Source organism: Eleutherodactylus coqui, chromosome 8 (genome assembly GCF_035609145.1).
Source record: "Eleutherodactylus coqui strain aEleCoq1 chromosome 8, aEleCoq1.hap1, whole genome shotgun sequence".
Lineage (NCBI taxonomy): Eukaryota > Metazoa > Chordata > Amphibia > Anura > Eleutherodactylidae > Eleutherodactylus > Eleutherodactylus coqui.
Window position 1 is genome coordinate 146152073 of NC_089844.1, and position 123524 is coordinate 146275596.

Consider the following 123524-nt stretch of genomic DNA (forward strand, 5'->3'; position numbering starts at 1 on the left):
CGATGCTGCCGCCAGCCCCATTGAAAACAATGGATGCTGCATGTGAGAGTGCGCACAAGATAGAACATGCAGGTGAACCTCGCTTTTGTAGATGACCCCAGTCAAAGGAACAGGGTTCATATTTGTCTCGCAACACACAAATCTCATAGTAGAATGAAAAGTTTTGCAACTTTCTTTGGATTTCAATGTCTCACTATTTTGAAGACCTCTGCTTGCTGTCAGTAAATGGGACCATTCTTGCCTACATGCAGAAAATGAAAACCTTGGGCTTATGTTCCTTCATATGCAGCTGATTATCTGCAGCGGAAAATAACTGGATTTTGGTGGGGATCTGCATCACAATGCCCATGATAGGTGCAGAAAAGAAAGTGGGTGGAGCTCCCTTTAAAGGGATCTCCACACAGGACAGAATAGGTCACATGGCGCACTACAAGCAGGCTACCTGGAGTCGCTTCAACCAGGAAGTTGCACCGTCAGACATTTTTTAAAATGCACATGAAACGCACCCCTTTACCCCCTTTAGTTGAAGAGGTGACGTCTGCGCTGAAAATTCGCGGCATAAATTGCCACGCTGCACCTTTATAACCTGCACTGCAGGACATTTCATGTTGCAGATTTTTTTTTCTCACAACCCCATTTACTCTGCCGTTATTATAATAAACTGCAGACTTTCCACTGCAAATAATCCAGAGTATCCACTACTTGTTAACAGACTCTCAGAGACCCAATACTTGTTGCACTGTATTATGGTTAAATAACCCTTTGTGAACCAGGGACCAGTCTCAGCACCTCTCCTCACATGCAGAGGCTGCTGCCCCCAACTTCCAGCACTTTTCAAGAGCTCAAGAATACCCATTAAAATATAAAATTCCTGTAAGAGATCTGCAATGCAAGTCCACCATCTAGTGGACATTTGTGGGTACTACAATCAAGGTGGTATGGAAAGCTGAAACCACACTGGGCAATGGGGCAGATTTAGGGCTCTCTCACACTTGCGCTTTGTACTGCAATAAACACGGCATTTGGAACATCGTGGGATAACGCTCCCACACGCTGTCAGCCGCAGGGAGCTATGGCCGAAATCAAAAGTAAAATCGCGGCAAAGCGTCGCTTTGGTAATCGCAGCGCTTTGCCGCATTTATGTGTGAGAGCAGCCTAGTGTGACTGCGCCTAGACCTTCTCAAAAGGCCACTTTCACGCAGGTGACAAAAATCGCACGATTTTCTCACGATGTGACCGTGCTGCAAATCGCATGTATGTGACGCCCATGGTTTCCTATGCGATCCTTCACATTAGCGATGTTTTGTAGGCTGCTACATTGCAAGAGAAAAAAAATTGTGGTATGCTCTCTACAGCCGTGATTTACAATGTTTTGTAGTCCTTGTTTCCCTATAGAGCCTTCCGGTATTCTTGTATCTTGATGACACCGGAAGCACAGGTGGAGTCAACATACAGGTTTTTTTGACAGGGGGTTGATGCCCCCTGTTTGTGATTGGCTGCACGCTGTCCCCTTTGCTCTGCCTCATCGGTCCTTCAGCCAGCGGCGTAGCAGCAGCGCTCAATTACACGTGGTCCGCTCCCTTTTAGATGTCCCGTGGTGTGTCTCCGTGCAGCAGGCCTGTCTGCCCTACTTCGGGCTCACAGGTGCTGTAGGTACCGGTGGCCGCGCAGCAGCGGTGAAGTGCATGTTTTCTGCTCCCTTTTACCGGCCCATCAGTGAGTCTCCCTGCCAGCTCTCTAATACCTCCCTTCACATTCCATGGTACAGCGTGGAGGAAGGCGAGAGACGGCAGTCCCCAGATGTGCTCGGTGGCTGTGCATCTAGGTGGCAGCTGGCCCTCGGCACATGTGACTGCTGCTGATTGGCCGTGGGAGGCCTTGTCAACGGCTGAGCAGTTGTCCAGCAGCAGGGACAGGGTCTATGTTCCCCGACTAAACTGGGCATTGCTTTTTGCCTGCCCTGGAGGATTAGGGTGTTAGGGTTCCCCTGTCGAACCCCTAGCTTCTTGTGGCGTCAAGATACAATAATACCGAGCCTTCCTTTGTGTTGCATCACACGAAATCATGGTTTTTGTACGGTGTGATGCAACTTTTACAGGAGGAAGTCCTACTGTTTCCCCTAAAATAAGCCCTGGCTACATTAAAAAAAAAAACCCACAATACATCGCCTAACAAGCACTGTCTGCTCCGGCGCACTTCTCCTCCGACAGTTACACTGCACTTGTTTGTAGTCTTCAGTCAGCGCTTGCTGGTCAGGATGGGGATTCAAAAAAATGCAGCCTCCAGGAGGTGCTGGCTCTGATTGGTTCTCATTCTCGAGCGCCGCGGCTCAGCCAATCAAGGCAGCACTCAATAAACCAATCACAGCTATTCAATGCAATGGGAGGGGGGATTAATCAAAGCAGTTTATGCCAGTATTCTGACATCAGAAAGTTGTAATTTTTATGCATTTTACATCACCCTTGCCACTTTTGTAAAAGTAGGCGTGGACTGACAGGAGAGGGATGAAGCCACTCATGGTCTGTCAAATTCAGTATAATTGACGACAAACTGCTGTAAATTATAGCACTACTTAGGCCTTATTTACATGGGCTACAAACCGCATGCATGTGAAGCCCATGGTTTCCAATAGGTTCTTTCAGGCTACAAAGCATAGTGATGATTTTGTAGCCTGTGTGAACAAGGCCTTAAGACTAGCGTGTAAAACACTGGTACTAGATAGATGTGACCCACAGCGCCATTGATTAGGGGAAGGAAGGGGGGCATGGTTACTTGCACAAAAATCAGTGCCTTTTGCCTCCCGCTTGACACTTTTATTAAAGCACACAGAGCCTGGTAGGTCCATCTCACTTACTAGAATTTATACCAGAAACTGGGGTAAGTTTCAGTCTGGGCCACGACTTGACCAGTCATACATCAAATCTAGCACAAGACTTGGGCCCCTTAACCCCTTCATGACCAGGTGATTTTCATCACCCCATTGCAAGAGCCTTAGCTCGCTGACATAGCCGTATGAGGGCTTGTTTCTTGTGGGACAAATTGTTATTTTTTTAATGGCACCACTCTGGGGTCCATATATTGTATAGCAGAACTTTTTAATTAAAGTCTCTTTTCCTCCTTCGGGAAGTGGAAAAAAACACCCAGATATGAAAACACAACCCAAATACCAATGGTGGAATAGCAGTCACCATTTAGTAAAAAGAACACGATCATTTTCTTATTTCGATCAGCACAATTACTGCAATACAGAGTTTATAGAAAAGCTTTCCATTTTTTTTACAGAATAAGGCCTCGTTCAGAGGAGCGTTTTTTTCCCCGCACACAAATAGATTGTGTCTTAGAACCAATGGTTCCCTATTGAAGGGTTCACATGAACGATTGTTAGATGCACAAAATACTCACACCTGCAACAGATAAGACATGCATGACTACACTGCTCGCATCTAAGGTGTGTGCGTGCATCGAGACAAGATGGGAGCTGACCTATCTTTGGTGCGTGCTGCTGCGTGCTGCGCAGGAGTTTCCATTGACTCCTGTGGGAGCTGGATTAACATGCAGCACCTTCCACGGGTCGTGTAAACGAGCAAATTATGCGCAAGCGTAGATCGCGCCTTTATCTTTGTTTACACAATTTTTCCACATGCAAGCGGCGATCTTTTTACGCAGCTATTTGTGCGCAAAAAAAAAAAAGCGCGTCTGGACGGGTTCTAAAACATTTTTAAAAGAAAAACAATTGAATCTACATCAGTGCCCCCTAAGGGCTTATTCACACGTCCGTATATCGGCCAGGTTTTCACGCCCGGCCGATATACGGTGTCCCTTTCTGCAGGGGGAGGAGGCGGGCCGTGAGCAGTGCCCTGAGCTCCCGCCCCTTCTCCACCCTTCTCCACTATATGCACTGGGAGGGGCAGGATGGAGGCAGAGCTAAGTTCCACCCCATCCCACCCTCTCCCATTGCATATAGAGCTCAGTGCACTGCTCACGGCCCGCCTCCCCCCCTGCAGAAGGGGACACCGTATATCAGCATGGTTTTCACGCCCATGTGAATAACCCCCAAGATCAATAGCATTTACATTTTTTGTGGGAAGTTATTAGTACGTGTGAATTTTAGATTGGTTTTGCGGTTTTTTTGCACAGTCGAATAAAAGAAAAATAGCAATCCTGACATTACTTTTTAAAATCTTTTATGGCATTAAGGGTGCTTTCAGACGATTGTATATCAGCTGGGTATTCACGCCGGCCAATATACGGCGCGTCTCTCTGCAGGGGGAGGAGGCTGGAAGAGCCGGGAGCAGTGCTCTGAGCGCCCGCCCCCTCTGTGCCTCCTCTCTACCCCCCTGCACTATTTTTCAATGAGGAGGGGTGGGACGGGGGGGGGGGTGAATTCCTGGAACTTGGCCCCGCCCATCCCACCTCCTCTCATTGAAAATAGTGCAGGGGCGTGGAGAGGAGGCACAGAGGGGGCGGGAGCTCAGTGCACTGCTCCCGGCTCTTCCAGCCTCCTCCCCCTGCAGAGAGAGACGCCGAATATCGGCCGGCGTGAATACCCAGCCGATATACGGTTGTCTTAATGCACCAATGACAAAATATTGTGTCTGACCGGTGACAAATATGGTTACAGCTATTAGGTCTTGCTTTTTAAATGGATAAAATTAAATTTTTTTTCAAAAAGGTCTTCCTACTGAATATTTTTTGGAGAGAAAAAACAAAAAAAAAAACAAACAAAACACGCGATTTGATTGAGCAGCAGCGATGCGGGATTACACTCAAGAAAAAGTCACTGATACTCAAAAATCATGGGAACAAATACGCGATTTTCTCATGGCAACATCACGATCACCCGTGTGAAATTAGCCCAAATCCCCTAGTTGTTTAAAGGTGCACCATACTCATCATCCAGCATGCAGTCACACTTTCATCGAATTCAATGAAATCCCAATGCAGGCTGCTGCAACATGTACAGCACTATCAGATTACTGCTAGGTACACTCACTGAGCCGGATAACAGCTGATCGCTGGGGGTCCCAAGTGGTGGACCCCCACTGTTCATCTATTGATGACCCATCCTGAGGAGAGACCATCAATAGTTCAGAAGCGCAACCCCTTTAGACAGGATAGAGATAGCTATAATATGCACACAAAAGCTATAAAGAGGTCTCCACCGGCCCAGGAGAGGCAGTAGACGGTCGCTCTGTACAGCAGCATGCAGCATGTCACATGCAGTGTACAAAGTCCCGCCCACTACAGGGAGGAGCAGAGCTGATTGGTTGGCTTAACCTTATATTATGTGCAAGAAGCAGCCTGGAGGAGATGCAGTGACCACAGTAGAGTACAAGGGCCCAAGATGATTTATGGTTGTCCCCACGTGACTTCCTGAATTGCTGCTACCTAACAGCCCAGCATTGTTCCTGTGATGAAAAATGGCTCCAGAAAAATGGAAACTAGTAGAAAACTCTTCCCAGGACAGCGAGCCTCTTCAATTCTCGCACGTCACCATTATATCTTCGAGGACCATGACTTCACAGGACTTGGTTTAACATATTTCAAACTTAGGATATTGCCATTTTACGACGTAGGCTTGTGTGTTTGATTGAGAGAGGCCGCTTGTCCGGATGTAATGATGTGAGGCAGGAAGTTAGCTGTAGACACTATGGTGATGATGAGTGAGTGTGAGGCACAGCATGTAGTTACACAACACCTACATATGAGGGCAGAGTTGTTTGGATAACAAACCACACCACATCAGGCTGAGGTGTATACAGGGTGTAGCCTGATCCAGCGCTAGATCTCAATACTAGTGTCCTACACTGAAGTACAATAGCGTACTTGAACAGGAAGGTATCGATGTGCTACATGATGAGGGCCTAGAACATGAGTTTCAAAAGTGAAATCTGTGTTCCAGGGCCCCCAGGGGCCGGTGTGTCATACCAGCGTGTAGCGCAATCATGCCTACCTATACAAGTACGCTATTGTTATCTCAATATAAGACACCAGTATTGAGATGGTCTTTTTCACTACACCCTGTATTACAGATGATAGATGAGAATTCTAACGAGTTGGTCAAGAAAATAAAAGGCTTTATTTTATTAGTACAAAAGAACAATTTATATTATTAACTGTTGCAGCATTGGAGAGATTCCTTATTACTTGTGATCCAAGGAAGTCTTGCGTCATTGTTTTCCAATCATTACAATATATGGTTGACGGTAAAAATCACCACTACAGTTGTGTAAGACCGGCCTCACTGATGCTACGTCGCTGCTGAATGGGACTGAGCTACAACACCAGAGGCAACCACTGGAAAAGATTGGCGCTGCAGGTGAAATACAAACGCCTTTCTTCTAGAACCCCTTAAAACACTAATCTCCCAGGTATATACGACAGATAGAGGCTTATCACTGCATTCATAAGATGGAGCAGCCGCATTGTGTAACAAGCCGACCGTTTATCACATCATTAAAACCGTCTAGTATTAAAATATCAGCGTGTAATAACCGGTTATCTGTAACCTTTTTCTGCCATCCCAGGAACTAACGTCCACAGATAATAACCGGTAAGAGACCCTAGTAGCTGTGACGGGGGAGGGGGTGAGGTATTGTGCATAGGCGAATCCAGAAAGACGCTTCAAACCACATCTGCTGCCATTACAAAGTTCTCTTCAGATGAGACGTCCGGTGCGGTTTTACCTCATCCGAGTCATGCAGTAATGGAGCGTCAGGGAAGGTTCTGTGCGTCACGCCAGCGGAGGATTATTTAGGCTTTCGATTTGTTCCCCCCATCGACTTTGTCTGTATGAGGAGAAAAAGGCAATTAATGGGGATTTTGGGATTTATACCAGAAAGCTGCGCTATATTTTGTGAATGTGATTTATAGCAAGCCTTCCTGCTGAAGGGAAAAAGACGAAGGAACCCGTAGTTAAATGGCAATTCTACCCGATATATAATATATACGAAAGCTGCGGGCCTAGAGAAGGTGTCCGTGTTGCCCTTAGCAACCAGTCAGATCGCTGCTTTAGTTTTAAAACTGGAAAAGTGAAAAAACAGATTGGTTGCTAACGGCAACACCAAATATTTTCATTGTCATCACCACTAGAGGGCGATCTGTGTACAGCTTTATATCGCTCCTACTGACCCAAATAGGAAAACACAGATCGCCCCCTAATGGCAATAGACATTTTTACAAGTGTGTGTGGTGCAGCTGTGAAGAAACAAGGCACAACAATGTGAACGACCCCCAGAGGTCTAAAGCCTCATGTCCACTGCTAAATTGTAATTTAAAATCCGCAGCGTTTTTCCCGCCCCATAGGGATGCATTGGACACCCGCAGGTAGTTAAATACCTGTGGATGTCATTTTCCCCCTTAGGCGCGGATTGCGTGTGCGGGAAAACACCCGCGGCATGCTCCATTTAGGTGTGGGTCTCCTGCGGGGACGGCTCCTGCAGGCTTCTATTGAAGCCTATGGAAGCCGGCCGGATCCACGGCACACCTGTACCTGAACTTCTGCTCTCCGGCGCAGTAGTGCGGGAGAGCAAGAGTTCAAAAGAAATTAAAGTGCGCGGCACACTGCCGGCGCGCTGAGCACATCCGCAGGGCCGAAGAAAGAAGATCCGGCCGCGACAGAGGGAAGATCCACAGCGTCCGGACAGGTAAGTTTAATCTTCTTTTTAGCCTCTTGTCCGCGGGAAAGGAGGGACCCGCTGCGGGATTCTGCATGAAGAATGGGGGCCTGATTTTCCCCGTGGACATGAGGCCTTATAGGATGTCATGGGCGACATATTTTTGTACTTTTTTTGCTCCTATTGCTTTCAATGGGCAATTAAGTTAAATTAGACCAATAGGTGCTAGGTTAGTGCGCACAAAAATAGTACATGTTTATTTTTATTTTTTTTGCGCAAACAAAATGCGCCCATATGAAATCAATGGGTTTTACGTGCACAATCCGCTCATGTGAACAAGCCCACGGGGCCCACTGACATGGGAGGATATTCTGACCATGTTTTTTACTAAATATGCACCCATCACATTGAGTTTGTTGTACGCCGACGTACGTTTTATGTGGACTGGTGGAGTGCATGAAAAGGTAAGATCATATAGATTTCCAAAAAAATAAGTAAATAAAGCAGTCCATGCATGTAACAGCCACGGTCACCCTTTAAGGCTTCCATAGATGTATGTGTGTGATTTTGATCCGTGATTACAGACCGAAATAGAACCCGGCCGATATACGGTCGTCTGAATGCACCCTCAGCCTGATGTGGCCCTTGGTGAAAAGGAGTTTGACACGCCTGCCCTAAGCGATCGCCATCTTCTGACAGTAATGATGTCAGCGCACATGGACGGCATACTCCCGGGGGATCCGTTACCTTTAGGGACGAACTTCATCGAGCTGCTGAATATTCAGAAGCGGGACTGGCCTTTCTTTGGGCCATCGTTTAAGAACTCATGGCCGAGTCCGTTGCCGCACTTCCCGCATGAGACCTGCAGGGGACAAAGATTAGGCAAGACATCAGTTATACAGAGCGGTCGGCACTGCAAGACCTACCGGGACTAGTGCGCCATCCTCCCAGTGCCCTTGTGGTAGTGACCTACAGCTGTCAGGGCATGCTGGGAGTTGCAGTTCCACCACGGGTTGCAGTATGCCTCCAACAAGCCCTTGTGCCAAGACCCCTTCTTGCTGTCCCTTACCTTAAGAGCATTGGGCCGCTCTACATACTTGGAGACGCTGTCCTTGTGGATGGTCTCCGAGAAGGCGGGCCACGGGGAGGAATGTTCAAACTTGGTGCGGCTGGAGAACAGCTCATACCCGCACTTCGAGCATACGTAGACCCCTGAAGACAGAGCAGAATACAATCACTACTAATCACTGTCCTTACAGCGAGCCTCCGGTCCTGGAGAAACAAAGATGGCCGCACCGCTTCTCCGACTACCTGATTTACCATGCGTCATTGGCTAAGAGACCATACATGCTGCTGACTGGTCGCTGCTGCTCATGTGAGCATCACTGGCCAATCAGAGCAGAGTGGTTTCCTAGACTACCAACACATACTAATGTACAGTGTACATCAGGTAGTCAGAGAAGCGGTGCGGCCATCTTTGTTTCTTTAGGACTGGATGCTTGCTTTAAGGGGTTATCCCACAAAAGCAAGTCGGTTGGACCCCTGCGGATCATTAGGATAGGGAAAACCTTGCTTTCATAGACAACACCTTTAACACAAGTACGTAACGTTCAATCCTCGTATAAGGCCTCCTTTACAACACCCCCCCCCTCCTCTCCCAAAAACACAGACTACACAGGGACATCATACAGAGAATAAAACTAGAATGTTTCTGTTCACTGACAGCCAGCAGGGATCTTGAAAGCAATGAAAAATTAACACAAAGTACATTTTAATTAGATAAACTGGTGTGGGCACCCCTCTGAACAGTCTGTGCCCACTGCATGCAGACCGCCATGACCAGCGCCATGTACGCCACTCATTGCGTGCTTAGTTACCGCAATACACCAGGAAGTTACACAACTCGTAACTCTACGAACAGGGGATCCATTACTTCACATCCTCCTGAGAAGCGCCATACTTCCCCTTACTCAGCAATCAGTGAGCCTCTTCTGAGAGAATGACCCCCACACATTATTACGGGTAACTACTACCCTGGTATGTATTAGGGGTTCTCTTCAGCACCGCATGCAGAGCGCAGCGCTGGGCTACGACTGTCCCAGCCTGCTGCAGGGACTCCATTGGAGGACCGTTCACACGGGACCGCATCACGGCACAGCTGTGGAATTCCACACCAGATCTGCAGATCGAGAGGCCCTTTTACACGGAACAACTATCATTCTAACAGGCAAAAATGAACGCTAACCGTTCCGTGTAAACGCCGCCAAACGACAAATAGTTCTTTTGTTCATTCTATGCAGGCATGAAAATAATCGTTGGGTCGTTCGCTAACCGTGCGGTTTAAGTACCGCCGCTTCCATCGTTCTCAGTCACTTATACAGCGAACTCGACGATTTCTCGTGTGAAGGCAGCAACCATGTATTAGTCAGTATAAACAGGCTGCCTGAGCGAACTGGCCGCCATTGTTTGCGCAGGAGCCAATGACTGATGTTCCTAGTCTTTACAGAGCGATAGCGTTCAGGCCGCCAGTCGCTAAAGCGCTCACCTCCCTGTAAGGTTTATTGGCGAACACTGAAAGGCACACCCTCCGGCATGTTTACGCCAGCGGGAAAGGAGTCAGCCAGCGACTATTTTTTAGTGAACTGAAAAGGACAAGTGAAGAAATCCCTGCCCGGGCGATAGTCATGTTTACACGGACCAGCTAGTGCTTGAACGAGCGAGCCAATGTAAAGAAAAGCCAAGCTGGAGTCACCGACCGCAGCAGCGTGAACGGGGAATGGAGAGCAAAGGGGGGGGGGGAAGAGAAGAGGGAGAAAGCTGCGGACACTGAAGGAGACAAACCTGCGCAGCAACATTTTCTAAATGCAAAAACTGCCACCCAGGAGCAGTGGAGAGTCGTCATACCGCAGGGCAAGGCTAGATTCGCACAATACGAGCTATGGATTTCAATTAGTTCGTTCATAAATGCGTATTTTTGTGCGCATTTTAGTCATGCCAAAAAAAAAACTGCAGTATGCTTTTTTTTGTGCATTAGCGCTGCGAGAGTCCCCATAGAAGTCAACAAGGATGCACAAATGCGAGAGCGATACGCTAGAAACACTGTGGAATTGCGCAGGAAGAAAAAAAAAAAAGAACACCGGGAACTCATTACACTTCAATTAGTGCATCTTTGTTTGCCGCGTGCAAATAAAGTACAGAAAAATACGCCACCGCGCACCATTACAGCCACACACATCACTGCTGCAGGTCTAGGGGCAACTCACTTATCGCCACATCAACGTCACAGGTCTGAGTGCATCACCGAGGAAGTCATCCCCTACCTGCTAATCTCCAGCTCCTGTGAAACTACAAGTCCCATCATGCTCTGCCAGCTGCAGAATGACTTAGCATGATGGGAGTTGTAGTTTCACAACCGTTAATGACTGCTATTACAGACATGTTATATTTGCATTGCACTACTCAATTGTATCGCATGCCTGCAGATTCCCCGTACAGATCCCAACAGTTCGCAGTCTAGAACACGACTCTCCTAGTAACTTTCTGCAGGCTGTCACTGACAGGCAGGTCCTCCCCCAGAACGCCCCTTATCCCGGATCTAAAGTGATCAGTAAAGTCCCATTACCGTTCTCGAAGTGATCTTTATAGACCTCGCCACCAAAGAACGAGCAGAATGACATGGCGTTGTTTCCCAGGAGCTCCTAATATTGACCCTCACCGGCCACCACCTTTTAGTACTAGAACAGAACAGTCATCAGACTCTTGTATGGACTCGTGCATGATGTCATCAGGGGGCGGGCCGGCGTCCTCCAATGCGCGTATCCCTGTTTGGCAGCCATATTGGGTGGGGAATATTGAGGAAGGTGTTGTCTATGCAGTGCAGTGCTCCTAGTTTGGGTAGTTGAGGTCAATTACCAATTGGAGGGATTTCAACAGTTATTTCCTTGTACATTTTTTTGCAAGGCTTGGTATCCTTTTATGCAAGAGGTTGCATCAGCCAGTTCCTGCTTTTGTAAGTGTATCAGGGAGCTGTGTTCTATAGGCCAGAGGTTAGGGTTTACTTACGCGAACGCATTTGCGTTGCGTATTACACTTGCAAAATTTGCGCCTGCAATATGCAGTGAATAGAACGCATTGATTTCAATGGGTTCGGTTAGATGCGTTTCTAGCACATGCATTTTGGTCATGCAAAACAAAAACGCAGCATGTTCTATTTTTGTGCGTATTAGGCCGCCTGCACACGAGCGGAAATCCCGCGGCGGGATTTCCGCCACTGAAAGCCTGCATAGGAGTGCATTACAATACGCACTCCTATGCAGACGGCCGCGGTTTGGCCGCGCGAAATCTCGCGCGGCAAACAAGCCGCGGCGTGCCCTATTTTTGTGCAGGGCTCGCACAGAAACGTCACTCACCCAGCCGCCGGCTCCGGTCTGCGCATGAAAGAGCCGGGGGCCACCGGGCGCGAGTGAGTACGCGCTCGTCTCTGCATGCGCTCGGGTCGGGTCCCGCAGCGAGAATTCTCGCCGCCGCATCCGACCTGCTCGTCTGCAGGCGGCCTTAGGGCTCTCACACACTTGCGTTTTTCTAACGCTGCGTTTTTTGTTAAAGCGATTGTCAATGGGGCTTTGTAATGTTAAAACGCAACGCAACTTGTATTTTTGGTGCATTGCGTTGCGTTTTTAACATTAGAAAGTCCCATTGACAATCGCCTTAACAAAAAACGCAGCGTTACAAAAACGCAAGTGTGTGGGAGCCCTTATGCGCGAAACTAGCCCATATTAACCCCTTCCCTCTGCAGGGCGTAAGTTTACGTCCTGGCAGCCTGGTACTTCCCGCAACAGGACGTAAACTTACGTCCTGCAGATAGCGCGGGATCACATATGATCCCGCGCTATCCCGCAGCGGGAGCCGGCTGTCAGTCACAGCCGGCGTCCCGCTGCAACAGCGGGGGGGCATCGGAGATGCGTCCCCCGCTGTTAACCCCTTCCCTGCCGCGATCGCGGCAGGGAAATAGTTCACAGAGGGATCGCGCTCCCTCTGTGTCTCCGGCCGGCTCTCGTGATGTCATCGCGAGAGCCCGGCCTGTCACCATGGCAACAGGACGCCAGACACTGGCGTCCTGTATTGCCTATGCCTGAGATCGCTGTATAAGCGATAAGGCATGGCAGAGCAGTAGCTCTGCCATGCCTTATGACAGCGATCATCAGGGCAGTGGTTAAAGTCCCTCAGAGGGACTCAAACAGTGTAAAAAAAAACAAAGATTAAAAAAATGAATTTAAAAAAATGTTAAAAAAAGAGTAAAAAAACATTTTTTTATGCTTTTTCTCAGATTAGCATTAAAAAAGGTAAAAAAAAAATTAAAACCCCACATATTTGGTATTGTCGCGTCCGTAACGATGCGTACAATAAGTTGCACATGCTTTTGACTGTGCACGGAAAAAAACGCAAAAAAAACGCTAAAAACTGAGGCAAAATCCTAATTTTTAGCATTTTGTCTCACTAAAAACGCAATAAAAGTGATCAAAAAAGCCATATGTACCCCAAAATGGTACCAGTAAAAACTACAGCTCGTCTCGCAAAAAATAAGCCCTCACAGAGCTCCGTACATCAAAAAATAAAAAAGTTACAGGACTTCAAATGCAGCAATTTAGAATAGAAAAAAGATTTCCAAAAAAAAGGGGTTTTATTGCAGAAAAGTGGGAAAACCTAAACAAAATGTAAGAATTTTGGTATCATTGTAACCGTACCGACAAGCAGAAAAAATGGAAAGTCTCATTTATGCTGCATGATTAATGCTGTAAAAAAAAAATAAAAAAATCTATGGCAGAATTGATGCGTTTTCTCTTCCTGCTATCATTAAAAAAAATAAAAAAAGTTTTACAATATAGTCTATGTACCCAAAAGTGGCACCAATAAAAACTACAGTTCGCCACGCAAAAAACAAGCCCTCATACGGCCGCGTCGACGGAAAAATAAAAAAGTTATGACTTTTGATAAACGGAGAAGAAAATCCGCCAAAAATTGTTGCGTCCTTAAGCCCAAAATAGGCCATGTCATGAAGGGGTTAAACTAATCTTAATGCTTAATTCTTATACGGCCTGCGTTTATACGCATCATCGGTAAGCGATGGCACGGGAAATATAAAATAAACAGGTGGCCTACGCATGACCGCCATTGTGAGTACGCCATCATGCGCAGTATAATTTCGCCACCATACGCGCCTTACGCAGGGTCACAGCTGTAAAACCCTGCAGGAGCCCCACAGTGTTTTATAGTCTTACGCTTGCGGGCCATGTGAGCCCGGCCTTAGTGTTAACCCCTTGATGATGCTGCCACTTTTTTTTATTTTTGTTTTTTCCTTCGCACTTTCATAGAATCATAACTTTCTTTTATTTTTCTGTTGACGCAGCTGTCTGAGGGTATTTTTTATTTTATTTTTTGCGGGACGACTCACATTTTTCAACACTACAATTTCTGTGAAAATATTTTAAATGAAGTGAAATTGAAAAAAACTAAAGTGTGCCTTATTTTGGGGGGGGGGGGGTCTTGTTTTTATGGCGTGGACAAAAACAACCTGCTGAATTTACTCTGGATAAGTACCATTACGGCTGTACTGAATTTCTATCGTTATTTTTGTTGTACTACTATTTTTTTTTATTACTTTGTCGCTCTCTGTCGACCATCATTAGTTTAATATTTTTCCGTCGCTGTGTGACGCCATGTTCTTTGCGGGACGACCTGTGATTCTGGCATTGTTTATTTCTTTTCTGATGACATTCACCGTTTGAGATAAATAATGCGTTATTTTAATTCCTTTTGACCTTTAGGCCACCTTCACACGGGCGAGAAAATCACACGAGTTTTGTGCGTTGTGAGGCGCACAAATATGAACCCGTGTTTCTGTACGATGCTGACCGCTGCACTGCAGGTGCGGACGACTCTCTGCACCGGCCGGTGAAAGAACACATGGCTGGCAATGGAGCTGGTCATGCAGAGAGTGGTCCGCACGCGGTGCGGCCATCTTCTCGTGCAGAAACACGGGCGGAACGGCGCCTGTGTGACTGAGCCCTGAATCTGTGGGGAATTTACATGTTGGCGAGCGTGATATTGGGCCATGAATCACGGCCTGAGATTGCCTGTGTGAAGTTAGCCTTGTGGATTTGACAATGCTAAAAAATCTTTAGTTTTTTTGTACATTTTTTAATGGCTAATTAACTTTTTTTAAACATTTACTATTCTTTATTTTTTGTAATACCTAAAACAAAACTCACTTTATGTTTAGTCCCAACAGGGGACTAGAACTTGCAATCAGCTGATTGCTTATACAATATGCTACATTTCTGCAGGCAATCTATTGAGTGCTGCCATAGGCATGACTTACTAGGCAGAAATACATGGCAGCCCTGGGAACCTTTACTAGGCCCCAGGCTGCCATTACACCTGAACAACCCCCCACAATTGTATTACAGGCAAGCCGTTAGGGATATTTAAATGGCACCATCAGATTTGACAGCAGCATTTAAATGAACCAGCCACAGTTGGAGTTATCTCTGATCGGGGCTGCTGAAGCTGGGTGGCAGCTGTCAAAGACCAGCCACATATGGAGCAGGCTGGGCTCCTGGACCCGCGCCATACTTGCCCCACGTATATGTGCATGAAATTTCGCCAAAAGGTTAGAATGCACGTAAATAACCTTTACTTAAATAGGCACAATAGATGCCCTATAACAGTGATGGCGAACCTTTTAGAGATCGAGTGCCCAAACTGCAACCCAAACCCACGTATTTACTGCAAAGTGCCAACACGTCAGGGGGCAGGGCTTATCACAGAGTATGATTTTACCCCCATCATTATAAAAAGGACAGGGCCGCTTCAAAATAGACAGGGTGCAGATTTTAACAGTTTTTTGGATGCGGAAATGCTGCAGAATCTCCTCAGCGAATGACTGTGGAAAATTCTGCAGCATTTCTGGATCCAAAAAGCAGTCAAAATCGGCACACTTTCTATTTTGAAACAGCCCTGCCCATTTCCGCCACGTGTAAACATACCCTAGTGGTAATAGTGACACCCCCCAGCAATAATAGTGACATCCCACAGCGGCGCCCAGTATAATAGTGACGCGGCCCCCAAGCAGTAAAAATAGTGACCCCCCCCAGCGGCCCTTCAGCAGTAATAATACCCCTCCCCCCACAGCAGTCCCCCAGCCATAATGCCCCCCCTTCTCCAGCGGTCCCCCAGCAGTAATGCCTCCCCTTTCCCCAGCGGTCCCCCAGCAGTAATGCCCCCTCCTTTCCCAGCGGTCCCCCAGAAGTGATGCCACCCCCTTCCACAGCGGTCCCCCAGCAATAATAATGGTCCCCCCAGCAGTAATAATGCACCCCACCTGCAGCGGTCCCCCCAGCAGTAATAATGTTCCCCCCCCCCTCCCCCGAGACCCACATATTTACCCCTCCTCCTCGTGAAAGCGCTGCTCCTCTTCTGCCCGATCGCTGGTGCACATTGACGTCAGTGTGCTGCCAGATGCCTCCTCCCCCTGCTCTCGCGGAATCAAGTAGGAGACATCGGGGGACGGGGATCCCGGCTGCACACTGACGTCACAGATAGCAGCGCTGATGGCAGTGTGCTGATGAGTAAATGCCTGCAGGGGAGCCACGGCCCCTGCAGGCATTCAATATTGTGGTGAGTGGCTGATGGTGACGCGTGCCAGCAGGGAGGGCTCTGCGTGCCGCCTCTGGCATGCGGGCCATAGGTTCGCCACCACTGCCCTATAACAAACACTCCTATAAATGCCAGCCATAGATCCCTCCATAAATAGAATTCCAGCCACATATGATCCCATAACTGCACCAGTCAGAGGTACCCCCATAATTCATAGTTGTATTAGGCACAATTGTCCCCAAAAAATGTGCCAGCCGCTGAGGAACCCATAAGTGCCAACCAGAGATAATCCCATAAGAATGTGACAGCCGTAGATGAAAAAGAGGGTAAACTATATACTTTCCATTTTGTAGGTCATGGGCTCCGGTTGTGTTCTGTAATGGTGGCTGCCTGCTTTTCTAAGAGAACTGATGAGTAGTTTGTGTTTGCCTTTACTTTATAGGTTGTCTGAATGGCGGGTGACGAACAGCTTCAATGGCTGGCTGTAGGAATGACGGATTTCTTGGCTAAAGGACTCAGATGGTGATTAGATCCAGTAAGAGCCGGTCCTGATGGTAAGAGGTGTGTGGTGACGCAGATGTACTGCACTGTAAAGGGCCACCGGCTGAGGGGGTAGAGAGGCGCTGGCAGAGTCAATGGTTGACTCACTGTGCCCATGGGGGAAGGTCGCAGGCTCTTCAGGGGCCACAGGTCTGGGTTCCACTGAAAGAGAAGGTTCGACCACTGGGTTTTCCCACTCCTTTCACATGTTGCTTTGGATTGAGCAGAGGCGACCACAATATGGCAGCAATTGGTGCTGCATGGATACTGGAGACGGGGCTTTCCTCCAACACAATGACATTTTTGGCATTCCAGAAGACACCAGGCCTAGTCTACTGCGACACAACCTAACTTCCGGATAATACTTCATATTTTCACATTGTTGCTTACGGACAGCTGACTCTCCCAGATCTGAGCAGTACCAACCACTAGGGCCATTTTATACGGAATCATTTTTGTTAAAAAAAAATCATTCGGTCGTGCAAATTTTAACGATAATCGTTCAGGGTAAACACGGCCAATGATTGAAAGACGGACAAGAATTTGTTCGCTTCTTGTTTGCCGTTCATTTTATGCAGGCATAAAGCTAATAGTTTGGAAGCCGTTGAGTGTAAACAACGATCGTGTAGCTGTTCACATTCACCACCACGATAAATGCGAAAGACTAAATGAGCGAGCGAACGATACGTAAAAGATTTACTTGCCTGTATAAACTGTACAAACAAGTGAAAAGGAGTCTAAGTCTGGGGCCTGTTCCACCTGAGAGAGATGCATAGTGTTGGGAGCCATACAGGCTTGAATATTGGGGGCGGTGGTGGGCTGGAACCAGATTTTATCCCAGAGGAAGGAGGTAGTGTAAGTGGAACCCTTGAGTGCAAGGCCTGGGAAAGATGAGCTAGAATCCTTGAGAGTCAAGGCATAGAGTACGATGAATGGGAATCCTTGAGAGCAAGGGTAGGGCCCTTTTACACACAAAGATAATCTTTTAAACGAATGTAAGATTTAGTGATGTATTCGCATTAATTGTTAATGGCCATTAACACTTTATCATCTCCATTTGCATGTAAAAGGACCTACAGTAGTTTGCAGAACGCAGCTTGTATTTAAACACACAGCCAGCTGTGCAAACAGCTACCTGTACATTCCGTTGTTCTCCTCGTGGCTGCCAGCAGACAGCATTGTTCTCCTCGCAGCTAGTGTAAACATGCCGCAGGGAGAACATCCTGCAGTCTGTTGAAAGGTGAGCAAAATACATTCAAATGGAACGCATTTGCTCAGTCTTTCAGTGTCTGAACATTGGTTTTTAAGTAAACCAAAATCCATAATTCAAACGAAAAATGCACAATGCCGTGTTTACATGTAATGATTATCGCTCATTTTGAGTGATAATCGGTGCATATAAAAGGGCCTTTAGAGTAAAGGAACATGGTTCCTAAGGGACCTTTCACACATGCAGAATATTTCTGGAAGACGCACCTATAGAGGCAGAAAATTCAGCACCAAGATCTGCGTGTATACACGCGGGTTATGAAGAAGAAATCCACAGCAGCAGATGTCTTGCAGAAATATTCCACACCTGTGAAAGGACCCCAAGGTAGAATCTTCAGATGGAAGTACAGTAGTAGAGCTGAACTGTGTGAGAAATAACCTCTTGCTATTCAATGGGAGATGACTGACAGCTCAGAGCGAAAGTGAATGATGATCGTTCAGTCTAAATATCAGCCAACGACTGAACGACTAACGAGAATTGTTCACTTTTCGTTTTCCGTTAATTTTGTGCGGGCAGTTTAACCAGCGCTCGTTCAGTCCCTCTCTGTCACTTATACAGCAAATGTGAAAGACTGAAGATTCTCGTTTGAACAAGCCAACGATGTATCTGCCTGTCTAAACAGGCCACACGAGGGTACGAGCTAGCAGTGACGTCACTCACCCGAGGGTATGAGCCAGCAGTGACGTCACTCACCCGAGGGTACGAGCCAGCAGTGACGTCACTCACCCAAGGGTACAAGCCAGCAGTGACATCACTCACCCGAGGGTACGAGCCAGCAGTGACGTCACTCACCCGTTCAAATGATAATTCGGCTCATCTAAAAAGTCCTTTGTCGTGCGTACTGTGACGTGAAGAGTAACATGAGAGAGAGGTTCATTGATATGCAGGGTGATAGTCAGGGCCACCTGAAAAGAAAGATACAAGTAGGAAACTGTGGAACACATAGATGGGTGGGTGAAAACATTTGGCACTAGGGTGGGGGATGAATCTTAGATTTAGCCCAAGAAACTTCAATGGAAAACTGGCCATGGGATACATGATTGAAAGGTAGAATCCAATCAGAAATGTATAGGCGCAGTCGTTTTTTCAACCTGAAATTTTCTTTTTCCTGAACTTATCAAAAACCACCGACAGACCCCATTTTTTACGGACACATTGGAAAACCATAATGAATGATAAAAACTATAAGTCGCTGACTATTGTAGGTCAGCTACTGGTATAAACCTATTTTTGAGTTATGGATGATGTGATGTTGAGTATTAATAAAGTTGTTATGTTGAATTACGTAGTTTGTGAAAAGATTATTTTTTGAGTTTGAGATCATCCTGATGGTCGGTAACGGAGGTTCGCGTGAGGTGGCTGACGCTTTCAATTAGGAACACTCAGGAAGACAGTCAGCGAGTGCATGCGCTGTCAGGGAACAGTCCTAGAAGTTCAGGGAAACTTGTTGTGCGCAGGACTAAGGCCCCCTGCACACGGGCAAGAATTCCACAACAGGATTTCTCACAGAATTTCCGCCCGTGCCCGCCTGCATAGGATTGCATTACAAAACGCAATCCTATGCAGACGGCCGCGATTTGTTCACGTGAAAACACGCGGAAAACAAATTGCGGCATGCTCTATTTCTGTGCGGATCACGCAAAGGCCCGCACAGAAATGTCAGTAGTGACGAGCCGGCTCCGCTCTGCGCATGTGTCGGCTGGCCGGCAGCTGGCGCATAGCAGAGACGGAAGACTTTGGGAGCGGGTGAGCCGCAGGTCTCTGCAGGGGCACGGGTCCGCATCCCACTGCGAGAATTCTCGCAGCGGGATCCGACCCGGCCGTCTGCAGGTGGCCTAACTGAGAACTGGTCGTCCAAGTAGTGCTTCTGATCCCAGGGTGTTGACAGCTGTGCGGTTTTCACGAAGACTCCACATAAAAGCACAAGGAGACCATCATTGGAGGTGGTGTGAGTCAACTAGCTGTCGTAAGGATCCTCAAGGCACACAAGTGACACCCATACAAACGACCGGTTTGTCCTGGACACTGCGGGTTTACCTGAACTTTGGAATTGATTTCCTGACAGTTCATCTTCCTGGATGGATTTTACCATGTAATGGGGATCCATCCTGAAACTGATCCACAAAAAACATCCTCACTTGAGTTCATTCTGCAGTCCGGGAGTCACAGCTGTAATTTTCATACAGGGATGTACGAATCATGAGAGGGCAACTGTCTCTAATTAAAGGGGCTATTCAATTTATATATAGCAACTGAGGAGGGACCATATAGGTGAGACTTTGGGGGTTTTCTTTTCAAGGGGAACTACTCAAATAACACAACTCTACAAGTCACAGGAGCCCCACTAAGTATCAGCTGGATTTTCAGCTTTTGTTTGGAGTGTCACTTTAAGGCCTCTCTCACAAAGACGTTTGCAAAAGCACAGCATTTTTCAACGCTGCGTTTTTTGCAGATTCTGCCCAGATTCAGCAGCGCTGGCATGTGTTATGCCTGTGTTTTCAGCTAGAAGCGCAGCTAAGCATGCTGAAAAAAAAAAATCAATACTCACCTTGCAGGTGCCATCGGGGTCCCCGCCTGTGCTTTCGAAGCTTCAGACCAGCTGCCGGGCACTTGTCAAGCCAGCAAAGCATCTGTTGCTAGTGATGGGGACTGAATTCCCCGTCATTCAATGGCTGTGATTCGTGCATCTAGCGCTGGCTGTGATTGGCTGAGAGGGCTGTCACTCAGCCGATTCAGCTAATCAGAGCAATCTCTTGCTGGGAGTCGGGGAATTCAATCCCCGTCACTAGCAATAGATGCTTTGCTGGCTTGACAAGTGCCCGGCAGCTGGTCCGAAGCTCCAAAAACACTGGTGGGGACCCCGTCGGCACCTGCAAGGTGAGTATTCTTTTTTTTTCTCTCAGGTAGTGTAGCTAGGGCATTTAGCGCTACCAAAAATGTGGTACCAAGTTGTATCGCGTTTCCGGCAGCGCTGAAACCACTTTCCATTCATTTCAATGGGCGATGCAGAGCTGAAAACAGCCGAAGATAGAACATGCATCGCTGTCAAAGTGCAGCGTTGGAAATGCTGCGCTTTCACGCTTGTGTGAGCAGCCCCATTGAAATGAATGGGAGAGTTGTACAGCGTTTAGCGCTGCGCTGATAAAGCAGTGCTAACCGCTGTACAAAAACGCCTGTGTGAGGGAGGCCTAAGGGTGCAGGCTTATGTTAAACCAGGATGTGCCTTTAAGACACTCCATGTAGAATCTGATTTTTCTGGGTTCTGCACTTCACATCAGATTGTCGGTAATCTCAGTGACAACTTTGTCTTTAAAACCCTCTGATCAGCAGCTAAGTGGAGTTAACGCAGTAATGGATGGATACCTTAATGAATTGAGCCACTCAATCCCCCTTGCAGTCAGTAAAGCAGGCTTAGCGAGGGCGCTTATATTTACTGTGTCTGACACTCTGGGATGTAGACAGACAGAATTACTTCTTCCCCAATCTCAATTTTCCAAAATTAGAAGCCTTTTGTTATGAAAAGTCAGGCCAATTTTCTTATTTTTTTTCTAAACTAGTTACAGAACTACATTGACAAAAGCGACAACTTTTCTAATTTTCCTACCCTACATTACGCTACCTGAAATTCACATAATGTGCCTTATCCAGCAGGGGGAGACAATGAGCACAAGAGCAAGCTCCTCCCTCTGTAAAGAGAATATGAAATTCATGCTGTGAGGCATGATGGGAGTGAAATACAGAATATACCAAAGAAAAGCACTCAGCAATTTTTTTTCTTTTGACCTCCTTACCACATAGTTTAGGAATATCTGCCCTGTCATTGATGTCAATATCAACTTTAAGTGGAATTGCCCTTTAACATTCTTCACCAGTGCCAATTACATGAAGTACACGGACATAAAATTCTTACTAATTAATAATTAGTTTTGTTAGTTGGTTACAGAGTTAGAAACAGCCATACAATCAGTGGTGTAACAAGTAAACATGGGTGATAAAACAGAACGGCGCCACTCCACGTACTCAGCGTAATTATTTTTTGTTTTTACAGCTGTGTCAGTTAAGGCCTCGGTCAGACGACTGTTTTTTGCCGTGATTTGCGGACCGCATAATGGATGCGCATCCGCAAATCGTGTGACCGGGGCCGTCGATTCGACGAAAAATCTGCAGCTAGCAGCGTTTTCCGCGAAACGGTCCAGATCAAAGGAGCGCTGTCTGCCCATTGAAATTCAATGGAGCAGGCTCCATTGAAAGCAATGGGCTGCCGGCGAGCACTGGATGAATTTTCGGGAAAGGCTTAAAAATATAAGCCCTTCCCTGAAAAGCATCCTGAAATGTCTAAAAAAAAATATATATATACTCACCTGGTCCCTGCAGCCGGAGTTCAGCCACAGCCGGCCGGCAGTTCTCTTGAACTGCTCTGTGTAGTATTCAGCAGGCGGGGATTCATTCAATAGCTGAGAGCTTCCCCTGATTGGTCCTTGCGCTCAGCCAATCAGAGGCAGCACTCACTCACCTATTCATAAATTCATGAATGGGTGAGTGAGAGCTGCCTCTGATTGGTGAGGGCTGTGACCAATCTGAGGCAGCCCATTCAGCAGGTGGGGATTTTAAATCGCCGCCTGCTGAATACTACACAGAGCAGTTCAGGAGAACTGCCAGACGGCCGCGGCTGAACTCCGGCTGCAGGGACAAGGTGAGTATAATTTTCTTTTTTTTTTTTTTTACACATTTTTGGATGGTTTTCAGGCAAGGGCTTATATTTTTAAGCCCTTCCCGAAAATTCATCCTGCGCTCGCCGGCAGCCCATTGCTTTCAATGGAGTCGGCTGTATTGCCGGCTCCATTGAATTCAATGGGCGAACATCGTTCTTCTCTGCCACAGCTGTTACAGCTGTGGCAGAGGAGAATGATCTTTAGTATATGTTCTCAATGGGGTCGGCGCTGCTGCTGTCGGCCCCATTGAGCGCATATATAGAACACAAGGAATCGCAGAACTCAGATAGGCGCGATCAGCGATTCGTCGTGTCCTATAATTTATCGCATATCCGCATAAAAAGCGGACATGTGACCGATCCCATTGCGAAGCAATGGTTCTATATATGCGCAGATCGCATGCGCATCCGCAAATCGCGGCAAAAAACGGTCGTCTGACCGAGGCCTAAGACCCTATTTGATCGGGTTGCCATTTAGATCAGTGTATATTGGATGCTGCGCATTTCCGTATTAAAATAGCACATAATGGCGTGACTAACTTAATTTATCATATAAATAAACGGAAGCATGGTCACGTGTTTTTGCGTGCCAAAATGCGCATTTTTTGTTCATGCAAAAAGTACAGTAAAACAGGCACAGGCATGAGCAAATATGCAACACCCATTGTGCAAATATTCGGCACGAATGCGCCTACGCCCATGTGATCACGGCCTTGGATCCAGGTTAGAGAGGGGAGCAGGTGTTAGTCAGGTGTGTATGAAGAAGTTGCTGACATGACAGCTGCCCCCCTCTGCGTTCTCCTCTCCTTCAGAGTTTAAAGGAAAAAAATATTGAGAGGTGAATTCGTGGAACTGCTGTCCTTATTGCCGTACAAAGTCTGATAAAAAGGTCGATGACAAGGAGGACGAGCGTAGGACAGCGCCTGGGAATTCTTTTAATAATTGGCTACAAGCCTTTTGTGCATTTGCGGCTGTTTTGTCAGAACGTTCAGTACTTACGGATTCTTTCGACATAACATCATTTTAGAAGCTTAGCTCACCCCGAAAGTAGAGTCTCCTGGTTGGAGTATCTACAGCTTTACTCCTGTTTAAGGACAAATTCAGGGACCTAGCAGCTGCCTCTGCCCCTGACCCCAATTGAAGAAATATTTCTATAAAGGAACCCCCCTACTAACATTCTCTCAAAAATGTAAAATATCTTGATGGAGCTGGTTTTCAGACCCCCAGTTTAGCAGATTTTGGGAAAGGAAGTTGTCTACCAAGATCTGGGACTCTGATTGGGACAGAGCTTTCGTGTTTACCCATAGGTTGCCATATGAATAGTAACCAAACAGCAGCACCAAAGCAATATGCACCATAAAATAGGTGTGGAGGAAGATAATAGATACTCGCCGTGCACGCCTGCCAGGTCCCGGACACTGAGGAGCCAAAGTAAACTGGAAGCAAGTTGTTATTTGGAAGGCAGCACTGGTCCAGGGGAGATCAGCCAAGAGACAGAAGGTATTGCTGATGTATCATCCTTTATTAGTGAATACAGATCCAGAAGTAAAGCAGCATGGCAACGTTTCGACGGCTGCTGCCGTCTTTGTCAAGCTCGACAAAGACGGCAGCAGCCGTCGAAACGTTGCCATGCTGCTTTACTTCTGGATCTGTATTCACTAATAAAGGATGATACATCAGCAATACCTTCTGTCTCTTGGCTGATCTCCCCTGGACCAGTGCTGCCTTCCAAATAACAACTTGCTACCCATAGGTTGCCATTAGCTTGTGCGGCACAAGAGAAAAATTACAAGCTGCTTACCAGATGCCTGACCTCATCCACCGCATTTACCCGGCAGTATCGGACTCCTGCTGGAGGTGTGGTTTCGGGTCTGGAACTATGTTCCACATATGGTGGGAGTGCCTGGCACTTCGAAGCTTCTGGGACATCGTCTTCCAGATATATGAGCAAGTCACTCAAGACCAAATAGTTGTGTCCACTCAACTAGTCATATTGTCCATTATCCCGGGGGCCTTTGCCCAGATAAATAAAGGATTGCTTTATCTGACAGCAGCAAGAACAGTGATTCTCCGCCACTGGCGGAGCCCCCAATCTCTAACAGTGTTGAAGTTTCTTCAAGAACTGAAATTCTAATAGTTATGGAGGAACTGAGGTGTTAGGGTCGTGCTGGCTGGGATCTGTTGTACTACATAGGTTTTTAGCACCACAGCCTCACAGGTGGTGTTGATTGAGATGGCTGGGTGTGGATTGCTCCAGTCAGCCAATCTCACAGGTCTGTTGCTGATATATACCAGCAACTTTGTCAGTGCCTGCTTGTTTCCCTTCTGTAGTATGAGTAGTCTTGTGTTCCTGCTTGTCTGTGCGGGCTTCAGCATGTTTAGTGTGAACTGTGTTATGTTCCTTCTTGTTTGTGCAGTCTTCTTTGCATGTGGCTGGACATGAGGTGTCTGTGCAGGCTTCAGCATGTTCAGGGTTAACACTGTCATGCTCTGGTGTGTTTTTGCAGCATTCAGGATGTTCAGTGTGAACAGTGTCCTGCTCCTGCGTGTTTCTGCGGCTCTCGGTGCGTGAGATGTGAACTGTGATTTGCTGTGGGTCCTTTATCATCTAGGACAAAGTAGGTCCCTAGGTTCCAGCGCAAGGTCATCCTTGTCGAGACGATCTCCCCAGATTGCAGGCAGGTTTCCTGGGGTTAGTTGTTTCCTTAGTGTAGGGATCCGCGAGACAACGAGAACCCTTGAAGGTGGGCTTGCGGGCTTAAGTATTTTGGCCAAAATTCGAACTAATACCTTGTATTGTATCTATTCCATCTGTTATCCATGTGGGTATGCTTTGGGCGTGTTTTGAGTATTTGTCAGTCGGTTTGTTATGTCTGGCCATGAGTTATGTCTGCTGTTTCCAAGTTCCGCTGAGAGTATGAAGTTCATTTTGCAGTTCTGCAGTTCACGTGCCGGTAAGACTCTGCTGAGTGTTCATGTCCCAGTTTGACGTTACATGGGGTTGGAGGATCCACCCAATTTAAATTTGTGCACCATGACTATATGGACCTCCTTCCAGGACTCGTCAGACTTTTAGGGCTTACTGGGGTGTGTGGATGAGATTAATTATAGGGCAACTACCCTATACCCCTCCCCCTCTACCTATTTGGATTTTTTATTTATCAATTAATTTATATTATATTTTTTTTTTTTGCACTTACCTAATTATTTAGCATTGTTTAGCATTTGTCATAACAACGTTTTGTCCGTTGTTCTTCCATCAGGAATTAGATTCCAAAAGTTTGCATGTTGAGGTTCCACTGTATGGGCTGCCATTCTACTATAAAGGTTTGCCCACAAATACTTGCTAACTAGATGATCCAGCTGCGTTTGCAATACCACCTTCATACTTGCGTCCATTTACTGGAAGGTCCCATTTCAACAGACTCTAGTGGACTTTGAAAATCTTTATTCTTATCTTATCTGCCGTGGATTACATGTCCAAAATATACTTAAGAAGTATGTCATTATATGTTTCTAACTGATTTAATATAATTTTAGAAGCCTAACATATTTTTGGCGGTCTTTTTTGGCATTCGTATGGCGCAATGTTTTGGCAAAAATTTGCATTTTTATCCTGACGTTCAATAGGGTGTCAAGAACTTTCGCCTCTTGTTGAACTTAATGCTTCCTCAAAGGCCAATGTCTAATTTCAAATCGCAGTCTTCTGGCACTACTTTCATAAAGGCGTCTGCTTTGCCTTTAACAAAGGCCAATGTAAGTGGTCACAGACTTGTAGATACTGCTATGAATGCTCCTTTTGTGGTGGGATGCATACCGTGACACCAGTGACCCTCTGGCACATGAGAAAACAGTTTTCCATGTGCTTGTTTGGAATTTTGAGGTATTACTATTGATAGTCGTGCTATGGAATTTCCTTTTCCCACAAGACAAATTGCAGCGACTACGTAATCTCTTGAGTAAACTATTACGCCATAAAAGATTATGTTAAAATAACTCTAATCTCTCTTAGGGCTATTGATCTTTGCTACAAGGGTGATTCCAATTGGTCGCATTTTTTCTCGAAGATTGATTAGTCCGACTAAGGGCGTTAAATCTCTTTCTTCTTCGTACCTTGAAGAAAGACTTGGCAATTTGGTTAGAATTTTTTATTTTAATGGTCATTCAGTTTGGTAAACTGATTTTGTTGAAGCGTGAGAATTGTGTTTATTTACTGATGCATCGGGTACTCATGGATATGGCATGATTTGTGGGTCAAAAACAGCGTGGCTAAGAATTACCAGAGTTATTTCCAGCGGTAGTAACGGTGGTCCTATGGGGTCAGTATTTTTCTAATAAGCATATTCTGCTAAATACTAAATTTGCCATTAATTATCTGATCCAGTTGTAAAATAATTGCATCATCTTGTGCTATTATGTTTATGTTTGAATATTGTTGATGCCCTGTCTCATTTTCAGATGCAGAGGTTTTTGGAAGCAGCACTGGATGCAGATATGGTGGGCTTGTAGTGTCCAATACATCTATGGGGTCTAATATGCTACTAATGTATAAACTAATGGCGCATCCAAGGCACAACAAGATTATCAGTAAGCTTGGGAATGAAGATTTTTTTGAGAAGGGTATTGATATTTTTACTCATGATGTGAATGTATCCCTATCTTTTTTATGTCCTCATTTTCGTCAGGGTCGGTTGTACAGCTACGCTATACAACTTTTAGCTGGAATTTCTTTTTTCAGAAATGGCATAATGTTCATCCAATTAATTCCTATTTCCAGGTTAAACAGCAGGCTATAAATGTGAGGCGTCTGGGCCTGATCGTTGGTCTCCTATTTAATTTAAGCTACTTGGTGAATTAGTATCTGTCTTGCCTCAAGTTTGCTTTTCAGAGTACACAATGTAGTTTCGTTGTGCCTTTTTATTGGCTTTTTTCAGTAAGCTAGTAATGGTGACCCAATCAGAGTATGTACCATTTATAACCCCCCTCTGCTTTCCATCACTGACCAGTTACTTACCCACTTACACACATTCTCACCCAGACCAAACATTCTCATTTTATATACCAACCTTTTATGCGGCTCAGTATCAAACACTTTGGAAAAGTCCACATACACAAGATCCAGTGACTCCCCGGTCTGGTCTAGAACTTACCCCCTCGAAGAAGCTGATCAGGTTGGTGTGACAGGAGCGATCTCTCATAAACCCATGCTAATATGGAGTTTTACGGTCATTTTCCTTGAGGTCCTCCAGGATGGCATCTCTTAGAAACCTTTCAAACATTTTACCCACAATAGAAGTAAGACTAACCAGCCTGTAGTTTCCAGGTTCACTTTTTGATCCCTTTTGGAATATCGTACCACATTGGCGATGCGCCAATTCAGTGGAACAGACCCCAACACTATTGAATCCTTAAATATATGAAACAATGGTCTGTCTATCACATTACCTAATTCCCTTAAAACCCGGGGGTGTATGCCATCGGGGCAGAGCGATTTGCCTATTTGCAACTTTTTAAGACCGCTCTACACTTTTTCTTGGGTTAGACTTGTGACATTTAGCGGAGAGTTTACTTTATCATTCTGCATCTCATCTGTCCTTTTATTTTCCTCTGTGAATACACTGGAGAAAAAGCTATTTAATAGATTTGTTTTCTCCTCATCGCCCTTTTCTATTTTTCAATCATTATTTCTTAAAAGGCCAACACTTTCAATATTAATCTTTTTACTATTTATATAGTTGAAGAACAGTTTAGAGTTAATTTTACTCTCCTTGGCAATAACTCTCTCTGTCTCCATCTTTGCTGCTTTTATCTGATTTTTACATCATTTATTTTTTTCCCTGTAGGTTTTTAGTACTTCTTTGCTGCCTTCTTGTTTTAGTGCAATTATATATGAGAGATACCCAAATTATAACTGCATGGTCCATATCAGTATATACAGGAGATGTACTAAGGGAGTTCATTAAAGATTTCCCCTGACCCACTTCTATTTATTTCAGAATGCTGAAACTGCACATGTGTAATGATGCAAGTCTCTGTAGGTTACGTTCCAAATTGCAACTCTGAACTGATAATGGTCCTTTACAAGTGCTGAAGTGGAGCAAGGTCTGAATTGACCCAGTGGAATACAGAGCAGTCATTAAGTTCCTTTACTTAAAAAGCCGCACACCAAGGGAGACGTTCGATGAGATAAAAGAGTTTTATGGGGAGGATTCCCCATCATATGATGTAGTCAAGAACTGGCATTGTCAATTCAAATGTGGTCGGACTTCGGTGGAAATGGCTCCAATTCCAGGGCGACCCCACTCCGCTATCCATGAACACACCATCCAGCAAGTGGAGGCCACAATTTTGGAAAATCGCATTGTAACCATTCGCAATCTAGCCCAAAATGTCAAGATTAGTGTGGGGACCATGGAAAAAATCATCCAAGACCATCTTCATATGCATAAGGTATCGGCTCGCCCGGCTGGTCACATCTTTCCAGAAGCAGGAACCAGTCAAATGTTCCCAGGCTCTTTTGACGATGTGCCACGGAAACCAGGAGGACTTTTTCATTAGACTGATCACACAGGATGAAAGCTGGGTTAATTACTATACTTTGAAGACTAAAGTCCAGTCGATGCAATGGAAGCATCCGGACTCACCACTTCCAAAGAAGGCATGTGCCCAACCCCCGGCAGGCAAGGTCATGCTCACAGTCTTTTGGAACCAGCACAGAGTATTCTTGATGGATTTCCTAGCAAAGGGTACCACGAGTGCTGGGGCATACCATACTTCACTTCCACGGAAATTGCGGGAGGCCATCAAAACCAAGACACATAGCATGCTCACCAAGGATGTCCGCTTTCTGCAAGAAAATTCCCCCAGTTCACAAGTCTTATGTTGCCCAGATGGAAGCACACTGCTGAAGGGGTGAAATTCTACCGCATCCCCCTTATTCACCCGACTTCGCACCATCGAACTTCCACCTCTTTCCAACAATGAAGTCATTTTTGAAGGGCAAGCATTTTCCAGATCATGAGACTCTGATTTCCGAAGTCACAACGTGGCTTTTGGAGCAACCTGTCCACTTCTACAAGCGAGCTGTTTACAGTTGCATAAAGAGATGGGAGAAGTGTGTGCCCCTAGGTGGCACCGATGTAGAGAAGGACTAATAACTGTGCCAAGTTGCGTTGCTCTCAGTCCACGGGAAGTGGGTTAGGGGAAATTTTTAATGAACGCCCCTCGTATAACTTATACCAGCTGTACATATATAATTGTATAAGAAGATACCCAGGTTATACCAGCATGCTCCATATCGCTATATACAGGAGCTGTATAACTTACACTAACTGTATATGTATAATTATCTACAGAAGATACCCAGGCTACGCTGGCACAGTCCATATTATTATATATAGGAGATGTATAACTTATACCAGATATACATATATAATTATACACAGGAGATACCCAGGTTATAACAGCATAGTTCATATCATTATATACAGAATGTATAAGTTATACCAGTTGTACATATATAATTATATACAGGAGATACTCAGGTTAGAGTGGTTTCACATCTGCATTGGGGATTCCACTTTTCTGTTCCATTCAGGGAGCAGGAAAGGGGAATCCCCGTGACCAAACAGCTCCGTCTCTGGGTGGAACCGAACAGCATCGAACAGATCCCATTGACCATAATGGGGCCCGTCCGCTTTCCGCCGAGCTGCCTGGCAATTGCGATCCCTGCAACTCCTAGCGGTACCCCGGTGGATCTCAGTGTTGCAAGCTGCGCATTTAAATCCAGGAACTGGGCTTCTAAATACACAACATGCTCACCTCTCATACAGCAGTTTGCTCTTCAAAGACTGCCTACATGGCAGGAGATATACACTGGACCGCATTGTCTATAATGCAGCACATTCTTAATGGGGATCTTACTGATAGATTAGATGAAAAATAATATATATATATATATATATATATATATATACACACACACACAAACATTTCAAATAAGCAGTAATTAAATAAATGACTCTTCCAAAGTCCCTGACTCCAAAGTCACTAATCCCAAATCACCCACTTATGACACGGTACAGTTAGAAGACAGCCTCGCACGCTCACTTAGGTTTTGATTTATATAGCTCTTATCTGTAGCACTTCTGTTCCTCCTCCATTTATCGGACAGCATTAGATAGATGTAATGTCAATCTTTAAACTATAATTGAGAAGGCCGTTGGGGGGGGGGGAGTTATGTCATCGCTGATGTCATGGCTAGCAGTGGGTTGTCACACGCTTCACACGCTTCAATTCACTGAGGCAGAGGGGTCTAAACGAAATATCAAGGAAAGCCCTTCACAGAATTAGACAACCCTAAAAGAATAAACTTTGTTAATTCTTATTAAAACCAAGGGCTAAAGGACAGACAGACACACAGGTAGGGTATCCCCACAGGAGAGAGGACAAGGATTGTATGAAAGGAAATCCCCGATGCATGCACCATACAGCGACTGTACAACAATACTAGCAGTCAAAGTTGGCAAGACTAGAAATTCCAGAAATGATACAGAATAATTTCCAGGTCATGTGAGTTAGTTAGGACTACTAATTACTCTTTGTGGTACAAAAACCCTTACTCATTGCAGAAGATAAAGTTTGCAATCTATTATCTAAGTAAAAAAACAGAGTCTTTCTCAAGATATTTCAGACTCCTACAAACCAGAGGTGTAACTTGAAGCTCCTGGGCCCCAATGCAAAACCTGTAACGGGGCCCCCAACTGTAATGCTTTATTCATAGTGCTGGGCTCCCTATATGGAGAAGAGAGGCCTTATGGGCCCCCTAAGGCTCCTGGGCCCGGGTGCAACTGCATCCCCTGTAGTTACGCCCCTGGTACAAAGACAGAATAGTGTTCTAATCCTAATACTGATTCTAATTCAAGACTGAGAACATTCTGTTCTGTTGCGTAGCAATAAACTTTCGTGTTCTATTGCTTAATAATAAATGTTCACATCGTACTCAAAAACCTAGTCAGGAAATATTAGATAAATAGTACTGCCTAAGGGCCAAACAGCTATAGAAAAGCAGCCAGATTAAGGAACAACGCCTATTATAGATCCCTACTGACTTGAGTAAAGCATACTACCCTGATTCCCTGAAAATAAGACATACCCTGAAAATGAGACATAGCATGATTTTCCTGAATTTTTGAGGATGCAAAATGATTTTTCAGGCTTTTTGAGGATGCTTGAAATATATGCCCTACTCCAAAATTAAGCCCTGCTAACAGTTAACTTAAAAAACTCAATTTAAATAGTGTCCAGGCAGCTATACATGTAAAAAAGTTAAACCTTTTTGAACAAAAATTAATATAAGACACTGTCTTATTTTTGGGGAAACACGGTAGAACAATAAGTCCCTAAAAGAGACCTCATAGCGATCTATCCCCCAAGCCCAAAATGAAAATAGCAAAGAGCAGCAGCACCGTCAACCAATTGCGGTTTCTGTTTGCGGATGAAAAATCGCAGCATGCTCCATTTTCCTGCAGTTCCCGCATGGACAGCTTTGAAGTCAAAGGAAGGTGTCTAATCCGCGGCCCGTCTGTAATTCTGTGGGAAAAGCAGGAGTTAAAAAAAAAAATCTGTACTGTGCATATCAGACGGCGAGTCATGCCGACTAGTCGCAATGCAGGGAAACCGGAAGAAGACAGGTCCGCGCGGACACCGGCGAAGAATACGACAGGTGTGTGGGGTCACCCGCCGCAGTTAGGGCCAGATTCCACAGCCGGACCTGCCGCGTGCGTGAGGCCTTATGTGTGTCTGTCTGATGACAAATTGAATTTTAAGGGACCTCTCACGCGGGATGGGATTAGTCCGCGCGGACATTTCTGTATCAGAATGGTATCTCTATGAGGCTTGAATTCTGCACCTGTTAAAATTTGCAGCGGAAAGGCTTTCTGTTGCGGAATTAAGGAGGCCTTGCGGAATTGTCGTTGCGGATTTCTAACTTACAGGAAATGTGATTTCACAATTAAAGTCTGCGGGAAAAAAACGGAAGAAATTCCACAGAACGTATTTCACAGTTAAAAACACAACAAAATCCGTATTTGCACTGTGTCCCTCGTTCACAATATTATTTGTCACCCAACTTTCCCAAGCAGATTTACCATTCACGACTATGGGAGGGTTAATGGCATCCGTATTAGATGTCGTCCAACTTTCACAGGATTCACCATTTATGACTCAAGGAAAGCTGGGTGCCAACTTCTGTGGAAGCTCAAATGGCATCCATGTGACTTGTGCTCAGCTTTCTCAAGCAGCTGCCATTCTTGACTTAAAGGGGGCATTTTAAAAGTTTTATTAATGATCTGTAATCAGGATAGGTCATCAATAGATGGTTAAGGGGGGGGGGGTCAGTCACTGTGGATCTCCGCGGATCGGCTGATTCCTGGTCACTATGGACAGCTATGAAAGCAGATAGCATTGACCATAGTGCAGTGGTCTGAGTTAGTAATGCAGGTGCACCTGCCTTTGAGTTCAATGCAATACCAACTCAGGCTGCTGCACTATGGTCAGTGTCCATAGTGACAGTAGGAATCAGCTGATCGGTGGGGATCCCTTTAAGGGAAGCTGGTTGCCCATCTCTGTGGTGCTGCAATGTCATCCAATATTAAATGTCACCCAGCTTGTCTAGATTAGCCATTCATGAGTCTTAGAAAGCTGGGTGCCAACCTTTATAGAAAATGGAATGGCATCCATATCCATGTCCCAGGTAGAGAAATGATTTATGACTTAAGGAAAACCGAGTGCCAACCTTTATGGAAGGAGTGCCAATATTACTTGTCACCCAGCTTTCCCTGGCAGATTTGCCATCCAGAACTCAAGGAAAGCTCTATGGAAACTGTAATGGTGTCTGTATTCGATGTTACCCAACTTTCCCAACAACAGATAGGAGTTACGATTTTATGGGGGATCTTTTTTAAAGGAGAAATGCTCTTTACAGTTAAAGTACAGAAAACTATTGGGGTATCTGAACCCCTTCTGTCCCACCCCAAGCTTTGGCCCCTGAGCCCGCTGTTTATCTGCCGCCTGGTATTTGCATTTCCGCATACTTAGATCTCTTACAGGGCTAATAAAAGCTTGCAGCTATAAATCTTGCCAATCTGCAGGCATGTTCTTACAAGGCATTAAGAATTGATGAATACATAGAGCTTGTGTTCAGACGCGGCCGCTGCTGAGTGTAGCAGAAGCTTCCTCAACCTCCGGAAAGCTAAACCTTATGAAACCGGATCACCAAATCTTAGCTGCCGCAAGTCAATAGGGCAGAGTTGGAGAATAGGCCACTCCGTAGTGGAGGTAAATCCTGGAGAACCTTAAAGGACCTTAACGTATGTTTACTCTCAAATGCCATGGCGTTTCCGAAAGAGAATTCACGCTGTGTTGTTGTATCCACTAAACATGTACGTTTTTATACTGTTAACAGTACAAAAACATTTATGCCCCAAAAGTGTAAAAATGAATGCAAATTTGCAATATTTGTTTTCATTTTTAAAAATGTATCCATTAAAAAAAGGATACGTTTTTATACGTTTGCATACTTATTTACAGAAAAAGTACATGTTTTATGAAGAAGAGGAGGAGAATCTTGGTGTTTGTTTTTAATGGTGTTCACAATAGGGGGTAAATAGAACTCAATCGGTTTGTTTTCACTTTCTGTATTCCTCACACGCACAAAAAAATTTAGAACATGTTTTATTTTGTGCGCATTTAAGCACCAAAGAGCCCCATAGAAGTCTATGGGGAGTGGGCAAATGCGCATGCAATACAGCGTAAAACTGCGGAGAAAGGAACACATTTGGACCTCATTACGCTAAATAGCCTTTTAAATCATGAGTTTGTAACAATGGTCCCACGTGTATCTGGATGGCGGACAACAAAACAGTTGGAGCTGCTTGTGCTTTTTGGATGATCAGACGCTCCTCTCTACTGGTGGTCTGTCGGGGGTTCCTGAGCCTGGTCACCTTGTGTGCCCTCACACATCCACTGGTCCCAACACCTCCTAACAGTCTGGTCAGATGCTCCTCTCCACTGGTGGTCTGTCGGGGGGTCCTGAGTGCGGTCACCTTGTGTGCCCTCACACATCCACTGGTCCAAACACCTCCTAACAGTCTGGTCAGATGCTCCTCTCTACTGGTGGTCTGTCGGAGGGTCCTGAGTCTGGTCACCATGTGTGCCCTCACACATCCACTGGTCCCAACACCCCCTAACAGTCCGGCCAGAATGGCTCAGTGGGGGACAATTCACCGATACGACCATCCAGCTTCTCACATCCCAATAATGTGCCCCTCTCAGACTCTGGTAACGGGGTGATATCTCTTCTCTGCGTCGTAAAGGCGTCTAGTGGCCAACAAGCTCTACACAAGCGGAAGAAGAGGTCACTACACACAAGGAGTCTCCAAGAGCCTCTTATAGGCCAAGGGGGGAACCACCCTTAGGGTCTCTGGTGACAAGACCGTTCATCTAATCACCACAACTCTCATCATTTACATATGTGCCTGAAGCTAGTTTCACATGGGCGATCACGATTTTGAACACGTCTGTGTTCACTATGATTTTTTTAGAGAATAATGTTGCATTGCATCGCTGCCCACCACAATAAAATTGTGTGATTTTTTTATCGCCATGTTTGATGCGTTGCGATAAAACGCATGCTCCATTGGGATACATGGGAGATAAAAAATTGCACATCACAGAATGATAGAGCATGCTGCGATTTTTTTCTCTCTCTCAACATCGCATCAGTGAAAACATTGCAGATGGGAAGGAAACCGTTGTAAATCATTGGTTTCCTAAACTGCTTTTTTACTGACTAACGCATCAGGCGAAAATCGTGCAATTTTCTCGCCCGTGTGACACCACCCTGAGATATAACTGCGAATGGACACCTTGATGAATTTCTGCAGTTCTGAATGCCAAAGGAGGTCAAACAAGCTACTAGATGGGGGTTGTCACATCTGAACAGGATGTACCGAAGGCGGTTGTCCAAACAGTTCCTGGGCTAAATTTACACAGTGGAACAAAGAACATAAACCACCACAGGTAATGTGTGGAATAACAGATAGAGAGGGTAACTTTTCCTATATGACTCAGGATAAGAGACCATACCTGCCTATAGCGGATGTCCTGTCCTGATAACAACACTACCGACCTACGATCCTACCTGGGATAGCCATTAACAACTAAGAATACAACTACCACCAATAATCATAATACTTAGCTTGAGATGAGCAGGAAAAAACAGGAGACCAAGATCAAGCTCTGATTCTAACAACCATCAGATGAAGACTGAGAATAATCAGCACCGGTCCTCAGCCGAGACAGGAATAAAAGCCTTCTCTAATTGCTAAGCAGGTGCAGCAGGTAGCAGAACACTCCCATAGACACTTCTATCAGTGCTAGAGAAAGCTGAGAGGAAAATCCAAAACAGCACTAGCATAAACTAGACCTAGCATAAACAAAACCTGCCGCAACAGGGGTCTCTAATAAAGAAGTCTTGCTGGGGGAGTAAAAGGGGACTGGGAAAGTGCAGCGGCTGAGCGGTGTCTAGCAGTTGCAGGGGAGGCCTTGGGGAGTAAGATGGTGTTGTCAATGGTGGCTCCGTAGCCTCTCCTACTGCAATGGCTGCGTAGGGCCTAACCCGGCTCCACACAGTTGTAATAACGGATAATGGTGCTGGGGTATGTGGGTGGAGTGTCACGTGACGCCAGTACTCATGTTGTCCGAGAATGAAATGAAATGAAGAGATGAGTCCATGTAGCTTTTGTGGTAAACCGAAGGTACAGAGTTTACCCAATGCTGGTAACAGGAGTGCAATACACAGTTCACACTTGGCAGATTTTGGTCAAGCATTAACTTTCACAGTAATTCCGAGCCTGCCAGCCTCAGTTATCTGGGGGTTTACTCCATGGAGTTATTTGTAGAAGTATGGGGGTGACTAAACCAGGCCGACTAAACTGAACTTCCTCTGACTCTAGATAATTTCAGTGGTAAGTTACACTCACAGTTGTGAAGACTTGGTTTAGTCCCTTTCTGCTCACTGGGGCATGTTCCTGGTATTTTCCTCCTTCCTTTAACCACCGTTAGGGTAATGGTCTTCTGCATCTATGCAGACTACTTCCTCTCCTGATCACCTTCATACCGCCACCTCTCTGACTCCTCCTTCACTTCCTGCTGTCTTTCCCGCACTTTTTCTCACTCACTTCTTGCCTCACCCTGCTCATTTTCCCAGGCTTGCCTCAACTCCTCCCCCTCAGGAATTTACTAGTAAGCAGCCAATCCGAAGCAAGCCGTTGCCGGGCAGAATAGCTTTAGCCCATGATTCAGGAGAAAGACAGGGTCTCTATCCTGCAAGATACCTTCTATGTCTCCACTGGAGCTCATAGCCAGGGATCAAGGACTTTCTGACTATTTGACTACCCTGTAGTACCCTCCGGGCCACTACAGGAGGCAATGGCAAACCACCCCACAAAAACAGTCTGCCAAAAAAGTCACATTAGGAATCAGTCATTACTCTGTGCTTGTACCAGGGAACTTTACCTTTATCGTAGTGTATACATGGCTGACGGACTTCTAACAGCAGTCATTCTACTAATGACAGGAAATGAGACAATTGCTTACACTACAGTTCCATAAATCCATGATCTGCCTAATCCCATCTGGACACTATGAGGAGTCTACAGGGTTTGTATTTCCATAGGTATTAGAGAAATACAAGTTTCCTAATTCCACTGTAAACCTTGGGTGCTCATCGCTGTCCATGGTACTACACTGTCAGTGACACAGATAGAGGCCAGGGACAGACCAGTGCCTTGAAGCTGAAGGCTTTATCGTTATGTGTACATAAGATCAGGGATTTTGTCAAGGGGATTGGGGTCACAAATATGATGATGCAGATCTGCCACACACACAAATAATACAAATAGATGCATACCCACTTGGAATAAAAATCAGTTCCCTTTAATATGTAAATACATAATATCACTAAACCTTGTAGATGATCCTGCTATACTGTACACATAACTAAAGCCTCTGTGCAATACATACAATGTTTTACTGTACACATAATGTACACATTGCCTTACTGTACACATAACTAAAGCCGTAATACAGTACAGATAATTAATGTTGCCATACTGTACACATAACTAAAGCCATGTATTCACAGAGAAAAATGAAATGTCAGATGAGATGCAAAGTGATAAAGTAAACTCTCCACTAAATGTCAGCAGTCTAACCCAGCAAGAAGTGCAGAGTCGCCTTAAAAAGATTAAAATAGACAAATCACCAGGTCCATATCGCATACACCCCCATGTTCTAAGAGAATTAAGTAATGTGATAGACAGATCCTTGTTTCTTATATTTAAGGACTCTGCAGTGACAGGGGGCAGTATTTAAGGGGTCACCATTACTAATGGGACCACAGGGAGCGGTATCGGGCCCTATTCTTTTACATTTATTAATGACCTAGTAGAAGGATTGCACCATATAATATCAATATTTGCAGATAATACAATACTATGTAATGTAATTAACACAAGAGAGGACGGAATGCGGTTGCAGAGAATCTGGATAAGTTGGGGGCAGAAAAGTGGCAAATGAGGTTTAACACTGATTACTGTAAGGTTCTGCACATGGGAAGGAAATACATGTCACCATTACACACTAAATGGGAACCCACCGAGGAACATTGACATGGAGAAGGACTTGGGGATTTTAGTTATCTGTAAGATTAACTGGAGCAACCAGTGTCAGGCAGCTGCTGCCAAGGCAAATAGGGGGGCATCAAAAGAGGTCTATGGGCACATGACGAGAACATTGTTCTTACTCTTTACAAGTCACTGGTCAGACCACAAAGGGAATATTGTGGACAGTTTTGGGCACCGGCACTCAAGAAGGACATATCAGAACTTGAGCAGGTATAAATGTGGGAAACTAAAGTGATAAAAGGAATGGGCGGACTACAATACCCAGGCAGGTGATCAAAATTGGGATTATTTCGTTTAGGAAAAAGACGTCTGAGGGGCGACCTAATAACTATGTATAATATATCAGGGGACAATACAGAGATCTCTCCTATCATCTGTTTATACCCAGGACTGTGACTGTAGCAAGGGGGCATCCTCTGCATCTAGAGAAAAGAAGGTTTCTATACTGACATAGACGCGGGTTCTTTACTGTAAGAGCAGTGAGACTATGAAACTCTCTGCCTGACGATGTGGTGATGGGAACTCACTAAAAGAGTACAAGAAGAGCCTGGATGCCTTTCTAGAGTGTTACAATATTACATGTTATAATCACTTGTTACTTCAGAAGGCTCGGTGATCCATGGATTATTCTGATTGCGAGATTGGAGTGGGAAATGGCATTAAAAATACCCACTGCGCCCTCACCACTGCCACTCACTGCTGTTTTGGTCTTCTGTTATTAATTGCTGCAGCAGTCACATGGGTTGCTTACCCACATGACCGCTGCAGCCAACAGCAGGTTCCAGGAATAGGTAAGCCGTGGTGACAGGGCACCATGACAGAAATGATAAAATCATTCCTGCTTACAGCCACCACTAGAGGGAGCTCACTGCATACAGCGTCATAAAGCAGTAATAGAAGTCAATGGACTGCTATATAATTTTATATGCATTCAACTTCCCCTAGTAGCAACTGATGAAAAAATGCACTAAACACTAAAAAAGTGTCCATTATATACCCCTTGTGGGGGAATAATCCAGAATATCTGAGAAGCCAGATCCTATGAATGCCAGGTTAAAAGGATTTTACAGTGTGTGTATTCTGCTTCTTCTGACTGTAAAATGCTGCATTACATGCCTTATAAAGTATCATAGTATCATAATTGTTAATTTTAGGTGCAGGAGAGACTCCTCCTGGTCCACCCAAGTGACCCTCCAGTCGTCCGGCCTAATGATGCACAGCAGTGGATTGCTATCTGCTTCAGTGCAATGCAGCATTTACCAGTTGCAGGAGGCTGATAATCTCCCGGGATGCTCAGGATTCCGCTGCAGGCATTTCTCGCAATGTGCTGATGGGAGAAGAAGAGATGGAAGGAAACTTAGAATAAACTATGGCTAGTAGGCTGTGATATAGTAAGACACTGTAACGCCACAGCCAATAGAGGCTGGCATAGGAGCCAGGGATGCACAATCCATCTGCAGAGCAATTAGTCTGTCTTTTATCCTCTCAGCATCCAGTGGCATTGAGCTCCTCTCTTCTCCGGCAGCACATTGCATCCCTGATGGAGTTGGAGGGGTTTATTTTGGAGTCAGTCCCCCAGCAGTACCCCCTGTGAGTGTGTCAGAGGAGGGCTGGCTGCTCCAGTCAGTGCACAGATCCCTGCATTGCCTGGACACTTGGCTCAGGCTACCCGTCTGCTGGAGAAAAGACGCAGAGATGCTAAACCTTCCTGATCTGGGCACTCACCTGAGTCCACACCAGAGCCTGGACGGAGCCAGCTGTCTCTTGGGGTGAACCCTGCCCCCCCCCCTCCCAATCAAGATCCGGGGACATTCCCAGCAGGTAAGTCCCTATGACATATGGCACTATTGGGCATATTCGCGGGCACCAATTTCTTGTCTCACTGGCATATACATATATAACCATTAATCTCTTCTGCGCTCAAGCTGCTGGCACCCTACTTTTAACAGCTTAATTCGCCTTTAGTGGAAGACGTCACAGTCATGCCAGGCAGGTGCCCATATGCACTGCAGCTGTTGCACCCACCAGTAACTGGCACAACATACAGCTTATCGCCTATTGTGGCTGGTAGTTGGAAGCTACAGAATGTGCAGCACCAGGGGAACACTAACGGGATCCGATGGTTATTTTCTAGTACGTAGGATGGAGTAGCGTTGGCTATGATGACAATGAGTCAGGACAGCAGGGTTGAGTTTGTTAGATGCAGCAGAGCTGATTTAGTCATCAGGCACAATGTATCCATTGTCATTGGGTTTGTAAAGAATTGCAGGTGAAGCTACTGCATTATCTCAGAGTGATTGTAAGGTAGTGAATTAGGTAATTCGGCTCTGCTACATCTAGGCAAGGCTTAATATACATTCATTAGATAGAAAAATTGCGCCGCGAGCCTCCATTCTGCTTCACTGCAGCTACAGTGTAGATGACAGGTGCACAGCCAGGGGGATTAGGATCCCATTGGGAGTCTCGGGATCTGTTTCTTCAGGTCTCCTAATGGGCAGGCAAGTAACATAATTTGTTTTTAGGTCCCGGATTGAGAAAACATTGATTGGTGCAGTCACCCTGTTCCGAGGTTAAAGGGACACTAACCCTAAAGGCAGCTTATAATAGTGCAGCAGCATTGTAATGAGATAAACTAATCATGGAGGAGAGGGAGTTTTATGGACTTACTAGCAATTATCCCATTGCAAATGGCTGATAACAGAGGACAATAGTTTAATCCAACTGCATATAACTTGAAGCTTCTGAGCTCCAATGAAAAGTCTCTAACAGGGCCTCACCCATAGTATGGTGTCTTCGCATGTGGCAGAAAGGGTTTTGGGGCAAGGGTCCGACTCTGTACCCCTATAACTACGTCCCTGGCACAGCAAATAATAGTACCCTCTGAAGAGTTATTGGGGTGGTGGTACTGTAAAGCACAATAAATGGCCCGCCAAGGAGGTGTTGTTTTATAATGAGGCCCTATTCGTGTCCAAAGGCATCAGTAGCAGAATGCAGGTGTTATTTATGGCAGCCTGTATTCTGTCATTGCCAATGCTGATCTTCCATCATGCCAGTCTGTCTGCAGGGCACTGAGGGTATAGAGCTGCTGTACACAAAGCCTGGGTACTGTTTGTGGTGCCTGCTGGGCAAATACAGTCCAAAACCACCAGTTCCTGAAGACAGACAGACACATGACAGACAGACGGACAGAGAGTCACACATCACATTTTCCTTTTGTAGATCATACTAATTCTTAGACGGTAAATCTGCCAGCTGTTTGTCTTTCCTTTTTTCTGCTCCCCCTGTCATTGTAAATTAGGTCATTCATATATATGTGCAAATCCATGCAACACTACAGACAGAGAGCAATGAACACTAACGGGAAATGGAAATTCCTCTATTCTCTAGTAATACGGTATATACATTATCCGTAACTTGTCATTGTTTCTGACCCAGATATACAAAAACATCCATAAGATACAACTATACTGCAGGTCCTAGAACCCACCCACACCTACATGAGGGGCCGTATTAGAGTAGTCATATTCTTGTACATAGGAGGTAGTATTATAGTAGTTATATTCTTGTACATAGGAGGCAGTATTATACTAGTTATATTCTTGTACATAGGAGGCAGTATTATAGTAGTTATATTCTTGTACATAGGGGGCAGTATTATAGTAGTTATATTCTTGTATGTAGGGGGCAGTATTATACCAGTTATATTCTTGTACATGGGAGCAGTATTATAGTAGTTATATTCTTGTACATAGGGGCAGTATTATAGTAGTTATATTCTTGTACATAGGGGGCAGTATTATAGTAGTTATATTCTTGTACATAGGAGGCAGTATTATAGTAGTTATATTCTTGTACATAGGGGGCAGTATTATAGTAGTTATATTCTTGTACATAGTGGGCAGTATTATAGTAGTTATATTCTTGTACATAGTGGGCAGTATTATAGTAGTTATATTCTTGTACATAGGGGACAGTATTATAGTAGTTATATTCTTGTACATGGGGCAGTATTATAGTAGTTATATTCTTGTACATAGGGGGCAGTATTATAGTAGTTATATTCTTGTACATAGGGGGCAGTATTATAGTAGTTATATTCTTGTACATAGGGAGCAGTATTATAGTAGTTATATTCTTGTACATAGGGGACAGTATTATAGTAGTTATATTCTTGTACATAGGAGGCAGTCTTATAGTAGTTATATTTTTGTACATAGGGGGCAGTATTATAGTAGTTATATTCTTGTACATAGGGGGCAGTATTATAGTAGTTATATTCGTGTACATAGTGGGCAGTATTATAGTAGTTATATTATTGTACATAGGAGCAGTATTATAGTAATTATATCCTTGTATATAGGAGTGAGTATTATAGCAGTTATATTCTTGTACATAGGGGGCAGTATTATAGTAGTTATATTCTTGTACATAGGAGCAGTATTATAGTAGTTATATTCTTGTACATAGGGGGCAGTATTATAGTAGTTATATTCTTGTACATAGGAGAAGTATTATAGTAATTATATTCTTGTATATAGGAGGGAGTATTATAGCAGTTATATTCTTGTACATAGGGGGCAGTATTATAGTAGTTATATTCTTGTACATAGGAGCAGTATTATAGTAGTTATATTCTTGTACATAGGAGAAGTATTATAGTAATTATATTCTTGTATATAGGAGGGAGTATTATAGCAGTTATATTCTTGTACATAGGGGGCAGTATTATAGTAGTTATATTCTTGTACATAGGAGCAGTATTATAGTAGTTATATCCTTGTACATAGGAGGCAGTATTATAGCAGTTATATTCTTGTACATAGGGGGCAGTATTATAGTAGTTATATTCTTGTACATAGGAGCAGTATTATAGTAGTTATATTCTTGTACATAGGAGCAATATTATAGTAGTTTTATTCTTGTACATAGGGGCAGTATTATAGTAGTTATATTCTTGTACATAAAGGGCAGTATTATAGTAGTTATATTCTTGTACATAGGGGCAGTATTATAGTAGTTATATTCTTGTACATAGGGGCAGTATTATAGTAGTTATATTCTTGTACATAGGAGGCAGTATTATAGTAGTTATATTCTTGTACATAGGGGCAGTATTATAGTAGTTATATTCTTGTACATAGGAGCAGTATTATAGTAGTTATATTCTTGTACATAGAGGGCAGTATTATAGTAGTTATATTCTTGTATATAGGGGCCGTATTATAGTAGTTGTATTCTTGTACATAGGGGGCAGTATTATAGTAGTTATATTCTTGTACATAGGAGCAGTATTATAGTAGTTATATTCTTGTACATAAGAGGCAGTTTTATAGTAGTTATATTCTTGTACATAGGAGCAGTATTATAGTAGTTATATTCTTGTACATAGGGGGCAGTATTATAGTAGTTATATTCTTGTACATAGGAGCAGTATTATAGTAGTTATATTCTTGTACATAGAGGTAGATGCATCTGCAGTAATATGGGAATATTTAGTCTTCAAGACAACAAAGTTCTGTGTGAACCTAACAGTAAGTTTGATCATCAAATTCTGACACCAATCTAAATTCAGAGTGTGACACTGCATCCTGCTGACTGTCAGAGCAGAGAAAAATAGCTTTAAACTGAATAAGCAATGTGGTTGTCAGTTGGGAGAAACCAGCAGAATCCTGCTGTGTGTGGCCAGATGTAAGCAGAAATAGCAAGTCATTGTCCCATTTTACTCTTTATAATCTCAATAATAACGCAATCTCTCCCTTCGCTATATACCTATGGACACAGTGGACCCTTTCAATTGGCTCTCCATGTTCTAATAAGTTTATATACAGCACAGTGATTTTCCAACACAGAGGATGTGAGCGTAGAAGGTCAATCATACCAAAGCACCACCGACATTGAGCTGCTGAGCCCTGTAAACATTGGTTAAGTCCAACACAACAGAAGCCAGATTGAAATGTAATATTTTTCTTTTTTTTAATTTTCCATTTTTCTTACACTAAATGCAAAGTTGTCCTTCTTTTACAATATATCATGTTACATTTTTTCAGGTTTTTTATAGTGCTTTAGAAGTCTTTACATTTAAAGAAGTGGCGACTACCTCAGCTGTCTCACAGTCTTCTCCATTATGCCAAGAAGGCTGTCAAAGAGGGGTTATAGATATGTAATAGTTTGTGATACACAGAATCATCTGGAGGGCCCAGGCTCTAATATACTAATGGGCCCCAAAGTTGCGGTAGAAGACAACCCCATTTGGAACTGATTTTGGAGTTTGTCACTTGCCTCTTAGGTCTATAACTTATTAGATCTCATTGATGATATGTATAGATGGAAGACCCTCAGAATTATTTCCTCTGGTGGCCCAAGGAACCCTGGTCTGACTCTGGTTTGGATATAATTACATTTCATTCATTTGTTGTTTTTTTTAATGTATTTGACCTATTTCCTGCTCTATTCCAGATAGAAGAGCCATGCTGTGAAGAATGTCTAACTTCGCCAAAATTAGTCCTGTGCCGACTGGTTCTCCAACACTCAACCACGCTTTGCCAGGTCCAAAGCAAGGAACGATCAGTAAACAGACCCCACAAGGAATAACAATTCAGTTAACAAAAGTTCACAGTGAAGACAACTGGGAGGACTTGGAAGAAAGTGAACTCATCTTCGCTTTGGATCAGGATGAAGAAGAAGCAGCGGCCTCCACCTTAGCAGGTAGAACTTTTTCTCCAGGGTATGGGAAATTAAAAGAACAAGATGGGACCGTTATTAACGAGCTAGCCCTGGCCGCTTATGAATGTGCTGGTGATGTTCTTCTGTCCAGTGATACCCAAAAACATAGCAGCCCCCTCATGCCAAGTTCACCCACATCCAAACCTCTTATCAACCTGGTGAAGTCTGTCTCCACCGAAATCGATGTCAAAGACCCCACTCTTCATAAACCTCATCCCTTTGTCAACTTGGTCAAGTCCATTTCAACTGAGATCTCCAGACTGGAGCCAGAAGTAACACAGTCCAAGTCAGACTCTAAACTGAATGTTCATCTTTGGAGACAGATAACACAACCTAAGGGCAAAAATGGAGACTCCAGGACCGCTCCGTCCTCCCCAAGCACATCACCTTCTGAAAGCAAAGGAATGTTCTTTAACGTGCAAGACGTGGAAGCCAAGTTAGAAGACACCAAAAGGAGGTTGTCGGAAGCTATGCAAGAACCATTAAGCATGCTCAGTAAGATTATAGGTGAGGAGACCACAAGCCCAAACACCAAATGCAGAACTATGTCCCCTTTGTTCTTCAGCCAGGAATCCCCATCAAGTCAGTTAAAAGATCAAGGTCTTTTTGAAGGAAAGAACACATTTACCAACTATGAAAATTTAGAAGAAGGAGAAATCATGGACTTTGCAGATCCTGCTGAAGCTATGCACAGAGAGGCACCAAAGAACCATTGCAAATATAAGATCTGCTCCTATGGGGACATGATCCAGGTAGTAGAACTAACCAACGAGGATCCAGAAGATCAAGGCTTACCCCCAGCCATGGATGATCGCCAATCTCCATCCCATAGCAATGACGTGCCATGCAGTATGCTGGTCTGTGTAGCCATCCTAGCATATAACTTCTTCATCTGGCCGCTTCCTGCCTACATCTCGGGGCTGTTCATGGGCATTGCTAGTGGATTTATTTTAGGATTTTTTCTAGTATTATTATTAGTGCCCAAGAGTTCCTGTTCCATAAGACACAAGCGTTACCTTCAGGAATGTTCAACGCTTCCATTAACCATGCATAACCTCCAGGAACCAAATCTGCTCCAGGTAAGCTACCTGCTTGTACTTACAGGGATATTGCATTTTTAGTTTTTATTGTGGTGGCCATTTTAACAAGAGTGATAACAGGAAGTGCAAGTTGTCATTATAGCATCTTGGTACCTCATTGGGATCTTTGACAAATCTGGGATGCAATACTATGGGAGTAATGGGGCTGGTCTTATTGAAGTGGTAGTGTAGTTGGCACTGTTAGGGGAAATTGTGGCTCTCAGTCATATGGGGCAAGATGTTATTACTGTTTTTGCATTCTCGGGGTGGCCTAATGGCTAGCTCTGTTATGCAGGAAGTGTGACTGGCTTTATTTGGGGACACTGTAGCTGTCTGTGTAATGGGGTACCCTGTTTTAGTCTGAAAGTGTGGCTATCACTGTTATAGGGGCACTGGAGTTGGCAATGTTGTGGGACAATGTGGCTGTCACTAATATGGGGACATAATGACTGGCTTTGTTATGGGGGGGGCAATGTGTTTAGTAATGTTAAAGGGTTTTGTTATTATGGAGGGGCAGCCAATTTGCAATCGTATAGGGCAACATGGTTGCTACTGTTTTTGGGACTCTGTGGTGAGACCTATTTTGCTACCACGTTTACTAGCTCTGTTATGGAGGTGACCGACTATATTTGGGAGCACTATGGGTATCACTGATACGGTCCAGCTTTGAGTACTCTGTCTGGTCCTATTATCATGGCACTGTTATCATCTAATATAGTTTGCAGTATTATGGGGCACTGGGGGTATCACTGTTATTGGTGCACTATGTCTGGTACTATTATATTGGTGCTGTGCCTTGCATTATGGGAGCATTGGGCATATATTATCCCCTTAGTGATGGTCTATACGCCTTCTTACTGACCTCACTTATGCGCTTTAATTTTGTACATACATCTTTTTAAGGTGGTAGCTTGCTTGACTACTGACAGCCAGACTCCTGCTCTAAGTACCAGGAATGGAGAACCTTAGATTCTGCAAGTTTAACCCCTTACATGCCACAATCAATAACAAGCGCAGCATGCAAGCAAATGACAGGTGGAGAGGGCTTCTCTTGTGCCATTGGCACGCTGCAATGCGATCTCAAGGTACCAATAGGTTCCCATGGCAGCCAGAGGCCTGTCAAAGGCTTCCATATCTGCCATGTAACAGCTTATTAGACCTCTTGCAGAGTCTAATAGACTGATGTCATAGGCATAGTAGAATGCACTGCATAGGTAATGCAGTGTACATAGGGGTTGTACTATAGTAGTTATATTCTTGTACTATCTTAGTAAACAAATGATGGCATTTTCAAGTCCCCTTGAAGGACTAAAAAAATTGTGTCAAAAAAGTTAGTTTCAAAAAAATTAATTTTTGAAATACACATTTTCCCCCAAGAAACCTTTTTAAATGGATGAAATGCCCCCTAGAAATGATAAAAAGCAACATAATTGGTATTGCCGCATTTGTAACGACCCAACAAGGAAAATATTTTGTTATTTAGCTTGGATGGTAAACAACGTAAAAGTCATTTAAAAGCTTCATGCTAGGATTACTATTTTCTTTCATATGCCTCCTGAAAAATCGCAATAAAAAGCAATCCAAAAGTACGTAACTACTCGTGTACCCCAAAATAGTGGCAATAAAAACTGCGAGTCTTCCTGCAAAAAACAAGACCTCGCGCAGCTCTGTTGCTGGACAAATAAAACACAATATGGGTCTAAGGCCTCATGTCCACGGGCAAAATATGATTTAAGATCCGCAGCGGATCTCCCGCATGCGGATCCGCATCCCATAGGGATGCATTGACCACCTGCGGGTAGATAAATACCCGCGGATGGTCAATAAAAGGGATTTTTTAAAAAATGGAGCACGAAAAAATCTGGACCATGTTCCATTTTCGTGCGGGTCTCCCGCGGGCTTCTATTGAAGCCTATGGAAGCCGTCCGGATCCGCGGGAGACCTAAAATAGGAATTTAAAAGTATTTACCCATCCGGAGCGGACCGGGAAGGTCTTCTCTTCCTCACGGCTGGATCTTTCTTGCTTCGGCTCGGCGGATGTGCCCGGCGCATGCGCGCGGCACGTCGACGACGTGCCGGCGACGTGCTGCCGGCGTGACGAATTCATCCGCCGGCCGAAAAAGAAGATCCGGCCGTGAGGAACAGCAGACCTTCCCCGCCCGCTACGGATAGGTAAATTCTTTTAAATTCTTATTTTCAGCCCTCATGTCCGCGGGTCAGGAGGGACCCGCTACGGATTCTACATGTAGAATCCGTAGCGGGCCTGATTTTCCCCGTGGACATGAGGCCTAAGGCTGCATTCCCACGAACGTATATCGGCTGGGTTTTCACGCCAAGCCGATATACGTCGTCCTCATCTACAGGGGGGGAGGGTGGAAGAGCCAGGAGCAGGAACTGAGCTTCCGCCCCCTCTCTGCCTCCTCTCCGCCCCTCTGCACTATTTGCAATGGGGAGAGGCGGGATGGGGATGGGGATGGGGCTAATTCCCGGAATTTAGCCCCGCCCCTGTCCCGCCTCCTTTCATTGCGAATAGTGCAGAGGGGCGGAGAGGAGGCAGAGAGGGGGCGGAAGCTCAGTTCCTGCTCCTGGCTCTTCCATCCTCCCCCCCTGCAGATGAGGACGACGTATATCGGCTCGGCGTGAAAACCGAGCCGATATACGGTCGTGTGAATGCAGCCTTAGAATGTGATGATGCAGTCAATTGTTTTTCTTTAAAAATATTTTATTATTATGCTAAATAGTAAAAAATTAAAAAAAATCTCTATAAATTTGGTCTGCCGTGATCATGTTATGTTTACCGAATTGTCCCTCTCACACTAGTGTTTTTTTATTGCGTACAATATGCGCATAAAAAAGAACGCGGCATAATAAATGCTGTACCCACGTAATTAGATTGCGGATGTGCGGCGTTCATACGCAACGTTGCTAAGTGACAGAGAGTGAAATTAGAAAAAAAAAAGAGTTCAACTGTGCATGCCAGCGTGTGTGAGATACGCTGTTCTGCGCAGTGCAAAATCACTGGCTTACACAGCGGTAAAACGCTGCATCACAAACGCAGTGTTTTACGCCTGGCCCTTAGAGCTTATTCACAGGAGCGCATTCGCACGCACATTGTGCGGAGAATAGAACCAATTGTTTTCAATGGGTTCCTTCCTACTCCCACTTTTACACGCTTTTCGCATTGGCAAAAAAACAAACGTGGCATGCTAAGATACCATAGGAGTCTATGGGGGGGTGCAACCGATCCCCACGCAATTGCACAATGAACTGTGCAATTCTGCGGGCAAATCAATAATACCGAGGACTAATTAAGCTGAACAGCCTTTTCAATCACGACGAGGGTGTGTCCGGCGCCGATGTTAACGGCATCCTACAGCGTAGAAAGTACAGTTAAAAGCGTTGATGCGCAGCCTTCAATGCGCAAAAAGTTGTGCTATCGCGAGCGTATCTCTACCAATGCTTATAGGAAGAAGTCCTTGAGTATATAACACATCCCACATAAAAAAGAACCCATATATGACTATGTCAACAGGTTATGGCTCTTCCAAAGCGACAGTGAAAATTACTTGGTTCTTAAGGCCTCCTTTACACGGGCATATTTGCGCAATATGCAGGATATAGAACCCATTCATTTCAGTGGGTTCGCTCACATGCGCGCATTTTTCCTGCACATTTTGTTTGCGCCTCAAAAAAACAAAACGCAGCATGCTTTATTTTCCTGCAGACTTGCGCACCCAAAGTCCCTATAGAAGTCAATGGGGGGGGGGGGGGCAAAATATGCTATGAGATGCTTGAAACATTGTGTTATTACACAGAAAAAAGGACACATCTGGGATTAATTAGACTGATTAAAAAGCAATGTTCAGTCTGCAAACAGGCAGCGCTGAGCCGCATGCAGATACGTATACGCTCGTGCGAAAGTCGCCTCAGGCACAGACTAGGCGATCAATAAGGGGTTATAGGAGCATGTTCACATGACGCGAGCAGCTTCCAGCTGTCGTTTCGCAGTGCAGGTTCGCCGTTTTATAGTACATGACGTCCTATTGTTCTCTTTTCACTCCAGGATGGTCTTGGTAAGAGCTGATGGGGCCTCAGGGCACATGAAGGATTCCCTGGCACCGAGTAATTCCAGGCATGACTGCGCACTTTCCATCACTTCACACGCTTTCTCAGAAATGTAATTTAGCAGTGAATAGCAGCGGCAGCGTGAGGAGCGGGGGCTGCCATTGTGGGCACTGCAGATAACACTTGCTAGGTGATATCCTCAGCCAGCAGCCAATGTTCCCAATACTGATTCACAGCGACTCGTAGACTCTAAGACATTAACAAACGCAGAAGGAAAGACAAGAAGAAGCAGCTGGCAAGAAAAAAAATGGCTAAATCAGATTTTATGTCACTTTCAGGATCTCTGCTTGCTGAAGTTGAATAGACATTGAGAGGTTCATTATATGTAGAGGTTTGATATACAGTGAAGCCACCTGCACATGGCTGTATTTGTATTGTGTAATCCGGAGTGGGCATCCTTCTCCGGATTCCGCAGCAAATACCGCCCATAGACGTACTATGGAAAATCGCTTTTCCATGTCCATGAGCGGAAACCAATTGCGATTTTCCGATCACGGAGGGAAAATTGCAGCACGTCCTATTCTAGCGTAATCGCCTAGCAATGGCGCAGCATTTTCTGTACCATGCATGTGCGCCGGCCGGCACATCCAGAAAAGGAGACTGCGGACAGGTACGTAGGGGTCACCGGCCGGGTGCAGGGTCCAATTCCACTACGGGATCCCGCATGCGGAGGCCGACCCGGCTGTGTGCATTTGGCCTAAGGATTCTTGGACATAAACGCCTCCTTTATCAAAAGTGCCTGAAGGAAAGTTTGTTCTTGTTACCCACAGCAACCAATCACAGCGCAGATGGCATTTCTAAAGCTGTAGTGTTAAAATGAAAGCTGCGCTGTGATTGGTTGCTCTGGCAACGAACACAGTTTCTCCTTTAGGGTGCATTCACACAAACTATATTCACGTGCGGGTTCTGTGCGATGTGCACAATACTCACACCAATATGAAATCCATTCTTTTGACTGGATTTATTCACCTGAGCAACAGGTTCTATTTTTGGGCGTTCCCGCGGGAGGAATCGCCGTTGTTTCCTATGAGGCCCTGAAATAAATTGCATGGCATTCGCATGCATCTGAGTGCGATGTAATTTTTCCCATAAAAGTCTATGGGAAACACTTGAAATCCTTTCGCAATACACGATTTTACAAAAGTGACGCAATGTGATTTTTTCAATTCGCTCTCTACCGTATGAATGCAGCCTGACAGAAAGACTGGCCTTGTTGCCCATAGCAACCAATCTGAGCTCAGCTTTGATTTCTGAAACTGCTGTGGTAAAATAAAAGCTGCACTCTGATTGGTTGCTATGAACACCAAGGACAGTTGTACTGTTAGACAGTCTTGATAAATGAGGCCCAAACGGGGACATTTTATAAGCCCAGCATTTGTGACGCGGGCTTAGTATGATTTCCCATGATGCACTTAATATAGGAAGAGGTATATTGAGTGCATCCCGACAGTTCCGTGTACCTTCTCAGAAATGTACACCAGGTCCGCACACTTTCTGGTGTAAATAATACATAAAGCTGTTTTCCAAGGTGGCCACACCCCCTCATGAAAGCCCCGCCCACTTCTTGAAAAAGTTCCAAAGCTGGCACAGACAGTTAAAAAGTGGCATAAAACTTTTCATAAATGCGCCCCAATGTGTCCAAGGTACAGTACCCCTGTGATATGTTATCATGAGGTCCATATAAAATCGAAGACATATGACGGCACAGAATGCGCTGTAGATTTCTCTGAGGGCCATATTACAAATCTTCACAACACAGACTCTTAATACAGCCATGTTCCCCAGGCCAAGAAAGCTATACACCTGTGTGAACAGGACTCGGTTAGAACGGGAATGAATGTAAACCAGAAAGTAACCATTCACTGACAGAGAACTGAAGGCCTCATGTCCACGGGGAAAATCAGGCCCGCCGCGGATTCTTCATGCAGAATCCCACAGCGGGTCCCTCCTTTCCTGCAGACATGAGGCCTAAAAAGATTTACTTACCTGTCCGGACGCTGCAGATCTTCCCTCCGTCGCGGCCGGATCTTCTTTCTTCGGCCCGGCGGATGTGCTTGGCAAATCAGAGCAGGAATTCAGCTGCGGGTGTGCCGCGGGGGATGCGGAGAGATTCCATAGGCTTCAATAGAAGCTGTCCCCGCGGGAGCCCCGCACTAAAATGGAGCATGCTGCGGGTGTTTTTCTGCACACGCAATCCGCGGCTCAAGGGAAAATGACATCCGCAGGTATTTAATTAACGGATGACGCGTGTGGGTGACCTGCTGCGGATCTGTCTCCGTGGACATGAGGCCTAAAAGCTGCAAGAAATTGAAATGCAAAGTATACTAGAAAGTTTCATAAATGTCTGTTCAGGGGGCGGCCAATGACTGGGAACGCCACAGATGTCTAGATTGAATGGGCTGCCCACTTTTGGTCCAAATAGCGATCGTTCAGTCGTTCTCATTCACTTATACAGCGCATCTGCGTAGTTGCGGCATTCTAAAGCTTGGTTCACACGGGGCGGAATGTCCACAGCGGGACCGCACGGAAATTCTGTGAGTGGCTTATTCCACCATGGCCATCTCTTCCCTATAGAGAGGAGAGAGCTGCCAGCGGAAACGGTGATACAATTGACATGCCACGGATTTGAATTTCATGCGGCATGTCAGTTTCAGCGCGGCTTGGCCACAGCGGACTGTCCATAGCACGTGGACGAGATTTTTGCAAATCTCGTCCACTTTCTTGCTTAGTCTGGGGTTTAAGATTGCAGGCGGAATCTCTGTGCGGAAAGTCCACTGCAATTCCACCCCGTGTGAGCCCAGCCTAAGGGCTTATTCACACGTCTGTATATCGGCCAGGCTTTCACGCCCGGACGATATATACGGTGTCTCTTTCTGCAGGGGGAGGAGGTGGGCCGGGAGCAGTGCACTGAGCTCCCGCCCCCTTTCCGCCCTTCACCACTATTTGCAATGGGAGGGCGTGGGATGGGGTGGAACTTAGCTCTGCCCCTGGCCCGCCCCTCCCATTGTAAACAGTGGTGGGGGGCAGAAAAGGGGCGGAAGCTCAGTGCACTGCTCCCGGCCCACCTCCTCCCCCTGCAGAAAGAGACACCGTATATTGGCCGGGCGTGAAAACCCGTCCGATATACGGACGTGTGAATAAGCCCTAACACTGCGTGTAAAGTGTAAGTGAATGTGCTGCCGATTCCCGTTGAACTGAATGTACCGCTGATTCAGCTGCCCAGTAAAGATTATTGTTGTTTAGGAGATTTCATGCTCGCACTCTTAACCCGTTAGTGACCAGCCTATTGTTGGCCTTAAGGATGAAGCTTTTTCATTGTTGCATTGCAAGAGCCATAACTCATTGAAATAGCTGTATGAGTTCTTGTTTTTGTTTTTTTGGGACAAGTTGTAGATTTCTAATGGCACCACTCATATACTGTGTTGTATAGCGTTTACTAATTATTTCGGGGGGATAGATGGAACCTCCCCCCTCTACCCCCACTCCACCACCGAAATTCAACCAATGTTTTTGGCTTATGTTTTTTGCAGCGTTCACCATTCAGTAAAAATAACATGCCAATTTTTTATTTGGATCGGCATGATTACTACATTACCATGTTTATCAAGATTTTTTTTAAATTTTAGACTTCTTTTGTACAATAAGTACAATAAGTGCAAAAACTTCCGCAATATGCTAGTCAGGTGACACTGATCCTGGAATTAGAAAGTCCTAGAATTAACCCCCGTACTGATTCTTAAATCCAGAATATCTGCTCATAAATATGTACCCTGAGCTAGATTCTTAGAAATGAGATTGCAAATTAGGGCTCATGTCCACGACCGTGTTTTCACCGCATATCACGCATGTGTTGTACGGGTGCGTGGAACACGAGGAATGGAGTCAATGAAAATCAATGGACTTTCATTGATCCATGCACACCGGTGTGTGGACACTGCGTATTGATATGCAAGGGAAATAAATCACAGCATGCTCTATTTCTCTGCGTACGTAGGGAGAGCTCTATTCAGATGTTGCCCCAAAGGGTTAGGAACAAACCTAAAGATTGCTTTTATTATGCATGCTAGTTTTAGAAAAAATATGGTTGGGGGAACCACCCCGTTACAGTATTCTGAGCGCTTAACTGCGGCCGTAGAGAGACTAACGTATCCATCTCATCTCATTCAACAATTTGGCTCACCTTTCTCTTCTTTTTTCTTTGATGCAAGTATACTTGGATGTACTCCTGGAAAAGTGATTAATACCGCCCCCTTCCTCTTACTGAGGGAAAAGGGAACAAAATAATATTATGGTAAAAGCTGCTCTGACTTTTGTTTGACCTTGAAACGTGTTCATATTAATAAAATGACTGTGTGTGTATGTATATATATATATAGTTACATTTTTATGCTATTTTTTGTTACATATTAAGAAAATTTAAGAAAAACAAAATTTAAAAAAGTAAAAGCTCTGTATCACAGCATTCTAAGACCCATAGCATTATTATTTTTCCGGCATCGGATCTATGTGAGATCATGTTTTTTGCCGGAAGAGTTGTAGTTTTTATTTGTACCAGTTTGGGGCACATGTACCTTTTTTACGACGTTCACCACGCGCAATAAATAACTAAATATTCATTGTCTGGGTCATTAACAATGCAACAATGCCTATTATATTTTGCTTTTTTTAAATTTTGGGGGGTATTTTATACATTTAAAAAGTTTTTGGGGGGGGGGAATTTAATTTTTGTTCTTAAATTGGAATTTTTTTCTTTCAAGAACACTTTTTGACCTTTTTATTCTTTTTTTTTAGTCCCTATTGCTGGGATAATACACAGTTTTAGTTATGTAATACATTCTACTAAGCCTATGACAGCAGCCTATTTGACTCAGCAGGAGGCAGGGCTTAAGATAAGCTGAGTTACATGGCAGGCATGGAGGCCTTTGACGGGCCTAGGAAAAGATGATAGCTAAAGCGGAGGGAGGAATGAGAGTAAATGATACTCCGGAGGGTAAAAGAAGGAGAGGTGATACCTGGGGGAGAGATTGTACCTGGGAATGAGATGACATTTGGGAGGATATTATTGCTGGGGAGGTGGGGCAATACTTCTATGGTAGTTATGCTGGGGGTGGGGGTGCTTAAATCCTGCACTAAGCGTCATTTAACTAAAGGTCAGTCCTGCTTACAGGGCTCTTCCAACTCTTATAAAGGATGGCAAGGCGGTGAAAGGTGGGATACAAGCACTGGGCTCTTCTTTGGTGCAGCTTTACTACTCTAAGTGATCACACTGCTATGTTGGGTCTTTATGCAATATAAAGATCAGGTATTCATTTGTACAGTAGTGTCTGTGTAGTGGATAGCCTGATTAGCATATTAGCATCATAAGCCATTGTCTTTATATAAAGTGCTATGCTATATTGGGGTCTTACCAGTTGTCCAAGTGTGACTGCTACCTCTTCAGCCCCCAATAGCTTTACCTTTTCAACCATCTTTTTTTCCCTATAAGGGGTTGTCTCATCAAAGACAACCCCTTTAATATGACAGACATTCTGATAAGTTGATTGCTATGACCTAGTGATTTGCCGTAAAGCAACTGTTATAGAGGCAAATGTAGTACTAAATCACAAGAAACCTTTTTAGTTAATTCTGCCTCACTGCACAGAACTACAACTGCATTCCTGAGTGAATTATTGAAGATACTGAAATCACATCTGCACTGCTCAGTACTGCTGTACACTGTCCTTTGATGTGATTTCTCTATCTGTGCTATTGAGACTTGTGGAAGAATAAATCCTGCTTTCTCCATGTGCCATGTATAGAAGACACAGCAGCGGTTCCTCCGACCAGCTCAGAGAGAACTGAGAATTAGAGATATAGCCTGCAGAGGGGAAGCGAGTGATAAATGCAGGATACAAGTCATAAAATGGTCAGATATAGTAGTATTCCTCATGTACACACATGACAGCTTATTCTGAAAAACTACCTGAAAGTGCAGTAATGCTTTAACTCTTTAGTTACTGAACTGATTTATTGTGGCTATCCAATACAACTTTTCTTTCCTCGCTTCCTCTTCTCACACACACAGACATCCTGCACAATTCAGCGGTATGTGTGATACTTACATGTAGGAAGCCACAAAATATAATATAATGAGAATTTACAATGATGGTTGTAACTCTTCCAGATATACAGAAACAGACGACTAAATGCATCACATTTATTAAGAGATGTACGCCTTTTAAAACCCCTTAGGGACCAGCTGTTTTGTACCTTAAAGGGGTTGTCCCACGAAACAAAGTGGGGTTATACACTTCTGTATGGCCATATTAATGCACTTTGTAATGTACATTGTGCATTAATTATGAGCCATACAGAAGTTATTCACTTACCTGTTCCGTTGCTAGCGTCCTCGTCTCCATGGTGCCGTCTAATTTTCAGCGTCTAATCGCCCGATTAGACGCGCTTGCGCAGTCCGGTCTTCTCCCTTCTGAATGGGGCCGCTCGTGCCAGAGAGCTGCTCCTCGTAGCTCCGCCCCGTCACGTGTGCCGATTCCAGCCAATCAGGAGGCTGGAATCGGCAATGGACCGCACAGAAGACCTGCGGTCCACCGAGGGTCAAGATCCCGGCGGCTATCTTCGCAAGGTAAGTAAGAAGTCACCGGAGCGCGGGGATTCGGGTAAGTACTATCCGTTTTTTTTTTTTAAACCCCTGCATCGGGTTTGTCTCGCGCCGAACGGGGGGGCTATTGAAAAAAAAAAAAAAAGTTTCGGCGCGGGACAACCCCTTTAAGGACCAGATACTTTTTAGGGATTTTACTCATGTGGTGGATTTACTGCCTTATTTTTTTTTTTCTTCAGCTACCAAAATTATTTTTACTGCGTTGTTTTTTCTGTGACATATGGGGCTATTTTTGAATTATATTTTTCACTGACTTTTTTCCTGTTTTTTAGTTTTATTGGGGTAAAAGCCAAAAAAACCTATTTTTTTAACATTTATATATTTTTTAAATTAGCAAATTTACGCTAAAATAAAGTATGGAAATGGGTTTCTCATTTTGTTTCTTACGTTTTGATATATAATATGTGTGGTTTTGGATTATAGGGCGCATACGGTGACAGTTTTGCTTCGGGTCATTTTCTTTTTTATATATTTTTATTTTATTCTGTAATTTTTTTAAACTTATTTATGTAACTATTTTTTTTATCATCTATGACTCCCCCGTGATGTCATATAAGACCTCTGGGGGTCATTCACATTGTCTTTTTTCATTCATTACACACTTTTCCATTGTAGCTGGGGCCACATCCACAAGAGCCTCAGTTTCAGGGGAAAACATCCCTGTATAGTGAGAATAGTCACTGGCAGAGCTGATTGGGGTCTGCTAGGACCCTGTAGCTCTGCTGTAACAGGGTGCAGCCGGCAGTCATGTGATTGCCGGGTCACGTAGTGGAAGAAACACTTCCACTTTCACTACTTAGTACATAGCACTGATTGAGCACTATGCACCCAGGAAAGAAGAAGGCAGAAGCGGTTAAAAACCACTTCTCCCTTCTCCTCCGGGTTCTCAGCTGTGACTAACTCTCTGCCATTAGGCTTCCCCCGTCTGTCTTTAGACCCCAGACTTCTGTCTTAAAACTGCAGGCCTTGGTTTCAGGCATTTGCTCTTGACCCTTGGACACTGGCTTCATGCCTAAGCTGTACACCCTCAGGCCCAGCTTCAGGCATCCGCCATAATTCCGCAGGCTCTGGCTTCAGGTCCCCACTAAACACACTCAGGCCCTGGCTTCAGGCTTTTGCCATACACCCTCAGACCCTGGGTTCAGACCTCTACCCTTTACCCTCAGGCTCTGGCTTCAGACTTTTGCTTTACACCCACAGTCCCTGGCTTAAGACTTATGCTCTATACTCTCAGGACCTAGCTTCAGGTCTCCACCCTATATTCTCAGGCCCTGGCTTCAGGCCTCTGCACTCCAACCTCAGGCCCTAGCTTCAGGCCTCTGCCCTCTACCCTCAGGTCCCGGCTTCAAACCTCCACCCACACACTCAGGCTCTGGCTTCACGCTTTCACCCTACACCCTCAGGCCTTTGCTTTAGGCTTTCACCCTACACCCTCAGGCCCTGGCTTCGGACTTCTGCCTTACAGTCTCAGGCCTGGGCTTCTGGCTTCCTCTCTATACTCTCAGGCCCCATCTTCAGGCCTCTGCCCTACACCCTCAGGCCCTGGCTTCAGGTTTTAACCCTACACCCTCAAGCCCTAGCTTCATGCCTATGGCCTACACCCTCAGGCCACAGCTTTAGGCTTCCAACCTACACCCTCAGGCCCCAGGTTTGGGCTTCCATCTCACACCTTCAGGCCCTGGCTTCAGGCTTCCCGCCTCTGCCTTCAGACTCTGATTTTAGACTTCCGCCTTACATCTGCAGGCCTGAACTTCAGGCCTTCGCCTTACACCCTCAGACCCTAGTTTTAGGCCTCCGCTCAACACCCTAAGGCCCCGGCTTCAGGCCTCTGCCATAAGGCTTACGCCCTCTGCCTTTAGGCCTCAGCTACAAACTTCCATCTTTTTTTTTTTTAATGTTTTTATTAAACAATTAAGAACATTTACAATATTATTTCTTTCAATGGCATCTTGAAAATCTTTGCATTACATCAAAATAGAATAGACTTCTGACATCTGCCAACCAATAATTACTTGGAGAAGTTCTTGATATATAATTTTCTTATTTTTATTATTAACAAACAGCATAAATTTTTGAAAAACTAGAATCAAGACCTGCCATGACAACCTTTTATTACGGGTCATCTCCTTTTCTTGTTATCTTGAATTAAATCATTCGTGGCTGCTGTCTGATCATAGAACAGACCCTTGCCTATCTGGCGCAGATTTTTGGGAAAAGGTACTGGGTCTCCCACGGCACCGTCACAACAGATGTGATACACCTAAACAGGAAAGTCTCCCAATATTATTTGTTCCTGAAACAGTAGAAACAGCTCCTTAGATTTTCTTTTACCCTCTGCGGTAACACCTGGACAAAACTTCCCCAAGTTGCAAAAAAATGACTGCACCATCTTTGCTTTAAAAAGTGACTTTTCGGCCCTGTCCATCTGGAACAAAAAGGCTAGTTTGTCTAAGAACAACTTAAGAGGGGGGGCTGTCGGTTGTATCCACATTTGTAGAATAGCTTTCAGCCCAGCCGCTGCCACAAGTGCAAAAGTCCAAGTATCCAAATATCGGCCAATGAGGACAGAAATTAGTTAGATGTGTTTTAGTGTACTCTTGGATTCTGGACCAGAAAGCTTGGATCCCGGGACAGGCCCATAGACTATGAAATAGGTTGGCGTTCGGGGCTCCACACTTAAAACAATTCGGGGTAGAGTAAATTCCCATTAGATGCCCTCTCACTGGAGTTAGGTATGATCTGTGAGCAACCTGTAATCTCATCTCCACAAATCTAGCCGAAGGTAGATATTTGTAGGACAAAGACATGGATTTCGAAATCATTTCAGGAGTAAGACTGGGGTTGTCCCCTGCCCACTTCCTCACTCCCGGGTCTATGTGGTTCCGTTCCAGCATATCCTTTATTGCTTGATATATTCTAGATATCCTTCCCCTCATTCCCACAGATTTGGACATCCACGTTTTGCCTGTTTGCGCCCAGTCGAACTCACGCAGCTGTGGCAATATATTCTGAATGTAGTGTCCGGCCTGTAGATATGAAAACCATGGTATTGATAATTCGGGATACTTTTGTTTCATTTCCTCAAGCGACAAAATGCGTCTATCCTTTCTGTGTAATAGTTTGTCTATTGAGTTAATTCCTTGAGTCCACCAGGAAAAGAAAATATTGTGGGGATGGTTGTCTTGAAAGTTTGGGTTATTGATAAGTGTGGTGATATCTGTGGGGAGGCATGGCTGTCTCTACGTAATCTGTTCCAGGTCTTCCAGGCCGCTAATATCAGGTGGCTATGTTTAGCCATTTCCAGAAGTTCCGTATATGGAAGATGAAGGATATTTTGCAGCTGTATTTGGCCTGACATTCTTTGTTCTAACAGGGTGTTGGTGAAGGTTGATTGTGAGTATATCCAGTCATGGATAACTCGGGCCTGTACTGCTAGATTGTAGTCCTGTATGTGTGGGAAGTTTATTCCTCCATTAACTCTGTGTTTTTGCAGTGTTTTAAGGGTGATGCGTGGTCTTTTCCCACCCCAAATAAAATTTCTGTAGAGATAATTGATTTTTTTAATGTCCTTTAGTTTTAGGAATATAGGTAAGGAATGTAGTATGTATAATAGGTGCAGAAAATCCGTCATTTTTAAGAGGTTTGCTCTCCCCAAAAAGGACAGTGTGACATTTTTCCATAGACTTAGGCCTTAGCCAGACGGGCGTTTTTAGCCGCGATTTGCGCATGCGCATGCGTCCGTCGATTTTATAAAACCATTGCTTTGCAATGGTATCGGACACATGAGCGCTTTTTATGCGCTCGTCCGATAAATTATAGAACAAAAAAATCGCAGATCGCACCTATCTGCGATTCCTGTTCTCTTCTGTATATGCGCTCAATGGGGCCGGCGGCAGCAGCGCCGACCCCATTGAGAACATATAGAAGACAAATCATTCTTCTCTGCCACAGCTGTAACATTGAAAGCAATGGGCTGCCGGCGTGCGTGGGGTGAATTGTCGGGAAGGGGTTAAATATATAAGCCCTTCCCTGCAATTCATTCTAAAATGTGTTAAAATTTAAAAAAATTGTATACTCACCTTTCCGCTGCAGCCGGAGTCCAGCCGCGGCCACTGTCAGTTCTCCTGAACTGCTTCTCGGCACTATTCAGCCGGCGGGGCTTTAAAATCCCCGCCTGCTGAATTATCTGCCTCTGATTGGTCACAGCCCTGACCAATCAGAGGCCGGTTTCACTCACACATCCATTCATGAATTCATGAATGGGTGAGTGACTGCTGCCTCTCAGCGCTGAGCCAATCAGGGGCAGGTCTGACTCACACCCCCTTCACACCCACTGCAGGACGGCCGCGCGGAGCTCCGGCTGCCGGGAGAAGGTGAGTATACAATTTTTTTTTATTTTTACACATTTTAGGATGAATTGCAGGGAAGGGCTTATATATTTAAGCCCTTACCGACAATTCATCCCGGGCTCGCCCGCAGCGCATTGCTTTAAATGGAGGCGGCTCTATTGCCGTATCCATTGAATGCAATGCGCTGGACAGCTCCGGCCCGTTTCTAATGAAACGCGGCTAGGAGCAGATTTTCGGGCGATTTGCGGGCGACTTGCGCGCACCGGTCACGCGATTTGCGGATGCGCATCCGTCATGCGATCCGCAAATCGCGCGAAAAAACGCCCGTCTGACTAAGGCCTAAGGATGCTTTTCAGTTTTTTTGTGTAGGGTTCAATGTTTTTTTTGTAAAGTTTAGCAGGATTTCTTGTGATTTGTACTCCCAAGTATTGTATAGAGTGTGTTTCCCACCAAAAGGGGTATGTTTTTATCCATAATGGTTTGGCTGGTCCCTTAAGCAGTGGAGCTTCAGTTTTGTCCAAGTTCAGGATATAGCCCAAGAGTTTTCCCACTTTTTCAATCTCTTCTAACAAGGATGTCAATGTTTCTTTAGGATTGCTAACCACTAGGAGTATATCGTCTGCGAAAGCCCCCAATTTAATTTCCATGTCGGCATATTGTATTCCCATAAATGATGTGGTTTTTGTTAGATGTCTAAGTAGCGGGTCTATGGATAGGTTAAAAAGCAATGGGGATAGGGGGCAGTCCTGTCTGGATCCTCTAAATAAATCAATAGCCGGGGTGTTGAGACCGTTAACTGTGAGAGTAGTGGTGGAGTTTGTGTGCGTCATACGTATCTAATTTGTGAAGGTCTGTCCAAAACCGCATCGCCCTAACACCGCATTCAGATATGGCCATGCCATTTTATCAAAGGCTTTTTCGGCGTCCAAGCTCACAAGCATTGCCACTGGGCTATTTGGGTTCTGCATGGCCACTGTCGCCACTATTGCCGCTCTGATGTTTTTTAAGGCGCTTCTTCCACGTGTGAAGCCTTTTTGGGACGGGTCTAGTATAGAAGGAAGGATGTTTTGAAGCCTATCCGCTAATATTTTGGACAGAAACTTATAATCACAGTTAAGTAAGACTATCGGTCTATATGAGTGTGGGTCAGTGGTATTTTTGTTGGGTTTGGGTAGTAAGATGGTTCTGGAAGTCCCAAAGTCTTCTATTTCCTTTCCGCTTACATATTTTGCATTATAGAGTTGGTCAGTATTGGCACTACGTCCGTTGTAACTATTTTATAATATTCCGCTGAAAACTCATCTGGTCCCGGTGATGTCTTCCCTGCTGGTGTTGCAATTACTTCCCGTACCTCCTCCTCCTGAATGGTGGCCTCTAGTAATAATATTTGTTCTTCCGTGAGTTTAGGTAAGCCCACTGTTCTCAAGAAATCTTGTATGTCTCGGGTGTTTGACGGTTCGGCTCTATAGAGATTCTCAAAATAATCATATAGAATCCGGCTCACCCCCTCTTGGCTTGTCACCAAGCTGCCTGTGTCAGGGTGTCTTAGAGTTAGAATTGGTTTATGTGATCGTCACTGCTTGGCTAGATTAGCTAATAGGCGTCCTGTTCTGTTGCCCCATCTGTAAAATCTGTTTTTTGTTAGTTGGGTCTGCCAGTGTGCTTGGGCATGTACAAATGCGTCTAAGAGGTGTTTCGCTGTCTGATAGGAGTTATCTCCCAGGGAATCAATATGTTCTTTTTGTGCTTCCAGCAGGGAGGAATGTAATGTAGTAAAATCTTCATGGAACTTCCTCTGCCTATGGCATATGTAGCTTATAATATGTCCCCGCATTACTGCCTTTGAGGCCTGCCAGAACAATGCTATGTTGTCCTCATGTTCTCTGTTATCATCCGCATAGCTGTTCCAGTGGAGTCTTAAATACCCCCTGAAATCCTCTGACTCCCACAGGAAAGTGCCACAGTCGTGTTAGCCTCCTGGGAGGGACCAGTTGTAGCTCCAATGTGACCGGCGCATGATCGGAGAGAACAGTTGGGTGGATTGTGGATTTGTGGTATTGATCAAAGAGAGTGTTAGATATTAGGAAAAAATCAATACGGTAAAAGAGTGGTGCGTATTGGAACAGCAGGTGTATTTTCTACTTGTGGTGTCTGTCAGTCTCCATGGGTTGCATAAGTGAAGTTGTTCTTTCACTCTATCAACGCTCGTGTGACTAGTGTTGGTTGCACAGTGGAGCCTGTTCGGTCAAGAGAGGCATCTTGTACTCCATTGAAATCACCCCCAATTATCATGTCATCATTTAAATATGGCTGTAGCAGTTCTATTAGTGCAGAATAAAATTCCTGTTGGTTAACATTAGGGGCATAAATATTCACTAGGCAATACGTTTGTGCTTCTATTTCAACTCTTAGGGCGCCTACCCACTTGCGTTGCCTATTTTCGTGCGTGAAAAACGCGGCGTTTTTCGCGCGTTTTTTGCAGCCCTCCATTGACAATCATGGGTGCATTAAAGGGGTGGTCTCGCGAAACCAAGTGGGGTTATACACTTCCGTATGGCCATATTAATGCACTTTGTAATGTACATTGTGCATTAAATATGAGCCATACAGAAGTTATTCCACTTACCTGCTCCGTTGCTAGCGTCCTCGTCTCCATGGTTCCGTCTAAATTCGCTGGCAGCTTGCTTTTTTAGACGCGCTTGCGCAGTCCGGTCTTCTCCATTCAGCACGAGCCGCTTCAGTGTGCTCCCCGCTACAGCTCTTCTGCGCATGCGCAGACGAGCTGTCACTGCTCGGGAGCGCGCTGAAGCGGCCATTCTGCACCATCCTCTGTTAGAGGAAGGTGCAGAAACTGGAGCTGCCCAGCGGAGAAGACCAGCCCAGCCCAGCCCAGCCCAGCAGCCCCGAGAAGCCTCCCAGGTAAGTGATGGGTCGGGGGGGGCTGCCGCTGCGCCGGGCTGCGCCGGGGGGGGCTGCCGCTGCGATGGGGGGGGGGCTGTCGCTAGGCCGGGGGGGCTGTCGCTGCGCCGGGGGAGCTAGCGCTAGGCCGGGGGGGCTGTCGCTGCGCCGGGGGAGCTAGCACTAGGCCGGGGGGGCTGTCGCTGCGCCGGGGGAGCTAGCGCTAGGCCGGGGGGGCTGTCGCTGCGCCGGGGGAGCTAGCGCTAGGCCGGGGGGGCTGTCGCTGCGATGGGGGGGGCTGTCGCTGCGCCGGGGGAGCTAGCGCTGGGGAGCCGGGGGCTAGCGCCGGTTACCTGCTGTCTGGTCGGCGGCTGCGGGGCGTCTGGTCGGCGGCTGCGATGCGTCCGGTTGCCATGGAGACACAGCTGGCGGCGTCTCGGGAGCGCGCACGTCGGGCTGCAGCGAGCGACTGGGAAAGAGCCGGCGGCCATCTTGAGGAAACTTTTATAACTTGCTGAAACGCTGGAACGGTAAGTACGAACCAGCTAGAAATGTCATTTACAGGGGGGCTTAGTAATGTGTGTTTAATGGGGGGGACTGGGCAAAAAAAAAAATTAACTGCTTCCTCGAGACATCTCCTTTAAGAGAAAAATAAGGAGACATATGCAACTGACAGTTCCTATGTGAAAAAACCCCACAAAATGGAAAAAAAACCCCAGATGGACAAGAACACATTCTATACTGATTGCTCTTGAGAAAAAACGCAAAACATCACAGGAAAAAAAATCGCAAGTGGGTAGGCACCCTTATTACTAGATACCTACCCTGTGTGTCGGCTATGGTATGTAGAATTGTGTGTGGCGTGTTTTTCTTGATTGAGATAGCAACTCCTCGGGCTGCTGATGTGTGTGAAGCTGTATAACACGCGTCAATCCATGGTGCCTGGAGGTCACACACTCCATTTTGTTTCTAATGAGTTTCTTGTAGATATATGATGTTTGGTTTGTGTCTTTTTAACCCTTTCCAATCCAATGTTGGGCCTGCCCCGACATCATCATTTCCCTCCACAGCTCCGATGTCGGGACAGGTCCGACACTGCAGTGCAGGAGTGCATCTGCACCCAATCATCAGACACATCGGATGCAGATGCACTCCTGCACTGATCCTCATCAAACACCCCCGAGGAGAAGGCAGAAAGGGTTTTTAACCCTTTCTTCCTTTTCCTTTACACATTACATAGCGCTCAATTAGCGCTATGTAATGCACAGAGATTCCGGCCGGCGATCATGTGACCGCCGGTGTTACCTGACCCCCAGCGGTCACATGAAAGCCGAGTCGGGAGCCTGCACAGTGGTGGGAATGCATTCTCCCTTCTGCCTCCCGGTCGGCGATCATGTGACCGCTGGGTGCCACCTGACCCCAGCGGTCACATGATCGCCGAGTCGGGAGGCAGAAGGGAGAATGCGGAAGACGCCGGACAGGTAAACAGGTCCCCCCACGGTGCAGTGAGCACCTGCACCCTCCTGAACTCTGTCAGTTCAGGAGGGTGCAGGGAAAATGTATTTTTTCTCATCCATTCTCCCCAGCTCCAATTTATTTGGAGCTGGGGAGAATGGATGACAAAAAATAAATGGATTGGAAAGGGTTAAGTGTGTAAGAACTTTTTTTCGTTTGACTGGTGTATTAAGTCCTGCTACGTTCCAGGATAAAAATCTTAGTGCTGTAGGTGTTTGGTATTCGTCTGTTCCTGTTTTTAAAGGCATAGTGATATGTATGCGTCAGATAAAATTACGTTCAGATGTGTATCACATTCATTGCCGCAGGTACAGCTGAGCCCTATACATGCCGTGCCATGGGGTCCCCACCCTTCCTTTACAAAACCAAGGTCTGGAAGCCAGGCAGGTCGCAACATAACCTAAAAAAATTCTAACAATAACAGTTAACTCAAACATCTATGTTAATCAGATACTTGTATTGCCACATCCACGTTAATTGGAGCGTGAGCTGAATAAGAGCCAGCACCAAATTTTCCATGCACCAAGCTAATTCTGCAATCTCTTCTAAGCGTAAATGCCCTCTAGCCTCTTCTGGGGTGTTGAAGAGGAGGGACCTGTTGCCTTCTTGAATTCGCAACTTTGCAGGTTAGAGCAGCTGGAAACGGGTATTTTTTTGTGGAGAATGTGGCATATTGGGGTAAATAGTTTTCTTTTCTGAGAGACTTCTGCGGAAAAGTCCTGGAATAGCAGGACTTCAGATTTCCACCCTACACCTACAGGCCCTGGCTTCAGATCTCTCCCTTTCACCCTCGGTCACCATCTTTAGGCCTCCATCCAAGACACTCTTAGGCCCTGGATTCAGGTCTTCACTCTACAGCCTCAGACCCTGGCTTTAGGCTTCCACCTTACACACTCAGGACTCAGCTTAAGACTTCCATTCTACACCCTCAGGCTCAAGCTTCAGGCTTCTGCCTAATATCCTCAAGCCCTGGCTTCAAGCCTCAGCCATTAGGCTTCCCCCTCTGCCTTCAGACCCTGACTTCAGATTTCTGCCGTACACCTACAGGCCTTGGCTTTCATGCATCTGCCCTTCACCCTTGAGCACCGGCTTTAGGTCTCCACCCTACATCCTCAGGTCCTAGCTTTAGGCCTCTGGTCTGGCTTTGGGCTTTCACCCTACACCGTCAGGTGCCATCTTTAGGCCTCTGCCCTACACCCTCAAGCCCTGGCTTCAGGCTTCCACCCTACACCCTCAGGCCCTGGCTTCAGGTCTTCAACCTTCATCCTCAGGGCCCAGCTTCAGGCCTATGCCCTACACCCTCAGGCCCTAGCTTCAGGCCTCTGGCTTCCAGCCTCAGGCACTGGCTTCAGTCTTCTGACCTACACCCTCAGACCCTCCTTCAAGCCTCCACCCTCTGTCCCAAGACCACAGCTTCAGACTTCCACCTTACACCCTCAGGCCGCTGCTTCAAACTTCTTTCTTGCACTCTCAGTCCCCAGCTTCAGGCCTCTGCCCTACACCCTGAGGCCCTTGCTTTACTCTTCCACCATTAGGTTTCCACCCTCTGCCTTCAGGCCCCAGCTTCAGACTCCTGCTTTACACCCACAGACCCTAGTTTCAGACTCCCGCCCTACACTCTCAGGTTCTCCTTCAAGCCTCCACCCTCTGCCCTCAGGTCCCAGCTTGAGACTTCCACCTTACACCCTCAGGCCCCAGCATCAAACTTACTTCTTACACTCTCAGGCCCCAGCTTCAGGCCTCCGCCATACAACCTCAGGCCCTGGCTTTAGGTCTCCAACATTAGGTTTCCACCCTCTGCTTTCAGGCCCCAGTGTCAGATTTCCACCGAACATCCTCAAGCCCGGGCTTCAGGCCTCTGTTATTAGGCTCCCCCCTCTGCCTTCAGACCCTCACTTCAGACTTCTACCATACATCCACAGGCCTTGGCTTCAGACCTCCGCCCCTTCACCCTTGAACACTGGCTTCAGGTCTCCACCATTAGGTTTCCACCCTCTGCCTTCAGGCCCCGGTTTCATACTTCCGCCCTACATCCACAGTCCCTGGCTTCAGGCCTCTGCCCTACACCCTTAGGTCCCAGCTTCAGACTTCTGCCCTGCACTCTCAGGCCCTCCTTCAAGCCTCCACCCTCTGCCCTCAGGCCCCAGCTTCAGACTTTCACCTTACACAGAGGTCTGTTCCTATCTGAAAAAGTCTGGTCAGAAACTCGCGTCAGGTGTCTATTCCCCAAATTATGGCGGAACTCTGGAGATCTTTGTACTCTTTATAGGTATTTAAAACTCTTTGCATTATCTGTGACATGTACTTTGCTTTTTCCACTTGGATGGTGGTTATACTAGAAATGCATTGATGGCTATTGCCCTGGATATACCGAATGATATACATCTATATTGATTTGTGTTATGCTCTCAGGGGCTCATATTATGTGGGACTTATATTATGTGTTATTGATTTAATGCGTTTTTTATACTTGTGTGTATTTCTGTGTCTTTTCTTTTCGGATGTATGACTTTTCTATATGTAGTAAATATATGTATTTTTCTAAGTCTTGCACTCCAGTTTGTTTTTCTTCTGTTTGATAAATACGATCAAGTGTATAAAAAGAAAACTAAAAGACTAAATGCAAAAACTGTATAAACTATCTGTACATCGCTGCGCTTAAAGAGAACCTACCAGCAGAAAGATCATTTTAAAACTGACACCGCAGTGTTATGCAGCAGGCATAGTATTATAAGACAAGCAGGCCACACAAGGTTGTACATAAAAGGTTCAATGAGCGAAAGTGAACAGTAATCGTTCGGTCTAAACGCAAGTCAACGACAAACGAGAATCGTTCGCTTTTCGTTCGGCGTTCATTTTATGCAGAACTATCGCTGGCTCATTCGCTTATTATTGTTCAGTCCCACTATGGCAGTGGTTTAAAACAATTTTTTTGCTGACAGGTTCCCTTTAATCATTGTGCCCTAGGCTGGGGCCTAGATTGCCTGCATGTGACCATGTTAACCATGAGGGTGTTAATCATGGCAATAACACTACTACGGTGTAATATAATCATTGAGATATATGGTCAAACCATGCCCCCATGTAGTGTTGAATGGCCTCACTATTTGCCGTCAATCGCCAATGACCACCATTGGTGGGCATGGTTTGGCCTCCTGCATTCAGCCTTTCCATGTGGATTCAGCCTTGTTCTTTCCTTTCAGGGCTGGATGAACGAGATGTTTTATTACGACCCTGAGACCTATCACCCAGCTCTCACCCACTCCGTGTTTGTAACACTTGAAGGTACAACCTTAAAACGTTCCTATCCAAAAAACAACCTGCCCCGGAGGTCTATCTATGGGGAAGAGATACCGGAGAATGTGTTTGTCAGTGATGAAACCAACACCATGGCCAATGCCCAGGTAAGGAATGGATTGACCACCAGAAATTAAACAGGGTTGACCAGGATTGGAAAAAACGTAGTTGCTTTCTTCCAGAAACAGCGCTAGACCTTTCTGCAGGTTGTGTGTGGTACTACAGCTCAGTTCTGATCACTTCAGTGGAGCCGATCTGCAATACTAGACACTTCCTTGTCTACTGAAGGCACAACAACTTAAACAGGGAAGGAGATGCCAGATGCCAACCTGAGATGCCAGCCTCTTCTTCAGGGCCTGATAGTAGTTGCAAGAACTCACTTTATGTTCCTTACTTTAGAATATTGTATAGTGGGGTCTACAATATCAATAATGATCTTCAGAAATACAGTATGGACCCCAACCCTATATACTTCTTTTGATGACCCAAACGCAGACATTCGTATATTATTCCAGCTTCTGGTTATGATTATCAACTCTTTTAGGTATTTCTGTATCCTGATGGACTGGCAAACAAGAGACTTTGGAACAAAAAATATCCCATCTGCATCCAGTTAAGTGATTCTGATGATCCGGAAGTTGAAAATGTAGAACCCGCAGGCATAGAAACTGACAGCGGAGAATTTCTGAGAAAGGATCCAGACGACTGTGAGAAGTCGGAGTGTAAAGCAAGAACATTATATCTGTTTGGAAGAACAGGGAGGGGCAAGGAGGAATGGTATCAAAACCTGGTGAGGGCCTCTCAAGGATCCATGACTGGAAAGCAAGATGCCAACATAAGTGACAGCAAGACAGGTAAGTGGCGGTAAGTACCTTCAAATGTCTTGAATTTTAAGAGATGCCCTTTGACTTGGACTTCTTGTTGTCTAGGGTCACAACCAAACCCTCTTTCCAGTCCATGCAGTTGGGGAGGCACAAGTAACAGCAGCATGGAGAGCACAGAGGATACTTCCCATCTGTTTAAACCAAAAGACTTGGCGGGGAACGTCCGGCAGAAAATCCTCTTGGACTATGCCACTTACATGTCCAAGTTCATCTCAACAGAGCCAACCAGCCCAGCCCAGAGCCCTCATCAGAGCGCTGCCAGCAGCCCCACCCCTCTGAAAAAGGTGATATAGTTAATCCGTGATGTCTGCAGATAATATGTTCTTTTTAATGCACTCCGTCTATAAGTGATGTAAGCTTAATTTGGTGTCTTTACATTCACCTAGATCTCTATGGAACAGTCCCTCTCAAGTATCCCCGATGTAAGCTGGGTCAATGCCTTCATTGGACGCATATTCTGGGACTTCTTGCGAGAGAAGTATTGGGAAGATGTAGTGGCCAATAAAATTCAGAAAAAGTTGACCAAAATCAAGGTAGGTTTGTAAGTACATTTACTCATAGGGAGAATGAGTTGGCCATTTGTTCTTAGGCAGAAAGTAAGGGTTAAGCCAAGTAAGTAGCTGTCTAGGGTGCCAAACTTTAGGCACTGAGTGTCGAAAGTGCATTCTAAAAAACCCTGCTTTGGGCACCAAGACAATTTTGTTTGTCCTACACAATGAGATTCTAAATACCACATGATGCCAAGGCCTATAGGGATATTTTGAGTCAACTAAAAAAATGCAGCAGCCAAGTGGCAACCATAGAGGTTGGTATCAGAGCACAACTGTTGTTGAAACCAGGCCAGTCTCCATCCATACAAGTCAATGGAGATCATCTACAGCTACAATGGTTGCTGATAGTTTCCAAAGAGGTTGGTAATGGAAAAAAAAGAACATTGCTGAATGTGAATTCAGTAAAAGTACTGTCATAGTCACACAGTACTGTATTCTTTTCAGGTGCACCAAGTGGCACAAGTAGCCATCAGATTCTGGCCTGTAGGGTAGGAAATATCTGTGTGGCAATGTTTATACATCTGTTAATATTTTATGTTCAATTTTTCATCCAGCTGCCAAATTTTATGAATGAACTGACACTAACAGGCTTGGATATGGGGACGTCACTCCCCCAGGTTCTCACTATCTCCACTCCAAGCATAAATGAAAGAGGTGAGTGATTTCCGAATACTCTATGGCATCTGTATGATAGAGCAGTGATTTCCAACCAGGGTGCCAGGAGAGACCACCATGGGTGCTGCCACACCACAGAGCTGTTTTGTGGGAACAAAGAAAAAATCATCTTTGCATCTAGCAGATGTGCCACAAATTAGGAACATCTGCTAGAAGTTATATCCTTGGAGCTGTCTGCTAGAGAGTAGCCTATCAGAGACAAGTATGGGAGTGGGTCCATAACTCGCTCAGAGAGTTTCACTGTCAGTACTGCCGTCTTCCTTTTGCTATGATAAGCGTAGAATAAACAGATCCACAGTGGAAATTTTCCACTATATCTGGACCCATCCTAAATTGGTAGGTGTTCCCTGAGAGAAACATTTTCTTTCAGGAGTTTTCCAGCACTACAAAGTTTGGGAAACACAGCCATGGAGGAAAACCCTATCCAGGGGCGTAACTAAAGGCTCAGGGGCCCGGGTGCAAACGTTCAACTGTTTCTCCCCCTCACTCCATCTGTACCCTTACCCAGAAACGAAACCTGAAAATTCGGGGCCCCAATGCAAAATCTTTAACAAAGCCCCCTAACTATACTGCTTTATTCATACTACTAGGCTCCCTATATGGAGAAAATAGGCCTTATGGCCCCCTAAGGATCCTTGGCCCGGGTGCAACCGCATCCACTGCATTCCCTATAGTTACGGCCCTGCCTCATACAGTAATGCCTATGGAGAGGAGGTTCAGCGTAGAATACCAAGATGTTCCACTAGACAGATGTAGTTAGGTGAACCCCTACAAGAAATTTGCTATGGACCCTTATCTGTAAAACTTTGCTCATCCCTTTGTCACTACAACTACTTAGTAGTTACAGGCCCAGTCTCAAGAAGATACCCATGAATAGACCGCTGACATCCAAGGAACAGAAAGCAGATCAGAGCATCTATTTATAATGCACGCAGCTCTGGAGTGAGCGCATTACATTCTCATTAGACTCCTCATCTACAGAACAATGGAAGAGGATGCACATTTTATGCATCATTAAGTTCTGTTCTCGGAAGACGATCCTGAAGAACTGAAAATAGTCAAAAATGGGCACTATAATAAAATTCCTTTGATCCAACATCATTAATAGGTACCAGATTATGATATATAACAGATTATTGGGTGGATATAGAAAACTCACTTGTCAGGATAAAACACAAAGAGGGAATTTCTAAAGATTGGCGATTCATATGCTGGTCTTAAAATGATTTTCCCACTAAAGACATTTATGCCCTATCCACATGATAGGAGATAAGCATCTGATCACTGGGGATTCTACCGCTGGGACACCCAGCGATCCTGAGAATGCCCTATATGAGTAGAGCAACAGTGCACATCAGTGACCACCACTTCATTCACTTCTTTTTTTTTTTTTTTTGAATAACAATTTTATTGAGTTTTTACAACATAAAGTTTCATACAGGCCGGATTGCAATGATACAGCTGATATCAGTAAGAATTCTTATCCTAACAAAGGCACTATTAACGGTCTTACAGTTCTCATTCCTGCTGCAATAACCTGCATTCTTTGCTTTCTGTAACAACAATAAACTGTATTGAACAAAAAATTTTTCTTTGGACCGTATTATTTGCTCCAGTAACGTCCAGATAGTGGGGTTGCTGCCTACGGGTGAGCCCATATATCTAGCTGCACTTGCTCGGTTGGCATCGGTCCACTGCGGTCGAGCAGCTTCGTTTCACGGTCTGATGTAATTAACTATACATTAGGAGGCTACCCGATACATCATGGCAGCCTTCGTTCTGTATAAACATATTGCGCATCGTAACATAAATGGGGGGGGGGGGGGGTGGGAGAGAGGGGGTAGGGGGGCGGGGGGTGGGTGGTTCTTAGGGTTTGTACTTGGGGTTAATCACCTCGTTCTTACTTTGTAGTCGTTGTGTCTTTCGGGGGAGTAAGGTGCGTGTGTCGGTTGTGACCGATATAGCATGGGTGCTCCCCGCCTGTGCCAGCCTCCGCGCCGGTTCCAACGTCCGGGGCCTCTTTCCCGGCAATACCCGGGTGTTTGCTTCAGTGTTTTAGGTGTGGCTGTGAGTGGGAATACTCCGCCTTTAGACCCATGGGTCTCTCATCATCTCACGTCTTAGTCCAGGAGGACTCCAGAGATTGTGGGCTGAGCTACTCTAAGGTATTCTCTTCCACAGCTCCCATTCCTTTATGAATTTGTCTCGAGTGTTGGTTTTCCAACTCGTTAGTTCCTCCAGGTTGTATAATAAGTCCACCCTGTCTCTCCACTGTGCTGCGGTTGGGGGGGATTTTTGTAGCCACATGGTCGGGATTAGGGCCTTCGCGACGTCTAACAGCAGGGCAATGAGTTTGTCTTTGAGGGGGTGGAAATTGTCTGACGGTTTCCATAGGAGTACCAATTCTGGTGTTAGTTTTAGATTTGGTTTTACGGTTTTGATTAATTCCTCAATGTCCTTCCAGAACGGGCCTAGTGCTGGGCAATCCCACCAGATGTGTTTGTATGAGCCTGTCGCGGCGTCACACCTCCAACACCTCTCGTGGGGGGCTAGTTTATGTGTGTATAGCCATTGAGGAGTTCTATACCACCTTGCTAGTATCTTGTAGTGGCTTTCTTGTAGGAGCACGCAGGGGGATAGTCCAAAGGCTAGTCTAAGTATGATTTTTGTGTCCTCCGCCGAAATTGTGGTGTTAAGTTCGCGTTCCCACGAGCTAAGGTAGGCAGGCTTGTACCCCTTGGAGGGTGAGATGTACTTTTTTTGGAGGTTCGCGATGACCTTGATTTTTGGTGCCCCTTCTAGGTAGAATTTTTCGAACGGTGTTGCGGGTCTGGTTGATCTGTAGTTTTTAGCGAAGTCTTCTATTGTTTTAGTGACCTGGACTTTTTGTAGAAAAGGGATATTTAGGTCGGGGGCTAAGAGGTGGATGGCCTCTCCGGCTCCTCGATGCACTATGGGTTGCAGGTCGCCCAATTTGATTCCTGCGAGTTTCTCCCATACGCTCCTAGACGCCGGGTCTGGTGCGATACCCAGTAGTTTGCCCAGCGTGTTTAATGGGGTGACCGGGGAGGGGATAGGGGCTATGGTGGGTCTCAGTATATCCCAGGTCTCGCAGGGGGCTCTCAACAGAGGGTTAAAACCCTTGGAGCTATAGCGGTGTCTAGAGGGGTGCCAGAGGTCGTCTAATGTGGTGTCGCCATGGGAATGTCTAGCTAGTTGTGGCAAGAGGGGGTCTCTTGCTGGGTGGACAAGGTCCAGCCAGTAGCTGAGTTGAATAGCTCTGTATATGTCGGGGACGTGCGGCAGGTCGATGCCCCCCTCTCCTCTCCTCCTGATGAGTAAGGTGTGGGCTATGCGCGGTCTCTTCTGCCTCCAAATGTACTGAGAGAAGAGTCGCCGAAGGGATTGAAAGAAGGACCCGGGTATATGGATCGGGAGCATGCGCATTTTGTATGTTATGATGGGAAGGACGTATGATTTGACAATATTTTTTCTTCCGAACCATGAAATGTAAGGTAAATCATAAGTTCGTAGAATGTTTTTTATTAGTGAGAGAAGAGGCTGGAAGTTGGATGTGTATAGGTTTTCAATCCTTTTGGTAATTTTAATGCCCAGGTAGTCTATGGCGTCTTCCGTCCATGTGAAGGGGGAGTTGGACTTTAGGGCAGTGCTAAGTGTCCGTGGGATCGATACGTTTAAAATGGTCGATTTCGAGTAATTTATTTTGAAGTCCGATATGGTGCCGAATGATTCCAGCAATGAGATCAGTTTGGGGATTCCTGTCGCTGGGTTAGTTATCATAAACATAATGTCATCCGCGAAAGCGGCTGTTGAGAATGACTGTCTTCCTGCTGTGATCCCTCTTATTTCTGGGTGTGCTCTGACTGTGTGTAGCAGTGGTTCTAGGGCCAGCACGAACAGTATCGGGGAAAGCGGGCACCCCTGTCGGGTTCCATTGTGAATCCCGAATGCGGGTGAGAGGATATTATTAATCCTCAGCCTCGCGTGTGGGTTGCTATATAAGGAGAAAATTGCCGATATCCAGGCTCTGGGGAAGTTGTAGTTGGCTAGGACCCTTTCTAAGTATATCCAATTTACCCGGTCGAACGCCTTTTCGGCGTCGGTCCCTATTAGTGCCAGTGGGATTTTTTGGGTTTGGGCTAGTCTTATTGCGTGCAGTATTCTATGGCAGTTGTTCTTTCCCTCCCTTCCCTTTATGAATCCTGTTTGTTCCTTGTGGATCAATGTGGGGACGATGTCTTCCATCCTCTTGACCAGGAATTTTGCCCATAGTTTCATGTCGTGGTTAATGAGTGAGATTGGCCTATAATTTGAACAGGACGTGGGGTCTTTGTTGTCTTTGTGTATGAGTGTGATGTGTGCCTCGAGGGCTTGCTTAGGGAGTTCTCCTCCTTGTAGTAGGGAATTAAATAGTTCTTTTAATTTGGGGGCAAGAATTGGTTTAAAGGACTTATAATATCTATCTGAGAAACCATCCGGCCCCGGACTCTTGCCCGAAGGGCTTGAGTCAATTAGCTCCTCGACTTCTTGGTCTGACGCTGGTGACATGAGAGCTAATGCAGATGTCTCATCAAGTTTTGGAAGGTTTATTGTACGCAGGAAAGAATTTATTCTTTCTTTTTGTAGGTCTTGGTCTGCTGGGTTTGGATGGTCCCTCAGATTATACAGTTTAGAGTAGAAAGCGTGAAAGACATTGGCTATGTCTTGAGAATTGTTGGCTATCTTTCCCGTCTGGTCTTTTATTGTGTTGATGTGGTTTCTTGTCTGGGATTTTTTGAGTAGGGCTGTCATGTATTTGCTGCCCTTATTGCCCTGGATATATACTGATTGTTTGAGGTGTAGGTGTTTTCTATTAAATCTAGAGCGTAAAAGGCAGCCCAGCTCTCTCCTTTTATCTGTTAATTCATCTAAATTTCTTTTTTTGAGTGAGAGTTTGGCTATTCTTTCTAGTTTTGCTATTTGAGAGAGAAGGGTGTCAATCTCTTGGTGTTGTTGTTTCCTAGCTCTCGCTCCCAGGGCGATGAGTAACCCCCTCATATAGGCCTTGTGGGCCTCCCAGACTATCGGGACTTTTGGTGCGGCCTCGCTATTGATCTGGAAGTACTCCTCTAGGAGTTCCGTGAGCTTAAGCCTGTCCTCTTCTTTGTCTAGCAGTGTGTTGCTCATGCGCCACGTCCTCTCTCCCGGGCCCTCTGAGGAGATTCTGACATCTATGTGGATAGGCGCGTGGTCCGAGATCGAAATGACCTCGATTTTAGTGTGTCCTACTTGCGGCAGAAGGGAGTTGGAGATAAATAGATAATCGAGTCTTTGATAGGACTCATGAGGTTGCGAGTAGTGAGTATAGTCTCTGGTCGTGGGATTAAGCATGCGCCATGCATCCGTTACACCCAGCTCCTCTAGTTCCTTAATTAGTCTACTTAGGCGCCCCTGCGAGACCCGGGATCTGCCCTTAGAGGAGTCGAGAAGGGGATTAAGGGTTACGTTTAGATCACCGCCCAATATAATTGCACCGGTGGCGAATTCTCTTAGGATTTTTATTTGTTTAGTGATCCACTCCGTTTGGTGGGTGTTTGGGGCATAAAGGTTTGCTATTGTAAGTTTTACTCCGTTAAGGGTGCCTTTTATGAATAGGGACCTGCCCTCCTCATCTGAGTATTCCGCAAGGGTCTCGAAGTGCACCGTCTTGTGGAACAAGATCGAGACCCCCTTGGAGGCAGAAGTGGGATGGGAGCTGTGGAAATGCTGTGCGAATTGTTTCCCTGGTAGTGAGAAAAGTCTGTCCCCCTTGATATGTGTCTCCTGTAAGAGGAGGATTTTTGTGTTGTATTTTTTTAGGAGTTGGGAGATCCCATACCGTTTTCTCGGTGTGTTGAGGCCCCGGACGTTGAACGACGTACATCTCAGCTCCTCCATCGGCGGCGCAGGCTGCGGAATGTTGCTGGTCATCTGTAAAGTAAGGCAAAAAATTTAGGACTGAAGTAAAGTGGTTTGATGCGGGGTCTAGGCGTTGGTCTCTGCAATGCCTTCAGGTAGAGGCGGTCTGGAGGTTATAACCAAAGTGCTCTGTGGTCGGCTAGGTTGGTTTCCGGCGCCCAGACCACACAGGCGAGATGTGTGGCTAGTTGGTTTGGGAGTGGGTAGGTAAGACTGGGGTGGGTAAGAAGGTTTGGGGTAGAATTTACTAAACAGTAATAATAACAACAATAGACAGGTTGGTTCCTCTCTGTATGTGAGAGGGCTGTAGGCGAGAGTCAGACTATGGTCTGCTCCCGTCCGTCATTTGGGGTCGGGGGTATTTGTAATAGGATTTAGTTTTAAACAGGAAAAAACTTGCCTGATCTGGATGAGGCAAACAAGCACCCATTATAAGAAGGGGTAGCAGTAATTATTATGCTTTTTTGGGAAGCAAGGTAGAATAGACAAGGCGGGGGCCATAGTGTCATGGTCCCTAGTTGGTGAGCCCGAGAGGAGGGGGGGGGGCCCAGGACAGCGGCGGGTTCCCCCGGGCTTTCCCTCAGACGGGGACCGTTCCTCAGCGGTTCTGGAGATGGTGATGCATGCGCCCTATGTTGGACTCCTCGGGCGTAGGTGCCGCTGTGGTCTCAGTTTGCGGGTAATGTGGGGAGTGTGCGGCCCGCATTCAAGGGTCGTTTTCTGTGTCTTCCTCCGTGGGCTTCTTCTTGTGCTTATTTCTGAGGGAGTTTGCATGGGACACCACCCTCCAGTTTTCTGTGTCTGGTAGCCGGGGTAGGGCAGGAAGATCCGGCAGGGGGAGCCAGCTTGGAAGGTTTATCGGCTCTAAGTCCAAAAGTCGCCAGCTGCTCTTCAGGTCCTCCGGTGTTCTTATGTTGATCCTTTTGCCTTTGTGACTTATCCCCAGGCCAAAGGGGAATAACCACGCGTACTTAATGTTTTTGGCTTGCAAAGCGTCCAGTAGTGGTCTTAATAGCCTTCTCTTGGCCAAGGTGGTGGGGGATAAGTCCTGGTATAATTGGATCGCGGCCCCTGCGTATTGTAGATCGCGTCGATTTCTCGCTGCATCCAGGATGGCCACTGCATCAGGAAAGGCCAGCAGTTTGCAGATAAGGTCTCTAGGGGGGTCCCCTGCTGCTGGTTGCGGGCGTAGGGCTCTGTGCACCCTCTCTATCCTCATCTCCTTTGCTCTGTCTGAGCCCACTAATGAGGCGAAGATCTCTAGGGTCACTTTTGTGAGGGCTTCCGCCGCCCATGACTCAGGCACCCCTTTAATACGCACGTTGCTTCGCCTGCTTCGATTCTCCAGGTCTTCCTGCATAAGGAGAGACCTGTTGAGCTGCTGGTGCTGTGCCTTTAAGATGTGCTCCATCTCCAGTGCGTGGGAGGTGATGGTTTCTGAGGTGCTCTCCAGCTCTTCCACCCTCCTCCCCATGTGCCTCATTTCTTCTTTAATGCCCGTCAGCTCTGACAGGACTGGGCTCAGGGCGCTGGATATGAGCTCCCTCATGAAGCTTTTTGATACCACGCCGTCCTCTTCTCCCTCCGAGGATGACTCACCCTCCCTCACTGTCGGCGGTGCTGTGGCTGCTGCGGGCGCCATCTTGCCTGAGGAGCGCGGGGAACTCGTGGTGCGCTCCCTCAGGTACCTTTGCATGTCGGCTTGTCCGCGCGCCGGTCGGGGGGTGCTCAGCTGGTCTCCGCTTCTCTCTCTATTGATTTTGCCCATTTCTGTGTAAGATCGCTGCTGTGAGATGCTTGCAGGCTTGCCTCGATGCCGGAGCTGTCTCACTACACGGCCATCAGTCTCCGCGGTCAGGCTCTCCACTTCATTCACTTCTATGGGATGGAATACAATCAATCCACTCAGCAATCTTTCTCCGACCTATAGAAGTGTATGGAGTTGTGTTCACGTATATGCACCACCTCTACATTCACATGGGCATTCGGGGTCTGCCGTTCTTATGATTGTTGGAGGTTATAGCAATTGGACCCTCAACTATCAGACATTTAGTCCCTATCCTGTGGATAGGGAATAAATGTCATTAAAGGGAAACTCACTTTCAGCTAAAGTACACTGAAGGGAGATGCAGCAAATTTATTAAGAGGTTCATTCTATAAGCCGGTATAGATTTGCTTTATAATTTACACTAGTTTATGGCATAATTTATAAGAAATATATTGGTTCTGCCCCTTCCACTAAGCCACGCCCACTGTTTGAAAACTAGCTAGAGCAATGGAGAGACAGAAACGATTATTTTCACAGATAAGACTTGCACTAAAAGTTCTCACTTTTTTATACTAAAAAAACTGGTGTGCATCTAATAACAAATTCTGCCCTAAATCTGTCACTTTAATCAGAGAAACTTCCCAAAACTTCTTCAAAGCTTTAAAAATTTGGCACTATATTGCCGTTCTGCGCACCAAAAGAATGCCAGATTATTGAATTTTACATATTATCAGATGTCTGATTTAGCTAACTTCATTTTGTATATCAAGCGTTACCAAAGTAAGATCTTCTATGGTGCAGTTCTGGACCAATATCAATCACTGAGTAGTGTAATCACGCCAATCTGAAAGAGGTTTCATTATTTCATCTAATAAGGGAATTTATTCTATTTATTTACTTCCACCATTAAGTTGTCCAGAGTTGGATTTTGTACAAGTTCTGAGTTGTATGTGCAGAATCCAAGCCAGACGCGCCAAAGAACAGGAGAGCACAGGGACTGCAAGATGGATACCATGGGTGGCTCTGTAGTCTCTCTCAACAATGGCGGCAAAGGTGTCCTGCTGAGTTGCCGCACAGTGGCACAAATAATGGATAAATAATGATAATGAACGGTGGTTTGTCATGTGACGCCAGCACTTCACCCAGAACTGTCAGAGTTAATGGTGGGTTAATAATTTGACACAAGTCCTGGTAGCTTTTAGAAGTAAACAGGAAGTGCACAGTTTATTTAAGCTCTTAAGTACTCAACAGAATACAACAATGGCAGTTTTGAGCAGAGCAATTAATCTGGTAGTAGACAATAAAGTGTAAGGCCTCGGTCACACGACCGTTTTTTGGTCTGATCTGCAGACGCGCTTGCGATCTGCAGATCTATAGACCAAATGCATCCCAATGGGATCGGTCACAGGTCCGCTTTTTATGCGGATGTGCGATCAATTATAGCACACAACGATTCGCAGAACACGCCTATCTGCGTTCTGCGCATCGCTGTGTTCTATATATGCACTCAACGGGGCCGGCGGCAGCAGCGCCAACCCCATTGAGAACATATACTAAAGATCGTTCTCCTCTGCCACAGCTGTAACAGCTGTGGCAGAGAAGAACGATGTTCGCCCATTGAATTCAATGGAGCCGGCAATACAGCCAGCTCCATTGAAAGCAATGGGCTGCCGATGAGCGCAGGATGAATTTTCGGGAAGGGCTTAAAAATATAAGCCCTTCCCTGAAAATCATCCTAAAATGTGTAAAAATAAAAAAAAATGTATACTCACCTTTTCCCAGCAGCCGGAGTTCAGCTATTGAATGACAGCTGAGAGCTGCCTCTGATTGGTCCCTGCGCTCAGCCAATCAGAGGCAGCACTCACTCACCCATTCATGAATGGGTGAGTGAGAGCTGCCTCTGATTGGTGAGGGCTGTGACCAATCAGAGGCAGCCCATTCAGCAGGCGGGGATTTTAAATCCCCGGCTGCTGAATACTACACAGAGCAGTTCAGGAGAACTGCCGGCCAGACGCGGCTGAACTCCGGCTGCTGGGAAAAGGTGAGTATACATTTTTTTTAAATTTTTACACATTTTAGGATGATTTTCAGAGAAGGACTTATATTTTTAAGCCCTTCCCGAAAAATCATCCTGCGCTCGCCGGCAGCCCATTGCTTTCAATGGAGCCGGCTGTATTGCCGGCTCAATTGAATTCAATGAGCGAACATCGTTCTCCTCTGCCACAGCTGTGCAGTGTGGGGCGGTTTCACTGAAAACGCTGCTAGGTGCAGCTTTTTCAGTGAAATCGTCGGCCCCGGTCATGCGATTTGCGGATGCGCATCCGTTATGCGATCCACAAATCGCGGGAAAAAATGCCCGTGTGACCGAGGCCTAATACAGTTGAATCCTGAGCGAACACAGTTCTATCTTCAATGCTCTCTCTATATGACGTGAAGTGACACAGTAAAAGTTCCCACAGGCTGCTTATCTGTTGGGCTTACTGGAAAGTTATTGCTGCAGTTTTAGGAATGAAGAGTTTTGTGGACCTCTTGATTATCCCTGGTTCTTGACTTCACCGGGTTTTTGTGTAACTCACTATTTAAGTGGACTGGGTCCCAGATTATCTCCTACTCACTGCTGGCAGGTTAGGGAGCTGAAAAATTCTAGCTTCCCTGCTGGAAAATCTCGTGTTGTAGCTGGTCACTCTTCTGACCTCCTCCTGCATGTCCTCCAATGCCGACTCTCCAAGCAGACTCTCCTCTAACTCCTCCTTCACTTTCTCTCTTGTTCCCACACTTTCTCTCCTCTCCTCCCCCTCAGCATGCTGGCTCACTATACAGTTTCCCGCTCTGAGCTCTCACCACACCCCTTGACCAATCAGTGAGGGCATGACATACAGCCAATAAGCAGCCAGCTGTTGCTAAGCTTTTAACTTAGGATGAAGGGGAAAACAAGGTTTCTCCAACGTATGGCGCTTTCTATGTCTCCTGGAAGCACATAGCAAAGTGTAACAGGACTATGAATGTGTGGCTATTCTAGAGGACCCTCTGGACCACTATATATAGCGCCATCATATGGCATCCACAGATGTCTGTAGTGTCCTTCTGTACCACTATATGGCTCTGATTTTCATATGGAGGCATACGGAGACATGGTATATCTCATTGAATTCCATGCTATAGAGGCATGCTAACCTGAAAGAGTAATATATCTCTTTAATAGGCTGCCATACAGAGGCACACATAGTTTCTGGAATATTGGAAGGTTAGACACTATGCACTATGGCGTGGGCATTCCAGGACTGATACAGTATTTGGTTCCAGTCCAGTGAGAATAAGCATGTTATTTTTAATCTTGCCCGGTTACTGCCAAGTTGCTGTCATCCCACCTCTACCCACATGTTCCTGTGTAGTGTCACATGATGAAAATAAAAAAAATATCTCTCGCCTGGACTATGATGATCTTGATAGCCCAATCCATTGAGTGACATTACAGTTCAGATGCCAAAGCTCTTCTCCTTGTGCCATTTGAGGGATTAGTCAGGAGCAGCTGTTGCCGCTGGCAAGGGACGGTACCATGTGCTCAATGTTAACTGCAGCAATTAAACAACGTTATGAGAAAGAAAGTCATTTTAAGGAGACCACTGCAAAGTACAAGCTGAAAACTAAGCTCAGGATTATCCCCAAAGTACTGTTAGTCCCCAATCATCTTCAAGTTTACATGGGATGGGAAGCAATGGCAGTTGTGTCAGGGAGGAGTTAGAAAGGAAGCAAAGATTTTAGTTATTGTTAGTTTTCTTTGTTGCATTTAGAATTACCATATTTGACATTTTCCTACCATTGTAGTACTGAACCTTCTATACCCTGAATGTTCTTTAACTTAAAGGCTATGGAAACCTTTGTGCGTGAAAAATCAATACTGATGTCTAACTAAGCAGAAAAAATGATGTACTTTTGTGTTTTTTGCTTTTGACTTTTTGCTCTGATGCATGTGAAAAAACATGATACTTGCTTTGCCTCAAGTCCTCTACTGAGATTTGTGGCTGGGAGGGCGTTTCTCCCTCCAGACTTATTGCAGGTTATTTATCCTATTTTACTACTTATAACTTGGAGTGAATGTAATAAACAATGACATATAAACATTTCAGAGACAGCAATTCTCTGGGTGGAATACTCACATTACAAATGACTATATGCTGATTTCTTCCTGTCACTGCAGAAAACCCCTGAATGGTCGTTTCTCACAAATCCCTTGCTGTGTAATGTGCCTGCCTCCCAGCATGATCCTTCTTGCTCAGGAGAGCAGGCTATGGGAGCCACTGAAAAGCAGCCCTCAGTTTACTCTCACTGACTGATTTTGCTATTCTGCCAATTTTCCAGTCTGCAGTATTTTGGGAAAAAATGCAAGCATAGAAACCAAATGATCAGCATTTTTTAATGAAAACCAATTACAAAAAGTTTTCAATTCCAAAGACATATTGATTAAAGAAAAAAAGGAGTGTGAAGATGTACATAGCCTTTAAAGTGTTATCATTTAACATTTGTGTTGCCTTGGTCCACCTCTAGAGGGAGCTCACTGAATATTCTTAGTTCAGCGGGAAGTGCATAAATACATTGTAAGGGGGCCCATAGCTAAGCTTTGTTAGCAGTCATTAGACAATTCCTCCTTTAAGACCTCTGGCATGTGAAATTTAAGAAGATTGCCATCAATTAAAATCTACTATCTGCAGGAATAATTGCAGTGCCAATTTTGTCCAGCAGGGACAGATACAGAGCTGTCCCATTCTGTTGTAGTGCATAATAGTAGATTTTTGTATTTTATTCTATGGTTGCACGTCTTTACATTACATTCTCAGGGGTGTGGATGGATATGGATGTCACGTACAGTGGGTCTTTACAAGTAACATTGGAGACGAAGATGAATCTATCAAGGCTTGGAAAAGAGGCAACAGTGGATGAGGGAGGATCATTTGACCACAGAAGACATGGGTGAGTTCTCAAACCTACACTATACTGCACTTTAATAAAACCATGAAGACTAATGTTTCCTATGTAAACAGAAAACATAATCAATTACATCATCGATAACATGTATATCACTTGATCTATCATGTGATTGTTCCCAGCAAGAGAAACCAAGTAATCTTGTAGATATGATACCTTTTAATGGCTAACAGAAATACATGATGTTATTGCGAGCTTTTAATCCTCTCAGGATTCTTCCTCAGGCATAATGAAATAGATCCGAAGAGGCATGCATATATATACACACATACATATGACAAGGCACAGACATGGTGTGATTGATTTGCACTTGAAAGGATACAATAACAGGATGGGTGAAGAAATAAAAAACATAATTAAATAGTCCACTGAAAAGATGTGAAGGTTTTATGGTCCCTGAATTAGTGTTAATGGGTCACCAGGCCAGCTGTCTTATCTCTGCTATAGATGTCTCATACTTCCCAGTCATGCTTGAATGTGCAAAAATTTAACTACTATAATACTGCCCCCTATGTACAAGAATATAACTACTATAATACTGCTCCTATGTGTAGGAATATAATTACTATAATACTGTCCTTTATGTACAAGAATATAACTACTATAATACTGCCCCCTATGTACAAGAATAGATCTACTATAATACTGTCCCCTATGTACAAGAAAATAACTACTATAATACTGCCCTCTCTGTACAAGAATATTACTACAATAATACTGCCTCTTATGTACAAGGATATAACTACTATAATACTGCTCCTATGTACAAGAATATAACCACTATAATACTGCCGATATGTATAAGACTATAACTACTATAATACTGTCCCTATGTACAAGAATATAACTACTATAATACTGCCTCCTATGTACAAGAATATAACTACTATAATACTGCCCCCTATGTACAAGAATATCACTGCTATAATACTGCCCCTACGTACAAGAATAAAACTACTATAAAACTGCACCTCTATGTACAAGAATATTACTACTATAATACTGCCTCCTATGTACAAGAATTCAATTACTATAATATTGCATCCTCTGTACAATAATATAGATACTATAATACTGCCCCCTATGTACAAGAATATAACTACTATAATACTGCCCCCTGTGTACAAGAATATAACTACTATAATACTGCTCCCTATGTACAAGAATATAACTACTATTATACTGCACCCCTATGTACAAGAATCTAACTACTATAATACTGCCTCCTATGTACAAGAATATAACTACTATAATACTGCCTCCTCTGTACAATAACATAACTACTATAATACTGCCCCCTATGTACAAGAATATAACTACTATAATACTGCCCCCTGTGTACAAGAATATAACTACTATAATACTGCCCCCTATGTACAAGAATATAACTACTATAATACTGCCTCCTATGTACAAGAATATAACTACTATAATACTGCCCCCTATGTACAAGACTATAACTACTATAATACTACCCCCTATGTACAAGAATATAACTACTATAATACTGCCCCCTATGTACAAGAATATAACTACTATAATACTGTCTCCTATGTACAAGAAAATAACTACTATAATACTGTCTCCTATGTACAAGAATATAACTACTATAATACTGCCTCCTCTGTACAAGAATATAACTACTATAATACTGCCTCCTATGTACAAGAATATAACTACTATAATACTGCCTCCTCTGTACAATAATATAACTACTATAATACTGCCTCCTATGTACAAGAATATAACTACTATAATACTGCCTCCTATGTACAAGAATATAACTACTATAATACCTCCTCCTCTGTACAAGAATATAACTACTATAATACTGCCTCCTATGTACAAGAATATAACTACTATAATACTACCCCCTATGTACAAGACTATAACTACTATAATACTACCCCCTATGTGCAAGAATATAACTACTATAATACTGCCCCCTATGTACAAGAATATAACTACTATAATACTGTCTCCTATGTACAAGAATATAACTACTATAATACTGCCTCCTATGTACAAGAATATAACTACTATTATACTGCCCCCTATGTAGAAGAATGTAACTGCTATAATACTGCCTCTTATGTACAAGAATATAACTACTATAATACTGCCTCCTCTGTACAATAACATAACTACTATAATACTGCCCCCTATGTACAAGAATATAACTACTATAATACTGCCCCCTGTGTACAAGAATATAACTACTATAATACTGCCCCCTATGTACAAGAATATAACTACTATAATACTGCCTCCTATGTACAAGAATATAACTACTATAATACTGCCCCCTATGTACAAGACTATAACTACTATAATACTACCCACTATGTACAAGAATATAACTACTATAATACTGTCCCTATGTACAAGAATATAACTACTATAATACTGCCCCCTATGTACAAGAATATAACTACTATTATACTGCCCCCTATGTACAAGAATATAACTACTATAATACTGCCCCCTATGTACAAGAATATAACTACTATAATACTGTCTCCTATGTACAAGAAAATAACTACTATAATACTGTCTCCTATGTACAAGAATATAACTACTATAATACTGCCTCCCATGTACAAGAATATAACTACTATAATACTGCCCCCTATGTAGAAGAATGTAACTGCTATAATACTGCCTCCTATGTACAAGAATATAACTACTATAATACTTCCTCCTATGTACAAGAATATAACTACTATAATACTGCCTCCTCTGTACAATAATATAACTACTATAATACTGCCTCCTATGTACAAGAATATAACTACTATAATACTGCCTCCTATGTACAAGAATTCAATTACTATAATATTGCATCCTCTGTACAATAATATAGCTACTATAATACTGCCCCCTATGTACAAGAATATAACTACTATAATACTGCCCCCTGTGTACAAGAATATAACTACTATAATACTGCTCCCTATGTACAAGAATATAACTACTATTATACTGCACCCCTATGTACAAGAATCTAACTACTATAATACTGCCTCCTATGTACAAGAATGTAACTACTATAATACTGCCTCCTCTGTACAATAACATAACTACTATAATACTGCCCCCTATGTACAAGAATATAACTACTATAATACTGCCCCCTATGTACAAGAATATAACTACTATAATACTGCCCCCTGTGTACAAGAATATAACTACTATAATACTGCCCCCTATGTACAAGAATATAACTACTATAATACTGCCTCCTATGTACAAGAATATAACTACTATAATACTGCCCCCTATGTACAAGACTATAACTACTATAATACTACCCCCCTATGTACAAGAATATAACTACTATAATACTGCCCCCTATGTACAAGAATATAACTACTATAATACTGTCTCCTATGTACAAGAAAATAACTACTATAATACTGTCTCCTATGTACAAGAATATAACTACTATAATACTGCCTCCTATGTACAAGAATATAACTACTATTATACTGCCCCCTATGTAGAAGAATGTAACTGCTATAATAGTGCCTCCTATGTACAAGAATATAACTACTATAATACTGCCTCCTATGTACAAGAATATAACTACTATAATTCTGCCTCCTATGTACAAGAATATAACTACTATAATACTGCCTCCTATGTACTAGAATATAACTACTATAATACCTCCTCCTCTGTACAAGAATATAACTACTATAATACTGCCTCCTATGTACAAGAATATAACTACTATAATACTACCCCCTATGTACAAGACTATAACTACTATAATACTACCCCCTATGTACAAGAATATAACTACTATAATACTGCCCCCTATGTACAAGAATATAACTACTATAATACTGTCTCCTATGTACAAGAAAATAACTACTATAATACTGTCTCCTATGTACAAGAATATAACTACTATAATACTGCCTCCTATGTACAAGAATATAACTACTATTATACTGCCCCCTATGTAGAAGAATGTAACTGCTATAATACTGCCTCTTATGTACAAGAATATAACTACTATAATACTGCCTCCTCTGTACAATAACATAACTACTATAATACTGCCCCCTATGTACAAGAATATAACTACTATAATACTGCCCCCTGTGTACAAGAATATAACTACTATAATACTGCCCCCTATGTACAAGAATATAACTACTATAATACTGCCTCCTATGTACAAGAATATAACTACTATAATACTGCCCCCTATGTACAAGACTATAACTACTATAATACTACCCCCTATGTACAAAAATATAACTACTATAATACTGTCACTATGTACAAGAATATAACTACTATAATACTGCCCCCTATGTACAAGAATATAACTACTATTATACTGCCCCCTATGTACAAGAATATAACTACTATAATACTGCCCCATATGTACAAGAATATAACTACTATAATACTGTCTCCTATGTACAAGAAAATAACTACTATAATACTGTCTCCTATGTACAAGAATATAACTACTATAATACTGCCTCCTATGTACAAGAATATAACTACTATAATACTGCCCCCTATGTAGAAGAATGTAACTGCTATAATACTGCCTCCTATGTTCAAGAATATAACTACTGTAATACTTCCTCCTATGTACAAGAATATAACTACTATAATACTGCCTCCTCTGTACAATAATATAACTACTATAATACTGCCTCCTATGTACAAGAATATAACTACTATAATACTGCCTCCTTTGTACAAGAATATAACTACTATAATACCTCCACATCTGTACAAGAATATAACTACTATAATACTGCCTCCTATGTACAAGAATATAACTACTATAATACTACCCCCTATGTACAAGAATATAACTACTATAATACTGCCCCCTATGTACAAGAATATAACTACTATAATACTGTATCCTATGTACAAGAAAATAACTACTATAATACTGTCTCCTATGTACAAGAATATAACTACTATTATACTGCCTCCTATGTACAAGAATATAACTACTATTATACTGCCCCCTATGTAGAAGAATGTAACTGCTATAATACTGCCTCCTATGTACAAGAATATAACTACTATAATACTGCCTCCTATGTACAAGAATATAACTACTATAATACTGCCTCCTCTGTACAATAATATAACTACTATAATACTGCCTCCTATGTACAAGAATATAACTACTATAATACTGCCTCCTATGTACAAGAATATAACTACTATAATACCTCCTCCTCTGTACAAGAATATAACTACTATAATACTGCCTCCTATGTACAAGAATATAACTACTATAATACTGCTCCCTATATACAAGAATACAACTACTATAATACTGCCCCTATGTACAAGAATATAACTACTATAATACTGCCTCCTATGTACAAGAATATAACTACTATAATACTGCCTCCTCTGTACAATAATATAACTACTATAATACTGCCTCCTATGTACAAGAATATAACTACTATAATACTGCCCTCTATGTAGAAGAATGTAACTGCTATAATACTGCCTCCTATGTTCAAGAATATAACTACTGTAATACTTCCTCCTATGTACAAGAATATAACTACTATAATACTGCCTCCTCTGTACAATAATATAACTACTATAATACTGCCTCCTATGTACAAGAATATAACTACTATAATACTGCCTCCTTTGTACAAGAATATAACTACTATAATACCTCCACATCTGTACAAGAATATAACTACTATAATACTGCCTCCTATGTACAAGAATATAACTACTATAATACTACCCCCTATGTACAAGAATATAACTACTATAATACTGCCCCCTATGTACAAGAATATAACTACTATAATACTGTATCCTATGTACAAGAAAATAACTACTATAATACTGTCTCCTATGTACAAGAATATAACTACTATTATACTGCCTCCTATGTACAAGAATATAACTACTATTATACTGCCCCCTATGTAGAAGAATGTAACTGCTATAATACTGCCTCCTATGTACAAGAATATAACTACTATAATACTGCCTCCTATGTACAAGAATATAACTACTATAATACTGCCTCCTCTGTACAATAATATAACTACTATAATACTGCCTCCTATGTACAAGAATATAACTACTATAATACTGCCTCCTATGTACAAGAATATAACTACTATAATACCTCCTCCTCTGTACAAGAATATAACTACTATAATACTGCCTCCTATGTACAAGAATATAACTACTATAATACTGCTCCCTATATACAAGAATACAACTACTATAATACTGCCCCTATGTACAAGAATATAACTACTATAATACTGCCTCCTATGTACAAGAATATAACTACTATAATACTGCCTCCTCTGTACAATAATATAACTACTATAATACTGCCTCCTATGTACAAGAATATAACTACTATAATACTGCCCTCTATGTACAAGAATATAACTACTATAATACTGCTCCTATGTACAAGAATATAACTACTATAATACTGCCCCTATGTACAAGAATATAACTACTATAATACTGCCTCCTATGTACAAGAATATAACTACTATTATACTGCCCCCTATGTAGAAGAATGTAACTGCTATAATACTGCCTCCTCTGTACAAGAATATAACTACTATAATACTGCCCCTATGTACAAAAATATAACTACTATAATACTGCCCCCTATGTACAAGAATATAACTACTATAATACTGCTTCCTATGTACAAGAATATAACTACTATAATACTGCCTCCTCTGTACAAGAATATAACTACTATAATACTGCCTCCTCTGTACAAGAATATAACTACTATAATACTGCTCCCTATGTACAAGAATATAACTACTATAATACTGCCTCCTCTGTACAAGAATATAACTACTATAATACTGCCCCTATGTACAAAAATATAACTACTATAATACTGCCCCCTATGTACAAGAATATAACTACTATAATACTGCTTCCTATGTACAAGAATATAACTACTATAATACTGCCTCCTCTGTACAAGAATATAACTACTATAATACTGCCTCCTCTGTACAAGAATATAACTACTATAATACTGCTCCCTATGTGCAAGAATATAACTACTATAATACTGCCTCCTATGTACAAGAATATAACTACTATAATACTGCCCCCTATGTACAAGAATATAACTACTATAATACTGCCCTCTATGTACAAGAATATAACTACTATAATACTGCTCCTATGTACAAGAATATAACTACTATAATACTGCCCCTATGTACAAGAATATAACTACTATAATACTGCCTCCTATGTACAAGAATATAACTACTATTATACTGCCCCCTATGTAGAAGAATGTAACTGCTATAATACTGCCTCCTCTGTACAAGAATATAACTACTATAATACTGCCCCTATGTACAAAAATATAACTACTATAATACTGCCCCCTATGTACAAGAATATAACTACTATAATACTGCTTCCTATGTACAAGAATATAACTACTATAATACTGCCTCCTCTGTACAAGAATATAACTACTATAATACTGCCTCCTCTGTACAAGAATATAACTACTATAATACTGCTCCCTATGTACAAGAATATAACTACTATAATACTGCCTCCTCTGTACAAGAATATAACTACTATAATACTGCCCCTATGTACAAAAATATAACTACTATAATACTGCCCCCTATGTACAAGAATATAACTACTATAATACTGCTTCCTATGTACAAGAATATAACTACTATAATACTGCCTCCTCTGTACATGAATATAACTACTATAATACTGCCTCCTCTGTACAAGAATATAACTACTATAATACTGCTCCCTATGTGCAAGAATATAACTACTATAATACTGCCTCCTATGTACAAGAATATAACTACTATAATACTGCCCCCTATGTACAAGAATATAACTACTATAATACTGCCCTCTATGTACAAGAATATAACTACTATAATACTGCTCCTATGTACAAGAATATAACTACTATAATACTGCCCCTATGTACAAGAATATAACTACTATAATACTGCCTCCTATGTACAAGAATATAACTACTATTATACTGCCCCCTATGTAGAAGAATGTAACTGCTATAATACTGCCTCCTCTGTACAAGAATATAACTACTATAATACTGCCCCTATGTACAAAAATATAACTACTATAATACTGCCCCCTATGTACAAGAATATAACTACTATAATACTGCTTCCTATGTACAAGAATATAACTACTATAATACTGCCTCCTCTGTACAAGAATATAACTACTATAATACTGCCTCCTCTGTACAAGAATATAACTACTATAATACTGCTCCCTATGTACAAGAATATAACTACTATAATACTGCCTCCTCTGTACAAGAATATAACTACTATAATACTGCCCCTATGTACAAAAATATAACTACTATAATACTGCCCCCTATGTACAAGAATATAACTACTATAATACTGCTTCCTATGTACAAGAATATAACTACTATAATACTGCCTCCTCTGTACAAGAATATAACTACTATAATACTGCCTCCTCTGTACAAGAATATAACTACTATAATACTGCTCCCTATGTGCAAGAATATAACTACTATAATACTGCCCCCTATGTACAAGAATATAACTACTATAATACTGCCCCCTATGTACAAGAATATAACTACTATAATACTGCCTCCTATGTACAAGAATATAACTACTATAATACTGCCTCCTATGTACAAGAATATAACTACTATAATACTGCCCCCTATGTACAAGAATATAACTACTATAATACTGCCTCCTATGTACAAGAATATAACTACTATAATACTTCCTCCTATGTACAAGAATATAACTACTATAATACTGCTCCTATGCACAAGAATATAACTACTATAATACTGCCCCTTATGTACAAGAATATAACTACTATAATACTGCCCCTATGTACAAGAATATAACTAATATGACTATATTACGGACAGGACGGCATGGAGACGTTTTGCAGCATAACTGATTGATTGGAGCTGCACTCTGAGTTAGATGAACAAGCTGCAGTTTATAGTAATACATAACTTACAGCCAATCAGGGTGGGGAATTCTTTTGGAAAGATTCTCTCTCTCACTTTTTTAATCTGTTTCTGGTTTTGGCTTCAAACCTGCACCAAAACAGCATGTGTGAAAGGACCCTTAATCTAAGGCGGTGTTTCTATCGTGTGATGCTCCAGTACGCCTCCTCCCTGTGTCATTATGTAATCTTCTCACCCGATTAATAAGACCTGTCACTGCGGTTTTAGCTCTCACAGACACATTAAACACTGGATTGTATAAGCTTTAATTTTCTGGAATTAATTAGATGGCGCGTGTCAGCTTAATTAGACCTTCTGCTTCATCTAATTTTAATTAGGCCATAAGATGATCACAGATGTGCGGGCGGATCTTCCTACCATTTACCCTTGTAATGTTGAGCTCATAGTTCTGGTCAATGGTGAATGGTCAGTCTAGTCTTTGCTCTCAGGGGCGGCTTCTTATGGTTTATGTATAATGTATGACTAATGTGTGAACCGAGAAGTCCAGATGAGAAAGAGTTAACCGGTTAATCTAGAGAACCTACAAGGGGGTATGCTGCAGCATCTGTGGGATTTACCTAGTAGGCTTAGTTTTTAACACTATTATCCCCAAAGAGAAAACAGAATTGCAACAGACTAATCCATATCACTAGACTGACCCTATATATAAATACAGTGCTACAGTCTTACTAATCTATAGTAGCACCATTGCAACTGTGCAAAGGTCGACAGTCTGACTGGTGAACAGCTCCACGGTTCACTGATATACGCTTTCACTGGTGTGCAGCTCCACGGTTCACTGATACACGTCCACTGCTGTGCAGCCCCACAGCTCACTTATACACGCTTTTACTGGTGTGCAGCTCCACAGCTCACTTATACACGCTTTTACTGGTGTGCAGCTCCACAGCTCACTGATATACGCTTTCATTGGTGCACAGCTCCACGGTTCACTGATACACGTCCACTGCTGTGCAGCCCCACAGTTCACTAATACACGCTTCCACTGGTGTGCAGCCCCACAGTTCACTAATACACGCTTCCACTGGTGTGCAGCCCCACAGTTCACTAATACACGCTTCCACTGGTGTGCAGCCCCACAGTTCACTAATACACGCTTTCTACTGGTGTGCAGCCCCACAGTTCGCTGATACACGCTTCCACTGGTGTGCAACCCCACAGTTCGCTGATACACGCTTCCACTGGTGTGCAGCCCCACAGTTTGCTGATACACGCTTCCACTGGTGTGCAGCCCCACAGTTCGCTGATACACGCTTCCACTGGTGTGCAGCCCCACAGTTCGCTGATACACGCTTCCACTGGTGTGCAGCCCCACAGTTCGCTGATACACGCTTCCACTGGTGTGCAGCCCCACAGTTCGCTGATACACGCTTCCACTGGTGTGAAACACCTCCTCTGATCCTTCATATCTAATCAGTATGCTAGCAATGTTTATGCTGGGAAAACCGATTTAGTGACCACCTAAATACACGGAACGATTACAGCCTACCAGCTCCTTAAGGACTTTAAGGTCAGTGATACCATAGATGTAGGGGGTCTGTACACCTGGCAGTCTTTTAGACATTTTACTTGCCACAAAGGCCACAATATTGTCATTATCAATTGTCGTTCTAGAAATTCATTCAGTTTATGGTCGGTTTAAGAGTTGAAGTAGACGACCCAGCTGCACATTGTGAGCCCTGGTGCAGGCGGCACTGGTGACTATAGCAGGGGCGGGTAATGTGTCGTCCCCCCCTCCTTCACAGGGGCTCTTAACATTCTGTACTCTGAAAATGCAAATTGGGAAGAGTAGAGAAAGTTTGAGGAGGCTGTAAGTGTCACTCTGTCAGGTCGAGAACAATGCGCAGAGCTGAGGAACCGCCTGATTCAGCTAGAAATGGATAATTAAGAGAAGTGCTAGAACATGTTTTACCCCGCGACTTCGGAACACAGCGGGGAGGAGGCCGTACTTGTCACATGAGGACACTCAATATAGCAACATGTGCAGAAGACACAGCAAAAACAGTTCTTGTGAAACGTCTGCAGAGCAAAGTCCAGAATGTGGGCACAAATGTACTGGAGTTTGATTTTTCATTTAACGCTTTGGCGACTTTCAGAATTAAATGACATTTTCACCTGAAATCAAAACCTCCCCAGTGAATATACAGTGCCGGCCTGTATGGAATTTGTGCCCCCCTCCCCATTATAAGAAAAATGTATATATTCAATTGATAGCCAGTCTGCCTGTGTTGTTCTTGTGCAGAAGGCAGCAAGATAGCAGTATACCCAGCTTCAGAAATGAAAACTGTACCAGAACCAAGCTCATAATATAAATACAGCATTAAAACCAAGCTCGGTACATAAATACAGCCCCAGAACCAAACATAACATAAATACAGCACTAGAGCCAAGCTCATAACCTAAATACAGCACAGTAACCAAGCTGAGTACATAAATACAGCTCCATGATCAAGCTTAGTCTATACATACAGCACCAGAAACAACTTATATAAAATACAGCACCAGAACCAAGCTTAGTACATAGATACATATAGGTACTTAGATACAATACCAAAACCAAGTTCATAACATACATACAGTGTTAGAATTAAGCAATTGTGTTTTGAGGGCCCTGGTGGGTTGATAACGGTTCCTCAGAACATCTGAAGGGAGGAGATAGAGCTAGGAGGAAGATGATTCATGTAATTACACATGGAAGAAGAGGATCATCTTGCCAGCCGGACTTCAGAGGGACGATCACCACCAGCCAACATCCTCCTGGAGCCCCCTGTGTGACCACATGGGTCGCATGTAGCTAAGGCCGGCCATGACAGAATATATAAGACAGTGAATTATTCTCTTTTAGCTGTTTCTAATGTACATAGCTGTTTCTTTGATTTTCCACAAGTGCAGCCATTACAGCTGCAATAGGGGTTGCCAATAGAGGCGTAACTTGAAGCTCCTGGGCCCTAATGCAAAATCTGTAACAGGGCCCCCAACTATAATACTTTATTCATAGTACTGGGCTCCCTATATGGAGAAGAGAGGCCTTATGGCCCCCTAAGGCTCCTGGGCCCGGGTGCAACCGCATCCCCTATAGTTACGCCAGTGAATGGCTGCCATGTCCTGAGCAGAAATGTATTTCTAAGAATTGGCTGGACAGAATTTTAAAGAATTTGAGTGAATAAAACGTCTCTAGAGACTTTTTTTTAAATTCTTCTCAGGGTCTTTTCATAATCTATGTATCTCTCAAGCACTGGCTCTATCTTAAGTTTCCATCTTCTGGACTAAGATGGTGGTTTTCTGTCCAGCTAAAAAGATTAACAGGGACAGAAACCATGTGGAACAAAGACCAAAAAGGTCTCTGTCTCACATATTGAACAAAATGGTCCCATCCCGGTTCCTTCCAGGTTTCTGTCCCAGTGCAGTTTTCTGCATAGCAGATGGAAACCCAAGACACAGCTGGTGCTGGTGAGAAAAACATTGTAAAAGAAGCTTTGGAAAGAAGTCCAATAGGCGGAGCTATCAGTGATTGACAGAGTCTCTTGTATGTACAGTCAATCACTGATAGCTCCACCCATTGGACTGTTCAACTTGGAATGTGCAGAGATATAAGTGAATAAAATACAAGTTCTACTGAATTATTTTCCATCTATATATATAAAGACGAAAGCCCTTACTGACTCACTCACTGACTGACTGACTGACTCACTCGCCACTAATTCTCCAACTTCCCGATGTCATAGAAACATGAAATTTGGCACAAGCATAGATTATGTCCAAAATAGGAAAAGTAAAGGGGTCCCAACTCGATTATTCAATTCTAAGTGCAAAAGAATTAGTGTCCAAATGTTAGGTACAGAATCTAATTCTCTCACTTACTGATGTCATAGAAACTTGAAATCTGGCACGAGCATTGATTATGTCCAAAATAGGAAACGTTAATGGGTCCCAACTCGATTATTCAAATCTAAGGGCAAAAGAATTAGCGTCCAAATTTTACGTACGGAATCTAATTCTCTCACTTCCCGATGCAGCAAATAATTACATTTTTACCGCATAAATGTGAAATTTGCCATCACCATTCTTTGCGTACTAAACATTGGAAATTTAAAGGGTTGCAACTTGATTATTTAAACCTATGCATAAGTAGGAAGTAAGTGACCTTATCTAATGTAACTAATAACACATCTGTACTGCACAAACTTGGCATGACCATTCCTATGTTATGTAACTAATAACATATCTGTACCCCGCAAAATATGAGACAGTTATCTTCTGAGCAAAACAAAATGCATTTATCTAAAGTAACCACGACTTCATAAGATTGTCCGTGTGAACACCAGATAAACACCAGTACCAAATTAACTCGGGCGAAGCCGGGTATATCAGCTAGTAAAACCATATATCAGTCTGCTCAGCTTTAGAAAATACCTGCCCGCTCGGGAGCAAAGATTTGGCTGCCGGTGGCGGGCGGGGAGCTGCCAGGGAGAGCGGGGAGGAACGGAGGGGAGATCTCTCGCTCCCTCTTTTCCCCCCACTCACCCCTGCTGACTGCCGCTACTCACCTGTCACCCGTGCCGGCAGCCGAACCTTTTCTTCCGAGCGGGGAGATATTCGCTAAGGACAATGCTCGATCGACCAATTGTCCTTAGCGAGTATGCTCGCTCATCTCTACTCAGCTCCTTCTGCTCTGTAACATCATGCCTGCAGATTCCCTTTCAACTGTTGTGGTAAAATGAAACACGGGCGTAAGCGTATCTAAACGCACATTTGCATGTTTTACTGTACATTTTGTACACGCAAATTGTGTGCATTGCGCATGCAAAAAAACATGTAACTCTGCTCCCATTTATTGAAATGGACAATTAATGTAATTAGTTCAATATGTGCTCTTTCCCTGCAGAAATATGCTTGAAAAAGGAACATGTATTTGTATATTGCTGTTACTTGCAGTCCTATGCAAAACCACAGTTAAGACCTCATGGTATCACTTAGTAGTGCCGAATGACAAACACAGCTCTGCTACATCAGAGCTCCAGTACTTTCTGTGCAACTATACATTACTAAGTAAAGAGACAGCATTGAGTTGGATGATGAAAAGAAATAGCTTGTCTTCGGCGCACTGTGTGCATTATGTTCATTTGGCTTTTTTATAGATTACCAATATCTGTTTGGAGGTAATTTCATGTTCCTGATGGCGGCTATTTAGAGATTTTTAGTGTTACATAAAACCATGTTCCTTCACAGCAGATCTATATGTTTTGTTTCTTTTATAATACTTTTCTTTTGGTTTTGTATTGCACGGATGTAGTTTGTGTAATACCTCTTCCAGCCACTAGATAGCAGTAGCTTTTAACCAAATATCACATTGTTTTATGCATATTTCAGGGCAAAAATGCCAAGATCCAGGATCTTTACCGATAGCGATGAGGAGTCTTCCAGTGCCGGCTCATCAGAGGATGAAGAGATTACCATCACAGAGCCACCCGTAGGAGACAGAGCCAACCCCAATAATGCTGAAAGGTGCAGTCAGCGGCATAACCTCATGGGCTCTAGCGCAACATCTGCAACAGAACCCCTCAGCTACCATGTGACATTTATAATACTGGTGTCTTCTTATGTGGGTTCCATTATTCACAAGGGTCTGGAGCAACTGCTACCTTTACAACCCTTATAGCTACACCCCTAGGTAGAGTGAATCACAAATAACCTTGAAGGAGCTGGACCCCACCGATCTAGAGAACGTCCCCACATAAATGGCACATACACTCTGCCACTCCATTCATTTCTGTAGGAATGCCAAAGATCACTGAGCGCTTGAATTCTGCAATCTGTGGTCTTCCTATTGATAAGAATGAAGCAGCAGTACACATGCGCAACCACCATCCCATTCATGTGGGCTCCTTCGGGACCTACATTCTCGGGATCAGTGGGGATCCAAGCGGTTGAATCACCACCAGTCACAAAGTTATTCTCTGTCTTGTGGATGGGGGGTAACTTCCTACCTTGGCACAAGCCCTTTAACCCTTAATAACATAGTATATTAGGCTGAAAAAAGACACGTCCATCCAGTTGAACCTATTATCCCCTAATGTTGATCCAGAAGAAGGCAAAAAAAACGCACAATGAGGTAGAAGCCAATTGTTCTCATTTTAGGCCAGCTGCACACAGGCGGATTTGCATTGCGGAATCCGGAGCAAGCGTCCACCTCCGGATTCCACAGCAAATACCACCAATAGCATGCTATGGCAAAATGCGTTTTCCTCTAAATGAGCAGAAATCAATCGCGATTTTCCGCTTGCGGAGGAAAAATTGCAGCATGCTGTATTTTTATGCGGATTTCCAAAATTCAATGGAAGTCGCCCGATCCGAGGCCCTTCCGCAATGATGTACCCACGTCATTGCCTAGCAACCGCCCAGCAAAAGCCGGGATTAAAAAAGAAAAAAACTGCATAGCGCATGTCCAATGGCTTGCCATGCTGAACATCCATAGTACAGCCAGTAAAAGAAGAAAGCAGATACACGTAGATGCCGGCTGGGCGCAAGGTCGCCTGCTAAACACTGTAAAAAGACGCCCATTTGAGAGCGGCCTTAGTGAGTTCTCCATCACTACGTCCTCAGGCAGAGAGTTCCATAGTCTCACTGCTCTTACAGTAAAGAACTCCTTCTATGTCGGTGTGGAAACCTTCTTTCCTCTAGAGGTAGAGAATTCCCCCTCGTTACCATCACAGTCCTGGGTGTAAATAGATGATGGGACAGATCTCTGTATTGACCCCTGATATATTTATACATAGTTATTAAGTCGCCCCTCAGCCGCCTTTTTCCTAAACTAAATACCCTCAATTTTGGTAACCTTTCTGGGTATTGTAGTCCGCCCATTCCATTTATTACTTTAGTTGCCCACCTTTGTTCTCGCTCAAGCTCTGATATGTCCTTCTTGAGTTCCGGTGCCCCAAACTGTCCACAATATTCCATGTGTGGTCTGACCAGTGACTTGTAAAGAGGAAGAACAATGTTCTCGTCATGTGCCCCTAGACCTCTTCAGTCCTCCTCTTCTATCAAGTTTTTAAAACTTCTACTCAGCTATATCCATTCCTGGGAAAGCTGGGTGGTAACCAATATGGCTGCCATTGCAGTTGCTAACTCTGAATAGTCTTCTGCAGTTTTACAGGAGGGAACAGCACCAGTCGGCGGATCCTACGCTTTGTAGATAAAATCGCCAAGTCTCGATATTTCCAGAAAGCCACAGAGAACGAGTACATCAAGAGGAAGATAGAAGAGGTGTCCAACACCCCGCTGCTGCTGACCGTGGAGCTGCAGGAGCTGGAGGGCACACTGGCTGTGAACATCCCCCCGCCACCTACTGACCGCATATGGTAACTGCTCATTCCGTGTGATAAAACCATAGCTAAGAGGGCATTTCTACTTAAAAATCAAAAAATACCCAAAGATATAAGTCCTTGAGTCGTTCCATTCTAGCAGTGCTATTGAAAGGTTTCTTAGGAAAGCTGCATTACAGTCACCATTATGACTCCAGTACAGGTTATCACCAGGAGCGCCCCTATAATGAGGTGACCTAAGCCTGCCCCCTCAGGTGGTAGTCTGCAGGGCCTCAGAGGGGCAGCAGGTTGCCACTCAGCCTGTAATTGATTTTTACTGGCCATATTAATCACCAGGAAAAAATAATTGTCAGCTCCCTCTGTGAGCCAGGTAGCAACTTAACAAGCATTCAACTCACTCACTGTGTTGCTCCCGTCCAGTGGCGGCCATGCTGCTGTAATCAGAGTGTGACCTCAGTTTACTCCTCCCAGCATCTGTGTTCCTGCACGCAGACACTGGCCTGTACAGACTCCCGGTCAGGGGCCACAGCCTGATTACAGCCGCTAGACGGGCGCATCAGTGTAAGTGAGTTGAATGCTTGACGGGTCACTGCCCAGCTGGAAGTATACTTTGGAGAACACTATTAATACTGCGGCCATTAAGGGGGGCACTATTTCTAATGGGCCAACTAAGGGGGATACTATTAATGCTGGAGCTACTAAGGGGGTCACTTTTAATACAGGGACCACTATTACTACTGGGGCCACTATGGGGGACACTATTAATACTGGGGATACTAAGGGAGGTCACTATTACTACTGAGGCCACTATTAATACAGGGCCACTAAAGGGGTAACTATTACTACTGGGACCACTATGGAAGATACTATTAATACAGGGGCCACTATGGGGGTCACTATTACTCCTTGGACCACTATGGAGGACACTATTAACACAGGGGCCACTATTACTACTGGGGCCACTATGGGGGATACTATTAATGCTGGAGCTACTAAGGGGGTCACTTTTAATACAGGGACCACTATTACTATTGGGGCCACTATGGGGGACACTATTAATACTGGGGATACTAAGGGAGGTCACTATTACTACTGAGGCCACTATTAATACAGGGCCACTAAAGGGGTAACCATTACTACTGGGACCACTATGGAAGATACTATTAATACAGGGGCCACTATGGGGGTCACTATTACTCCTGGGACCACTATGGAGGACACTATTAATACAAGGACCATTATTACTGCTGTGGCTACTAAGGGAGAAACTTGCTATTGGCACCATTGTTTTTCTGTGTGTGTATGGGGGGGGGGATGCTTTCACATTTCATCTCAGGTGGCATAAAAGCTTGGGGCACCCCTGGTTGTCACCCATGTTTCCTAGACCATAGAATGTCTAATATGCTTAGTTATAGTCAGAGTAGAGTTGTATATGACTACATAACAAGGCGTATATGGTACACAGGAAAGCTGGATGAAAACTCATGGAAGCTGTAATGGCGGCCATATTGGTTTTCACACAGGCATATGGACACTGCATGTTATGTGTGTATTTTTCAAGGGTGTAATATGTAATACACAGCAAATATGCATGTAACGTGTATTTGCTGCGTATGTTAAATCTGCATAGCCTATATTGCCAAGTATTACAGATGTAATACAGACCAGAATAAAACATGTCGTGTTACTTTTCATGCGTGTGATACGCATGTGAAGAAAACGCAGGTGTGAGTGGCCCAACAGAAAGCAATAGGCTTTTAGCGCTACGTGTTAAAAAATACGCCCGTAATATGTAGGCCACATACGCCCGTGTGAGTGAGCCCTAAGAAACAACTTTTTCTGAGAAACCTGCATGAGAACCAACATGGCCAACCATTACAGTTGCCACCCAGACCCCTGAATGCCAGCTGTGTAGTTATGCACAGCTTATGGCACAGGGCTGTACCACGGCGTACTAAGTAGATTAGCTTTTGGCGAACTCTACTGATGGCCACATTAGGTATTACCCAGCTTTCCCAGAAGTGTTACTATTAAGGTGCCTTCACACTTGCGATCACGACAACGCTGCGTTTTTCTTTAACGTAAATGCCAATAGGACTTTCTAATGTTAAAAACACATGGCACAAAAATGGCAAGTTTGTGCTCTGCGATTTGTGTGCCATGTGTCTTTAACATTAGAAAGTCCTATTGGCATTTACGTTAAAGAAAAACGCAGCGTTGTCGTGATCGCAAGTGTGAAGGCACCTTAATATTTGCTGGGGATTTTTTTCAGCTTATGGATATTTATGTTTCAAAGAAAAATTCTCTCCCCCATGTTTTAGGTACAGTTTCCGGGCGCCTCCACAGGTGGAGATGAAGGTTCGGCCAAAGCTGGGAGAGAGGGAAGTGACATTTATGCACGTAACGGAGTGGATCGAGAAGAAGCTACAAGATGAGTTCCAGGTACTTGTAATGCACGGAGTTTCCAAATGAGACAATTTTGCTATAATACAAGTAACTAGGAGTACCCACAATCCACCTGGGTTTACAATGGAGCCCTATGGTACTTACACCCCCTCCCACCCAACCTAATTCTTGACCATTTACTGTATCTAGTAAATGGCCTCTTTATCAGAGACCCCCATCTAGTAGGACGTTGGACCTCCTTTGGCCTTCAGAACCGCAAGAACTCGTCATGGCGTAAATTCCACTAGGTGATCAAATCGTTCTGCAGGAATACTAGCCCCTGCGGACAGGAAGCTTCTTGTAGTTGCTGCAGATTAGATGGCGGTGCTGACATGTTCTGATCAGCTGACAGGAAGGGGTCATTGATTCATGCTGCCTGTGCCAAATTCTGACCTCCCATCAGCAACTGATTCACCCGACCAGGGGATGGTTTTCCGTTGCTCAGTGATACAAGTTTTGCCCCCTGGAGTCTCACCTTTCTGTTTCTCTTAGACACAATGGTGCTGGAATGGGTCATACACTGTTACAGCCCATCCGTACTAAAGAACGAGTTGTGCATTCAGGCATGTTAGTCGGAGCACCAGCCTTGTATTCGGCTGCTCTTGACTGTGCAGCCCCTGTTAGTTAGAATGATTCCTGACATCCTCCTCTGACCCCTTTTGGTGACAAATTGTTTCCATCCACAGAATTCGCTTTCGCTGGATGTTTACCTTAATCACGCCATTCTCGGTATACTCTATACACTACTATACAAGAAAGCCCCAGACAGTTGGCAGTGACATCCCGGCCCCCGGCTAGTCCAGCACCGATGACCAGACCTCGTTAGAAGTCGCTCACATTGTTGGATTTTCCCATCTAATGTGGATTCACACAAACTGATCCACAGAAAACTTGTCATGTGATTTTATGCCGCACTCCGGGGTCACGGGGAGAATTTCCATACAGGAAAGCTTCAATCATGATAGGGCCCATTCAGAGTATTCAGTGACTGTCTGCCATGGAATACTATTTTATGTATAACTAGACCCCAAATTCTGCACTAATTCATTTCTGGCCATATTGTTTGTCGCCCAGCTTTCCCAAAATCAGATACACTGTTTGAATAAAAGAAATTGTGTTTTTTATGCTCTTTTATATCTGATATTTACTATTGAAATTAGATATTGATTTTTTCTTTTTTTGCAGAAAATTTTAGTGATGCCAAACATGGACGACTTATTATTTCCAATCATGCAGTCAGGACTTGACCCCTCCAGGCAGCCACCAACCGACCAGTCCATGCCCGTCCCATAGGATACAAGACTTCATAGGATCCAAGACCCTGCATGGTCCTACAGTCAAATAATAATAACTGGACATAACTGAAATGCATGACGTACTGTAGGCCGCACGCTGGGATCTTTGGACCTGAGAGATGATTAGTTGACCCATCTCATCGGAGTAAATGTCTCCCTAATGTATGACCTACAGATACGGTGGAGAGGACAATCTCAGCCTATTTTGGTATTAGGTTGGATATTGGTGACCAATACAGCGGTGGCAGCCATTTTGCATTCAGATTCCATTTATGGGATTTAGACGACCTCCTTCTCATGTGCAGGACCCCCACTGTTAAGGTGATCACCGGAAAACGTGTCAAAATCATGTGACGCGGCTCCCATTAAAATCAATGAGCATTCATTGGGTTTAATGGATATCTCCAGTCTTTTAGAGTGAAATGCTGTCTGCTTGGGTTAATAGAACGGGGTGTGATTTGGGGACTCCTCTCTGTTACCTCAAAAGCACCCTACAAAGGCAAATGAGAAGTTGTCTATTAATATCATTGGGGCTCTTTCTAGAATGTTGTGTCAGTAATATACGGAGATCTCCCAGAATTTCCATCAATTCTTTCTAATGTTGGGCAGTGTTGCTGAGGAACAACTGCGGATCGATAAAATATGCACATAATTAGAGTCTATTTTTTTTATGCTTTCTTAAAAATGTTAGTCCAGCTCACAAAATGGCTACCTCCTTTGTGCGTAAGAGAAATACTTCAAGATTAGCTTGATTTTGGAACTTTGACTAATAGGGAGCTGAAGCAATAAAATATCATTTTGTCCAATTACATGAATTTTGCCGTGTTATCCCGTCACGGAACCCATCTTGGTGAGATACCTCTAGCCATTTTGGAATAAACACCATTACACAACTTTGGTCGAGCCATTATTTTCTCTCTGGGGGTCAGTCTGTATGGACTCAATAAACAGATGCCATTCGCTTTGTTTCAGAGGGTGAGCTGAGTTGTAGGTAGGTGAGTCACATCTCTTGGTGCATCGTGTTGGAAGGGTTTCTTCAACAAGAGTCTCCAGATGATCCCTTTACCCTATAATTTACCTATTGAATACATGTTCAGCAACTCAAAGGTTGTTTTCACCTCTCTGGATGCCATATAGGCATAAATGTTCTTAGTTAAAGGGATTCTGTCACCAGATTCATGAAGTTTGACTTGGACTTGGAGAGACGGGCCATGCAGGTCAGCTCTGAGTCAAACCTCATGAACCCGATTACAGAATCCCTTTACGTGCTATCTATCAAGGCTAGCTTGAGAATCGTATTTAGTCCCTGGTCTTTATTCTATTCGTAACCATAGGTGTACACATACACCCTCAGCCACCAGAGTGTTTGGATCAGGTTTGGAAGCTGAGCCTGCTACATACATGATGGGTGTCAGCTGTATTTAACAGTTGACAGGCAACGGCTGTGATCAGAGCTAACTCTGATTGCAAACATGTAGCCACTTAGATGCCATGGTCAATGCTGACCACGGCATCTAAGCAATTACACTGAGAAACGCACCCTCCATCACCCCATCAGCCACCTTGCGACACGATCGTGTGGTGTCGATGGGTTTCTATGGTAGCGTAAGGCCTAATGGAGGCCTGTCATATATTTATGTATATTAAGCTTTGCCTGTGAAAAAAGTTATAGCTTTTGGAAGGCAGGAAATTAAAAGTAATGGAAAAAAATGGCTCTGGAGTGAGAGGGTTAAAGGGGTTCAAGCAATGCATACTTTACAAGGGTTGCAATCTATAGTATCTAGTGAATGATTGCTAGGGGGTTATCACAGGAACGTAAAAATTAAAATGCTTTCCGTTCTGGTGGTGATGACCGCACACTTAGGATCACAAGGCCATTTTTATTGCTGTTCCTTGACTAATAAAAAATAATGGCACAATGTCTACACTTCCTCAGCTGGTTCCTGTTTGTCTTTTATCAGATGCTTCTTCTGGGGTCCCTGTAGGGGCGACACAAATGTCATTTGTCAATTAATGACATCATTATTCTTAATCTGCTCAATGCAATCTGCGTTACAAGTTTATACCAAAGAGTTTCCCACCAAAGACCCAACTTTTTCCATATCTCCTCTTGAGTGAAATTGAGAGTGACCGGCCCTCTGCTGGGAAAGACCATGAACCCCATTCTCGGAATCAGTTGTCGGTCTACCACCCATCACACTTATCTAATTGAAAGACTATAAAAAAGTTTTTAGTGCAAAAGCCCCTATAAACCTACCATGAAAACTCTCTTCTCCTGGTCTGTCTGGAAGCATCCATGGCCAAACTTAGATGTAGTGTCGATAAATTTCAGTTCGATGGGCTCCAAGGCACGACGACTTGTGTGGACCAACAGAGACTATGAGAGAAAGATCTGAGTGAGCCACTGTATATAATTTAAAAATTCTTTTTTGGAGGTTCTGATCTTCCTTGATATTTAGTAGGCGAATGGACATTTTTCCTGACTGGTGATAACTAGTCAAAGAAGTCACCCCATGGCTGACTTCATAGGAAATATGAGGGCCTTATTTTTGAACCAATGATTAAACAAGAATAGTTTGAGTTATGACGGGGTAATTACAGGAGGCATTGTACCTGTTCCTAATCTTAGTCTGAATTTAGATAAATTAGCTCTAGGTAGAAAACATTGTGGAGTATCTATAGGCAGGGCCATTTTAAATGGGTTGCACCAGAATTTCAAGTTATCCCTTATTTCCGATTGGTAATGATCATCTATGGCCATTTCTGATTGGTTGTAATGGGAAACACTCCTGGTTTTATTTACACCAGTTTCTACCATTGTCTTCTATTGGATGTGCCTTCAGAACATTTGCTTACCTTCCTGAGAGTGAGGACGCGCTTCTTGCTTCCTACAACACATCCCTTTAGCATGACATAGTCATTGTTGACTGTACCGTAATGTGGGAAACCTCCCTGGTAAACAAAAATGGTGAAAATTAAAGTACACTACACTGCACAGGAGAAAGGTCATCATGGGATGTTAGCAAAATGGTTGTTTTTTAGAGTTTTCATTTTTCGTGAAGATATCTTCTACTCCTACATGTTTTGGAAAATGGAAAGTGCTGGATGAAAAAGAGTGGGTTGATCGTAAGGAGTGTAGGGTTTGCACAATAGTCTTAGGAACCATAAAGGCCAGTCAACAGAGCGTTCCTAGAGATTATACAGTACTTAATTTGGGGGGCAGGTACAAATTTTGAATTGGTGCCTAGTGCTTCAATTTACACCAGTGGTGGAGCCATACCTGTGGCCATGCCCATATTGGTTGTCTCAAGGACTTGTGGATTTTATTTTGCTGGATATTGGGGCATCCCTTGTACTGATTCACTTACCAGTGGTGTAATGGACTTGTCTGTGATGTCGTACTGTGTTGCTGCATTGTTCTTCACAACCTTTCCATCCTGTAGATGGATACCTCTGCCAATACGGTAAATCTTTGCGAAAAACACAAACACGTCTAATCGGTAGACTGTAAATAAGGAACTTAGTGTGACCCGCAAAAGGCAACCACTTTATACTTTAAATAGCTGTCAGCCAAATGTTCCCCCATATTGCTTCACACGTCCCCAAATGCTGTGTTGAGCATGCATGCCTATTTACAATGGGGATAGAAGAGTAAGCTGTTGAAATCCAACATGCCTGATCCTTCTTTCTCCTTGCAACCACCAGTCGTGCCAAATTAATTTCTGCTTGGGCATCTTTAGATCAGTAATAACAACCTCCCGAAAAAAAACAAGGTACCCAATCCTACTATAAAGGTGACCATTTTAGCATACAAAAATATTTGATGTACCTTCTTGTTGATCTCTGTACGATGATGGTAGCCCTTCTGCCCAGCTCGGGCTATGGTGTAGGCAACACGAGCAGGGTGCCAAGCCCCTATGCAGGCCACCTTCCGTAAACCCTTGTGTGTTTTGCGGGGTAACTTTTTAGTATGCCAACGAGAAGTCACACCTAATGTAGAATGAAGAGTAAATAAATTTCTGTCATCATGATCTACATAACTTCAGTGAAAAATGTTCTTGCCATCCACATCCCTCTCTATTTTGGTAACAAAAATTGACCAGTAGTTTTCCTTAAATGGTTGATTAACTAGAGTCAGTAAGGAGGTATATTTTTGGGGGTAGTTGGTGGGCACACTCTACTCAGTCACCTTTCATTCCCTTTCCCTTGGTGACACCGATTACATCAATCATCTCATCCTGGCCGAAGACAGTGTTCACTGGGATTTGCTTTTCCAGTTTCTCATGAGCCCAGTCTACCTTTTCAGAGATGGTCCCACCATTAAGTTGGATCTCCATGACATGAGCCTTTTTTTGTCGCAAGGGCAGGAGTTTCATCTGCAGAAAAGAAGTTCAATGACTTTTAAGACTAAAAACACTGAAATCGAATAAATCTCAAGACTCAGAAACTCGTCATCTTTTTGGACAGGTAGGTGGAGCAGTGCAAGGTAACTTAATTTCTACCAATCTGCGGTGCTCATTGTGTTGCCTTGAAGAAGGTGCTCCATCTCACTACACCACTTACAGTACTTAACCAAAAACTTCCGTTATAAACCAGAAAGTACTAAATGCATTCCTCTTCATCCATGTCTTTTCCTTACCTGAGTATGCACTATCACCCGGATAACCTTGCAGTACTTCTTCATGGCAGCAAAGTCTTTTTCAAGCTGCTTCTTGCCTTGTTCATCCTGCCATTTTTTGCAATACTTTGTAAAGGCCTTTTTCTTGCTCTTATACCTAAAGAACACCAATGAATGTGGAAGAGTCCAGATTGACATACAATCACACCCCTGAAAGACTTACCAGTTCTTATAGAAGCGTCTCTTGCACTCGTCACTAATGTGCTCAGCAAATATGGTCTTCAAACCTCTCAATCCTCGAGGAGTCTCCACATATCCCACTATCCCAACTATGACCATTGGAGGGGTTTCTATGATCGTTACTGCTTCTATTTCCTCGCGCTTAGAAATCTCTATATTGATAAAAATGAATGTTACAAAATTATGTATTTACTTAATGAGGCATGATCATTTTCTTTCACATCTGAAATGACCATGATGCCCTCTTTTCTATTCACTGATTAAGCTCAGTCCTTCGCCCCTCTAGGATAAGGATCAGTCCTACTTTTGGATAAGACCCTTTCTTGCTCTAAAATAAAGCTTACCTCTTTCATACAAGCTACAGAATTGTAAGATTTTGTAGGCTACAAACCTTGCTCATGTGAAAGAACCCATTGGAAACCATGGGCTTCACAAACATGCATCTTGCAAATTTGTAGCCGGTGTGAAAAAGGCCGTACATGCTAAGACAATCTTTCAAAGGACTGAAAGATTGAAAGATTTAGCAATCTATTTGCATAAAGTGTTAATGAACATTAACACAGTATCATCTTCATTTGCATGTAAAGGGACCTCCCAGAGCTGGTTGCAGGTCCCAACATGTGTTTAAACACACACCCAGCTGTGTAAACAGCCGCAATGTTCTCCTCGCTGCTGCTGGCAGATTACATTGTAATCTCCCAACTAGTATAAATATGCCGTGGAGATAACAACATGCTGTCTATTGAGAGATAAACATGTTTGCTTTATATCTCAGTAACTGAACAATCGATTTTAAGTTAACCTTAAATCCATCCTTCAAACAAAAAGTGCAAACAAAAAGTGCATGATGCCCGTGTTTACACGGAACGATTTGCACTCATTTTCCGTCATTTGAACGAATTTTGAGCGATAATCGTTACGTGTAAATGGGCCTTCTGTTATATTTTGAAATAAAGCTCTTCTCTACTCTAAGATAAAGGCCAGTCTAACTTTAGGATAAGGCTCTTCTTTGCTCTAGGATAAAGATCAGTCCTACTTTTGGATAAGGCCCTCTCCAGGTTTAGGATAAAGCTCAGTTCTTCTCCACTCTGGGATAATGCTAAGTCTTATTTTTGGATCAAGCTTTTCTCATTCTGGGACAAAGCTCAGTCTTATATGCTAGGCTAAAACTCAAGTCGTTCTTTAGAATAAGGTTGTTCTTTACTCTAGAATAAAGCTCAGTCCTAGTTTTGGATAAGGCTCTTCTTTAGAATACAGCTAAGCCATACTTTTGGATAAGGCCTTCTCCTATTCAAGGAAAAAGCTCAGTTCTCCTTTAGGATAAAGCCCTCTCCACTCTAGGATAATGCTTAGTCTTACTTTTGGATCACGATTGTTCCTATTTTGGGATGAAGCTCAATTTTACTTTCAGATAAGGCTCTTCTTTACTCTACTTTGAAGCACGGTCCTAATTTTGGATAAGGCCCTTCCCTATTCTAGTCTAAAGCTCAGTCCTACTTTAGAATAAAGGCCCTTTTACACAGGATGACCTGTTGGGTGCAGATGCCCAACAGGTCATCCTAGCAATAATTATTCCTGTGCTTTTACACAGGGACTATCATCACTAGTAAATGGAGGCAGAGGGGTCCGGAAATCATTCCGGCCCATAAACTTCCATTTACAGTTAACAGGCAAACATTCATAAATGAAGGACCGCCTGTATATACGAGGCAATCTGTTCTCCAGTTTTATGCATGCCTATACTGAACGACGAACGAGAAGTGAATGATAATCGTTCAGATTTCTACTGGATGCGGAATATGAACTTTTTATTGGCCCATGTAAAAGGAACCTTAGGTTCTTCTTTAGGATAAAGCTGTCATGCTTTTAGATAAGACCTTCTACTCTAGGGCAAAGCTCAGACATACTCTATGATAAGTCCCTCTTATACTCCAAGATAAAGCTCAGTCATATCTTGAGGTAAGGTTCTTCTTTACTCTAGGCAAAAGCTCAGTTCTACTTTTGGATAATTCATACAAAACATGGAGAAAGTGGCTGCCCTTTTGACTTGCAATCTATTCACCCATCTGTCCCATGTGGCTTACTGAAAGTATATAGCCAGATATCCAGCTTTCCCGGAGCCCATTGGAGGCCCTTGGCCCAAGGAGAGGCACCTTTTAGAGCTAGGTACCCGACCAATAAGGTTTGTCTAGATGTTGCAGATGGGCCCACATGCTTTGATCAAAAAATTATACCAAGGATATTGCATTTTTATGCATTGTTAGTATAAACAACAGTTGTTCAATTTTATTCAAATATTGTATAAGTGCTGAGGCACGTGTTTCTGTTACTATTGTACACTAAGTTTCTTCTCTATTCTAAGATAAAACTCAGTCCTACCATTGGGTAAGGCTTTTCATTAATCTAGGAGACAGCTCAGTCCTACTTTTGCATAAAGCTCTACTCAATTCTCAGACATAGCTGAGTTCTACTTTTACTTTTTCTAGGTTACATCCTACTCTGGGATACAGCTCAGACCTACCGTATATACTTGAGTATAAGCCGAGTTTTTCAGCACAAAAAAATGTGCTGAAAAGGCCCCCCTCGGCTTATATTCGAGTGAGGTAAAAAAAAAACAAAAAAAACTCAATACTCACCTATCAGCCGGCGATGGGTGTCCCCGACACGATGCTGTCCCCAGCACGATGCTGTCACAGGCAGTGCGGACAGCTGCTGCAGTCTTCACCCCGCTGTCTTCTCCCTGGCTTGCTTTTCAAATCCCTGCCGTCAGCACTGTGATTGGATCGAGTGCCGGCCAATCACAGCCGGCGCTTGATAAACCAATCACAGCCATTCTGTAAAAGCAAGCCAGGGAGAAGACAGCGGGGAGAAGATTGCAGCAGCTTTCTGCACCACCAGGGAGAGCATTGCATCGGGGACACAGACGCCGGCTGATATGTGAGTATTGCCTTTTTTTTAACCTACTATATACTCAAGTGTAGCTAGGCTTATACTCGAGTCAATAAGTTTTACCAATTTTTTGTGGTAAAACTTATTGATTCGGCTTATACTCGGGTCGGCTAATACTCGAGTATATACAGTACTTTTGTCTGGCTTACTATAAGGCTTTTCTCTACTCTAGGATCATGTTCTTCCTTAGGCCTCCTGCACACATGCGGAAATTCCGTGGCAGGATTCCCTGCAGAATTTCCGCCCGTACACGCCTGCATAGGATTGCATTACAATACGCAATCCTATGAAGACAGCCGCGGTTTGTCTGCTCGAAATCACGCGCAGAAAACAAACCACGTCACTCCCGGCCGCCGGCTCCGCTCTGCGCCGGCTGCCTGGCAGCCGGCACATGAAAGAGCCGGAGCTGCGGGTGAGTTCCGTGCTGCTCTCTGCAGGCACTCGGGTCGGGTCCTACTGCGAGAATTCTCGCAGCGAATCCGACCCGGCCGTCTGCAGGCGGCCTTACTCTAGAATAAACCTCAATCCTGCTTTTGGATAAATCTTTTTATACTCTAGGATAAAATTTCGAGTAGAAGGATGATGTTGAGTATCATTTTGTATCACATGTATTTTTCCACATACTGAGTCCGGGTCGGTGGATCTCTCGCAGAGTGTGAGTCATCCCAGCCTTATAGCCGAGGAAGGCTGTAAGGTGAACAGGTTTGCTAGGGTCATCTTTTGGCCAAGTCTTCACTTTACCCCGGTGACGTTTACTGCGCTTATGGGGGAGAAACCCAAGATGTCCATGACGGGGGGCTGAGAACTTACGATGAGACTGTAATCAAATTTAGAAGAGTTTAGATGATTTATCACTCATGCAAATAACAATAACCTTTGAAAGAATGCAACAGACCCAAATGGCTTCAGGGACAGAGTCAGTAGGAAAGTTGTATTAGAATATACCATTGTAGAACAGGAAGAGCCTCTTTATAAACACTCAGAGCTGCTATGCGGCCGAGCAGAGCGGTAAAATGATCTGTCTGTCCCTGTGAGATCATCATTCTGTAAATATATCATCTGACACCTACTGACTGCACATACACTGCGTGTAAACACCAGGAGGTATTCTCATATTGACTATGAATAGAACAGGGATGTATAATGTTATATAGTAATTTTCAGCTTTTTAGACAAGTATTTCCAATTATTAACCCTGGAGTTCCTCTCCTCCCTCCTGTACTCTCTTCTTTCACCTCCTCTCTGCTACATTCATCTCCCTTCTTCTACCATCTCTCTGCTGCTCTCCTCCACCCATTTTTCTCTTATTCCCTTCAACATCTCTCAACCCATCTCTCTCTATTCTGCATTTCCTGTCCCCCCATACCTCCCTCTCTACCTCTCCTCTAACCTCTTCTTCCCTTCTTATTCTTTCCTCCACCCACTTCTCCTCTGTACTTTCTTTCCACTCTTCTTCCTTTCTCCTCTCTATTCCCTTCCTCGTCCCTCTGTTCCTCTACTGTGCAGCCCTCTATCCTTTATTTCTTCTCGTCTCCTTCTTCTTTCCCCTCTTCTTCCCTTCCTATCTTTTCCTCCACCCTCTTCTCCTCTACTGTGCACTCTTCTGTCCCTCCTCTCCCCTTTTCTCCTTCTCCCCGCTCTTCTTCCCTTGTCACTCCTTCTCTTCTCCCGTACCTTCAATCATTCTTCCCCTCCTTTGTCCACTTTTCATACCCTTCTCTGTTCTCCTCTATCCTTTCTTCTTATCCTTCTTCCTGTCCTATCACACCTCCCATACCTCATCTTCTTCTCCTTTAACCTTCTTTCTTCTACTCCTCTTCTTTCCCCATCTCTGGTCTCCCGCTCCTCTTCCTTCCGTCTACTCTGACTATTCTATTCTCTCATCTTCCCTTCTCATCCCTTTTTCCAAAAAAGGGACCAATATTCTTTTAAGAATTCAAGACACTTTTTTTCGATGGAAATCTTAGAAAAGAAATGTTTGTGCAAACAAGTCTGTGTGACAATTAAAATTTCTCCTTTAAAGTAAATGTATTGCTTTACTTTCTTTCCTAATTAACATATATATTGAAACATACTAATTTTCTAATCAGCTTATTATTGCATATTTTTATCGTATTTTCAGCAGTTCCAGATATCTGCTTTACCGTAGGCACCTGGATGTAAGAAAATGAAGTAATCTAATTACTTGTATGGGAGAGTGTAGTGAGCATGCTCTGTGCTATGTGCAGCGCTCCCTCTGCTGGGAGGGGGAGGACGGAGGAGGAGCTTCGCGCTCACTATCACATATTGTGAATGATGTGATCCTATGTTATCTGTCTCCAAATTTATATTAGAGGTGTGTTACAACCAGTAGGTCAGGAACGCTATCCTTGTTAAGGAGAACACCTGGAAGGTGAGTGAGGCGACTTATAAGGCCATTCATGCTCCTCTAGGTAATATGCAAAAAAAGAGAAATGGAACAATACCTCTGCAGCGCCACCTATTGGAAGGCAGCATTCCTGCAAGTCAATGTTAAACTCTTTATACAAGCCTTGTAACAATGACTGTGAATTGAAAGCCAAACCAGAATCCATACACCTACACAGCTGTCTGTGTATGGATTCTGGATTGGCTTTCAATTCACAGTCATTGTTACAAGGCTTGTATAAAGAGTCTGACTTGCAGGGATGCTGCTTTCTAATAGGTGGTGCTGCAGAGGTATTGTTCCATCTCCCTTATTTACAATCAGAAGGAGAACTCCTGCTGTATCATTATCTTCTGCTTTCTAAGTTGTTGTTGGGGCAGTTGCTATAACCCATTGCAGAGAATCAGTGGACCACACTTGTTACAGAGAGGAGTGCCTAATTGGTGAACCTTTATACATACTTTTGGTTTCTGCAGTGTGGTGCGCTTGATAGCTGTGACAGCAAGTGTTTCACTTAGCATTCCTTGTTCTAGCCGTAAGTACTTAGTTCTAATCTAGTCTGTCCAGCCAGTGTGGTTATTTCTAGTCCAATCTTGTTTCGATTCCTTGTTTGTTTCTGTCTGTCTTTGATCATATTTCAGAATTGTGTGTCAGCTTCTTGGCCTCTTGTTTTCAGGGATAGTGTTTTTGACAGGGATGTCAATAAGGATAACTGAAGGCTGCTTAGGGGCAGTGGTGTCTGGTGTTCATGGATAATTTCAGAGAAGAATTAGGGAAAGACAGAAGGAAAGCTATCATTAGTGACAGCATTTCACTAGTTGCTATTGCAATTCCTTACCATCTGCTCCAGTCTTCACTCTCATTGTCATCATCTTCTTCCTCATCATCTGTTTACCCACCCCCTCTGCACTGTCATTTAATGATGAATTCCTAGTGTCATTTGTGTTTTCACTGTATTGATATGCGCTTCAGATCAATATTTCTTGTGACATTGGTTTGTTACGCTATTTGGCTCTACTGTAGGTTCGGTGGGGTATCCGAGTATTAATTGACATGGGTAGTACCCAGGAAAGTTGAAAAGTGGCAGGAAGTGTTAGCCTACCATGACACAGCTCAGTGACTGGTGTAAAATTGACATATTTCATTATTTTTTAATATATTAACAGCAATAAATTGGCAAAATGGTATACCATGAAAAGCTTATTTATGTAATAGCTCCTTTTCTGGTGATACATTCCCTTTAAAGTGACCCTCTGGTTTCAGGACAAAATTCTGTCCCAGGACCAGAGCCGGCAGGGGGTATATCACCTGCAGTTGCTTTTCTCTGCCGTCCCTCTGTTCTAGGTCCCTTTCTTGGCTGTACAAGATGGCCGACGCAATCTTCACACTACCTACTCTCCACAGTGAATTGGTAGTGTTAGACTACCTATACACTACACCTGCACTCTGAATGGCCAGAGCTGCTCATGTGATCAGTGCTGGCCAATCAAAGAGAAATGCACAGTGTGTATTAACCCTTTGCAATCCAATTTTGGATTCAGGGTTTCCTAGGGGGTTTTCTCTTTCTGCCATTAAACAATGGCGCCATCTGCTGGCTAGAGCCAGTATTGCAGTATGGGACATGCTGGAGAGGTCCCCGACAACAAAGCGGCCAGTAATATACAGTAAGAATACCCTGTCGGACATCTTCCGACATCGGAGCTGCACAGCCTTCAATCAGAACGTCTGAATTGGAAAGTAGTCAGAAAATTGCACCAGCTACATTGGTAGGCTGAAACCGTGGCCTTGTGCTGGTGGATGGTAGGGAAGGCAGAAAAGAACAACTGTAGGTCATATACCCCTCCATCCTTGAAGAATTTTGTCCTGAAACTGCGCAGTCACTTTAAGGAATGGTAAAAGGTTTACACAAGATATTCAGGAAATTGCTTACTTTTGAAACTTTTTCGAATAGACTTCAAGTGACCCTCCGGGCCTGGAGAGACAAAAATGGCCGAACTCCTTCTCTGACTACCTGATGTACATTGTGCATTAGTATATATTATTAGTCTGAGACACTACACTTATTTTGATTAACTAGTGCTGCCTACAGGATCAGTACTGGCCAGTCAAATCAGTATGTAGTACCTTAGACTACCAATACATGCTATACACAGTGTGCATCAGGTAGTCAGAGAAGCGATATGGACATTTTTGTTTCTGCAGGCCTGGAGGGTTGCTTTCAGTGCTCTATTGAACAGCTCCCCAAGAACAATGAATACATGCCCAAGAGTGGCCATGGGGGAACAAAACATTACTCCTCAAGTTAAAAAAGAGGTTCAAAAACTTTGTAACAACAACAATTTTATATAAAAAGTTCTAGGTGAAAATTCCTACACAACAACTGGTGGAGACCCAGTGAGAATATACTTATACATTACTTACTCGTATATATCGATATCAAAAAGAAGCCAAAACACACTTCTACACATTGTTCCACTATACATTTAGAAAATAAAAGAAGGTGATTGTAATACTAAATTCCGACTAAATTACAATGATGACTAAATACTAAATCACGCATGGCTATTCTCCCCCCCCCCCCCCTCCAAAAAAAGTGCATCTTGCCCTTGTAGATAATACACCTGTCTATAGTTACATAGCATGGTCATAGTCCACAAGCGATGGGCACAATATGATTGTCCCACCCGGCAGATTTAATACCACTTATTCCTGTTACCTCTATGAGGAGGATAATATTAAATTGCCAAGCTTTGGTAGAGACATACAGACCATAGGACTTGTCCCGGACCTGGCTGCTGGAAGAAAGAGGCTTTTGCCAAGTGCTGATCCAACTGTGATACTTAAGAAGTTGGAGACACAAATTTAGCTTCAGGCTTCATAAGCTTCTATATTCATTTCAGCGGCAAGGGGGATGCTGGGAACCCTTGATATTAATCAGGAGCGTCCTATGGGGGAAGGTCAGTTGTCAGAGTAGTGAGTTCCCAGGGGAAGGTTAACCTAGAAAAGTGGCACCATTTGCACAGAGCTTGTCATTGTGAGAGGTCTGTTGGCATCTTATCACCTGCTCCTTTATGAATGAATGAGGGTACGAGCCTTCTTCTCTTCATGAATAACATGAAAGTCCCTTTTTTACTGGTGTAGATTGTAAAATAGGCTGATGTATCAGAAGGCGTGGAAACAAGTCTATACCGTGTAACATCACTTTCCTTACTTTTGAAGAGGTAGGGTAAAGTTACCGCTTAAAGGAAAACTTCAACTACTGTTTAACAATTTAGAGCATTGAGATGCCCGTCAAGACCAATCAAGTCATACGTCTGTGGGTAATGTTTACCTGATGTTTCTTCTGCTTTCTATGTCTAGCAGGATTTCTTTATCCCTGAGCTGGTGGATGTAGACTGCTGCTATGATATCTCCATACACTACACACATAAGAGAGGAGGATCTCTTCTTCTCTATCTCTAAGCTGGTGGGTGTAGACTGCTGCTATGATGTCTCCATACACTGCACAAATAGGATAGCAGGATATCTTCGCTGTCTCTGAGCTGGTGGGTGTAGACCGCTGTTCTGATGTTTCTATACACTGCACACAGAGGAGAGGAGGATCTCGTCTTCCCTATCTCTGAGCTTGTGGATGTAGACTGCTGCTATGATGTCTTCATATACTACACACATAGAGTAGAAGGGTCTATTCTTCTCTATCTCTAAGCTGGTGGGTGTAGACTGCTGCTATGATGTCTCCATACACTGCACAAATAGGATAGCAGGATCTCTTCGCTGTCTCTGATCTGGTGGGTGTAGACCACTGTTCTGATGTCTCTATTCTCTGCACACAGAGGAGAGGAGGATCTCGTCTTCCCTATCTCTGAGCTTGTGGATGTAGACTGCTGCTATAATGTCTTCATATACTACAAACATAGAGTAGAAGAGTCTATTCTTCTCTATCTCTAAGCTGGTGGGTGTAGACTGCTGCTATGATTTCTATATACACTGTACAAATAGGGGAGCAGGATTTCTCCCCTGAGCTGGTGGGTGTAAACATCTGCTATTATGTCTCTACACTGCACACATAAGAGAGGAGGATCTCTTCTTCTTTATCTCTAAGCTGGTGGGTGTAGACTGCTGCTATAATGTCAGCACACACTTCACACATAGGAGAGCAGAATCTATTCTCTATCTCTGAGCTGGTGGGTGTAGACTGCTGCTATGATGTCTCCATACACTGCACACATAGGAGAGCAGGATCTATTCTCTATCTCTGAGCTGGTGGGTGTAGACTGCTGCTATGATGTCTCCATCCACCGTGCACATAGAAGAGCAGGATTTATGCTTTAGATCTGAGCTGGTGGGTGTAAACCGCTGCTATGATGTCTCCATACACTTAACACATAGGAGAACAGGATCTATTCTCTAGCTCTGAGTTGGTGGGTGTAGACTGCTGCTATGGTGTCTCCATACACTTCACACATAGGAGAGGAGTATATCTTCTTCTCTATCTATAAGCTGGTGGGTGTAGACTGCTGCTATGGTGTCTCCATACACTGCACACCCAGGAGAGGAGGATCTCTTTTTCTCTATCTCTAAGCTGGTGGATGTAGACTGCTGCTATGATATCTCCATACACTGTACAAATAGGAGAGCAGGATCTCTCCTTCTCTGAGCTGATGGGTGTAAACTGCTGCTATGATGTCGCCATACACTTCACGCATAGGAGAGGAGGATCTCTTTTTCTCTATCTCTAAGCTGGTGGATGTAGACTGCTGCTATGATGTCTCCATACACTGCACAAATAGGATAGCAGGATATCTTCGCTGTCTCTGAGCTGGTGGGTGTAGACTGCTGTCCTGATGTCTCTATTCTCTGCACACAGAGGAGAGGAGGATCTCGTCTTCCCTATCTCTGAGCTTGTGGATGTAGACTGCTGCTATGATGTCTTCATATACTGCACACATAAAGTAAAAGGGTCTATTCTTCTCTATGTCTAAGCTGGTGGGTGTAGACTGCTGCTATGATATCTCCATACACCGTACAAATAGGAGAGCAGGATCTCTCCTTCTCTGAGGTGGTGGGTGTAAACATCTGCTATTATGTCTCTATACACTGCACACATAAGAGAGGATGATCTCTTCTTCTTTAGCTCTAAGCTGGTGGGTGTAGACTGCTGCTGTGATGTCTCCATACACTGTACACACAGGAGAGCAGGATCTATTCTTTAGCTCTGAGCTGGTGGGTGTAGACTGCTACTATGATGTCTCCATACACTGTGCACATAGGAAAGCAGGATCTATTCTTCTTTATCATTGAGCTGGTGGGTGCAGACTGCTGCTGTGATGTCTCCGTACACTGCAGAAATAGGTTATCAGGATTTCTTCTTCTCCAACTCTGTGTAGTACACCATCATAAGTAACAGCATCACAGAGAATATTATACAGCAATTCTGAGCAGCACAGCTGTGATTTTAGTTATGAGACAGTAAATCACTTAGCAGTTAGCTGCCATAGCACATCTGTGTGTCAATCTCTCTCTCTCTAACTGCAGCTCTTTCCCCCGTCTCTCTCTATAGACTTCTACGAGCAGCATGAGATAACACTCCCCTCACTTTCTGTAATCCAGCTTGGTATATCTGTTACCACAGATGGACTTCACTTCACAACAGGCAGAGGATAACAAATTAGAAAGAGGGGAGACCCTAGTGGTCAAAATTTTTATGGGGATTTTTCAGCACAAAAATGTAATTTTTGGTAGATAAAGTAATTTTCACTTTTGCTAGTTATTGCACCGTCTACCACATGAGCACAACTTTGTTCAAAGTGTGGTAACCATTTAATGGAAACAATTCATTATCATTATTCTGTAATATGAGACTCTCCAGCTATTTGCAAAACTAAAACTCCCAGCATGCAACTGGAACGAACAGGGAAGCAGCAAGAATAATGACATGCCATTCTAGTCTAGTATTTAGTAATAACTGATCTTGTACGATGCTGCAGTTCTGATCCTCATAAATCAATGGTAATTGCATATGATAGTATCAGACAAGTCATTTTCATTATTCTATTGACTTCAGTGGGGAGAGAAACAATGTTATGCAAAGGGCACTAGTCATGTGATTTTTGCATGGAGCACTGCCCTGAGCAATATACCGGATTTTTTGTAGTATCTCGCTATATAATAAGGTGATTGTTCTCAGCAAGAAAAAACAAGTAATCTTGTAGATATGATACCTTTAATGGCTAACAAAAATACATGATGTAATAGCGAGCTTCTGAACCAACTCAGGGTTCTTCTTCAGGCTTAAATGAAATAGATCCCAAGAGGCATGCATATTTATACACACATACATATGACAAGGCACATATATGAATGTGATTGGTTTGCACTTAAAAGAATACTACAACAGAAATACAAACATTTTAAATGGTTACTAATAAGGGAGAGATGGTTTTATGGTTCCTGAATTTGTGTTAGGGGGTCACCAGGCCAGCAGTGTTATCTGTGCTATAGATTTCTCATACCTCCCAGTCACGCATGAATCCTCGTGAAGCATTTAACCCTCTATTGAAAGTGTCAAAAGTTGTTATGAATTTATCTTCCCAAATTCTTCTATGGCTTTGTGACTTGAAACTGCCCTTCAGTATCATAACTTTCATAACTTCTATGTCGTGTCCGTGACTAGTAAAAGAGCTCCACCGCAGTGAATTCTGTCTTTCTTTTACTGTGTGGCGGTGAGCTCTCATCCTAGCATTAAGTTTTTGTCCAGTTTCTCCTACATAAAGGCCCCCAACAGGACATTTACTGCACAGGATCAGGTACACAACATCGGACATGGAACATGTATGAATGGTATCCCTGATTTAAAAATGTCCTTTTAAGATGGCATAGATGTTCCTCTCTGTCTGTTGGATTGGAGCAGATCCAGTTATATCTGATGGCCTGGCTGTAGACAATAGACTTTTTGATGTATTGTGTTTAGGGTGGAAGCTGTCCCATCTGAGGTATGTGGGCCAATCCATTGGTTTCCTGTATAGGGATATTTGTATTGAGTTGTTTAAAATTTTTATGGTGGTGTCTAAAAAGTTGAATTCTGTATACGAGTAGCTTAAACAGAGAAAGACTGAATTACCTGTAGCCAAGCATTTCTCCAGTCATGGAAACAATATATGAAAGTTATGATATTGAAGGGCAGTTTCAAGTCACAAAGCCATAGAAGAATTTAAGAATACAAATAACTTTTGACACTTTCAATAGAGGGTTGAATTCTTCATGAGGATTCATGCGTGAATGGGAGGTATGAGAAATTTATAGCACTGCTGGCCTGGCGACCCCCCCCCCCCCAACAGTAATTCAGGGACCATAAAACCTTCACTCCCTTATCAATGTCTGGTTGAAAATGTTTGTTTCTGTAGCATCCTTTTAAGTGCAAACCAATCACATCCATGTCTGTGCCTTGTCATAAATATATGTGTATAAATATGCATGCCTCTTCGGATCTATTTCTTTTAAGTCTGAAGAAGAACCCGAGAGGTTTGCAAGCTCGCTATAACATCATATCTTTTTGTTAGCCATTACAAAGTATCATATCTACAAGATTACTTGGTTTCTCTTAATTCTTTGCAATCCAATTTTGGATTCAAGGTTTCCTAGGGGGTTCAGTCTTTCTGCCATTATACAATGGCACAACCTGCTGGCTAGAGCCAGTACTGCAGTATGGGACATGCTGGAGAGGCCCCCAACAACAGGGCGGCCAGTAATATACAGTGAGAATACCCTGCCGGACGTCTTCTGATATCGGAGCTGTACAGCCTTCAATCAGAATGTCTTAAGACGTCAGACAGTGGATTGGAAAGGGTTAAACATGAATGCTACACTACACAATCACCTATACTAACTAAATAGCATATGGGATCATAATAGCATGGACTAATTTGGGGTTAATGTGTAGAAGAGGTTAATTTATGGTGTTTTACACAGTATGCTCTTCTTCCCTCTCCTCCGATCACACTGACAGGCGAGTGGGCGAGGGAGATGCTGTCACAGCGCTGACTTGCCAGGAAAGTTTGTTAGTTACTAAGTCAAACTTTCCAGACCAGCGCTGTGATTGGTTGTCACTGATGATTGGTGCCATCATCGGGATCTGAACCAATCATATCCTGATGATGGCGCTTGAACAGGCTGTTAGTAACAGCCTGTTTCGGGTGATATACCCGGTGTGGAGGGTAGATGTGGGTCAGTGATCACCCACTGACAGCAGAACATAAATTTACGTCACTGCTGCACAGAGCCCATGTAAAGTTACAGTGGGCGGTCGCAAAGTGGTTAAAGGGGTTTTTCAAAATGGTCAGAGGATAGGAAGGAAAGGGTTAACAACAAACTAAGGCCAGAATCTCTAGCATATTGCCAGGGACGTCGGTAACATGACTTCCACTGTCAACAGAGACTGGTATCCTACTGCAGCATTTCCCCGGGTTGGGGGGGGGGGGGGAGGTGAGTAGGGTTTATTTTGTTATTTTATAACATGACTATTTGTTTAAAGATGTTTTTTGAGTCACACAGCCCCTTTAAGGCGTGCTCGTCTCTCTGTTGCCCTCCCAGTCCATTGCTACTGCCCTCCTCACTATTTATCTTCTTTCCATTAAGTATAGCATTGGTGCGCCATATACATACATGTGACTGCTATGGCACTGCCAGATATGCCAAGCAATAGAGCGAAGAGTATATCTTAGTTTGATTTATTTAAAAGGGTAGTACAGGGTTAAAGAAACATGGCTGCTTTCTTGCAAACACAGTACCACCCTTGCCCAGGGGTTGTGGGTCAAACTTAGCAAAACTAGTGCAAAGAAGTGAAGGCTATACCATTGTAATCAATCAGGTTGCTGCTTTCATTTTCAAAAAGGCAAGGACCCAACCATTCCAGATTTAGCAGAGAAGTCCTGGATTTTGAGGACTGTCCCCCCGTACCATGAGGCATGCCAGATCCCCGCCCCCTGCTCTCATCCCACCAAGTCCCCACTCCTGTCTCTGCTCAGCAGCCGCAGTAACATCTTCTTCACTAGTCTTATACAGCACACAGCGCCCTCTATATGGAGCATACTGACTCCTGCCCTGGTTCCATCGTCGGGGGGTGGAGTCAGAATATGGTTTATATAGAGGGCGCTGTGTTACACAGGTCGGGGATCAGGCCGGCCAAGGCAC

The 123524-nt window shown here is 43.9% G+C and overlaps 3 protein-coding genes across 4 annotated transcripts; 1 reads left to right on the forward strand and 2 right to left on the reverse strand.

Annotated features, from left to right (window-relative positions):
- Nucleotides 1-6060: 6060 nt before the first annotated feature.
- Nucleotides 6061-11397, reverse strand: MSRB1 (methionine sulfoxide reductase B1). Its single transcript, XM_066576640.1, has 4 exons — nucleotides 11239-11397; nucleotides 8686-8828; nucleotides 8364-8478; nucleotides 6061-6788 (listed from the first exon to the last, which is right to left on the reverse strand). Exons 1-4 carry the CDS (start codon nucleotides 11291-11293, stop codon nucleotides 6754-6756), a joined length of 348 nt encoding a protein of 115 aa, XP_066432737.1. The 5' UTR covers nucleotides 11294-11397; the 3' UTR covers nucleotides 6061-6753.
- Nucleotides 11398-39959: 28562 nt separating this feature from the next.
- LOC136576968 (testis-expressed protein 2-like) lies at nucleotides 39960-105019 on the forward strand. Its single transcript, XM_066576641.1, has 12 exons — nucleotides 39960-40359; nucleotides 44995-46340; nucleotides 69089-69289; nucleotides 69727-70036; nucleotides 70112-70350; nucleotides 70453-70599; nucleotides 71172-71271; nucleotides 83854-83986; nucleotides 98433-98567; nucleotides 100208-100420; nucleotides 102706-102826; nucleotides 104015-105019. Exons 2-12 carry the CDS (start codon nucleotides 45018-45020, stop codon nucleotides 104120-104122), a joined length of 3030 nt encoding a protein of 1009 aa, XP_066432738.1. The 5' UTR covers nucleotides 39960-40359; nucleotides 44995-45017; the 3' UTR covers nucleotides 104123-105019.
- Nucleotides 105020-105808: 789 nt separating this feature from the next.
- On the reverse strand, nucleotides 105809-117222 carry RPL3L (ribosomal protein L3 like). Of its 2 annotated transcripts, none has more exons than XM_066576642.1 (10): nucleotides 113645-113713; nucleotides 112556-112748; nucleotides 108966-109134; nucleotides 108764-108899; nucleotides 108314-108500; nucleotides 107954-108114; nucleotides 107493-107594; nucleotides 106981-107076; nucleotides 106382-106501; nucleotides 105809-106103 (listed from the first exon to the last, which is right to left on the reverse strand). In XM_066576642.1, exons 1-10 carry the CDS (start codon nucleotides 113711-113713, stop codon nucleotides 106047-106049), a joined length of 1290 nt encoding a protein of 429 aa, XP_066432739.1. In that variant the 3' UTR covers nucleotides 105809-106046. The 2 variants fall into 2 exon arrangements, with proteins under 2 accessions (XP_066432739.1, XP_066432740.1); XM_066576643.1 differs by lacking the exon at nucleotides 113645-113713 and adding an exon at nucleotides 117105-117222 and having other exon boundaries at nucleotides 105811-106103.
- Nucleotides 117223-123524: the final 6302 nt, after the last annotated feature.

What these genes read in the sequence shown, in the direction of transcription:
- RPL3L (XM_066576642.1), bottom strand. Translation starts at nt 113,713, where the DNA reads ATGAGGTATGGGAGGTGTGATAGGACAGGAAGAAGGATAAGAAGAAAG. An exon ending in GCGTCCTCACTCTCAGGAAG is followed by an intron (nt 106,502 to 106,980) that starts GTAAGCAAATGT and finishes TTTCTCTCATAG; the next exon opens with TCTCTGTTGGTCCACACAAG. An exon ending in AGGAGAAGAGAGTTTTCATG is followed by an intron (nt 106,104 to 106,381) that starts GTAGGTTTATAG and finishes TCGCCCCTACAG; the next exon opens with GGACCCCAGAAGAAGCATCT.
- LOC136576968 (XM_066576641.1), top strand. Translation starts at nt 45,018, where the DNA reads ATGTCTAACTTCGCCAAAATTAGTCCTGTGCCGACTGGTTCTCCAACA. An exon ending in AGGAACCAAATCTGCTCCAG is followed by an intron (nt 46,341 to 69,088) that starts GTAAGCTACCTG and finishes CTTTCCTTTCAG; the next exon opens with GGCTGGATGAACGAGATGTT. An exon ending in ACACCATGGCCAATGCCCAG is followed by an intron (nt 69,290 to 69,726) that starts GTAAGGAATGGA and finishes CAACTCTTTTAG; the next exon opens with GTATTTCTGTATCCTGATGG.